The sequence below is a fragment of the Alligator mississippiensis genome, chromosome 12, assembly GCF_030867095.1.
Source record: "Alligator mississippiensis isolate rAllMis1 chromosome 12, rAllMis1, whole genome shotgun sequence".
NCBI classification, from domain to species: Eukaryota; Metazoa; Chordata; order Crocodylia; family Alligatoridae; genus Alligator; species Alligator mississippiensis.
Window position 1 is genome coordinate 18928626 of NC_081835.1, and position 120354 is coordinate 19048979.

A 120354-nucleotide genomic window follows, 5' to 3' on the forward strand; every position below is an offset into this window, starting at 1 on the left:
TAACAGAGGCAAGGACCACTGGGCTTATCTGGGGCAGGGGAGTAGTTTATATCCCCTCCCCTCCTCCTCATAGGACAAGGGACACCAAGGGCTCAGCAAACACATGGAAGTGTAGATGTCACCCTCCAGGTATCCTATGCTTCCTGCCTCAGTCTTCCTAATCCTCACCCTCTTCCATGTTCTGACCCCCCACTGTTCTTCTGTCCTACTCATCCCCATTTATTCCCCACCCCAAAACTGTCCTTGCTGCAGCCCCAAGCCCCTCTCCCTATATCCCCCTCCCCTTCCTGAAATCCTGTGCTTGTAGGAGATACGGTTGGAAATCCTGTGAGCGCCTGTTGAATTTTCTGCTGCAGATGGATTGCATTTCCCTACTGAAAAATACCTCAAGTCCCTTTGAAAGAGGCTCTTGTCAAGTTTTCTCTTGCTGGTCAGATCCAAACTGGTATTCAGAAGGTCCCCTGGAGACATCCAACCTCTTTGAAACCTCTCTAGATGGCCCAAAACCTTCGAATGCTCTTGTTAACGATGCTTCTGCAACAGGGAAGAGGGTTCCAGCCACCAGCTGGGAGAGACATCAAGCAATGGGGCATGAGCAGAGCTATGGCTTGATGTCCCACTTCTGTGTAAGATGTTAGCACCTCTTACCCTTGAGACAGGCTCGTGTTGGGGCTGTGACTGAGTGGGAATTTCTTACTGAAATGCCTCCCTATCTGAAACTCTAACCCTGCCCTGCACTCTCACAAAACACCAAAGATCAGGACAAGCCTAATTATGTGGGTTTGGGGAACTTAGGAAAATTGACCTTCGAACAGGAAGGTGTCTACACCATCACCATAGCAGGACTGGTGTCTCACTAAGATGGCAAGATCTCCAGGTTGTTCCCTCCCTGCCACTGCACTCAAGGCAGTGCAGTTCTGCACTGGCTGGGATTTGTTGTATTTTCCCCCTAAGGTAGTGTATTAGCTTCTCTCTTTTCTATTCTTTCTGTACAGTCTGATGACATTGGCAAATGATGCTCCCAAACACACCAAATTCATAAAACATAACTTTATTATTAGTTGCAGTATACATTGTGTTCCTTGCAGAATGTTAAGCTTGAACACATTATTTCCACTGAAAATATGTGTATGTATGTATTTGTGTATATATATGTGTGTATATATATATATATTTTTGAACTGGAGTACAGTCAAACAAGAGACAGGCTCAGAAATTACTTGGAAAAATAAGTGTGATCTCAACAAATTTATGCTGGCAGAGTGGCCAATATAAAAAGAGCAGGCTAAATAGAAAACCAGGTGGATAATACATTGAGGATATGGTTGTTTGGTGCTATGCGCAGTATGGGTGGTGGTATCTACAATAGTTACAGACTACTATTGCTGTCATAAATGCACCCTATTCTCAAAGGCAGACTTGTCCCTGTTTGTTTCAGCACAGCAATCTGGAAGTTCGTAAGGCCAGCAGTGCTCCTCAGAAACGGTGCACGCTATTTGAAAATAAAGTATTATATTCCCATAAGTGGCAGTGCTGCCTGCTGCCAGCCAAGTCCCCTGTGAAGGGATTTCCTGTATGATGTGTCAGTGTAAACCAGTTTGGATATGTGACAATGGCTCATCTAAAGAGCACAAATTGAAAGGATGAGGCTCAGATCCCCAGCTGATGTAGCGAAGATCACTGCAGCTCGAGAGGGATCTTGGAGGACCTATGATGATTTACACCCAGCTGTCTGATTCTGTTTTAAACCCTGATTTGCACCACCTGAGGGTTTGGCCCTTTGCCACTGGATTTAAGGGTGAGCTGTGAGAGAGATGTTAATCTAAGTCTGTTAGAAACTAGCCTTCGTGCTTCCGCTGGGTCTCCCAGATGCAGTTTCCTAAAAGACCATTCTTCAGCAAAGTGGCTGAAAGCCCTAGCAACCTCCATTTAATTTGGGGTTTGTTTAATGTCCAGCGCAGCATCTTTAGCCCATAGGACATTGCTGAGTTTAGCTGGACAGATTATTTTAAATCTCTTGATCATCATCTTTTCTTCTTCTCTAGTGCTTCAGAGCTCAGGAGGACCAGCCTGAAGAACACTTTTTTAAAGACACTAACCACAGACCTTCCTTTGGCTACATCCAGGGTCTTGGGAGCAGCAGGACTCCAACTTTGATGCTATAGAGTTAGTTCCCTTCTTTTAAGTGCTTATCTCTTTAGGGAGAGACTTCAAAGTGCTCAGCACTGCTCCTGCTGAAGTCAACAGTAAAACTCCTTTGTACTTCCATGGGAGTGGATCTGTGCTAATACCAAGTGCTTTGGCAAACTTCCTCCCCTCTTAAATATCTTCTTTTTATTTATAAATGACTTCTGCTACTCCCCATCTTGCCCGAACATCTGTTACCCTTGGCTCACACCAAAGGTCCCTACAAGCCTAAGAGGTAGGCAGAGTTTCCCACCTCTCCGTTTTCACTTGTTCTCCCCAGCTCATGGCAACTGTCAGGGGAACCTACTCTTAGCGGAAAGATGTCCTAACAAATCAATACAATGGGGCAGGTGGGGCTGTAGAAGAGCTGGGGGTAGCAGTTGATTGTAAGAGCTGGGCAAGGATTTGAATTCAAATGCAGCTGAGCTGGTGAGAACTACAACCATCTCTTCTTTGGCAGGCAGGAAGCCACAAGCCTACAAATGCCAGAGCTGGTCTGTCAAAATCCAAATATCTGACTGGATCTACTAAACAGCTACATGGACAAGGCTGTGGGTCCACTGCCTTCTCACATTCACATACTCACTAGAGGACAGATCAGAACTAATTCGAGTTAGTCTGATTGTTATTGCACAAGGTTTCCTTTCCTGATTCCTGCCACGAGCTGGCTCCAAAAGGTGAAACTGAAGCAGTATGGGTGTGATGCCTATAAGCCAATGATCCTATTGTGAAGATGTTGAGGTGAAAAATGCCCCCATCTTTCCTCCAGGCAAGAGGCAGATGGTAGGCAGCAAGGGAAACTGGTGACTCCAGCTTTTGTGAAATGCCCATTTCAGGAGGTGGTTTCCCTACTATCTTGGAAGCTATTGTTTTTCTCTGGGTTTAAATCCTTTCCCCTCTCCTTCCAGGATGCCTGTTGCAACGCACAAGGTGTGAGAGGGGTAAGTTGAATTCCTTCCTTTTGGAGCTCTAGCTATTGCACTTGGGCAGAGGTCTATTAGTAATTAGGGCTTTGCTCCAAGGGGAAGCACTCCAGCAGCACACCACTGGTATAATTATATTATACTGGTATAATGCCTGAGGTGGACATGCCCTGTAACCTTATCTCCAAATGAGTGAGTCTTCACAAAGAAAGTTTTCCTAGGATCTATCTATCATCCTGCTGGTATCAAAGACCCAGTTGCTCTGGCATTTAAATTGGTAGCTTCTAGCCAATATGAGAATCTGATGGATCTGGAAGCTTTCCTGTGAATGGCTGTCCCCTGTGACGGGTTCAGCAGTGCCGATCTGGCCTGGGCATGGCGGTATGGGTAGTCCTAGTATTGCAACACACATGTCTGACTATCCAGCGGTGGACTGAGAGGATGCATGCTGCTCATTCCGCTCCTACCAGATGCTTTGAGCTTGAGTCTGTAGCATTTTTCAAGCCATTCTCCAACTGATGAGGGAAGAGACCAGATCCTTCCTGTAAAACCATGGTGAGAGGAGTGGACCTTGGTGGGTCAACACTCCTCTGGCCATGGTGGAAACAGAACAGGATGGGAACAGATCCTCCCTCCTTCTTTAACCTCTGCTCCTTTCCTTCTCCGCAGCCCCAAGCTGCCTATACACACAGAATATATATTATATCAATAGTTTCTCTTCAATAAATCTTTAACTTTACCTCTTAAGTATCAGTAGCACAAGTAATTAATTAAAAAAGTAACCCCTAAGACTATTTACAGAGAAGTTCATCTTGCAGAGGGGAGAAGTAGTTGGAAGTAGTCTGATTTTGAATGTGCTTTGTAGTTTTTTAAGCATCTTATCTGGCATTAGTACTCTCCCTCCTACAGTGCTGCCACCCTGCTGGGAATTAAAGACCTATTAAACATGCTTTTACAAAGTGCAAACTTGAAGGGTGGGGGGTCACTATGTACTCCCTATTATGTGTGAATACAGGCAATGTTTAAATCAGTCAGACCTTGAAAGAAGCCTTTCACCTTCAAGGGCCGAAGGATTCCACTCGGCCTCAGCACCTGCCACCTCCCATATGCTCCTTGCTAACTCACAAGTCTTCGCCTCTCAAGGACAAGGACTTTTTATACAGCATATGCTAGGACTGAGGGGACAGGGAAGCAACTGTCCATGGCTGGCATAGAAACTGTACGAAATGGAAGATGCTGAACTGGTGACGTCCCAAAGATTATTGCAGTATAAATACACCCTTGGTACATCAGGGATCCCAGGGTGAACGAAGAAGAGGGGCAATAGATTGATTGTAAGGGAAGGGAATGGGGGAAGGCTTCTTTAGTGTAATGCCCAGCCTGGAAAGTTTATAATGGGGGCTCCCACTGCTACAGCCTCCCTTGCTCTTTTAGGGCAGTCGCCTCTCTAAATGACGGAAGTGTCCCTCCTGCACTGTTCAGAGAAAAACATTCCAGGAGTCCCTCCGATCTACATCTTCTCCAAAAGAGACTTTTTTTTTTAAAGAAAAGCTTCCATCCCCAGAAGATCCCCGTGACCACTTAGCAGGTATCAAGATGGTTACTCTTAAGTGTGGCTGGATTCTTCGGCAGCTGCGACCTTCTGACCGATCCACGTCAGTATTTCTTTAAAGACAGCAGTGCTGACCTCGGGCAGCTCTTTGTGGAGAGCATGATAGGCCTCATCATACACCTGTAGTCGGGGAAAGAACAGATATTAAAACCATACACATCCAGAATAACACAGCCCTGAGGCCTCATTGGCCAGCACCCACAGTCCCATGTGCCCTTGTCACAAGTTGTCTTTATCTCTGTGTTTCTTAAATACAGCAAGGGATGGCCTCAGGTTGAACTGCACTGAGTGTTGTAAAGTGCCTCCTAATCTCCATTCATGTGTGCGGTGTTCTAATTCCTTATGTTTCTTTAATACTTTTCCCTGCTGCAGCGTGAAAAATTCACGCGAGCTGCAGAAAGGCTGAGAAGGGCATCTGAGTGTGGGTTTCCGATCTGAGAGGTCTTCAGAGATGCTGAGCCCGTGGAGCCCTCACTGACAGCAACAGCAGTTGGGAGGGCTCAGCACCTTTGAAAGAAACCGGATTCTAGGTGTCCCCAGGCAGGCCTTCAAAGTTAGGGGCTGCTCAGGAGAACTGGGGCCAATGTGGGAGAAAGAGTGAAATGAAAACAGGGTTGTGTCAGGATGTAGAAAAAATAAATACAGGTTAAAAATAGAGTGAAATCTTTTTCAACCTTTCAGTTCTACTAATTTTAGCAGTGGGGAACCTATTCAGAGTGAAGCACGCTGGTGATGCTGCTGCTGTGCCTTTAAGTCAAGTGCTCTGTCATGGAAAGGCTCCCTTGGAAGGCTGCTTTTGTGCATTATTTATAGGTGAGCTAGTATCTAACTGCTTGGCAATATCTGGCCAAATGCATTCAAACTCTCATTCTGGCATTAAGTCAGTTGAATTCTATGCATGGGATAAAAGGAACTGGACTTCTTTTGGTCTGACTTCCTATCCTGCTTTCCATGCTCAGAGCACAAAGACCTGCCTCCCATCTCCGCTACTCTTACTACTGCCTGTTCCTCCATCCCACAGTGCCCATTCCTTCACCCTCAGCACATCCAATGTTTGTGTCTCCCTCCATCCTGGCTCCCATGTGCTCCCCACCTCACTGTCTTTTCCCATGTTCCTCTATACTCTTTTCTGCCCATCTGTTGCTACACCTGGCCCCGGCTTACCTACTCATCGTTGGTTGCTCCCTCTTTCCTCCATGTCCCTCATTTATTCCCACACTCTCCCTCAGGCTGCTATCTGCCTATTCTGTGCACTTTTTATTTCTTCCTCCCCTCCCCTCAATCCCCAATGGCAATCAACAGTCTCCCACCGTTTAATCCCTCCTTATTCCCACCCCTGACATCTGCTCTTCCAGCTGCCTGCCCCCACCACTTCCATCTCTGCCCTTTGCTGCTCCATTCCTTTTGCTGCAAATGGAGTGGTGTTAATGCCACTGAATCATCATCATCACAGTGACCAAGTCCCCAGCACCTCATCCTAACCACGCAGAACATCCTGTTGCCTCCTGTCCTTTAGCCAGGGAACTGCAACTGTCTAGATCCTTCCCCCGTAGTGAGCCCTGCATTCTCCTTCTTTTCATTCCCATGCAGTGTATCTCCAACATGTGAAGAAGCTCATGCTTCTTTTCCGAGGGCTGCTTTCATCATTTGAGCAGTGGCTGCAAATGTTTGCACAGCTCCATCACTGCTTTGCCATCCCAAGCAGCCAAAATCTAGTGAGGCAACCCAAGCAGAGGCAAGAAGTATTAATCATGCCCGTGGAGCTTTGCCACAATGGGGGATGTTCCCACCATCCCAGGTGTGATTTTACTCCTTTTATGCCCAGTGTAGCCAGTTATTTTTCTGAGGACAAAAGATTTTTGCTTGGTCTCCCCATCTCCTTTTCAGGCTCATTCATGTGCTAACAATTGCTTAATCAGCTGTGTGCTCTCGCCAAATGAGCAGATGTGAAATGGCTTTTGTTCTGTTGTGCTCTGGAAAGGCCTCTTTGTACCTTTATGCAATGGGGCGTGAGGTGGGGTTGGCACTAAAGCAGCCTGCATTGTTTACACATTTTCAGGGTCACTGGTTACCTGGATAAGAGTCCATCCTAGAATATGCCAAGTACCAGAGGAGTTGAGAGTACCCAGCACATCCCAGGTTGAGGAACAGGTGACTTCCATGCTCCCTCTCTCAGTGCTAACTTCTGGGCTGAATGGAGCTCCATCAAAGCCCTAGACCAGGAGTAGGCAACCTTTTTTGGCCAGAGTGCAAAAAACCCACAATGTCTACCCTGGAAGGTGCTGGTGTGCCGATGTGCTGGAGCCGGGAGCAGCTGTTTGCAGCCTCCCGGCTGCAGCCGGCCCGTGGAGCCCGGTCTGCTTGCAGCAGGGCTTGCAGCCTCCCAGCCGCCTGCTGGGAGCAGCCTGGGCTCCATGGCTGGCAGCATCTACTTAGAGCCTGAGCTCGCAATGGTGTGCCAAGCAAAATGGCCTTGCGTGCCATGCTTGGCACGCATACCAGGGGTTACTGACCCCTGCCTTAGACCATAGTGACTAAAGCAGAGGCCAACACTAGCAATACAACTCCCTTCCCAGAGAAAAACGCAAGCTGACCTTGAGTGTTTTGTCCTGGCTCAGTACTGTGTCCATCAGCAGATAGGATCCTTTGATGTCACAGAGCTTGTCGGGTGAGCCATGCAGCACCAAGATTGGCAGGGTCAATTTGGGGAGGGCCCGTTCTATTCTGGCAATGGCATTCATCAGCTGGATGACAAAGGAGACTTTCATTCCTCCATGGTGGACCAGGGGATCGGATGTGTAAGATTCAACCTGTTGGGAAGAAATCATTTAAGATCAACAATGCTCCACTTGGAAAAACTGAGGCAGGTTGTGTGTGTTGAATCTCTTCCCTTCTTTGAGCATTTTAGCGGTTTTCCATTCTCTGAGGGCCAATTGTGCTATTTCCCCTGAGGTTAAGGCCTCTGCTGGAACAGCCATTGCCCCCAGGATTTTATGCAACTGCAGACTTTAGATTCATTCCTTGTGCCAGTGGAAATGTTCAGAAACCAAATATACTTCTGCAAGCAAGTGACCAGTATCAGCTATTGACTATTCTCATGGCAGCTTCCTTCTGCATTCATTTGCGCTGCCCTTCCTGCAGACAGTCCATCCCATCTGCGCTAATGCAGAGATATTATACCTCTACGATACCACCAAGCCCTAGGTCCCCATTCTGCTCTGGTGCGCAGTCTTTGAGAGGCTTTGCATAAGTGACTACACTTCTCTGTGCCTCAATTTCCATGTTTGCAAGGTGGAGGTAAACATACTTCCCCATCCTGCAGGAGGGCTAAGTAACTTCTGTTTATAAAGTATTACGAAGATTAGAAGCTCTATACTGGTGCTAAACATGCACACATGGAGACAGTGCCTGCAAAGACAACAGCTCCTAGCTGACCTTGCTCTCCTTAGTCCCGTGGAAGCCATCCTGCTCAAGATGGAGTGCTGCATGATGGGTTCTGAAGTCTCCAATGGCAACCCCTCTGTATGAAGGTGGCTTCAATCTCCATACTTTATGCAAGCTAGTAGAGGTGCACCAATACACTAGTCCATATTGTATTGGCACCGATAAAAGGAAAATTGACATTATCGGCAGTTGGCTTTTTTTGGCTGATGTGGCCGACAATGTCACTGATAAATGCTGTGTGCATGTCCACAGCTGCAGCATGCATGCAGCCAGGAATGCAGTCCAGCAGCTTGGAGATCAGCATCTGCCAGTAACTCTGTGTGGGGGAAGCAGTGTGTGTGTGGGGTGGGTGCAGACTGAGGCCCCCATGACGAGCGAGGGAGCAGGGCTGGGGCAGGCATTGCTCAGTAGGAGTGAGGCAGGGTGCAGGATGGAGCCGTGGGTGGCTCATCCGGGGCAGCTCCCACTGCTGTGCGCACCCCGAAGGGACACAGGGGGCATGTGCCCCCCAGATTTGTGCATAGGGTGAGGGCAGGCTGCCTGCTGCATGCTTGGGGCTGGGGCTGTGCCAGCCTCTTCCTGGTGGGCGGGGACGGGGTGAGCAGTGGGATGGGGCTACAGGGTGGCTACAGTGAAGTTTGGGGTGGCTGTAGCCCACCCCGTAGCCCCTGCTCCCAGTGCCACTGGTGCCTGCCCCAAGCACAGCCCTGGCCCAGCCCCCCCACCAAGAAATAGTCAGCACAGCCCCTAGCCCCAAATGCACAGCCTGCCCTTGCCCCACACACAGATCCAGGGGGCACATGCCCCCCACCCCTTCCCTGGGGTGCGCACAGTGATGGAAGCTGCCCCCCTGAGACACCTGCAGCTCTGTCCCACACCCTGCCCTGGCTGGGCAGTGCCTGCCCCTGCTCCAGCCCCACTCTGTCCCTTACCATGGAGGCCTGGATCTGCCCATCCCGCCCCCCCAGACTTAATGGCTGGATACCGCTCTCCAAGCTGCCGGGCTGCCTATCAATCAGTGGATCAGCATCAGCTGATATGGCTGGTTAATAATTGGCCGTCGGTATCAGCCAAAAAAATTTTTATTGGTGCACCCCTACCAGCTAGGTGTGGTCTTGGCGTCTTGGCCAGTTAGTATGGAGACCCCAGTGTTGGGCAATATTTATATGAATTTAAACAATGGCATAAGGTGTTGAGAGGCAAAAATGTATATCAATATTTCACTTGAAATTCATATCCTTGTCTTGCAGGCTGGCTAAGAGTGGAGAGCCAGCAATCCTAGGTTGCTAGGAATGGCTAGTTACCGCATCATGCAAAGCTACAGTAAATATTTGTACACTGTATACGGAGAAACGAGCTTCTGCGGCCTACGCACGCGTTACCATCTCAATATTTGCCAGTTAGCTCTGATTACAGGTTGGTCCCTGGCACAGCAGCTGATTCCTCTAAATTCTCATCGGGCTTTCAGATAACAAAATTATTTTTAGGTTAGCAGAATGAAGCCTCGGCTTTACCCTCACAGGCAACAGAGACTCTTCAAAAATGAGTCCCCCTGGCAGGATGCTGGAGCCCCTACTTTGTGTGGGAATGAGGGATTGTGAGACTGCCTGCGAGGCAGTCCCCCATTAGCTCTCACTTAGCTGGGAGCTTTGGAACAGACTCGCTCATTAAAGTTGACAAGCATTAGACCGTGAAGCAAACTGCATTGACTGGGGGCTGATGTATCCTTCTCAAAATCTACAGGTAACAAAGACGGTGGTGCTACTGGATGAGTGCTTTTAAACTCTACCCATTTCCTCTCAGGCTAGTTCAGACAAGACCACTGTTAGATCTCAAAGCCCTTGTGATTGCATCTGTCACAGGAACTGAATCCAAGGATTAGAACTGGCACATGATGGATTCTCTGCTTCCACCTGCAAGTCCCCTGCTGTGGATTCCCTTCCCACAGGGGAAGTTTCCTATGGACATAGCCCCAAGCCCAGTGTATGCGCTGGGGGAAAGAGATGGGCAGGATAGAAGTCACTATAGCAGACCCTGCTGGTGGTGGATGATGGTCAAAGATCGCTACCAGCTGATGGAGGTCAGTGAGGGCCCCTAAGGTGCTCTAGTTTTTTCCAGGGCATATACAGAGAAACAGGAAGCTCGAACTGGCTGGTTGCCTCCTGGTCCCATGCTCTGTTTTCCCCAGGGCAGAAAAGAATTTGCCATCAGGAGTCAATAACCCACTATGTATGTATTCCCTGACTAAGCTCAGACCCATAGGCTAACATCCATCTACCAAGGAGATGTGAGAGGGAGGAACAGGAAACAAAAATTGTCTCCAAATGAAGAACCTTCTGCCACTGCAGTTCCAACGGCTCAGACAGCAACCAGAGACTTAGTCGGAGAGAGAACTGGTACACTGACAGTCTAATACATTCTCATCCCAATAGGTCAAGCATGGGAAGCCCCAGCACATCTGTGCCAACTCGCATGAGCTCACGTGTCTGTACAGACACAGGGGTCTGGAACATGTCTATAAGAATCCATTGGTGGTGAAATCCTGGTTGAGACTATACAATCACAGCCCAATCCTGGGATGCGCTGAGCATCCTTGACTCCTGGAAGCAACAGATGACACTTCTGAGCACTCTGCTCCCTCATGTAATACTCTGCTAGTGTGACTATTCAGCACCTAAACCCACTCTCCCAGACAGCCCCGAGGGGTGCAGCATCACTGCTGCAAGCACCTCAGGTCTCACCTGCACCTCCCACCAGGCAGAGAGCCATGTCAGTGGACCATGAATCTTGCACAGCCCCATCCCACTTGTTTGAAAACTTTTCCCTTTTCTGAAAGCTGTCTGTAACCCATGAAGCTGCCTGAATTTAGAAAGAGCTGTCTTGGGATTGTGCTCCTGGAAAAGGTACACTTTGACTTCTGGAACACCAAGCACATCTCATTTTGTCGCCCCTCTCTCTACCAGATCGCCCAATATATTTTTACCCAAACAGTTGAACTTTTTGTTTGCAATTTAAACAAAAGGCATAGGGTTCCTTCGGCTACTTAGCAACTGGCTTCAGCCTAATCTGTGTTATTTCTTTGGAGCTGTGTTGCAGTGCTGCACTAAGGCAACACAGTTTGAGGTGGTTTTCTTTTTTTTTTTTTCTTCATTTCACTGAAGGCAACAGAAGAAGGACTCTGGAGCTGGGGGTGGGGAATCAAGCAGGTCGGGAGGCGAGATTGACAGATGCTCCCTACCCATGGAATAAAATAATATAGAGAAATTTATATGAGGTGGCCCCTTTCCATCCCCATATAATGCCATAAATGCCAAGAGATGGCCTAATGGGCTTCTTTCTTTTTTTATTTATTTTTTAAACAACAGGGAATTTTTAGCTAATAAGCAGCAGACCAATCTTTTGTGTGGATGGAAAAAAATAATACCCCAAGAATGATTAACATGGTGAGAGGGATAAAAACAACTAATGGATGACAATCATTATCCCAGTCGTTAATGGTCTGTACATGGAGTGAGTGTACAGCTCAGGTTTCTCCTAGTGAAAGGAGGATAAAGAGATGAGGAAGAAGGATGGGGATTTATCTCCAGTCTTCAAAAGAAGCAGCACCCCCACTTTGCAGCAAGGCAGGTTGTGATGGCACAGGAGAAGGTAGCTCCAAGACCTGCTATCTGTAACATCTGGTGGGCTGAGGGTTAGCTGTAGGGAGGGTGAAGAGAAGTTCAGCTGACTTTTAAGGTTCTCCATCACCGGTGATGTGGGTGGGACCTGGCAGAGACGAAGCAAAAGCTTGCAGCAACTCCTGTACATGAGGCCCCCTGTGACTGGGGGATGCCTTATGGAGCGGGGCTTGTTGTGTGGGGAGGCACTTTTTGAGGTGCTGGGTTGCTGTGCCATTCAAGTTGTGCCCATGGGAGGTCGTGCCTTGTGCGGTGGGCTGCCTTCCCACGGAAAATGTCCCCAGTGAGGGGAGCCACCCTGCCATGAAGGGCATGCTGCGTATGTGGGGTGCCCTATGGGGGAATGCCCTGCCCTGTGAGTTGAACCCTAGGGAGAGTCCTGTGACTAATAATAAGGGCTATAAAGCCTCCAGCCATTCAGCAGCCCTCAGGTGAATGGCAGTCTGGGGCAATCACCCTCCTACATTGGTGCTCCCATCCATCTTTCCATTGCCCTGTATCCGGGCTCGTTTCTTACTGCAGCCCTCTTACCTACCTTTGCTCTACTAGTAAATCTGACTCGTTGTTCCCTTTGTGCCTTTTCCCACTTCTTGCTTGTCCTCTGCCCTCTACAAAATCCTGGTTCTCTCCGCCTCCTTTCCTTGTTGTTCCCTTATGCTTGGGTACTGCTGGAGGCAGCTCTCTTGCCAACATGGAGATCGTGGGCAGCAACTGAAGACTAGGTCTGGTCAAAATCTTTATATTGGAGACAGTTCAGTGATCTTTTCTTGCCCGGGCCTAGTGTGGGAACTGTAGAACCCACCTCAACAGCCAATGAAGGGGTTTTTAAATTTTCCTTAAGATAAGGGTTATCCACCATGTCTCCTGGTATCACCCATAAGCTGTTCTAAGCCAGGGTTGCATTTTCCCTATGTGTCTTCCACAGCATGAAACATACTACTGAGCACTTACAGCCTGATCCAGTGCTCACTGAAACAGCCAGAATATTTACAATCTCAATGACAGATGTAGCAAGACTTGAATAAAAATTAATGAGATCCAGTAGCCTTGCTTTTCCCAGAAATGGGACTGCCTTTCATCAGCACCCCATATTACTTTCCATCCATGTTTGTAACAGAAAATCATCTCCAGTCTACCCTGTACCTCTCAGTACCTACATCTTGAGGGCAGCCTGGCATGAACACAAAGATAACAGGAAATTTGGGAGGATATCCCTTGTATCCTTCAGTTGTTATAACACTGCTCAGCATCACCCTTGCCAATTAAATGACTGGATAAAATTGTGCTCCAAATTAGGGAAGACGGTAGGCATCTGTTTGAACTCACCATAACGGGGATGTCCTGAGGTCAGAGCTCAACCCCAATGACAGTACTTAGCATGTCACTAGCACTTTCTATTTGAGGAGTGACCCCTGATGTCACTCCTCCTCAAAACCCCAGGAACACAGATCTTTTTTCACAGGATTTTATCAACTCTTCTCTAAGCTGTTGCTCAAATAATAGTTGGTAACACCTTTTCCATGATGAAACACCACAGAGCAGATAGATGCAGCTAAGCATTGTTCCTATAACTTAGATGGAGCCAACCTTATTTGTATGCATATGTTTTGTGGGTCTTTGTTATTCCAAAGCTCACTAATACGCTTGAGGAGATACAGGTTACAAAGTGGGCGTTTAACTAGTGCTGTCTGGGTTGGTTCATAGACTCTGTCCAGAGCCATAGTATTCAAGCAACTGCTCTACCTACTTTTCTCATTTCCAGCTGAAGAATTCAAAGATTTTTTTTTAAACAGTTAGGTTTTAAACCCAGTATATTATTATTCCTGTTTTCAGACAAGGAAACTGAGGCACAGAGAGAGTACGTGACTTGAGCAGAGGGTCTCTGTCATAGCCAGGACTAGAACCCAGGAATTCTTGTGGTTATTCTTCATGACCATCTTTCCTAATTTCTAGAGCTGTGTGAAATTACGCCGGCTGTTTCGTTCCAATTTCGAGGTCGAAACAGCAAAATCAGAACAAAACAAAGGCAGTCGAAATAGCCTCGAAACAAAATGAGGCTGGTCGAAATGTTTCGACCATAGGATGGGGATGGGAAGTCAGTCCAGCTGGGCTGGCTTCCCATCCCCAGCACAAGGTCTGGCAGGAGGAAGGAGGCAGCTCAGCTGGGATGCTTCCCAGGGCCTTGTGCTACATCGTGGCAGGGCGGGAGGCAGCCCAGTGATATAGCACAGGGCCCTAGGAAGCAGCCCAGCTGGGCTGCCTCCCACCCCTGGACCGATCTAGTGGGGAACGGGGAAAGCAGCCCAGCTGGGCTGCCTTCCACCCCCGCGCGATGTAGTCAGACTTCCCATCCCCAGCAAAATTCAAAACACAGTGTCAAAACAGCCTTTCTGTTTCGACAGAACGGAATGGAACAGCTGTTTCAACTCGAAATGAAATTCGAGATGAAACAGTGTTGCCTCGAACCATTGAAACTCAAGGCAAAATGGAACAGTGCCATTTCGCACAGCCCCCCTTTCAAAGCAAACCAAACCTGCAAACAAAGCCCACCTGTACCAGGCTTATATTTCGACTGACCTGTCTGCTCCCTCTCTATTCAGTCGAACGTGTATGGCAAGTGGCAAATGCACAGTCTGATGGTGCACAGACACTTCCATAGATGGGGAATGGACTCATATCTATTTAAAGACAAATCCAACTTATCCTGCCAGTCAGAAGCTTGAAAAATGACAACATGCCTCAGTGGCACACAGGTGGGCAGGGAGTAAGTGTCTGCTTTGCCTGCCAAACACTCCTGCTTCTGAGAAGCCCTCAGGCACCATTTTCTGTCATTTCTGTTGATCTTAGAAACCAACTCAGATCCCAGCTCACAAAACCTTTCCACACTGAGCTGTTTCATTCATTGAGGTTTCTCTTTTCTTTCCCCCTCAGCACTGAAATACAAACCCAAGCCTACACGTGGCTGTTTCTCCTGAAAGGTGTGGGAGCGTTTTTACTCATTATTTTGTGCAGTTGCTAAGACATCTGGTTTTACCAATGACTACAACAGCTACTACTGGGAGTGTTTGTAAGGAAGAGGGAGGAAAGAAGCTGCCTCTCCACGTAGCAGCTCAGTCCCACGAGACACATTTATCCTGACAAAATATTTTCCCCCAGTGCTGCTCTGCTCTGGGTAGCTATCATGGAGGCTGTAATGGGTGACAGTGGCTACTCTGGCTATAACGTCTTTGGGGCAGAAGCCACTTGTTTTTCTCTGTGTTGATGGGACTCGTCTTTCTGTTGCCATAACGGTACAATAAGCAGAGCTGAACAACACAGCCTGAAGTATCTGAGCCATCTCTAAACCACAGCTTCCTCCAGGGCTGCTGCCATTGGAGCTACATGCCAGTGGTGAAGGATGGTTCCCATACTTGCTGCACTGAGCACTCCACAGCCAACTGCTCCCTCTCCGGCCTAAAGCACACCCTGGGTGCCAACTGCACTGAATTGGTGACTGAACAGTTCCTGACTTTGGGCTAAAATTGCTTGTTGGTGTAAGGACTTAAAGCTCCCAAGGCTGCAATGATATGTCATATACCTACATCAGCCCCTAGTACTGCCATTTCTTTGCTATCTACCAAGACTCCAATGATTGAAAATGGTATGCACCTTTACAGACTAACTTAACTAAGATACATATATATGGAGCACAGGCTTTTGTGAACCCCAAGTTCACTTCATTAGATGAAAATGGTATTAACAGTCTTACCTCCTTCTTATTCCGGGAAACCACATTTGGATCTATGGATCCCAGGGACAGGTTTGGTAGGACAAAGTTGAGCACTTTCGCTGCAAAAACCTATGAGAGAGGAATGCAGTTGGTTCAGTAAGTAGAAAAGAGGTCCATGGATCTGATCCTCATCTGGTGTAAATCATTACTGAATTAAAGTCAACGCTGCCATGCTGAGCTACACCAACAAAGAACTTGACCCCGTATTTAAAAAACTGAAGGGAAAGGAGTTGGATGCCAGCCAAGATCAGTTACAGGAATGGGTGCAATGACATGAAATGCACTTGGCTGTCATCTCCTCGCAACATCAGGCCCCCTTCTCTGCGCCGCATTTCTTCCCATTGCAAATGGGATCAAGTTAAATTAAGAAGGGCCTCACTTAAGAACCCTGTTAAGGGAAAGCAGCTTTCACTCCTCCGTGGAGCTGATTGTGTTGTTGTTGCTGCCCTTTCCTGCCGTCACTCAGCTCTGATTTCAGGCTGCAGCACACAAGTGATATTCTGGGCAATTTACAGTAGTTGCCTAGGCTGCACTCTTTTTGATAAGCACATTCTCCTGGGAGCCTGAAAATAAACAACAGCAAAATGTGCATGCATTGACTAAGGAAATCTATTGCTCGCTTGTCTCCTGGGAATTAAACACAAAAGCATTCAGCAGCTTGAGCTCAAAAACGCTGGCAGAAAAAAAAAAGAGTAACTTCTCTTCTTTCAATAGCATTTTACAATCCCCCCAGTGCTGGGGTTCTTCTCTGATCTTTGATACCCTGTCTTCTAATTAAGTGGTCACCACTTAGGAAAGAAGATAATATGTAATTGGCTTTTGCAGTCTCTTTTATTGCTCTATTTGTTTCCACCTTGCCCTTCAAGGTGAATTGTACCTAATACACCCTGCCTGTGTTTGTATGCACAGACTGTAAACACTTAGTAAGTGTTCTCTGATATTTCTGTATCGCAGATGCTGTATGAAGGGAAATTATACTGCATTAAGGGATCGATACTAGGTTGAAATTAGAAACGTGGTCAATGATAGCTCATGGCAAATATCAAGGCATCCCCATACATGGGGAACATATTATTGGCAAATCATAAACTCTTTGCACTGATTACCCCACTGGCACTCACATTTCATGAGACAAATTCTATTCCACTGAGATCCCCAGAGTTATATCATGGATCTCCATGGCTGCACACATAAGCTTATATCTTCAAATAGGGTTACTAAACAGAGAGGGAGTTTTCTTTAGCCTTTGTTAATTTTAAGATTACAATGATTTGGGGCATCTGTCTTGAGACATTTTATGAGTGCTGATTAACATTACCGAATTTCTCAGTTGTGGAATTCCAGTGAATGTGAAATGGACCATCTGCTCTCAAGGCTCTGGCACATCCCCCAAAACAGGTACAACAGTGAGCTGTCAGACCTCAGTGATTGCTTATTCAGGTGGAAACACCTTGGGACAACAGCCTAGCTAAAATCAGAAGTACTTTTTTCCCCCAGGTTCTCAGGGGAAGAAGGCAGGGGGCTAGGGTCTAACGCATGTAAAACCCTCAGATGAAGAACAAAAAAACCAAGGTGTTAGATGCTGGTCTTTAAAAACCAGAGATGCACACAGAAAGCTTTACTGCAGGAGACAGGAAGACACAGCCATGCTTCTGGGGGACAGAGGGCACTGCTTAATTGTGGAATCAGCTGTGGAAGAAGGACGTTAGGTGACACTGGGAGACTTTGGAAAGAGGCTGCGTATTGGAGAGGGGGAATCTAAACCTACCAGAAGACTTTCTGCTTGAAGAGCAGGGAAATGTGTACAGATGTGTCAATTATTTTTGTCTGTGTGTGCGCTTTTTTTGTGCCACAAAAGAGTAATTTGTTTTAGAATCCTGTGCAAAATCAACGGGAGTTATATTGCCAGCGTGTGTTCTCGGACTCTGAAGACCTGAACCATACTTACACAGCACACCCACAAGCGTGGAGCTCAGGGGAAGGTTGTGTTTATTTTCAAGGAGTTAGTGCTGGTCCTAATGCACCCAAAGCAGTTGGGCCAAAGAGGCCCATTTCAGTCAGACAGCCTGTCCCCAGAAAGTCCAAGGGAAAAAACCAGGCTGCAGCCCATTTAGATCAAGGGCAGCTCAAGAGTTAGGGGCATGGCAGAGGACCTCTACCAAGACTAAGACAAACACACATCCTTATCAGTCCTGTTTTTTATTTTGAACCTATGAATATTTATACCCCCAAAGATCTCTATATAAATAATGTGAGAGTAAATCTAAGGTTTCCCTCACGTGAGCAGACACACACTTCTTGTTCGTTAGGTTCTCCAACACCATGATGACCTAAACTCTTAGCATGAGCTTTGAAGATGTTCTCAAAGCTTCCTCATGTTTCTGGAGTTCTCTCCAGCTTTAGCCACCCATTTTACACCAGTGTAACTTCGCTGACTTCAATGGAATTATTCCTGATTTTTCAACAGTGAGGGAAAAGAATCAGGCCCTATATATGGTGTTTAGATACGCACACAGAGGCATCATGCATGTGTGTGTGTACATACCCACAAATATTGCTGAAGCATAGATGTAACTCATTGTACAGTCACACGAACCTGGCACTAGCTTCGTAAAGACTGTCAGCTCTGTATGAAAAGCCACATTACCCTTCCTGTAGGCTGCATCAGTCAATACAGCTTATAGCTCAATCATTCTAAGATCCAATGTCATTGCCATCGGAAAATATAACCTTTCATGTTACAAACCCATACTAAGAGGGTCAAAAGGTTTTAGTGTGGCTTCATTGATTTTGTGAGCACTATGGTGACAGTCTGTGACACACTGGACTTTTAATTAAAGGTTGTGTTGTTAATGCCCTGGATATATCTGATAGCTGAGGAGTTTATCTCCTGACTGGTTTAAAACAGCAGCTGATGTAATGCAGATTCGCCAGGAATAGTTGTCAGGCCAGTTACATGCAGATGGAGAAGATGCAATTGGACAGCCTGGGGATGAGATAAAAGAGAAGCAGTTGCTGCACCCATGCTCATCCTGGTGTGGGAACACTTTCAAATTCAATCCTTTTCCATGCCAAGGTCCAAAAGGGAGATCCCAGACTAGGATGGGAAGATACGTTTTCCCTTCAAGGGCTTGTCTACCCAGAAATCTGTGCGGTTTTTAGCTAAAAGTGAGATTCAACATTACTTTAGTTAATCTGATACAAAAGGCTACGTGGATGCTGTTATGCCGATAAAAAGCTGGGTTCTCTGAATCTACTGAAAAGCGATTACAAACATGTTTAAGCTAATGGGAGAAAGGCCGCTCTTATACCAGAATAGGAATGTTTATGAAAAGTTTTGTCCCAGTTTAATTGATTTGGTGTCCTTCACTCCTTGGGGAGCTAGCAATAAACAGCTGGGTGATTTCACTCTCTCAATGCCAGGGACTTGCCAGGCACAGGATTAAGATAATGTGCATTCTTATGAGGAGTGCAGGGGTGGCCTGAACTCCCCCTGTCCCGGTTCTGCCTGACTGTCCTCTGCAGCCAGAAGGCTTCCAGACACTACCACTGCTGCAGTGCTCTTCTTCTAGCATGGTCAGTGAATGGATAAGCCATGAATTACTAATTAGCCTGCCAGCTAAGTAGTTTCTGTAACTTAAATGGCCACATGTCCATTGATAGCTAGAGTTACAGTGGTTAGCTTTTGGCACAAGTCTGGAGAGAGGTTCTCAAACTAGGTGTCTCTGAAGCCAGAGCAAAATAGTGTAACTGGTTGGCCCCCGTGCCCTTTCTCTCTCTCTCTGTATGTGGGAGACATTTCTAAGACAGCAGCAAGTGCAAGATCTGATCATCACAGGATGTTACTCACTATTATCATGTTCCTGTTAGTCAACATTAGCTATGCCAAGTTAAACTCTTGTTTGGCTAGAAACCTCTGCTCCAAGAGGATGAATTGGAAGGTCCCTGCTCTGTCATCAAGGGGCTGACTCAGGAACTACAAGGCATAACAGCTCAAATGGGTAAAAGAGAGAATATTCCCTGCTTGGGGAGAAGCATCAATGTATTTGGTGCAGACTCTCAGCCCTCCCCGAGCAGAATACATCTCTATATTACACCTAGAGTTTAGAGCCTGACCATACACAGTAACACAGTCCTGAGGGGAGCCAAATGCCCTCCTTGCTCTCTAAATACACTGGAAGTTAAAAACACCTAGCATTGCTCAGGTCTCTTATTTTCCTTTGCATCTCTTCTGATCACGTATGCACTTTCCCTTTCACTTGCTAATGAGTCCTTTAAGAGTCATCCAGCTCTGCATTTCTGATGGGGCTGCTATTCCCCCAGATGATCCTGATCTGCTGGTGATTACATGGCTTGGATCAGTTATCTGATTCAGCTGCAAAGGAAACAGGTGATTGCCCTTTGCCCTCATGGACTAGAAAAGCTCAGTAGTGAGCAAACAAAGCCTAGCAGTAAGATTACTTCTGGTGACTCTTCGGAAAGGGAGAGGAGCAAATCTTGAATAGATAGCCTGGAAGTTAGCTGGGAATAAGGATCTAGACTGGGGAAATGACTCCAGGAAAAAAAATTAGTGGGCTAGTGCCCTGTGGGAAGGGGGCTCAGGAAAGGTGATAAACCCTTTATTTGATGTTTCTTTTGGGACCGTTGCTTAAATTTGCTGCCTGCACCTTGCCTGGGGGTGCCAGGTGAGGTGCTGGAGCCTTCTTGATGGAAGACAGGCTGGATAGAGTGCTATAGAATAGTAACTTGGAAAAAAATAAGTCTGAGTGAAAAGTCTGTGCCTAATCCAGGACTGATAATCCTCTGTGGAGACTAGCCCTGTCCAGGCTCCCTAACTCCTTAACTAAAACTGCTGTGGTCAGGTGCTTTCAGATGCACAGCTGGGGATGTGGTTAGGAGCCCTACCACAGAGATGGCTAAAGATCCCTTTGAGAAGTGCAAGGAGCAGTGAGTTTTGACTTCATTGTGTCCTGTCTAAAACCCGGATGCCCCAGAAAATCGCACAGAGAGAGTGAAGTCACCAGAGCACAGGGCCCCAGTGGAAGTGTGGCCCTCAACTAAGGAAGGAACCATCATAAGATGGTTGGTGATGTAGAAACCAGGCCCGTCCTGCTTCCATTCTTCTCTCCAGCACTAATTTTGAACTAAGGGGATAAAAGCTCTCCTTGGAAGGGACAAAATTAATTTCCTTTTTTGGATTAAAAGTATTTGTTTGGCAAAGGGGGTGGCTAGTGGAGGAAGGAGATAATGGCTGGTGCCCTGTGACAGAGAAGAGGGATCTCTGTAGGATGCCTGCAGTAACATCGATTTGTTGTCATGTTTAGTTAAAATGTCTAGATCAACAGTAGAACAGTCTTTCTTTTTTCTTCCATTACCTTGATGGGTGTTGCTGCCTCAGGGCTTGCTACAACCAAAGGAGAAATTAAAACCATGCCCGAAAAGTCATTTGGTCTCTCACTTGCGGTTAGAATAGAGATGGCTCCACCCTGCAATAAAAAAAAAAGCAAGAAGCATTGAGAGAGAGCATGATTCTTCTTTGTTTGTACAACGTTGATGGCCTACCAGGCACCCTAAAAATAGTTGGTGTGAGGTTGGGGGGAAGAAGCCCCCTGTTCCAAGGAGCTTATAATGTGGCTGGAGAACTATGCTAACAAAGGAACATGAGCTGGAGTAACTGAAACCCAAAAACAGATTGGGGTTAAGTTTCTTGTGTGTGGTAGGGCCATACTTTCAGTAATGGAAGATACTATCTTATATACTGTTATGCACTACTAAACTTCAGGCATAAAAGCAATTTTGTGGAACACCACCGAATTTATTCACATGCGTTGGCAGGATCACGGTTCCAATGCATCCCTATGGTGAGGACTGAAAAATAAAGGTCTTCTGGCCACTTTGGGTGAGATTTGAGGGTTGAAATGAGGACTGGTTGGAGGTCCAGCCCACTGAAGGGGTGGCAATGACTGGGAGAGGATAACCCAGTGAGCAGAGAGGCTGGAGCTTTGCCTCTAGTCTCTCTGCATGATATTGGTGTCTCAAGGGTTATGCAGTGGTGTTGCTTCAGAAAGAAAGATGTGAAATATTGGTTAATTATAGGCCTGAATTACTGTTGCACAAATGTTTGTGAGGTTTCCTCTCTCCCAGCTTTGCACTCAGTTGTTCATATGCTTCAGGTCCTACAGCAACATATTCACATGTGGCTTCAAGTGCATTGTTGACAAGACGCAGACTGGCCCCTTCCCGTGTGAAAAGCGTAGTCATTCTGATGGGGAGGCAGCAGTGCTTGGCTCACTTGCTCAGTGAAGTTCACAGAGGATTAGTTGCCAAGGAAAATGCTTGGTGAAGGTCCATGCTACCGAAGAACCATTGGCTTGTTCCAAATGGAGCAGCGGCAAGAAGAATCTCAATGACCTTCTTGGGAACTGGCTGCTTGTTCACTTTGCTCTGAGCCAATGTAACTTTTAAGCTGTGTGATATTTTATATCAGGACTCTTGTTTATCTGAATGTGGGGCTGAATACCAGAATGCCTTTTTAAATCTTCAGGGAAAAGATCTGTAAACTCAATGGGATCATTTCCTGGCTGAGTAAGCTGGATTTGCCCTATACTTTCAACATAAAATTGGCTCGCAAAAGAAACCACCCTTTTGTTTTCTGTCCCTTATCCTTAGTGCATTTTCCTGTAGTTGTTCTTCACAATGGAGCTACAGTGCATGGCTATGTTTCATACATAATCCTCTCACAAGGTCATGGAGTGCTTTACCTCCTGCTTACTGGTTCAAATGTAACCCCAGTTCTTGAATGTAAGATGCTACTTGCTGGCAGCTGCTCAGGACTGGGAGAAATGAGTGAGTAGGACTCAGTCCAGTTCCCAGTAGGAAACTGGTGTCCGTACGGCAGCACTCTTCAACCGCTTGTGTCTCAAAGCACCCCTTGATAGATTCAAGATACCCCTTGGAAAATGTCAGGTCTTAGTTTTTCACTTTATTACTTTTGTGTAGTCAAAAAAAAAAAAAAAAAAGTCTATCTGCTCTCTTGCAAAGAATGCTTTTAACACTATAGATTCCTATACTTGAAATCTCTGGGTTTATCTTTTTATGTTTGCACACCTAATAATTGGGGCTGTGCGAGGCTTCGGGAGCCGATTCAATTTGGAGGAGATTCGGCCCAATTTGGGGACTGAATCTCTGAATCCAAATTGAATCAGGAGAGCAATTAAAAGCTCCAAATATATTTGAAGCATCTGAATTGATTTGGTGATTTGGCCACAGACTAAACAGGCAGCTGACAAGTCTGGGGCATGGGGGAGGGACAGACTGGGGCTGGGACAAGTTGCCCAGCTGGGGTGGGGGTGGTGGCATGGGACTTGGGGGAGGGGTGCAGATGCAGCAGTGTGGTAGTGCTTGGAGCAGGGGCTATGCACTGCTGCCATTTGCCAGCTGGTGTGGTGGGATGTGGGCACGGCAGCGCTGGGAGTAGGGGCTATGCCCTCCTGCCGCTTGCTCCCTTCTGCCTGGAGTGAGCTGCACCTCCATATCCCCCACCCCCAGACCGGCTGAGCAAGTGGCAGTAGTGGACAGCCCTTGCTCCAAGCGCTGCCGCCGCACATTGTGCACCCCTCCACCCCCCTCCCAAGTCCCCTGCCCCAGCTGGGCAGCTTGTCCCAGCCCCAATCTGTCCCTTCCCTTCTCCCTCCCCCAACCCCAACAGACTTACCAGCTGGAGGCAGCTGTGTCAGCTGCCTCTTTAGTCTATGACCAAATTTCTGAAGCGGCACCAAATCTTTCATATCTGATTAGGCTGAATTGAATTGGGACAGTGATTTGAATCTCCAAATCTAAACTGCTGTCCTCCAAATCGGCCAAATCCGAAGTGAATACTTGCCACTTTGCACAGGCCTACTAACAATGCTATTATTGTATAGCACTTATGAGATCCTTTCACAGGTGCCATGGCACCCTGGTTGGGAAATGCTGCCATTAAGCAAACAAAACCACTCTTGCAAATGGCAGTAATTGCATTCTGATTCCAGGGGCAAGGACTGAGTGGTCCTATACACTGAAGCCCTCCAGGGTGGAAGAGCAGTGGCAAAAGAGGGAAGTAACTTGTTGCTTTGCTTTTTTTTTTTTTTTGCATGGTAGCTTGGGTGACTCCTAACTCTGTGAATGAGCTGTAGCAAATTGTCCTGACCATCGTTAAGAAGGGTACACTTACCATGGAATGCCCCAGAATGAAAATGGGCAGATCAGGGTGTTCCTTCTTCATGAGTTCAATGTGCTGCAAGCTGTCTCTGATGAAAATGTGGAAATCGGACACAACCATACGCTCCCCTTCGCTCTGCCCATGGCCAACTGCACAGGAAAAAAAAAGACACCATGGTTACATCGCAGTGAAGTAATAGAAACGTACCTGAGTGTCAGGTCGACGACGGGTGCCTCAGCAAGTTGCAGGGACAGAATCATTGACCAAGTGCTCTTGTGCTGATGCATACATGCATTATAAGTGTGGTTTACATTGCATAATCTTGGGATCTCAGAATTTCCCTTCCCAATTTCTGGTAATAGGGTGAGGGAATAAGTAGGAGTGTGCTATAGAAATAATAAGCACAACAAACTAGACAAGAAAAGAAGCTCATAAGTGACTCAGTCCTTGCCTAAGAAGCCTTTGTCTGTCATTTCCCCCCCCCCCAACATGCTTCCCAAAATGAGATGAGCCCCAAGCAAAGTTCAGATCTAGTCTCTTGCTCTTCCAAAGTTCAGTGAGTGAAAGGATCTGGTGGGTGTTTAGCCTCAGTATCTGGAGTGTGAGGCCTTGGATTCCCACAGTGAGGGGTGTAGCATAAAAACTTAGAGAAATAGAGGATTCTGGATACTGAATGAGATGGCTAGAATAGCCATAAACAGATGTTCTGTAAAGCTTAGACCTAGGGTGCCATGACTCTGCTCTTCCTTCTTGCTCACATCTCTGTCATATAGTGTATGTTATCTCGGGATTCTTGATTTGCTGCTGCTGTGGGGAGGTGGGTTGGGGCAGTTGCCTTCAGTAATGGACAAAACTCAAATCTGTGACTGTAGGGTCACAAGTGAAACTAGCAGTCACAATGTTCACAAGTATGGGAGTTCCACCTAAAACAAGTGGTAACTTGCAGCATACAGCATCCTATTTTGACACTATTTAGCCACGTACTGGATTTGCCTTGATTTGGATCAGTTTTTAGTTTCCTCCTGCTTTTTCCTGCCCCCCCCCCCCAAAGAAGTAAACAAGTTACTATGGGAACAATGGTATCATTGGTAAGGGTGGAGTTAGTGACATCCACCAGCACAGCAGAAAGTCAATTTATAGCATGTAAAGTCTTGAAATGATTTATATGATTAGCATGACAACATACGTGGGGAGCACTATATAAATAGCATATCTTTCTTTCAAAAAAGAGCCACACTGTTCTTGCTCAGTGTGATTTGTCATTAAAGGAGACTTGGAAGAAGTGTGGGGGAAAATAGCTCCATGTAACAGGCTGGTCATGTTCACCTGAACCTCCTCCAGCTCCGTGAATGGGTGATCCTGCTGGGAAATGCGAAGTGGAGCCTGCTGATGAAGAGGTGGAGGAGACCAAGAGAAACCCTGAGACATGCCAAGCTTGGAAAGAAGGTGTGATCAGAACTTACTTAATGTCTGTGCTTAAAATGAAAAGCCAGGCAGAGGGTGAGTTGATTTTGCATAGCTGTTGGAATGTGTGTGTAGGGCAGATTGTTCCATGTTCTTTTTCCAGACAAATGCATCTATAGCTCTACATATGGCTTCGCTTCCACAAACGACTGATGATGGCTGTTGCTTCTTGTCAATGACACATGGAAGATCCTTTCTAGCTTTGGGATGGAAATAAGCTAAAAGCTCTGTCATCTACAAATGGGTCGATTAGCAAACACACTGCTGAATCCAGCATTCTCTGCCCTGTCCCCTGATATGGAAAAGCGTGTGTGTATTTAAATCCCATAGACAAAGCTGAAGGGTAAGCACTTGACTGGGTTAGATCCTGGCCCCTTGGTGTTAGCCTCAGAAGCAAAAATGGTCCATCTTCTCTGTGTGAGTAATGCCAAAAAAAAGTGTCCTCTAATGGTATATACATCATATAAAATAGGAATGTAATTTAAATGGTACTTCTAATCCAAACAAGCAGAAGTAGTTCACAATCACTAATGAATTCTGTCTCCTACGCCTGGGTGGGGTAAAGCAAGATTACTGTGCCCATGCTATGGATAGGGTGAAAATCTGTGCATCTCCCCAGGTTGTGTGGTACAGTGACTTCATAGAGGGCCCCTGACACCTTGTACCTTTATGCCCATGGGGCTAGTATGCCCCTCTTACGCTGCCTAAAATGACCTCTCGGGGGATTTTCCATTGTCATTGCACCTTACAAAGTTCTTGGTCTTTTAATTTGATTTTACTTGAGCAGTCAGACTGCTATTATCTCTTATCTTCTTCTCCACAAAATCAAACTGTGTTCCATATGTAATGAGTCCACTAGAAGTAGATTCACCCAACTGAAACCTGCCTGGAGCGAGGAGCCTTTTGTGGTGCATGAAAGGAACTGCGCAATCAAACATCAGTACATAGGAGATGACTGAACTTTTTTCTTCAAACTTTAGTCCTTAAAAGAGTTTGTAAGAGTGAAAAGGCCAAATCCAGCCTTGCATACAACTGGGATGGATCTGGCTTTGTGGTTCTGCAATGCTAGTTGAATGAAAGTTGGTGCAGAAATTGAGGTAAAGGTGCAAGTGATGGAACCAAACAAGTGATAACAGAGCAAAATAACATGCTGTATCTCCTTGCATACCATCCCCCCACACCCCAAGAAATGTTCCTTCTTTTTTGGAAGGCAAAATATAGGAAAAAATCTTTTCCCAGTCGCAGCTGAGAGCTGGCTGACTGCAGCAGCCTGCTCTCCGTCACTCAGCTCACTGGCTGCTATATACAAAAGCTACAGTGTCAACTGCTCTGCCAAAAGCAACTGCAAACTTGGTAGTGGCTGTGAAAGGGTTAAAAATGGCCTCTGCCCCTGCTGCTTGCTGGCCTGGAGAGAAGCAGCAGCCACTACAGCACAGCATCTCTGCTTCTATTCCAGTGAAGAAAATAGACCTCCTGCTTAAGACATGCACCCTGGTTTTGGAAGACTGATTGTTTTGTTTTGTTTTTGTTGTTGTTTCTTTTTAGGGGGGGAGAAAGGGGTGTATGATATGTGAGTATCTATGATAAAAGCTAGTCAGGGAAAGGGTTCTCTGATGCAAGAAATGCCATTTTAGACTTAACGTAAGCTTAGAGCTGGTCAGCTAGATAAGACTTTCAAGATGCTCAGTGGAAGGTGCCTGCAAAGGGCCGACACTAATGCTTGTAGACCTTCTCTTTCATGTTTTATCTGTTCACTACTGCTATTGCACATAAACTAATTTGTTCACATCAACAAATGGACAGCTAGATGCATATGCAGTGTAGTATACAGCTGGAATATACATTCACATATGCATTTTTGGGCATGTATACTTTTTTTTTAAACAGGACAAACATTGGAAAGAAAGAATAGGTGCTGGAGAACCACAGGGTCTAATCTTTCCTTCCTTAGCCCAGCCAAAGCATTGTTGCAAAATACCGTGTGTTTTACCTTAGAAGGGACTGACTAAAGATTGCAGGGTTTAAGACTGTGAAATTAGTCATTGTCTGCCACTTTTAATCTTAGTGTGTATATGTTCATTCCCATTGTCAGCACAGGACTGTTTCTTACTCAGCCCAAACCATAATTATCTTTTTAGCAACCAGAACAGTAATAGGAACTGATCACAAACTCAACCAAGTGTGAAGGAATGGCTTAGGTACGTGACTCTTGGCCAAGTGGATGGCCCCTACATAGTCACGCAAGCATCCGGAGAGGGGAAGCCCTGTCTGCCCATGCTGGAAGGCAGGCTGGGCAGGGGAGAAGGATAAGGAGAGTGTGCTACCCCTTTGGAGCAAGCATTTAAAAGCTCACCTGCCTCATGACTGATACTAGAACAGCTCTACATGCTCGAAGTACCTTTCCCCAGCTTCAACACCTTTCAGCATCATGGGACCTTGTCCTCAAACCAGGTTTCAAAGCCAACCCAGCCAAGTCCCTTCCAGTTGTCTTCACACTCATTAGAGGATTTTACACATCAGCAGGATTGCAGATGTGCCTGGCAAAAAGAGAGAGGTGAAATTCCACACCTCTAACAAAAGTGGCCTGGGTTGTGCAGCCGTATGCGGACGTGAGAGCCCAGGGAACCCCTCCAGCCCTGCACTGGAACCGCTGAGCAGACTCGCTGCCTGCAACAACAGCCGTGCTATGTGGGTCACTTGCTGCGGCCAGCCAAGTGCTGATTATTAATATACTGTACAGTGCCGTGCCTTCTTGCTGCAGCCGTGGGCACTCGGCACAGCTGAACACCAGCCCTTAAATACAGTAAACTAGATCAGCAGAGTACTGGCAGCTGAGGGGATCTTGGCAACCATGTCTGCTCTCCACCAGTTTGGGGCCGTTGCTGCACACAGCTGGGAGAGACTGAAGGGTTGGAGGAGCACTTCTGCAGTGTTTGTCTAAGAGACTGTTCTGTCCCTCTCCAGGGTAAAGTAGGGGAAAGGCTGCCAGAGAGAGATGCCTTTTCAAGGGGCTTTCTGAAAGGCCACACATCTCAATCCACAAGTGGAACAGGCACAAAGTTGGGACTGTTTATAGCTTGGGCTATGGCTACAACTTCTGGTGGCAAAGAAAAGCCACCACTGCCTTGCTTCTGCCAGCTCCACAGGGCTCTGCTCCACAGCTGTGTCACCAGGGTGTGAAGCACGTCCTGGGAAGGCAGCAGCAGCCACAAGATGAAAGCACAGAAGCATCTAATATATGTCTTCTGCCGGATGGCTGCAGAGGCCTTTCTTCCCCTGACAGGCGTGATGTGATGTAGCTCTGCTGGCAGACTGAGGGGTTCTGCTGACACGCAGGCTTTGAGTGAGGCATAGCTACATAATGATCTCAATTGTGCTAGTGTCAATCCACTGACTTCAGTGGAGCCGCTCCGGACCTCACGACACTGGCCATCTGAAGCTCTGGCCTATACTGTGCTATTTATGCCTCCGCCACCAACTTTACCACTAAAAACCCATGAAAGGGAGAAGCAGGATGTGAAAAAAAATTTCGTCTGGAGAGCATCCGAGATGCTGTACTTGAATTTAGATCCAAGCTTCCCCAAAATGTAGATATACTGATCTGGGAGTTTGGATCCAGCACAACCAAAGGCTGATTAATGACTAGAGCAAAGGATATTACCTCGGGCCCCTCCGAGCTCTGGAATTCTGCTTCCAGTACCATTGGCAGTAAAAACCAGTGAAAAGGCACAAGGGTGTTTTGGGTTTTAGGATACCGTTTACTGCTGGACTTCAATTCCACTTCAGGTACCCAGTTTTTATGACACAAAGTAGAGGGCATAAATGAGGAAGGGGCAGGAAGAAAGCGGATATTCTACCATTCCAGACAACACTTTTCCCTTCACTTGGACCTAAACATCTGGAAATAAAGAAATATTAAACGGAAACAGCACTTAGTTTTGGATCCAGGACTTTTTAAGGTAGTTAAAAGTGAGAACTCTGTCACTGCTGCAAAGTCAATTAACCTACCTACCCACAGAGCTTCACCTATACAGCAGAATCCATACATAAGGGATGCTTATTAATTATGTCACAGGAGGTTTTAGCAAGGCAGACATTTGACTCAATGCAGCAGCAGCTAATTTAATAAGCTGGAGCATGGATGGGAACCTCTTTCAATTCCCACCAGAGCCTTTTGGAGGCTAGAAAAGGAGTTTTTACTGCCTCAGCAGTAGCTGTGCCAGTGCAGCAGCAGGTAGCAGTACATTAGAGGCGCTGCCATGGCCCTGAGCAGCAGTGAAAAGGGGGGAGTTTCATTACAGCTCAAACAAAGCTCTACTCCTGCTGCTCTGTTACCTCCCTGCCCCTCTGATCAGCAAGCTCATAGGAATGGCAGAGGACAGAATTGTCTTATGAAGTAACTTTTTAAAAATAAATATTCCTAAAAGCCTTTGGGGACATAATTGAACTTTTTAGCTACTCTCAGAGAGGTGCTTTATCTCTCCAGATGTTGCCCACAATCTTCCACCTCGTCTGCAGCCTTCAACTACTTGAAGGGGGGTTGGAAAGAGGATGGAGCTAAACTGTTCTCAGCAGTGACAGATGGCAGAACAAGGAGCAACAGTCTCAAGTTGCAGCAAGGGAAGTTGAGGTTTGATATTAGGAAGTATTTTCTCACCAGAAGAGTAGTAAAACACTGGAGCAGGTTACCCAGAGAGGTTGTTGAATCTCCATCCTTGGAGGTTTTTTAAGACCTGGCTAGACAAAGTTTTGGTTGGGATGATCTAGTTGGGGACAGTCCTGTTTTGAGCAGGGAGTTGGACTAGATGTGACCTCCTGAGATCCCTTCCAACCCTCATTTTCTATGAGTCTGTGATCTGGAAGCAGGTAGTGGGTCTCTACTCACTGCGGCAATAGATCATTGCTGTCGATATTTACATCTCCCTGTCAGCTTCTCAGCTGATTACTGGCCCCCCTTGCCCCTGCGCAAACACCAGCACCATCATTTGACACAAGTTCAAGGAAACCACATCCTATGCTGCAATTGCAGGGTTCAGTGGGGGCTGTGCTAAGCGCAGAGACAGTTTCCCACTGTCTGTGGCTCAGGCTGTCCAGAAGCACTGGGTGTCAAACTAATGAGAGGAGAGAGGATTGCACTTGTGAGAAGTTTGGATGTCTCTTTTCTGAGTGCTAGGTCCACACAGGTGGACCTGATTTCCCTGTCTCTCTCTCAAGTACAAATGACGTGCAAAAGTCTCTATCAGCTGAGACCACCCACTGTGTTAGGTGCTGTACTCATGTGATAGCCTCTGCCCCAAAGAGATTGCAATCCGGCTGCTACTGAAGTGACTTAGTTTATTGACACTGGTTCACAATCATGTGGCTCAACAGCCAAACTCAATGGGCAGGGACCGTATTGGCCTTATGTCCCAGAGCATTAACATTTACATTCAAGATTCTTTCAGTGCTGCAGCACCAGCACAGCTGTAGAGAAGCCATAAAATCTCTAGTATTGTCCTCAGTTAACCCAGACCCCCTACAACCAAGCTCATCTCTTCTCTGCATCTTGCCGTCATCCACCACTCACTAATTGCATGCTTTCTCTCCTCATCCTCCGTGCAAAACACGAAACCTTCAGCCCCTACCACGTGGTGCACTTAAAACTGGCAGCTCTCCAACTGCTCAGAGCACTGCATTTGTGTCAGTGTGCACAGCGCATCTTTTTAACTAATGGTTATGTTTTAACCGTGTAGCATTGGATCATCGTTAATGGAAGTGGAAATAGCTTGTGATTAGTGGGTTTTGTATTGGAAGTCGCCGGTGTAGTGTTAATTAGATGGCATAATGTGGAACTATGATGATGTGGGATTTTTTTCCCAATTATTGATTTCTATATTTAAGACTTAGAGGGCAAACTCCTTAGGCCGTGCACTGCCTTAGTACAGCCTTTAGGCTAGGAAGGAGGGCTCCATGTACCACAGCAATAGGGATAATGATTATAATCTGTGATCAGCATTAAGACTGTGCATTCTGTGCAGAGGAGGAGAAAGGAGGAAGTGTGTAGATGGAGGACGTGGGCGAGATTATATAGGGAAGACAATGGTGTCTGTAAGTTGCAAGGGTTGCATGAGGACTTGGTAACTTTCAGCCTTTTCTTTAAGGTTTAATGGAAAAAAACAAGTGAACTAGTAAACGCTTGCAATTATGCCAGAACAATTCACTACTCAACAGAATACGCTTGTTCTACCGTGAATCGAGTACGTATTTCTTTATGAAGTGAGCAAAGCTCATTAATTAAACATACTGGATTTCAAAGATCCTGATGTTGCTGAATTGTTTGTTTAACAAGCAGCTCTCATCTAAACCGCTATTCAGACACAAACCACTGAAGCAGCAGGAAGGAACATCAAAGCAGGACAACCAACATCTGGAAAAGTCAAGAGGCTGCTCCTTATCCTTCACAACATACACAGCAAATATTCCGCTCGCAGAACAAACACGCACAGGAAGCACCGCAGACTTCGTCAGAAAGCAGCGTGCTCCCAAAATAAACTTCCGCACGCTGGGAACACTCTTTAGCAACATTCAAAAGAGCAACCTGTTCTCCATCCACCTTCCCTCAGCCTCTCAAATGGATCCCTTACATGACATCCATCGGAGCCTGAGCAAGACACCACCATTACAACAGCACCTGAGCACTTCACCCTTTTTCATAGTCCTCGCAGGATCCCCACTGTACGTGCAGATGAGAAACCGAGACACAGCAGGATCAAGAATGGGATTTTTAGAAAGAACCTAAATGATTCAGGCACTAATCTTACTGAAGGTCAAATGGACTTGGGGACCTACTGCTGTTAGGCACTTGTCTGACCTTTGGCAAGCTGCTGAGGATGATATTTGCTCAAGGGAAGCAAATGTCCAGCTAGCACCCTAACCATTGGAACATACTTCCTTATTTTTTCAGTGCCCTAGACAATCTAGTTCTGAAATGTCTCCACACACTTGAAGTGTACTATATCCTCTTGCATCTGCATGGAAAGTACTGGGTACAGACTGCCTGTCAGAAATGCAACAAGCATATTGTGTTCTTGTATAGTAAGAAGATGGGCATGTTATAAGACCATAAATATGGTATCCATCTCCTCTTCTGTTGTGGTACGCACAGGATATCCTGCCAGCAGAGAGCACCAGACAGATCCCTTCCAGCCCTTACGATCCAGGTGTGTCTTATTCCAAACATGAGTGCTGTGTACAAGGGCTGGGTTTTTTGCTACTGGTGTTTTTGCCCCTCACCCCACCAATTAGGCAGTTCTATTTTCTTTCAGTATTCACAGGATATTTTTTCTTTGCCTGCCCCCCTCTCTCTCTCTCTCACACGCAGCGTACTGAGCGCCTTCTCCTCCCACATCAGACTCCGATTTGCAGCGCCAGAGTATTTTTAGAACAGCACACACACAATGTTGTTTGTTGTCTTGGTGAAGAAGAAGAAAAAACGGGAAACAGGCAATTTTCTAGACTAAAATTATTTGTCTAATTGCTGGGGATTAGAAAACTGCTCCTCTTGCGAAGCCATTTACAGTCTTTCCTGTGCTCTAAGATGACAGACAAAATGAGCTTTCACCTATTTAGAACTGTCCATAAATCAATCCAGCAAGGTAAACTGTAGGTCCCTGTTCTTGGCAATGTTAAAGACCACTTCTACTCTAACATGAGTAGGCTCTACTTGATTTCCTCCTTCCTAGATCTGGTTTTGAAAGGTCTTAAAAGATCTTTGTGGGGGAGGGAGGATTGGATGATATTGATACTTCAAAGTGAGCATGTTGCAAAGGAACTGTGCAGCAAACCAGTTAACTCGCAAGCAATCTACTTGCAGTCAGCTGGAAATAAAAATGAAACAAACTTCCACAGTGCATTATAACGCAGCAATATAAAGAACACCAACTACTTTTAGCAAGGCCATGCCCATGTAAGTCCTCATTTTGGTCCTGCTTTGTTAGCCTTTCACTACAAAATCTGTGCACTGATGCTGAATGGCTTGTGAGAAATAAGATTGTGTGTGAAAGATGGGAGGATGGAGTGGATTTTTTTTTTTTTGCAGAGGACAGCAAACAATGACTGCTGTCTGATGTCCCAGCTCTTTTCTCAGCTCCTCTGCAATACAATCCCTCTCGGGCTAGGACATGACCCCCATTCCCTTCAATAATATTATGGCAGAAGGCTAACTGGAATGGACTGCCCTTGTCAGGTAACGGAGCAGCAGTCCTAAGGTGATATCAGAAGTAAACAGTTGTCATGTTCCACCCCAGAACATCTGCATTTCTTTGGTGGGTGAAGAGTTTGCTCTCCATCTCTTGTGCGTCAGGGTGAGAATCGCTATATAACCATTATGCTGTTAACAATGCAAGCCGCTTGACATCTCTAAGGGCTATATATTCAAGTAGCAAGTTGTTCTGCCAAAATCCCAGCAAGAGCCTTATCCTTCAATGCACCCCTGCAAACTGGAGAGCGTATCTTCTTTGCCTGCACCAGAGAAGAGGTGACATTGAGCTTGTCTCCAAAGTTTTGTGAACACTAGGATGAGACAGGACTGAGATCCACTCTTAGTGATACACATGCAAATCCAGAGAAACTCCCTTGACTGCTCTCAGTTTCACATTGGCACAACCAATGTGTCCTTTAGGCTGCAGATCTTTTTTAACCGGCGTGGGGCCTCTTTAATCTGCTCCCCAAATGCATAAACTAAGAGTCCATTAATGGCTGCAACTGTTTCACAGTCACTGGGAGAGGAGATGACATATCTGTGGCAGCCAACAAAACCTTCCCTGCTATTTTTAATTTAGAAAGTTTGACAGAAAACTACCTGGGGAGTGAAGGTTGTAAGGTGGGGGAACATGCACAATGGCTGGGGTTTTTTTGTTGCTTTAAAAAAAAAGAATGGAGGAAAAACAAGCCCACCTGCATTAACTTGTTGGTCAAGCTCCAAGTTAACATGGTTTAAAAATGGTTGAGATACTTAAGCAAAATGCCAGGATTTCCTGAGAAAAGCCAGAGCTGTAGTGAAGCTGTGCACGCTCCTTCATGTTCACCGCCCATTTATTTCTCAGGCATTGTTGGCGTGTGGATCTGCTTTCCAACACGCACATGCTATTAAGTCCTAAATGACAGCTTGTTTAACTAGAAAACATTTCCATTTTTCCTCAACAAAAGCCATTCATTTCTTGCTCTTCTGTTTGCTTAACAACTGTTCCATTCACCCTGTCGGAGGGTTTGGTACAACCCATTTGATTGTTCTTCTTCGAATAAAGCTGCAAGTTAATGATCCACCTTTTGATCTTCAAGAGGGGAAACTAGCACGGCATGCTGTATAGCCCTCTACATCTGAGTTATATGGCAAAACCTTGTATGATTATTTATCCTGATAAAACAATTTGTTGCGTAGGGACTGGGGGAGACAGCATTGATTCGTCTCTGTGCAAGCTTTGAACAGGCATCATGAGGAGATAGAAGGCAGGACAAAGTCACGTTTAATGACTTATTCCATGTGGTCTTCTATGTTTGGTACTCCCTCCCCGTGTCCATGTGTCAGGGGTCTCCTTTCAAGCTGTCTTCAAAACGTTCTCCTTCCCTGAAGACCACCCAACACGAATCCCTAGTAATTCAAATAAAGCTGTCGCTCACCCACACAGTTTATTTTTGAAAAGCCAATACGCTCTCCTACAGGATGAGGGCTCCCAGTATATTCTGTTTAGCCTGCAAGTCTCTTGGGGCCGGAACATGTCTTTTTGTACAAAGTGCCCTTGGTTCCTGTCTAAATAAATAATCATGCCGTTTTAACCAGAAACATGCTTCAGGGCCTTGCAATGCATATGATAAATTCACCTGCCAAAAGGTCACTGGTCAAGCAACATTTTCAAACTTCTGCCTGACTGTCCACTATGCTGCAGCTTGTGTTCTCAGTCGTGGGTATGGGAAGTGGGTACAGACTAGGACAAGGGGGAATATTGCCATTTTGAAAACAGAAGCGTGTTATAACTGCTTTGCGTGAGTTTGTTGAAAACATAGGTGAAAGGAAGCTGTACTATTTAGAGCAACAGCTGGAAACATCCTGCTCTCATCACATGCCTGCTTAAGAGAACCTCATGACAGAAAACAGCTCAACTCAACATGGTTAAACTGTCTTCCAGGGTGATTTGATGCTACTGTTTCATGTACTGTCTAGCTCAGTGATTTTTAACTAGGGTGCAGCACAGTATTAGCACTTTTAAATGTGCAAACCTATACACGCTTTACAAGATACACCCAGCAATTTCAAATAGGAATCCTTAGCATCAAAAATATTTCTTCCCTGTTGTGGTTCTTTGTAACAGAAGAATTTCTGTATAATTGTTCCATAGTCAAAAAAGTGAGTGCAGGCGAAGACCTGGCATTTTCTGAGGGGTGCCTTGAGGTTAAGAATAGCTTTTGCTAATTCTTTTTCACTTGAGCCTTCTTTCCTGTAATTCCTCATTTACCTTGATTACTAACTGTTGGGCTTAAACAGCCAGATTATTGACTCTCTGTACCATATCCCTTGTTTAAAACCACAGTTAGGTGGTATATGTATGTAAGCAGTGAATAGTAACACCTGACAAAACCCCACTGCTTCTAGTGTACCATAAAACCCCTCATCTACGGCTACCAAGATGTAGTACAACTGTGTATTGTTTCTCAGCACCCCAGAGCTGGACAGCAAGATAGTGAACCAGTCACCTGCACCCTCCAAAGCAGCGTAGAAATGCGGCCCTGGTGTGCTTTATTCCACCCTTGGCAAAGCCACAGCAATCCCAATAATGTGAATGCTTCAGTCAGTGCAACTTAAAAAGCCTTCACTTAGAGCTGCCTTCCTCCCCTCCCCCTCTCAGCTGTACTGAACATAAACTTGGCACAGTTGAGGATCAAACCCTCTGTTCCTTAGTATTATACAAGCTGCCAGGCCTTTCCAGCACTGCCCTTTTATTCAGTTCCAGCTAGACGTGCAGTTTGAAGACTGTCAGTTTTAAGGGATCTGGGCTCATACCATTAGTCTTTGTATCCTTTACAATTCAGCAATTTTTTTTTCCCCAGGCTGAACAAGGATTTTCAAATTGCAGACTGCTGCCAAACGCTGAATAAATCATAGTGTTGGGGATGCTGTTGGCATAACAGCTTATTCCTATGAATTGAATCCGCAGATAGTATCTTTCGAGAAATTAACACCTTGGTGTCCTGCCTGACATGCTGAAAAAACGCTGATCTCTTTGTCACTAGCCTGACATGCTGAAAAAACTCACCCTCTGTGGCCCATTGGTTGATATTTGCCATGGGTAAAAAAATAAGGCAGGGAAAGGTTGAAGCAAACAAGCAGCCCCCAAGCCCTCAGTCCCCCAAGCATAGACTTAAACCAAACTTGAGTAACTAGTACTTGGTTTGCAAACAAGCCGTGTTTGCAAAATCAACAGAGTGCACAAGCTGGGTGGGCACGCATGCAAATCATCAACTGCACATCTAACTAATCCTTTGTATATGCAATGACTCAATTCAGGCACATAATCCTGCCAACTACATGCAGACAAAAGCCATGTCCGGATATGCAGGCACGTGCAGTTTGTGGCACCGCAAATCTTTTTGCAATGCCACAAGCTGCACACCCAGAATGTTAAAACGTGCCCCACACTGCAGATTTGCAGTGCAGGGGCAAAATTTGCTACCATGATTTCCCAGTAGCAAAAAAAAAAGTGGCGTGGCAAATGTTATAATAATGTGCGCTGGAACAAATGGAGGCTCAGATCTCCAGGAAGACACTCTGGCTGCTGGCCAGAGCATCTCTACTATTTCATTTGAGCTGGGAGAAGCAGGGAAAGGGCAGTTTGGCCACAGCTAGATAATCTACCCTTCACCAAAGTGCATGTGCAGGGGCATGCACTGCAGCACAAAGTAGTGGCACAAATTTGCACCGCTACTATTTGTGCCATTGCAAGTATATGCCCTTGCACATCCAGATGTGGCCAAAGTGTGCAGTTGCTTACGCATTTTCACAGGCCCTTGGATTCTTCTGAACTCAGACGCTGAGAATTTCAGCGGAGTTCACCTCAGAACATAAGGAAAGCTCTAACTTTTTACTGTGATTCTTGGCTCCCCCTCTAGGAGTTTGAGTCCCATTGATCCTAGGCTGTAAACTGTTCTTGGCAGAGACTGTATCTTCTTCCAAGATTTTGTAAAAAGTCCATCACCTCAACAGTTTTATGTGCTTAGCACTAAAAGCTTTTCATCTGCATGTCTCAGAGTGCTTACGAAGGTGGGATCACTCTCACTTCCTCATTTTACAGCTGGAGGAACCAAGAGGCAGCAAGAAGCAGCATTTTTGCCCAAAGTTATAAAGTTAATCTATGACACAGCTGAGCAAGGAATACACATTCCCCAAACCACTAGCAGTGTGCTCGGTCTCTCCTATGACATAACGGTAACCACTCAGTCTGAGCCATATGATTTGACTGCCGGTCTTGCAACCAGCCCATATGGCCCTGATAGCACTAGCCTGCTCACATGCAAGGAACTCAACACCAAGGGCCCGATCCAAAGCCCAGGGAAGTCAAAGGGAGTTTTTCCACTGACTATAGTGCACTTTAGACAAGGGTCCAGTTGTACAACCAGAAGGTTTGGAGGACTGGTGCCAAGACGAGGGGTTTGAGCTCTGGGTCATTTGACTGACTCTGGCTCAGCCCTGCACTAATCAAATAACGTTGCCATGTGATGGCTGCTGTGAAATGACTTGTAGATGCCACATCTCACATCTTGGCAAACAGGTTTCTATATCCAGAAAAAACAGCACCCTCCAAGCCAAATGGACTGGGAGGTTTCATTATGGGAACAGTGTAATTCTTCAGAGGCATGTCTCATGTCTGGCCATTGGGTGAATGAATCACAGACTCACAGAGAAGCAGTGCTAGAAGGGACATCCAGAGCTCATCCAAAACCAACACTCTGCCTGAGGCAGGATCAAACATAACTACTTTCGCCATCCCACTTTGTTTCATAACAGTGGGATGTACGTAAGGCTGGTGAGAGCGTTGCTGGGAGCTGGTATGTTGCTCGACAGCGTGCCAGATGCTAACCAGATGCTTCACGCAACTCCACTAATGGACTCCGATGAAGCTGTTCATCTTGCCAAAGGCTCTAAATTACCATGATTGGATTAAAAAATATTCTGAAATTGCTCCCTGAAATTGCCAAAGGGACTTTGTAAACAAGCCTAACCTGGTTTCTCAAAGCTGCCTGTCTCTCTGCAGCTGGGATAAAGGAGTTTTTCTGCTCTTTACAAATACAAAAAGTCTTTATAATAAAAAAACTAGGCTTTACAAAACCCCTGGGTGAAATCTGGGTCCCACTGAAATCACCCTCAGTGGGTCAGGATATTACCTGGTATGTATAAACAGAGAGCAGTATTCATACATACAAATAAAATTCAACAGCAATTAAACTTGAATACAGATCCTGCAGCTTCCCGTGGTGACCTTTGGCAGTTTTAAGGGGCTACATGCGTTTGTTCTATTTTCTGGTTTCACTAGTGGCCAGGGTTTCCCAGCAGGACTCTGAAGCTGTCGCTATCGGCAGTCCCTCAATTGGAAGATAATCTCTACCACAGCACATTGATGGGTCTTGAGGTGATTTAACAGTCCAATCCTTAAACTAAGGATTCATCTGCAGAAGTTGCAGATCTTTTCACAGGGGAGAGTAGGTTGTAGGCTGGGACATATGACTTATGAGGCTGGGGCACATGACTTACGAGGATAGTCTGAGGGAACTGGCTTATTTTGTCTGCAGAAAAGAAGACGACGGGGGGGATGTGATAGCAATCTTTAAGTACCTGAAGGGTGGCTACAAAGAGGATGGAGCTGGACTGTTTTCAGTGGTGACAGATGACAAAACGAGGAGCAATGGTCTCAAGCGGCAGCAAAGGAGGTTTAGGTTGGATATTAGTAAAAACGTTTTCACTAGGAGGGGGGTGAAGCACTGGAACGGGTTACCTAGAGGTGGTGCAATCTCCATCCTTGGAGGTTTTTAAGGCCCAGCTCAACAAAGCCCTGGCTGGGATGATCTAGTTGGGGACAGTCCTGCTCTGAGCAGGGGTTGGACTAAATGTGACCTCCTGAGGTCCCTTTCAACCCTCCTTTTCTGTGATCCTATGACTCCTCTCCTTTTATTTTCTCCACTCCCTTCTCTGCTTCAAGGCAAGATGCCTTACCTTGAAACAAGCTGCCACCTGGTTTAGGTTGCAGCACCATTGGAGTTGGTTAGCACCCTCCCAGCTCTTGATGTCAGCATCCATTTTCTTGAGGTATGCCTTTAGTATGTCCTTGTAGTGTTTTCTCTGGTTGCTGCAAGATCTCATTCCCAAGCAGCAATCTCATGACTAACACAGAGCACCTTCTGCAACCCCTACTAGGGCTGAGCAGTCCTGTACAGTACAGGCAGTGCTCTTCCCTATGAAAGGCGCTTGGGGTGCAGAGTATTACTTGGTGGGTGTAAGCGGAGGCAGATACAGACTCTTGGGGCCCTGATCAGGTTCCTGCCAAGCTCCTTAAGCAGTGCAGCTACTGCAGAACCCTGCTCACAAGAACTGTAATATTACAACCCAGCCCACTGTAGCAGAGCAAGGCCTAGAGATGACTGCAAGGATATGCTACCTTTTAATTTCAAGAGCATATGGGGTCATCATGTAGGTTTATTCTGGTTCGGGCTATTAGTCAAGTATATCCAGCTTCCTGCAATATCCAGAGACCTGGAGGAAAGTAAGACGTTTTCTCTCATGCCCCCACTGAATGTGCTTTCTCTTTTCTACATTTATAGCCCACTAACTATATTGAGAGTCACCCCTGGCCCCTTGTTTCATGCTTTAGGACAAGGGTGGCCCATGTGTGGAACACATGGCACAGGTAGCCTCAATATATGGCATGCAGCAAATCAGGGAGGGAACAAGCTGTACAGTCATGGGTATGGCAGGAACAAACAGCAGAGCAGGGGACTGGGCAAAGGAATGGGATCAGAGTGGCACTCAGGGAGGGTGTGAAGCTAATTTGTGGCATGCCTGCTGCTTTAGGACTGGTAAGATGGAGAGAGAGGATAAAGAAGAATGGCCCATCTCCAATGTACAAGTGAAATGGCTGCAGAGTAAGATGGATGGGCTAATCTGTTCTTTCTTTGGTTTGCATAAGAAAAGAGTAACTCTGGTTCTCAGATACTAGGACTTTATTGTTCTAGCAATGAGAACAACTTTTGTCTCAAGCCACTTAGGACAGTGGCTGTATACAGCTCTGTATTTATTCTGGAGTGGACACCTGAAGCTGCAGAGGGAGAAGGCAGGACTCTAGGGCAGCTGCCTGGGACTCTGAGACCCTGTTCATGCCACTTCTCTGGCACAGACTTTCTGTGCGACTTCGGGCAAGCCAGTCAGTCTAAGCAATCATAACATACTTACGAAAGCCAGTAGATATTGGGGCCACTTCATGTAACGGTGATGAAGAGTCTCACTGAGGAACCAGAGCATAGGGCAGGGCACAGGCTCCTTTTGCACAGCAAGCAGCTCAGAGGGCTGCTCTGGATAAGGGTGTTTGTACCTCTGGGTTACTCAAGGTCATGTCTATGACATATGCCCTCACCTTTCATCACAGCAATGAAAACCAGAAGCAGACACTCAAGTTCATCCAAGGGGTAATCAAACATGTTGGGGTACAAGGAAAATAGGAGAAAATGGCCTATGGGTTTACCAGAGGTGAAGCATGCTGAAGTAACCCGGTATCTTCCTTTGGCAAGAAAACTGATCTCTAGATAAGATCTGTGGTCTTTCCTTTATCTCTCAGTAAAGAATGTGACATTGAGTCATATGGAAAGTCATAAATTAAGCTTGAGAAGATGGGGACTGGTATAGGAAGGGAGATGAGAAACTGAGGGCTAGAGGTTGGGGGACACCAGGCAGTGTTGAAAGGGGAAGTCTGGGCTGGAGATGTTACTAGCAGAGTTCAAGGTCAGTATTCAGTATTTTCATTCATTACCTTGGGACAAAAAGGGAGAACGGAGTAATGAAATCTGCTGAAAGCATAATGTTAGAAAGCAGTGTCAATGCAGAGGAGGGCTGGAATATCAGATAAGAAGGACATGAATGATCTTCAAGGCTAGAAACCTAATAGAAAAGGGATGACATTTAGTAGCCCACAGTCATGCAGTTATTAGTGACTAACAACAAGGATTTTTGCTGTATTTTTGGGGGGGAGCTTTCTCAGTTTGAATGCAAGGAAGAGAGAGTGTTGATCATGGAATGATTAAGAGCCACCAGTGTGATTAGCTTGTTTAAGGGGTAAATGCAAACCTCAGCAGGTGAGGTATTTCTTGTAGGGGTAGGGAAGTATTAATGTTATTGAACAAGGCATTGAGAGAGCCTCAATTGGGTTAGTGTGCATGGTTCTGGTCACCTGTGCTCAGGAAACATGAATCCAAATAGCACAGGTAGAGAGGAGGAGTGCCAGGATAAACTGGGAGAAGCAATCTCACGTAAAGACTCTGAAGGAGGTTGACTTGTTTACTGGAGCAGGACAAAACTGAAAGGAGATATGATTGCTCTGCATCAAATGCATCAGGAAGGTAAATACTCAAGCTCAAGGAGAGTGTTGGCACAGGAACAAACAGGCATAAACTGTCCATGAATAAATGTAGCTTTGAAATTAAAAGGAGGCGTCTGGTTACCAGATCTGTGAGGTTCTGGAGCTGCCTTCCACGAGGTGTTGTGGTCACAGAAAACTGAAGATAGAGCTGGATCAGTTTATGAAAGAATGGCATCACATGGCATGGCCGTTTGAAAGCAAGACACTGGACTCAATGGACCCAGGATCCCATTCTATCCTATATTCCTGGGTCGTTATATTGAGTATAAAAAAAAATAAATGCCATTTCTATTTGACTTTCAGTAGTAAACAAGCAAGAGGAAACATGCTACCAGTCGAAGTCAGATACTATAACATGTACTTTGCTACCCTTGCCACTAACACCACTCTAAATTAGTAAGGATGGAGGCATTTACGTGTAGTTATGGAAGAGAAAAACTTCACTTTGGTTCACTGGCTCTTTCCCTTTTGGGAGCTCAGTAATGAAGTGCCTGGGCTGCAGATCCTGCTTGAGAATATTTTTAATGGTCTGTTTGCTCAATTTGTCCATTTAAAAAAAATGAAACCATTGCTATTGATTTTTATGATTTGTAAAAGTTTGCTTTTAAATTAAAATCTGACCCGTTTTTTTATAGCAAACTTTACAAAGGCATCACAACTATCTAACAAATATTGCTCTTGCCAGAAAATCAAGATGGTTCTTTAGAGGCCACTCACACGGTGGATTTGAAAATGGAAGAGCAATGCACTAAACAGTAGTGAATGAGGGAGCAAAGCAAAAGGAAAAATGAAAAATTACAAGTAAAATCGTGCAGCCCAAAGGGTGCTTCCCCCTTCGTCCTTTTCCCTGGACAATCATAGATCACACCCCAAACCTGTCCTCTGACCTGTATAGGAGCATTACCGCTGAACAAGGACCTGCTATGAGTTTTATAAGGGCATTCAAGACTCTGTGTGCATGGATCCAACTGCAGGATCATTTTCATCAGCTGCTCACACTTCAGCACGCTCTAGTAAATGGAATGCATCTTGCTCCGGGAAAGAAGGGAGCTACATACACCCCATTCGGCTGTGTGATCACCTTGTTGAGAAGTAAAGTGAGGCTGCTACCCAAATGCATATAGCTTAGGCAGATGGCACAGCACTGTGACTCCTTATAGACAAACTCATCTGTGTTTGCTGTGAATTAAGATACTGGTTCTTGTTTTATTTTCTGAGAATCAAGATCAATTGCTTTTTTTTTTTTTTTTGCAATCCAAGAACTTAAAAACTAAGCTTCCTTCCTGCTCCATGTCAGCAGATTCTGTCCCTGAATTCCTTTCTCTAATTCTGCCGGCAATTTGTTTCAGCTACAAGAAACCTTATGGCTTGATCTGTTAGGCTTCCAGCCTAAGTAGCATAGAAGGAGCATTAAAAATTGAGATGAAACAGCAAAACTGGCTCAGATAATTAAGGGGGATGTATTTGGCTTTACTTCACAAAGCAGCTCTTCCCTGTATGCTTGTTTGCGCACAATAATAAAGATGCACATGGGACTTACTAAAAATTGTGTTCCTCAGTTTGCTGTGTGGTTGGGGTCTAATTCAGGAAAACCAGCCTTCTTTCAACTCCCATTTCCCTCACAAGGATTTGAGGGGGGCAGGGGCTGCAATGTTGCTTTTAAAGCAACACATGTAATACCCACAGCAATTCAACCACTGAATTGCACTTAAATTTGGTCTTAACAGCCTTGTAGGAGCTGGGCACCCCATACCAAAAAGATGGAGCTGGGGCAGCCAGTATGATCCTGCTAAAATGATAAACTTAACATCTGTGCAATGAAGTATTTCCACAGGAAGAATCATCTGCAATTGCCTTATATATATAAAAAGTCCCCAAACCTTCCAAATTAGACATATCTGACAAGTAAACAATAGGAAAAATAGTCAGTTGATCATGTTAATGAAATGCTGTTGCTATGGAAATGATTGTCTTTGTAAAAGTGAAAAAACACATGCACACTTTTCTTTCTGTCATCGTCCAAGGACATCAGGAAACAGTTCCCTGAAAGCACAGCTTCCATGATCATGGATACAGCCCAGGGTTTTTTTTAAGGGGTTCATTTCCTCAGCCACACTAAAAACTTCTGATGTGATTTGCAAGGGAATTGCCTCTATAGCCAGCAGCTGGGATGTAGCACATCCACCTATTCTTATGACATGTAGCACAGGCCACCTTTACTTATCTTGCTCTTCCTTTTCAGTCTGAGGCTATCAGCCCCCCAAATAAACTCTTTAAGCCCAGTTCTGTCTAACTGATGTAGGTTCTGCAGTCAGTGTAAGTCCTCTGGTCCAAACCAGCTGCAGATCTGACTAGTGGAATAATATTTCTGGCAAACTTGGCATCTACCCACTAACTTAAAAAAAGCAGACGTTATAGCAATCCTATATTCCCTTCCCTTCAGCTGTAGCCCCCACAAGAGCACATCTGGCTCTTGTTCTTCCATCCTCAACAGTCTAACAGTCAGAAAAACATTCACAGTGAACAGTATGGTTTTATTCATGGTTGGGAAGGAGCTGTTGAAAATGTAATGAAAGAGGGCTGTCAACTGCACTTCATTATGGTAAACTACTGAACGACTGAAATAATGGGCCCAAAATCTACTTTATGAGATGTCTCAGTGGAATTATTCCAGAGTTATGTTCGCACATACAACTGCACAGTTTGGCCCTTGCTATGGAAATTCATTTACATCAAAGGGTGTAACAGTGGAAAAGGCAGTAAGCATTAGTGAGCAAACAACTCCTGAACAAACTACTTATAAAAAGAAATGGGCCTGAGCCTCTGCTAACTTACATCAGTTGTGCACTGCTGTATTTGCAACGCCTTCATGTGAAGCAATCCTGATTTACACTATTGGGCATTGGAGAAGAGACAGACGGTGGGATTCTGACAACTGGATTCAGAATCTGATGCCAAGTCAGTAACAGCAAAAAGATTTATTACACAAACAAGAAAAACCATGAAAATCAGGGACTGTATAGTGAAAGAGAGAGAGAAATATGAAAAATAAATCAAATAAATTATTGCAGTAAATAGACCTCTGGTTCATTTTTCAATCCTTTTGCTATTTCTTATACCTTACTGATTGTCTGTGGCAAGTGTGATTTGACTGTACAAGCTAGTCAGTCCTACAGGGAGGGTGTGGATGAGATGGATGGAGGTGAGGTGCCCTGGACCAAGGAGATGACCCTTTGGCACATCTTAGCTTGTTCCCAGGGGTCAAGCGGCAGAGAGCGGAGAGAGGATTGGGGCATCAGCCCCTGAAGTGTGAGTGCACGCCATAGAGTGACTCCGAGATCAGAATCCAGATCTTGCTTTCTGTTGTGAAAGTACGCTTAGAAGTTGCAGGTGAAGAAAGGTGGAAGATGGCTGCATTATAGCAATCCTCTTTTTAAACCTATTGAATCAACCAACAAAGAAAATCAGGATTTGCTGCTGTGAAGTGTTCTTTTCCATCAGCTGCAGCTCTCTACTTCATGCTCAGGAACACAACAAGTGGTGTTCAGGCAGGTGATTTTTGGACCTTTACGTCTAAGTATCTGGGAATCCCAGGTCGCATGTTTAGGTATACAAGCAGGGGCAAAAACTTCTGTCCTATCTCAGGCTTTTCCCTTTAATCCAGACTGGCCTGGACAAAACCTCCAGACTGCAATGGAATTTCCTCTGTGCCAAGACAGGTGGGGACGGAGATCACTCCTTTAGAAGGAACCGAGTGGGGAGTTTGCCTCACCCAGGAGAAGCCTGCAAGAAAAAAGACCTGTTCCTGGACTCCATAGGAACAGCACATAAATAAGAAGGAAGAGTTCCTCCTCCTGTGCCAAGGCAGGGCAAGCAGATGCCTATAAAATGCCTTAGCTGAATTTATTTATTTATTTATCTATTTATGTGATTTATAGGCTGCCCTTCTCCACAAAGGCTCAGGGCAACTTACAGAAAGAGAGCAGGCAACTAAAATATCCAAATAAAACAGGCAGCAGAAAAGCCACAGGAAAGCCTCTTGTGCCTGTGCTTCTTGCTAGAGAATTTAAGTTACCATCGCTCCCCCTTCGTGTTTGACTTTCGCAGGCCAAAGTGAGGCTGTGTCTGACTGGGGGAATCTCCTCTTTGAGCCTAACATGAGAAGCGCTTTGCTTCTGTCTCCCTAGACCAGAGGAGGCCAATCTTTTTGGCAGGCGAGCCACCAATTGGCCCTGCGCCCTTCCTGAGTGCCACTCGGATCCCTTTCCCCTCCCTGATCTGCTGCTCTGCTTTCTGCTCCCTGTCCTATCTGCCACTATGCCACCTGTCCCCTCCTTGATGTGCCGTATGCCACACAGAGGCTACCCCTGCCGCAGGTTGGCCACCCTCCTCTACATCACATCCCTCACATTAGCTCCCAAGTCACCTATGTTCCAGAAACCTGGTGTCCCCTTTACTCTTCTCATTGAAAGTGATTTGCGTCAGAGAGGGAAAATCATCAAGCTGAACACAAAGGGAGTTGTTTATAGGAAAACAAGGCGCTCCACTAAGTTTCCTACATGAATAATTTTGGCATCCCTCATTCTGGATCTCTGTCAGGCAGCAGGCCCCTCCTGGGGCACAGACAGGTTGAGAAACGTGGTCTGGAAGGAAACCAGCTTTGTCGAGTTGTTTGCTGAACTCTGTCCTTCTTACAGTCACCGCTTCATTTCTTCTGGTGGTGTTTCCCCTCTATTTATGTATTTTTGGTTAGCAACTGCTGCCAATGCCTTGGGCCCTCCTTGTGCAAAGGGCAACCACAAGGTGACTCTCGGTCCTAGGAATGCCTGTTGAGCAAGTGCATGCTCTCACAACAACCCCCGGACGTTTCCTCCCTCTGCTCAGAATGGGGACTTAAAGAATAGTGACACCACAGCAGACCCAACAGGTCTGAGGCAATGGCTTAGTTTTTTTGATAAAAAGGCCTCGGCCTGGTTGCTGCTTGTACCTCCCGCCAGGGATAACTGAGCAGTCCCTGATCTTGTGGACTCCTCACATAGCCAGCCTCCACATTGCGGGCATGTCAGAGTAGGGACAGCATTGTATCAGGAGTGGGCAGGGCAGGGTTGGACTTCCCAGCTGTACAGCCGGCAGCACAGCTATGACTGCACCATTTTGATTTTATTTTTTTTTATTTAATGTGTGAGTTGCATATTCAACTCCCTTGACTGCATGGGCATTAGTTGTACCAGCACATACAACACTGATGTGCAATTGTGCACCTTCCCAGACTGAAAATAACAGGCCTGATTCTCCTCATCAGTCCTTTCATAGCATCTGACGAAGGGAGCTTCAGCTCGTGCAAGCTTTTGCTATAGATACGTAGCTACTTTGATTAGTCTATAAGGTGCAAATCTACCCCGCCTTCTCATCAGTACAACTCTGGAACAACCCAGATGAAGGCAATTATATTAGCCCAGCAATAGTGAGAAGAGAATAAGCCCACCTATGCCTAATAGTTGGAGCAACGGATGGGGAGTTGAATCTTTTGCCTCGTGACTAAAAGAAGCAGGGGGATGGGGAGGGGGAAAAGGATATGTGCTGAGTAGATCCATGCCTACCCCAAGTCTGGCTGTTCCTAAGCTAGGCATCCACCACCACTAACACTAGCACTGTTGGCTGCATCAGCTGTGAGCTGCCTCATCATCTCTTTATTTTTAGTTCACTGTGGTCCAACGGCTTCCTGGCTTGACAGTGTTGTTTCATTTTGCCTGATGCAAAAATAAAAGTCAGGCTTGCCTTTCTCAGGATTAGTCTGTGGTGTCTTGTACAGCAAGAGGTGTCTTGGATATTTGCTTCCATGACATGAGTATTGCTGCCTTACAGCTACCTTTTTCAAATGGCACAATTCCAAAATATATGGCATAGGATGGGCATGGAAATTGGGTGATACACAGCCTAGTAAGAAGTATATGTGGCTTGTAAATGGCTTGTGCTAAAGTATGAATTTGCTGTCAAGATTACTGTACTGCAGAAGTTGGCTATGGAGGTCTGCAATGTGGTCTGAGCTGACCCCGTCTAAGAAAAGTGAAGCACTCCTGAGTTTCTGCCATGTTCTCCCAGCATTGTTTTAGTATCTGTGCAGCTCCTCTGGCAGCAGCAACAGTGAAATGCTATTTTTGATCACCTGGGAGAAATTTGACTGCTGTCCCAGCCAGGCCTTCCTTCAGCAGGTCTCTAGACTGGACTGATTTCCAGAAGGCTTGCTTTCTGGTTATGACAACATTCAGGAGCCAAACTCGCTCTGACTTGAACAGAAACAAGTTAGGCCCCACAAGGAGCCCATCCATTTAAAGCACAGCCCTGACTTGCCAGTATTCAAGTAACATAGATGCTTTTTAATTCTGAGTTGTTGCTTTTTAAAAGCTCAGCAAGCCAGAGGATTGGGGACTTATATTTGTTTAGTTCAACAGGACTGCAGTGATTCCTGGTTTAGAAGAGCCAGCTAATATAGCTGGATAACAATAATTTGCACTAATAAAGTGCACAGTAAGTAATTTTACAATTGTTGCTTGAAACCACACAACACTTCTGCATGGTAAAATTGTCTTCAGAGGTTGCATGTGTGTGCACGCCTGCATGTGTAATTAAATTCTGCCTGTTGTAAGATGTGTATGGGGACCTGCTTTGTCTAGCAGTGTGGTGCAACTGTCTCGGGAGCAAAACATGGCAACTACTAGAGCCACAGTACCAATGAGTAAATTGAGAGGAACTGAGAAAACATATGGTCTCCAACAGAGTACCTGCTTATGGGAAAAGACTTGTCAGGCTTCTGGTAAATTTAGCATCATCTAGCAGGATATGATTTGTGAGGGAGTTCAAGCTGAAGGAAACTTCTTACCTATCAAGCCACCCCTTCTGCTCAGAGACCCACCACAAGAGGACCAGCCCACAGCTTCCACAGCTCCTCGAGCTGAGACGTGACCAGTTTTGCTCTGACTGGAGCTCCTCAGCTGTAGGCAACTGGTCTCCCAAACCATCCTTGGTGTATGTTCAAGTTCTGCTCTCACTTTTGTTAGCTGCCATGTCTGTGCCCCAAGTAAAGGACATTCTTGCACCTTCCGCACATTCAGTTTCCTGCTTTGAAAGTTGGATGTCTCTGGATAAATTTGGATATTTTATTTTTAACTGCTTAGAGCAAGTTTTCCCCCTCCCCTGGCCTTGATTGCTCAGCAAGGCCGAGGGATGTCGTAGAGGCAGCAGAGGAGAAAATCCAGCAGTCTGAGTCACACAGCTCTCTTGGGGCTGCCTTTGCCCCCACTCTCAGATCTATACTTTCTGCTGGACCCAAAGGTTGACTGGGTGTGTTGGAGAATGGGCTACATTTGCAACCTTTGGTTTTGCTGTAGGCTGGGCACATTTGTTCCTGGAGGTTTGCAGCCAAGTTCTTGAGGGCTTCAGAGCTTTGCTGAGTGTTCCCAGCTTCAGTCCCCATAAAGGAGAGAGGCACCAGAAGTTGGATCTGCTCATGAGCAATGTACTTTACTAAGGGATCTTACTCTATGCTGTTGCAAACAGTCCTCTGTCTCTAGCTCTTCAGAACAAGAGTCACACCATGTCCTGTAATATCTCATCTAGGGACATGTAGTAGCAATGCAAGGCTCCTCAGGCTGCTGAGGTGTTTTACATGTGTCAAATACCCCTCACTACTGTCCCCAGGTGAGTACTGCCCTGCCATTACCTTTGTCTTACATACGGAGAAACTAAGGTATAAGGCAATTAGCTGTGCTCAGAGCTGCCCTGTGAATCCGTGATGGGACTGGAATGAAACAGGACATGCTCTCCGCAGTCCAGAGCACCTCCCTGCCTCATGTGTAGCAGTTTTTAGGACCGCTTTCCTTTTTTAACCAAGACAGTAATGAATTCCAGGGAGAGCTCTGTGGCTCCACAGCTCCTATTTAATAATTAACATGGCTAGAAATTCAAAGTGTTATCCATCCAAGAGAGGTCTTCTCTGAGAGAAACTTCCCATTACTACCGCTGCTGTGGTTACAAGCTCTCTGTTCTGCAGTTCTTACACCTTGCTTTGTTAACCCACCCTGCTGTGAAGCTGGGGTATGGACTGATCACCCGTCAACAGCTGCCTTCAACCCACATAATCCAGGGATCGTATAAGATTTACAGATGGGTCAACTGAGATGAGTTGAAAAATAATATCTCCCAGCAGGGTTTGTGTCGGCAAAGTCTAATCTGAAGCACTGAAGAATCTTTTCTTACTAGGTGATGCAGGCAGTCATTCAGACCAACGGGCACAGCAGAAAATGACCCAGTAGCAGATCTTGCCTGACAATGGAGAGTGAATCACATGACCTTTGGGAGAGGGAGCCCATCTAGATTGTCATCACTAATCAAGTTTCTCAATGAAAGAGGCAAGAGGGTGAACTTCATTTCACCTGCATAAAACCAGTCAAGGGGGGCTTTGTGCAGATGAAATGCCTTGGAACAAAGGGAAACCCAACCTGCGCCCAGGACACAGGTCCTTATTAGGATGGTTTGGATAGGAATGACCTCTGGAGGTGCCTTCTAGCCCTACTTTTCTGTGATTCTATGATTACCGCCCTTGTAGCCATTTCTGCAGCCTATGGACTTGTAACATCATCTCCACCTCTTAGCACCATTTTGACAGTGTTAAAGCCACTAGATCTGCCTCACTGAACATCTCCTGCCTGTCTCGATTCACTTCCAAGGGTGCCCTTTAGGTTAACCTTTTTTGAAGACTCTCCACAGGGTACAGCAGTAGTAGAGGCCCTTTTTGCCCGACCTGGGACTGGTCTTCACATACACTTCTGATACAATGGCTTCAGTTGAGGGTGTACATTTTTTTCCTCACTAGTTATACTACTAAAAGCCCTAATGTGGACATGTCTCTTACTCACAGAAAGGTGACTCATTGGAAGGAAAATACCTAGCCTAGCATGAGTAGCTATGCCAGATGTCCCAGTATAGCTGTAGCCGCACTAGGGAGTGGTACAGCAGTACAGTATGACTTTCCAGTGCAGATGAGACCTCGTTCTATGCAGTTCCACTGCAGGGATGATCTGTTGCAAAGGTCTTTCAGTGCAGAGGTCCTTCCTGCCCAGAGGGGAAGAAACGGGACTAGAAACAGTTCCTGCACTTAAACTGGTGAGAATAAAACCCTTGATCCTGATGTCTGTAGGCACGTCTGATCTCTAGCAGGGGTTGCAAAGGCATTCCCCTCCCAGTGGTGCACTGGTAACACCATACACCCCACAGGCACTGAGTGACAGGCTCGGATGAACTTCCAGTGTTTGGAGGCGGGAGGCGCTTGGCCCTGACTCCGCACTTGGCCTCTCAAACCTCTGTTGGGGCTTCCACCTTCCTGGATTCAGACTCTTTCCTTTGGCTGGCTCCTCCTGCCCAGGTCTACTGTCCTGGACCTTAGCTTCTGGGTCCCAGCCCTGTTTCACCCTCAGGCTCTGGGCCCCTGGCTCGGTCTTGTGTGGCAGCCCTTAGGGTCCCTGACCCTGGGTAGGCAGCATGCTGCTCCACCCCTGGGGACCCTGACCCTGGCTAGGCAGTTAGTGTGCTGCTCCATCCCCAGGGACCCTGACCCTAGCTAGGCAGTTAGCGTGCTGCTCCACCTCCGGGGTCCCTGACCCTGGCGAGGCAGTTAGCGTGCTGCTCCACCTCCGGGGTCCCTGACCCTGGCGAGGCAGTTAGCGTGCTGCTCCACCTCTGGGGTCCCTGACCCTGGCGAGGCAGTTAGCGTGCTGCTCCACCTCTGGGGTCCCTGACCCTGGCGAGGCAGTTAGCGTGCTGCTCCACCTCCGGGGTCCCTGACCCTGGCGAGGCAGTTAGCGTGCTGCTCCACCTCCGGGGTCCCTGACCTTGGCTAGGCAGCTTGTGTGCTGCTCTCCCCCGGGGTCCCTGACCCTGGCTAGGCAGCTTGCATCCTGCTCTGCCCCCGGGGTCCCTGACCCTGGCTAGGCAGCTCTACACTGGATGCCCCTCATGGACTTCTGTGGCCTCCAAACTATCCCCTATAGTCACAACCCAGTCCTCTGGTCTTAAACTTAAGCATAACAGAAATATAAGCAAACTGCTTGCACAAAAGTTTTCCTCCACTCTGGGTCAATACCCCACCACAAACTATACTTCCCCTTTAGTTGTCTTGGTCTACCTCTTGTGGGTAGCTTAGGTATCCATGGGCCTGTTTACTGCAACCACCTTCCCTGGGAGTTCCTCTCCCTGCAGCATGCAAAGCCCGACTGCTTCTTCTGGCACAGGCCCTGGGCTTATATGTCTCAGAGCCTCACCCCTTCCTGTCATGTTGCTCCCCAGCCACACACAAGAGCTTCCCATTTACTTGAGGACCGGCCTGTGCTCTTCTACTGCCAGCTTAGCCAGCTGCACTCTCTTGAAGTTACATTTCTCTAAGACATCTTGTGTTCAAGACTGTCAGGCAAAGTGGGCTGTTTGCGGCTCCGACAGAGCACATTGTAAGCCACAGCAGCAAAGCAGCTTATGCCTTTTCTGTCCAACTAAGCGGGGTCTCCAAACTGAATAATCATTGGGTTTAACCTGCATCCGGGCATGCTAAGGCACAGCTAGGAAGCATCCTGCTGAGGGTTGCCAACTCTGAATCACTCCTGCCTTGACTTCCAGGATGAAGGCTTTTCTGGAGTTTGACTGATCCTTTTATTAGGGAATGTGGCTATCCAGAAAGGTTTTCCTTTGCTCCTTTCTCTTGTGTGAGCTTGTTCTTTCTCACTTGTAGAACCACCCAAATCTAATTCATGCTCTTGTTAGTGCTGACATTCATCTTAGTCATGTTTTGCCCGGCTTGTACAAGTTTAGTCCTTTTTAACCTTTCTGTGTAGATCAAGCCTTCCCAAAGCTATGAATAAATAAAAGCCTTCTGTTCACGCCAACAATGGTCTTTTAACAGTTGCAACAACAAAAGTGACCATACTGAAAAATTCCAAATATTTGAATTTTTCCATCTCCAGCTGTTTTCTTCCCCTTTTAAAGTAATGACTTCATTATATTGGGAATCTAGAGAGAGAATTAACCGGGAACACCAGCTGTGTTGGGTGCTTCGGGGGGGGCGCGGGCAGACAACATGCCAACCCACCACAGCAGACACCACACAAACACACACATGCATACAGCAGCAGTAGGGCTGGGGGAATCTAAAGCATCTGATTGAATTGTAATAGCAATACATTTCTTTTCACTTTAATCCGAGGTTACAAGTACTTTTAGACCCTAAAATTTGCTTGCTGGATCCTTAAGTTTCCAAGGTGGGTAGCAGACTAGGGGGATTCTGTGCTCCCTGTGCACTAGGAAGGGTTTTTAGGAAGCTACCTGGACACAGAGGAGGCATGTGGGGGCTTGGACACTGGCATAATGCTTAAACAAATGGAGGGTTACAAGCTGCCATGTAGCTGGAGCACAGATTTCATCTTCCCAACAAACTCCCACGTAAGAAAGCCACCTGCACGACCTATAAAGAGCACCAGCAAGCCCACATAAAAGGGAACACAAAATGCTGCCCCTCATACTGCCAAAGGATGAGAAAGAAGTAAATATAAAACGTCATTGCTAGCTACAAAAAGATAAACACTTCAGCAACCGCTATTACACGATACAAAGGTGAACTATCAGCCCTTCTGGGCTCTGGCCATGTAATGCAATCAAAGTAAATAAAAAGCCTTGCACAACAAACATGATGGGACAGGGATTGGGATGAAGATGGATGGGACACTGCAATTTAATAATTGAAAGTATTTTGCAGGAGAAAATGCAGCCCAGGTTCCTGTCCTTCCCTCTTATTTTCTTTTAGTTTCATGGATCCCTAAGGATCTTGCATCCTAGAGGCAGCTAGAGACAGCCATCTCCCATGGTTATAGAAAACATGAAACACCAGAACTTGTCTGGATATCCTCTACAAATTCCTTCTGAAGGTGGACGGTGGAAAGTCTTGCCAATAAATCCAAGACCCCTTGGGGTAACCAGTATAAAGATATTCTCTCTCTCTCATAGTTGTCACAATTGCACAAAAAACAATGGGTTTCCACTTTCGAAATGATACTGAAGATCACATTGTCCCAGACTTGGGCAAAAGTCTTGTCTCCTTCATAAACGGGGAAAGCAGCTTGAGAGCACAAATCAACAGTGTAAGACTAAGAACCTTGTAAGAATGTTGCAGTGATCAAAATGATATGTACATCAAGTCGAGCAATTCAGAGTCAAGGTTAAACTTCAAAGAAATGTCAACATATGGAAATGTGTAGCAAGGTTATCCAAACAACCTTAACTCTGCCCCATGTAGTGAAGCTCTGGATAAACCTGAAACAGTAGGATAATGTTACCAGCCATAACAAACAAGTTGACTGTATAAAAATAGTCACAAAAAGTAGAGGTTGGGACCATGAGAAGAGAGACATTTTTTATATTATAAAGGAAAGATGCAGAGTTCCTTCATCAGTCCCCTTGTAGTTTATCAGGGGCTCAGTGGATACCAAAACAGTGTTACACTGCTGTTTTTTGGCAGACATAATTTAGAAAAAAGAGTTCTCATGGCATGAGCTTTTCACTAGTTCATGGAAATATTTCTAATACAGGCAAATTTTTACCAGGTAAAACAGTCTCATGATACACTAAGAATATCCCCAAGAGTACATTCACAAAAGAGCTGATTATTGTTACCATTTGCAAACACAATAACAATGCTCTAATTTGGAGGCTGTTACCTGAGGCAGAAATAAAAGGAAATTCATAGTTCTCTGTGTCTAACTGAGATACAAAGCAGCACAGAGCAAAAGCACATCTCTTTATGCAGCACAATAATCCTGACACACGCCTTCAATTCAAAAGCTCATTTTTGTCTACAGATATGGCATTCTTTCCCAATCAAATTTACACTATAAAGTGCTGCCTCATTGCTGTTTCCCTGTCTGTTCCTTTTAAATATTATTTTAAAAAATATGATATTTAAAACTTGTTAAAAGTTTTCATTTAAGGAGGGTAAAGACCTAAGGTAGAAATGATGGCAGGTACAGAAAAGCAACAACAGCCCCACTAAATCCCAGAGCTTCTAGCTTTTTGGGAGCTTTTGTGTTCAAACACGTCACTTAGGTTTGCTAGGATGTACTAATAACCTGCAACGCTCTTCTGGAGAATAACAACAGCGAGCTGAGGTTGCTACTGAGACAGCCTGGCATTAAGTAGCTGGTCTTATGCTGTACTGTATGACCTTTCTCATGAACTTTATGCCTCACAAGAACACAGAAATGAATGGAAACACCTCCCATTGAGGCCACTGTATACATGAAGACTGATCAGTCTATCAGTTACCCAGGTATAAATTTGAAGGAAGACAGCTGAAATGAATGGAGTTACACTGATCTAAAATAAGTGAGAAGTCCTGGACTATCAGCAAAGGTACTGCTGTCCTGGCCACCTGCCTGCTTAATCTTTGTTAAAGCCAAGCCTGTACGTAGTGTCTTAGAAACTCTTCAGATAACTGCAGCTTTTTTAAAACAAGGCATTTGAGCCAAGTAACAGACTCCCTCTCAAGAGAAACCAAAGATGTGAATCTCTGCCCTTAGAAACCAGTGTGCAAGCCAACCAGAGTCACAATCACACTTCTCATGAGGGAGAACTGGCTGTCTTGTCTCTGAGTTTTGCTTTTTTTTCTTGAAAGCCAAATAGATCTGGGCTGCTTCTTAAATTTCCTAAATTTCAGAGTGTTCAGATGGGAAAGCTGAATCCGGGGGTTGCTGCGCATCATGGTATAGTTTACATATCAATGAATATGGGGACCGGGGTGGGGGGCAAGGTTCAGATTTTGTTCTTGATTTTGGCCAAGTAAGCCCAAGGTAACAACCCTGCTTTTGTTCCACTGGGAGTACAGGCGTCCCAATGGAGTTTGCTTCGGGATTACACCAGTGTCAGTGAGAACAGGAACTGGCAGACATCTTTCCCTTTTATACTGACAGATAATGAACATATTGATTTGTCTTGACCGCTGAACAGTGCTAACCACGTTCATCTTACTCGGGCCCCACTTTGCCACAAGTCACATGCTGTCGCTTTGATGATACTCACCATGGTCATGTGCAAATACAAACAAGTTAAGTCCTGTCAGCATCTGGGCCAAGTCATCATAGCGGCCGCAGTGTTCCCCAGCGCCATGAGCGATAAACACGAGGGCCCTAAACAGAGCATCAAGGTATACATTATTAAATTGGAAACCAGCCTACAAAGGCTCCCAAGCTGTGGGGAAAAACAGCATAATCATTTAATCAACAACCATCTTGGAGATCAAATGCAAGTCAAGTAACCACGGGGTATGGATGTAGCTTAGAAGATGGTAGCATGGTGAAGAAGGGAGCAGATCATTTGGTAGCAGCTTGTAGCATCTAAGGAGGAAAACAGCATCAGTTTGATCCTTGCCAGATAGACTGGTGGTGACCGGGCACTGACTAGATGGACTATGCACTAGATGGACACAACTGGTTCCAGTGGGCATCCACAGGTTGAAATGTAGACAGGTCGCTAACAATCTTTTAGCTGCGTAATTACACTGTGGTTTGGATTCTGCTTTGCTGGAAGTCAGCTTTACCACTTGGCTTCATGGGATCAGGGTTAGGATTTCTCTAAGTAGTTTCAAACAGATATATTATGATTCATTTTTAGAATTCGATTGCTGCCTAATGTTACTGCACACAAATGGCTACTAGATTTTAAGCTAAAGAGGCCCCCAGGACATGAGGTGAAGTTTGGAAACCTCGGGAGCTTGATCCTAGTTCCAGTATCGTTATCCATTTCCAGTTTCAACCAAAGAATAGTTTGCTTGAATAGTGAAGTGAATATTTAACAGTTACAGCAGAATTAGTTTTCATAGAATTGGGGGGGAAAAACCCAATAGGATCCTATGTGTAATGCACTATACAAGTGCCTATCCTTAAAGACTTACATTTAGAATTTTCCTTGCATTTTCTGTGGAATATAATGAAATAAAGATGGCTTGTGTTGAATGACATTTCCCTATAATCTTTATTGAACTGCATTTGTAAGGACAGCTGATTTTTTTGTAGAAATAACTTGTGGCCAACAGAGAATCTAGAAGCATTTCTCAGTCTAACATTTTTCTCTCTCAAACTGTAGTATTTCAATCTGACTTGTTCATTTAAAGATATAATCTGTCAGCAGAACATCAGGCTGGAGGCTGCTACTTAGATGTTTTCAGTACATTAAAAAACTCTAAATTAAATAATAATTTAGTGAAATCCTCATCCCTACTTTGACTAGGGCTTTTAATACATCTTGAAAAGATGTAATCACTTGGAGATCAAATCACACCACTTTGATCTCAGTAGGATCTAAACCCCAAAAGAACCTGTGGTAACTACCGCTCCATCTCTTTGATTAGTGCCAACTGCACAATAATCAGTAATGCTAGGCACTGTGAAGAACCACCTCTCCAAACAAGATGGACTTCACTGTAGCAAACAGGAGATTTGGTAACACAGGCCTAAGATTATTCTGACAGTTGGGTAACACTAATCAAGAAAGACAAGAGCAGGTTTACACTCTCCTGCCCACAGTGCTAGAAACCATTTGATAGGCCTTGTTTAGTGGTTCAAAAATGACTTATGAAGTTGTACTAATGCCTAAAGTTGATATTTCCCTAGGGTTGGGTATTTGACTGGTCAAATAAAGTTCAGTCAATTGACCAGTCAAATATCAGTCAAAAATTGCCAATAGATCCAAATAATGCACAGAAAAAGAACATATTTTCCATTAAGAAATGTGTCAAAAACCAGTAAACATCATATTTCTGTCAAGAAAACTACAAAAAAAAAAGAGGTTTGTTTTTTTTTTTGAAAAATTGCTGTAATCTTGGACCAGTCAAAAAATATGAAGTCAATTGACAGGCTTGCCAACACTATATTTCTCTGAGAAAAGGCTAAACGTACCAAGCAGTCAGAACAACGGATATGAAGTTGGGGAGGGTACCAACGCTAATTTGACAGTACTAAAATGCATGTTTCAGATCCTGCCATAGTTTTTCTTGCCTGGCCATCAGATACAGAACAGAGGGAAGAAAACTGAGGGGAGAAAATCCTGCCTTTTATGCATTTACAAGGTGCTCATCACAATAGTGCATTTTCTTTTCAGTCAAAACACTATTTAAAATGCTACTAATGTACTGAGTAGAGTGCAGAGCATGAAAACCTAGCTGCAAGTTGATAGAGAACAAGTTTTATAGGGAGACATTAGCTGATACTTTCTTGTAAACCGTCTCATAATTCCACTCTTATTCAGTCTCACTGCTTTGAAACCAGGTCCTAGAGTGGTTAGTGCACCCTCACCTTCTACTAAAATCAGTAAGAAATGAGGAAGCTGAGCCCCCACAAATTAAAGCTCCAGGGCCTGAATCTGCCACCTTTTCCACTAGTAATTCTTATTCTCTCCTACAGCCCCAAATAACTACAACTGAACTGCCTACCTAGGTAATGCAGAATCAGACCCTAGGACACAGACTGTCTTTCTTTGGCCTGCAAAACATCATGGGTCAAGTTCTCAAAAATGCTTAAGTGACTTAAAAGCCCAAGTTCCAATGATTTTTAATGAGATGTAAATATGTAAGTGTACACACACACACGACTTAAATATATAACAGGTGAATATAGTGCTGTATAAAAATGGGGCACACTACTCAAAACTCAAAGCACTGCTTCTTGTTCCTCGATTCAGGAAGGTCCTTAAGCTTGTATCCAACTGCGGTAGTACCACTGGAGTCAATGAGTGTCCACACAGCAAAAGAAAGGTTCAGTTCCAGCGAGGGCAAGCAGACCTGGCCTTGGTATAATCTAGTTAGCTCAGGTGACAACAGTGAAAATGTGACAATATGGGTTAGCATGCAGAGAAGGTTGCTAGGGCTCCTAGAGGAGGGATCCCATGCTTAAGCCCTCTGCTGCCCTGTCTTCACTGCTGTTATCTGAAGCTCAAATTCAGCTAGCAGCAGCCCACCTCCATGTGCTACGATCACACCTTCACTCTGCTGGGTAGGCACATTAAGGGAGACCACATGGATGCTTAGGTTAGTCATATGCTTTACCTTCAGGCATGGGAGTTACTAGATAGCAGTGGCAAGATGTTGCTGTTGCTGAGTGCCCATGTGGCAGAGTGAAGAATTAAATATGCATATACATTAATTATTTATTGCTATATTAATTATGCATATGTTTGTTTAGCATATTTCTTGTAGCTGATGCGGTAGTGTCTTTGCCCTCAGTACTTTGAATATTCCTGTACCTAGCATTATCACTGCCTATCTTATTTACATTCTTACTTTCTTACAGCCAAGGACTTGAATTACACGGGTCCTTAAGTCTGGACACTCTAAGGCTTGGGGTTAGTACTGAAAATATATTGAGGAATGTATTGAGTTTTTGATTAATGCCAAGGAAAATATATTGAGGAATGTATTGAGTTTTTCATTAATGCTACTGGAGCTGATGTCCTGTGGCAGCCCACAGCTTCTAGAAATACATGTTTTATGCTATTATTATAATCAGGATTCAAATGCTGGCTGGTTGGGCCATGAAATAGGCTTTCTGACTTTTTTTCATTTGTCATGATGGGGCTACTAAAATCAAGATACCATTGAACTAGATTGGGGGGGGGAGAGGGGGGAAGCAAGAGTGCAAGTGGGGATGATGTGATATTAAGGCCTATTATCTACTGAACAGCAAGGGCTTCAGGCACTTTGATGGGAACTGTACATGTTCCTTTAGGACCTGGAAAAAGGTCTCCAAGCACTAAGACTGGACCATAAACCAATACATTCTATCTCTATATATACTAAAACCTTAAGTACAAATGTAACTGTTGTCCCGAATAAGGAGGGAATATATATATAATTACTTTCCTGAATCAACTTAAGTTTATGGAATGTTATTCCATGCTAGACGCATCTTTTTTTTTCATGTTAGATATGTTGCTACTAGCACCAGCATGGCTTTTAAAACAGAAGAGCTGATTATCTGCAATTTGAACAAGAAATTAACCCCCCTACCAAAATGAAAAAAATCAACAGAAAGCTGCGAATTATCTAGCGTGCCAGAAAATTACTGAAATGCAGTATTAGATTTCATTTTCCTGCTTTAGCTCATTTATTAACTGCCTTGTACTTGGCATCAGCCTGCCACTTAGATGTAAAACAGTTAGAGCTCATTCATATTAAATCTCTTGCTGACAGCACTTTCTAGACTATCAAACAAGTAGATAGTCAGACAGGCATAGGGGTGTCTGCCGTCTGCAAACGGTTCGTCTATTTAGTCAAAGCCTCTTGGATTTTGCTATAGTGCTCCAGGATTATAGTATCAAAAATCAATCACAGCACTATAAATGTACACGTTAGCTCGCAGACACATAGAAGGCACATTCCAGGTCCTGTAACAGGCTGGGCTGATAGCAAAGCCCATTGTAATGCTAGCAGACACTTCCCATTATAAACCAATGTTTCCAGTTGCTTGCAACTTTGCCAGCCTTTAATATTTTGGACTTAAATTTTCCATTCGGCTTAAAAACAAACATTGTGGGGGGGAAAGGGAGGGTGGAATTTCAGACAAAACAATCTGGCTGATGCCTAGAACTGCATGAATGGAAAATACACGAGAAACTCAATGGTGTACATCATCTAGTGACTTATTTGAAAAGTTCCAGCACTCTCTGCCATGAGTGAGCGCTGGACAAAGGGGACTTGAAATTCAGCACAGACATGTCTTTTGCCATCCCTATGAAAATCTGCATGAATCTGGCCAAATGATATGCCTCTGAAAAATCACAGCTTGCTAGAGATTTCATAGGTTTTAGCAGTTTTCTCGGGTTTCAGCAGCAATATCCCCTGAAGAGCCTCTCCATGGTGAGCTGAACATGCTGGGACTGAGCAGGACTTCCCTGCAAACTGTAGCTCTAGGTTGCTCATTGCTGCGCTGGGATTCAGATACAGGCACCCAAACTGAGAGCAGGGAAATAAGCTTTTCTCTGACCTCAGTGACCATCTGGTGAGCCCAGGCAGCCTGGAGGGGAAAGCTGCTTGATTTACATGGAGAGGAAAAGAGAGGCAGACCTGCATATGGGACTGGGGGAAGCTGGGAGGCAAGTTGACCGGGGTAGAAGGGAGATTGGGTGTGGATTGATGAAGACACTTGGACAGAGAGCCAGGGAGGGAAAAGGAGGCTTGGAAAGTGTAAGGGGCAAGAAATACTATGACTGGAAGAGGAAGCTGTTGGGGAGATTGGGGCAGGATAAACAAGAAGACTGAGATGGAGAAAAATGGTGAAAAGGGGGAGGGGACATGTCTAATGAGGATCCAGGAGAGACCAGAAGGAGAGTTAACTCTGGAAGTGGAAGCTGTGGGAGAGGATTAGGAACTAGTCAGGAAAAGAAACATGGGCAAGGTAGCAGGGTACTGAAAGGCAGCCTGGGGAAGAGAGAGAGAGAGAGCGAGCAGCTGAAGAGTCAGCATGGTGGAGGAGGGAATGGGACGGGTTGTGTAAGGATGTTAGGAATGGGCAGAGAGTGTGAATTCAGACAGTTGAAACTATGCCTTACTGGAGAAGTCTGAAGAGTGAAGACTAGGACTTGCTATGAGAGCAGAAAGGGAGTAGGACCAAGGGCCACTGAACAGACCACTGACTAGGTCAAGGACAGGATGGAGAAGAGGGGTGGGGGCAAAGCGGTCTTGCTTGAGACAACTGACTGGAGAGTCCGTGCCCGCTAGCAGGCGATCCCTCCAGAGCTGTGAACAGAAAACAAGCTTCTTGGGTCTCCTCATCTCTCCACTACCAGCAGGTCTCTGAGGGCATGTGTAGTCGAAATGAGGGGCATGTGTGCGTAACACTTTCAAGTGGGTTAAAAGTTTTTGCACTGCTTTAATGGTGTTGGTGTTTGCATGCGTCGATGGCGTATTGCACGTTAATTCCAGCTGCTGTAGCACATTAAGCAACATAATGCACTTTAAATGACTTTAGGGTGCAGCAAACTAAAACATCAAGGAATTTTAGTTTGCTGCCCTACAGCCACAGAGCGAAGCACCGGGCTCTGTGCAGCTCAGGCACTATGGAGGCAGCCCGTGCAGGCAGCCTGGCAGCAGCCCATGAACGCAGGCTCCACCGAAGGGAAAAAAAAAAAAGCGGCGAGCCTGATCTTTTTTCTTTCCACCCCCCCGCATCTCCCCCCCGGAGCCAGCCTGCCTGTCTGCATAAGCTGTGTGGGGAACTGGTCCTTCCCTCCGCAGCTGCAGTGCCCCCTGGGACCACCTGAGATGGGTGCCTGCAGGTGGGTGCCACGGGGGAGGAGGGACGGGGAGGGGGAGGGCACTGCTGCAGTGGAGGGAAGCACCAGCCCCCCCCACAGCCCAGGGACCGCTCTGCCAGCTGGCAGCTCACCCTCCCCTCTCCGCCCCTGGAGAGGCAGGTGTACACAACACGGGGGCTTACTTCTCCCTAAATTGAAGCTGTGTTTTTAAAAATCCATTGCTTCAATTTAGGGCCCCCATTTTGTCTACACACGCCCAGGGTCTCCCTGACAAAACTCTCTCACTTCCCAATTACCGTTGCTCTAAGAGAGCAACAGAAACCCTAGGATTAAGAAAAGGGAAAATAAATGTTCTGTTTCTTCTGACATATTAGTCTGACCTCTGCATTGTGCAAAGCTCTAGAACAAATTTTGAAGAAAAGAGAAACTAAAGACCATGGCAGTAAATTTAAAATTAAATGAAGTGTATTGCATGGGTTTAGCAAGGTAGATAGACTGTGCTAGACTATCTCAGTATCTTTCTTTCTTTGACAAAGAAAATGTGATAGTCCTACCTATCTGGACTTCAAGTAAAATGTCTGTGATGGTGCCATGTGGGAAAACATTAGTTAAAGTAAAGAATTAATACTAAAACTGTAAAGCACGTAAAAGCTAGTTAAAGGGGAAAAGACTATGGGGTTGTGTGGAAAGGTGAACTGTCAGGCTGGGACGGATGACAGTCATGGAGTTTCAAACAGGGCTAGTCTTGCAGGTGATCTTAATTAATAGTTTCATTAATACTCCTGGCATGAAAAGCTGGAATGTGCTAATGAAATTTGGAGTGTGCACAAAATGGAGAGGCATTGCTGATACAAAGGAAAATCAGAGCATCACAGGTGAGGTGGGGGATGGCTGGGAGGACTGGAGTCATAACAGTAAAAAGTGCCAGGTCATACCCTTGAGGACTAATAGCAAAAACTTCTGGGAACTCATCAGTTGGAAATGACAGAAGAGAAGGACATGGATACATTAGTCAAGTACAGGATCAGGATGACCCACCAGTATAGCGCAGCTGTGAAAAAGGCAGATCCTAGAATATGTCAGGCGAGATATTTCCAGCAGAGAGAGAGAGAAGTATTAATGTCATTGTACAAGGCATTGGTAAGACCTCATCTGGATGACTGAGTACTAGACAGATGAATTCAAAGTGGAACAGGTGCACAGAAAGCTGCTGGGATGAGCAAGGGAATGAAGAAGACACTAAAAGAGCTTGGCTTGTTTAGCCTACAAAATGAAAGCTGAGAGGGGACGTGATTGCTCTTTATAAATGTATCGGGGTAAACACCAGGCAGGGAGAAGAGCTATTTAAGCTAAAAGACAATGTTGACACAAGAACAAATGGGTATAAATGAGCCATGAATACATATAGGCTGGAAATTACAAGAGGATGTCGAATGGTTGGAGGAGAGAAGTTCTAGAGCAGCCATCCAATAGGCAGATCTTCTTTAGCTCAAATCGGGCACCCAAAGTAATGGACACTTTTGATCTTCATCTCCGTATGTGCCTGGAAAGACTGAGTCATAAATCCACCCCCTTGTGAGCAAGCCTTAACACGCACTTAACCCTGGCATTCCCCAACTTTTAAAGAGTTTAACTTTGCATGTTCTCTTAACGCTGTTTCTTGGGTGTAGTACAGTTCTGACATATGGTGTGGTGTCTGAATGCCTGCCTGCAGCTGCAGACAGCACAGAAATCAGCCTGGCACCGATGTAGTGTCATAGCGTCATCTTGACGTTTATAACCCCGAGGTACTAAAAACAAGACATCACTGGAATACAGAAGGAAACAAATACAGTAGAAAAGCAACAATGTTATCCCTTCAGATCTTCTGTTTACTCTGTGCGCCAAACTGTGCTTTATAATTGTTTAGTTATGGAGTAATTCCAGCCCGTGGAATTAAACCAGACTCACATCAGAGTAAGAAAGAGCAGAATTTGACTGTATTTAAGTGGCAACATCTTATTTATACGTACACATTTCTTTCGCCAACCACAGTTTTGAGTATCCACGCTTAATATTCTATATACCATTTTGGCTACTATGGTATATATGGTATACAGTTTTGAGTAACCACGGTTTTCTGTGGCCACGCATCAGCCCGCCACCTGCCATTTTCCCCATAAGCCTTTTGTCTTGCCAACCACGGTTTTGCCAACCACGGGAACTTCCAGGAACCTAACCCCAGTGCTTGGCAAGGGAAACCTGTATTGTTGTATAACATCCTGCATAAACCCGGGCCAGGCAGATGTAGTTCAAGTCTCTTTTCCCTCTCTGTGAAATGCAACACAGAACACATAAGCAGGAAAGAAGAGAGCACAAAGTAGCTCCTCTGGGGACAGAAATGGCCTTTGGAGTAACTTCTCAGCTATTATTTATGACCAGGGATCCTGGTTTTCTGTTTAAAAATTGCAAATTCTCTGATTAAAATGACACACACAAGTTCTCTGATTAACAAACCCAAAATCAGTGTTTTTCCACAATTAAAAAGAAATGCCACTCTATATAAATGTATCAGTTGAACACAATGTTTTAGTGATATATTTACAATTTTAAAGCAATTTGGAAGCTTACTAGTACCTCAATCACTATAATAAAATAAACTAAATTTTAAATACAGGCATATCGCATCACACGCGCATTTAACTTGTGTGAATTCAACTATAGGCAGGTGGGGCGGGGGGCAGGGCTTGAGTCTGCACGCAGCGCTGCCGCTTACCTGGATGCCCAGCCACCACCACGCTGCCAGCGGTGACTGCCTCTGCCTCCAAAACCTCCCACCGCCGCCATGGAGACGTGTCCGGAGCTGGGTGGATGGCCACCAGGTGTGGTGGTGGCCGGGCGGCACGCAGCCATCCCCACCACCACCCCGTGCTGCGCTGCTGCCGCCGGCTGCACAGCTCTAAGCACGGCTCTGCGGCGGCGGCGGGAGGTTTTGGAGGCAGAGGCAGTCACCGCTGGCACAGTAATATGCGATTTCACTATACGCGATTTTCGCCTTTACGCGCTGCCTTTAGAACGTAACCCCTGTGTAAGATGCGACATGCCTGTACCTTTAACTTTTGGCATTTGATTCTGGGGTTTTTATAATGGAAAATCAGTGCTCCCCCTGCCCCCTTTGTTCACCAGGACGCGGGTCTAGTTGCAGTTGTCCCCCTACCACTGCTTTGTGGCACTAAGCAGCCCTGAAATACCAGCGTCCTGCCCATACCATTGCCCCTCACTCCCAAGCCACAGTTCCACAGCCCCACCAGTGCCCCTCACTCTCCACCCACAGCCTCCCAGCCCTACTGATGCCCCTCTCCCCACCCAAAGCATGGGCAGGGAGCCCCAAATCCACAGGAGCCAGCGTGTACCTGTGCACAAATCTGGGGGGCATTGCCCCCATGCCCCCCTGTGAATGCATGCAGTGGCAGGGAGCTAGCCCCTGCACCACCCTCTGGACAAGCTGCCCATGACTCTGCCCCACTTCCCACCTGGGCCCTGCACATTCCCACCCTGGCCCCTGACTCCAAACTCCAGGTCCCATGCACCATCCCAGCTGGGCAGAGCCTGCAGCCCTGCCCAACTCCTTCTCTCCCTCACTATGGGGGCCTCAATACCCCCCCTACCCGCCAGACTTACCTGCAGGGAGCTGCTCTCATGCTGCCTGGCTGCCACATGGATGCGTGCGTGCACACATCTACGTGGCACCCCCTGCCTGATCGCCCTCCTTCCACTCCACCCAATCCCTTGCAGGCTTAACTATGCCAGCCTGCAAGGGGAAACCTGCCATTTCCCATATTTTTCTCCTTAAAATGAGAAAATCCGTGTTTTTCTGTGGCAAATGGAGAACCCGAATCCCTGGTTAGGACAGCCTTTTTTGTGCTGTCCATGACTCTGATCTGAGTGATTAGCCAAAATTCAGGGTCTTACGGATGTACTAGCTTAGAAGGATGGAGTCAGGTGTTTCCTTGAATGCAGTCTTGCTTACTTAGAAAGAATGTAATAAATCTGTTTTCCCTGGACACAGCAGGAATCAACAAGAGTCAGTGCCTTTATTTCTACTCCCAAACCCCTTTTCTAGTCAACCATAAGCCGAAAAGCATTCTCTCTCTCTTTTCTACACATTGTTTCCCTGCCTTGCCTTGTGGGTCTGTTCTGTTCATCTGTGTAGTGGTTTTGCTCTTTCTACTGCTACTAAATAAAGAGACACTTTACTCCTCCCTCATTTAGCCTGTATCGGCCCCTTATCCTTCTGCACCACCACAGGGCTAACTATTGGAGTCCAGCATATTTCCCAGTCTTGGAGAATCCCGCTCTGTCAGGGAGAGAGACTCTCTTACATGGGAAAAGAATCCTTCCATGGCGACTAAAAAATTATCTGGGGACAGGAGAAAGTGTTAACTACCCCCACCAGAGGACTGCACTGTCTACACTCTCCTAGCACAGGTCTTCCTTTGATTTCATGGGACCTGAGGGAACTTGTAAGTCTGCTGAAGATCAAACCCACAATGTGATGGTAATGCCAAAGCCCAGTCCTATAACTGCTGCATCTTACTTATCTGAATAGCTTCACTGACTTCAATAAAACTACTTGCCTGAGTAAGAATGGATAGGCCTGTTCGCTCGCTGAATTCCAAAACTGCAGCAGTCCATTTACGTAGCATTGGGATGAGACTGGAGAGCAGACATAACCACTGGATTAGAACAACCCAAGGAGGATATGCAACAATACTAGAAAGCACAGGCATTACGAATCAGTAGAGCAGAGCCAAAATGGCCCAGCACAGATAGCTATCCATACAAAAAGCACCGCCAGACTCCAGCTAGAGCACATGTGAACAGTGTGGAGAGCAACTCAGAATGATTGAACAGGCCTTTGAAAATGTAAAATGCCCATGTGCCTTGCTCACCAGTGGTCTGCTAATGGGCAAAGAGATGAAGCAAATGTCAGGCTGGAGGAAGGACTCTGTGGACCTTGCAACTGCCTGAGTCCAAGCAAATGCCCCAAAGAAGTGGGGTGTTATGTTCTGGGAAGCACCAAGCCAAAATCAGAGGCCAAATAAATGGTGGTATGAATTAAAATTCCTGAGCTTTTTGTACTCTTCCCTTTGCCAAACCCTATCCTGGGATAGGGTTTCTGGGATTTCCTCAGGAATCCAACAAACTGATGGGATTTGCCCTAGCAAAGCTGACAGGCCTACCACCCCATGCTGAGAGATCGATGGGCAATTGGTAAATGCAGACAGAATTCCCAAGGCTTTGTCCCTGACTCTCTGCTTGCACCGATTTTGTGCTGCTGGGATTTCTGAAAGGCAGAATCAGGTTCCCTATTTCTCAGTATACACATTTTAGACTCAACTCTCACATAACTGAGAAGTGGAGTAATGTGATACAAGCACCATTAAATGATGCCTCTTTGTCAAGAACAGGTCAAGTGCAGGGAAGGAATCTACTCTTCACTCTGCTACAGACTTGCTGTGGGGCCAGGGCAGAAGACTTCACCCCACATCCTCATACCTTAGTCTCTCTCCATGTGTGAAACAGGGACCAAAAAGATACAACACAGTGGCAGATCCCCTTGAGAAAATATAACCCACCCACTTTGTTCCTGGCAACCCCAGAAATGCAACTGTGAGGATGTCCCTGAGTATCCTGAAAACCCAGGTCCTGAGCACCATGCCAGGGGCACTCTTTAGGGTGTCCTCACTACCTCATTTCTAGGGCTGACACATATGGAGTGGTAGCAGATGGGTAAGTCTTAGTTCCTGGGCAGCATGGCAGGCCACTTTTCTGTCCTGAAGTAAATATACCCAACTTTACCTATCTCCAAGGGAGCCTGTAAGGGTTAAGGTATCAGTAGGCATAAAGCATTTGAGGCCTTTACCCAGAAGATGCTATAGATGTGTATAATTGAAAAATGGGCCAAGTAGCAAAATTTGTATCTAGATGTGAACACCATTTAAAACCACTTTGCTAATTATTAAGAGGCAGGAGAGAGAGTTATAAAAGTGCTTAAGGGATTTAGGAGGGGGAGAGCCCATGAAGGTCAATGTGAGAGGCAACTTCCATTACTCCATTAATTTCCACTTAAAAGCAAAGCTCTGTGGGTGGAAGGTGGCTTCCTGCCTACAGTGTCATGGAAAAGGACTATTGTTAGAACAGGCTAATAAAGCAATAGTAAAGGACTAGAACTCCTGGAAGTTTGCTGACCCAGCCCCTCTTTCCTCTTCGGAGAGACCAGGGACTCATACTTGAAGGGTTTCTGAAAGGAGAGAGCTTGCAGCTTGGAAGATCAACTCTGCAGGCAGCTCATTCTTGAAATCACAGTGCAACGATGAGCAGATGTCTGGGAATATGTGAGGCTAATGTAATTAAAGGGGCTATGCTTTAAGGTCAAGAGAAAGCTTACAGTGAAAGGGTGAGAGGCCTTATTCTAAGAACTAACTTACTTTACCTTTGTGTATTACTGATAAATTCGTACTAAACCCTTTTGACTGAACAACCCGGTTGTTTAAAAGTGTGGTTCTATTATGAAAAGTGACTGTTAAAAATGGCCCCTTCTTACTCAGCTCCTCTGCTCTCAGATATATTCAGAGCCATTTCTACTGACTAGTGCAGTGAGTCTCAACTAGGGTGCTATGGTACCTGGGGTTCCTTGAGATCCTTTCAAGGGTACCATGGGTTGCCACACAATGTTAATATTTAGGTTTACAAAGATAAACCCAGAGACTGCTAACAGAAATCCACAGCTGTGGTCTTTTTGAGTTCTTTGCAACAGAAAAAACTGCACTATTATTAGTCTGTAGGCAAAACAAGAGTGAATACGCCTTGGCTTGTTCCAAGGGGTGCCTCAAATCTAAAAAGGTTGAGAACTACTGCTCTGACCAGTTTTCACTGGTTTTTCCTCTTGTTGACCTATAGCCCTGCAAAGTTATCATAGCTATGAGAGAGCGAGCTCTGCTATACCTTCTGGGGAGGAATCAAATGGGATTAATTAACAGACGGCCTCATCTTGTCCACCCTCAGATCCAGCCAAGAGGTTGTTCCCTATGGTACATTCAAACCCAGAAAGGGCCCTTTTGATCATTCAGTCTGACCTCTTACAAAGCACAGGTCATAGAATTACATCAAGTAATTCTCATGTCAAGCCCACGATTTCTGGTTGCTCTAGAGCAGATCCTGTAGGAAGACATACAGTCTTGCTTTAAAAGTTTCAAATAATAAAGAACTCACCATATTCCCCAGTTATCCATTCCACGAGTAAATTACTCTTAAAGACCTGGTAATTTCTACATGCTTGGTAGTGTCCCTGGTTAGCAATTCTTAAGTAATTGGTAAAGGGTGCTTTTAGTTTGAGCCAGATCCAGAAACACTGTAGGAAACACCAAGTCCACTACAGGTAAGGTTAAGCAGTATTTTCTGTTTAAAGCTTGACTTTTCTAAGCACTCTAAAAATATGCATGATGATTAAGATTGTCTTGACATTTTTCACACCTTATGAGGGTTCTGAGTCCCATTCATGGGCAAAATTTGGGGTTATTTGAGCAAGGGGTTCCTTTACATACAGATCCCCTGCCCTCCCCAAAAATCAGCAATTCACAAAATCAACAGATTCTTATAAAGCAGGAGGTTTTGTGCGCACAGGGCTCAATCCAATTTTCCAACTGTCCCTCACATGGCCTCAGTCACTTCCGCTTTGGGGAAACAACATTGAAGCGGTTATGAAAGGACACTACGTGGCAGCCATTCAGGCATCCAAAGAGACTGTGGTGCATGTATGCAACGAGACTAGGCATGAAGGCCGCCAGGTCTGCTGGGGGCTCGGGGCAATGTGCTGGGGTCATTTGTTCGCTTCTTACTCAAAGTTCCCCTTGATTTCTAGGAGAGATTGGAAAGGAATATGGCACAAGTAAGAACTTCAGGTTTTTGCCACCTGTGAATTTCCAAATAGTATCTGTGACTATTTTCTGCACGAAGCAGTGACTGTAAAATTGCCACCCAACGGAAGCTGTCTGAAGCAGAACATATAACTGCAAATCGCCATTAAACTTAGACCTAATAGAACAGTTTGTAACTAGGCAACTTCTATCATGTTCAGCTCTTGATTATTTCCTGCATGGGCTCAATTATCCATCCACATTTTTATCCTCTCAATCCAACTTTGCAATCCTCTCTGGCTACCAAAGTCTTCATCAGTTATCTATGAGCAAGGTGGATAATTTATTCTTTAAAAAGTAGAGAAGTCTGAGGTTATACGAATCTCCAAGTATCCAGTCTTTCACAGAGCAATTTCCAAGAGGCAGAGGGGAATTATTTTGGAATCCCGTATGCTTTGGAGTGCAAACCTCGAGGCTTGATTTATTTCTTAATCATAAGGCGGTTATGTATTTTTAAAATGCCTAGAGATTAAGTACATTAATTTCAAATGAGTAATCCTCTCTCAGCATATTCCAGAGCTGCATTTCGGCACTGGCCAGCTGTGAAAAGAATCTTTGCAGTAGAAAGGGTTCTTTGCAGGCTGTGTCAAAATCAATATTAGGAATTACTCTGTTGGGAAATTAGTACTATCACAGACCAGGCATGTGCCAAGGGTCTGGACATGTTCCAATTAATGTAGCATTTGCCACAAACCTGAGGTAGGAAGAAAGTGTTGAATGTAAACAGTTAAACATGATATACAATAATCCTGTAAAGTCAATGACTGCTAAAACATGTACTTGAAGGGCTGAGTCATGTTTCTGTGGTTTGGATATTCATAAGGGTGGCACGAGATGTTACGGTAATCTACCTACAAATGAGTTACAGTTAACATATGAATGCATACTTCAGTCTACTGCTACCTAAGTCATGCTCTACATTGTTGGTCAGCTCTATATAATCTCTGCCTAAAGACCTTGACTACACATGGCTCATTTTCCTACCATAAGTAACACCACATCAGCTCTACCTGTCGTAGAAAAAGTGACACCACTGATGTAGAAAAGGAACAAGTTACTGCTGGTGTTATAAGCACTGCATCTGGTCATTTTGTTCTCATAGGAGTCAAAGATAAGGTAGGGTTTAGAACGGGGTGAGCAATTATTTGAGCTAGAGGGCCACTTAAGAGTTTTGGAAAGCTGTTGCAGGCTGGGTCAGCACCCCCACCCTCCACCCACAACAGTTCACCAAAACTTCTTAGGTGGCTCTGCCCCAGGGCCTGGCCCAGCAGTCACTGCCCAGTGATCCTGGGGTCTCCATGGGAATTGGCCCAGGACCTGTGTGGTCAGGGCAGATGGGATGGGGCAAGCGGGCAGGGAGCAGCATCTGGGAGTGGGACAGGCAGGCAGAGGTGGAGCTGGGGCCAGGAGCACAAGGCAGTGACAGCGCAGGGCCAGGGCCTGGGGCAGAGGTGAGATCCACTCCTAGCATGCCTCTGTCCATGGAATCAGTTGCTCAACACATCAGGCAGGTGGGCCAGGAGCCTCCTGGCTGTGGTTTTCTCCTTCACCTGGCTGGGTGTGTGGTGCCCAGCATGCAACCCCACAGCTATCACCACTTCTGCATGCTACCTGCTGCCTGGAGCGGTGCAGCAGGTGCAGCTGATGGAGCTGTGGGGAGCTGAGCAGTACCCAGTGGGAAGCTGTGTGTGCTGACCGGGGCTGGGGCGTCGGTGGGCACAGGTGGTAGCGCAGCGCAGGCTGCCCCAGGCAGGAGCGGGCAGGGCTCAACCCCATGATAAGCACCATGGATACAGCCATGGCCTGGATACAATCAATTGGTAGGCACCTACCTGCAGGCCAGATCTGGCCCGCAGGCCATATTTTGCCCACCCCTGGTTTCAAATGCCTGCAAGTGAATGGGACTGTTCACCCTCGAGTGCTACTGGTAGAACTAAAGCTAGTGATGGCAAGAAAGGGACAAATACAGATCCCCACTTGGTGCAGTGGGTTAGGGTACGTGCAAATAAAGCAAAAGGCATGTGGGATGCATTTACTGCAGCAAGGCTTTAAATAGAAAGGGAAATCAATACTCATTTACAGTATCTGGCAATCACTGAACCAAAACATACATGCACACCTACAGCAGAGCAGAAATAACACCACTTATTTAAACCACAAGCTGTTATTCTGCTGAGGGAACACTGGATTTTATGTGCATTCCTTCATTAGAAACTGAGAAATACCACACATTTTTGTGCACTTTAAAAAAACTGCAATAATGTCAAAAGCAAAGAGACGAAGTAGTACAATTATTAACCCCCTCGCTACTGAACTCCGCTCTAGTGTTGTGCAGGAGTGAAAGCTGCATACTTAATAACTGCCAGTGTACCAAGATAATCTCATTCAGCCCAGGGGACAGTACCGGGGGGGCTTGCCTTTTATATCAGCTATGTGGGAGAGATTTTATGACTGCCGCAGAAGTTCTGGAGTTGTCCAATCCATGTCCAAAAAGAAGGATGGATTTTCTCCCCCCGAAAAAATTATTCAGGCTGGCAAAACATTAGCAGGTCTTGACCTTATGTTATAACATGATGCCGTTTTTTACATGACTTTGCCAAAGAGAGTGACATGACTCTCCTTCCTGAGGTTACAGAAAAGTTGTGTCACAATATGGGGACATGAACTGCTGAAGACTGGAACGCAAAGTAAAGCAGTACAAGGGAAATGCCACCTAAAGGCTTGTATTAAATACAAATGTGGCAGAAAGAAGAAGTTTTAAACAAATAGATATTTCCCAAAAACTGCAGCAAGAACCCAAAAGTAAAAATGGATACAAACAAAAGCAAAACTATATTTTGAGTTTCAGTTCCCTACCTTCAAACAAGGCAGCTAGTAAGCAAATAGCACAAATACCAACGGCAACATTTGTGTAAGCCAGTGGCAGAACTAGTAAGAGAACAAGAATAAGGGGGACATCCTAAAATCACATGGGAGTTTTGCTAACAGCTTCAACGGGACCAGGATTTTACCTTGGGTCTTATGAGTTTCAGTTCCCTGGGGTCTGAATTCCAGCCCAGGCCATAGGGCCACAGCAGCCACAGAAAGGAGAAGTGCATTTTTACAATTCTTTCTGCTTTAATAATCTAAGGGAATGTAGGTAAGAAAATGTGCCTGTTCACAATGCAAATGCATTTTGTATCTTTAATATTGTGCAGTCCTTCACTTCAGCCATCTACAGTTGCCCACAAAAATGGTTGAATGCTGACCTCTTGAATATCCATTCAATGAAATGAGATTATAAATGATCCTCCTAATTCAGTGTTTTAATATTCCCAATATCATAAAAGAGCTTTCACATCACGTTATACATCTATATGGATGTATGTGTGCATATACACAGAGTCTTTACCAAGTCAGCTAGATGCTACCTCTGCAGCAGTTTAATTACTTATTGCTCCCTCATCATTCCTCACTCCATCAGCCTCACAAATCAAGCTACCACAGATCTGTGGAGTCTGACAGATAAGTTTGAAACTTCTCTGAAGAGGCACCGAATAATAAAGGCAAAATATACTCTTCTTTTTTTTTAATAAGCCCACCTCAAGATCTGAAGTGCTGGCTAAACTGCTGACAGATTCAGCAAATAAACTCTTCTTTCTGTTCTCCAATAGAAGATTTTTCCCATCCCACCCATTTAGTTGCAAACCTGATCAGGAAAAAGATATAATGTGCAATAGCGTCTTGCTTAGCTCAGGTCAGGCAGTCTCCTAAAGAGAGACTGCGGATCTTTCTTCCCTATCAACTGCATAGTAGTTTCTGCATCTTCTCCACCGTATCTGGACACAATAATAAAGCATATAGTTACTATATGGATTTATTAATTCTGTTTGCTTGAAGTCCCCAGCCAAGCACAGGTCCTTGCCCATGTCATCATTCCTAAAACATTTCTCACATTCTTGTTCTCTTTTGAACTCGCTGGTGCTGGGAAAACTGACTTTGGGCTGAAACGCGGAGAACAAAGACTGAATCACTTGGTGGATTTTATCTTCTCATATTATGACCCTTCTGAGGGTCTCTCCATCATTGCTGTTCTAATAATAGGACCTAGAGGCCCCAGCCTTTATGGCTGGTGATGTACAAATGCAGTCCCTGCTTGAAGAACTAGTGACCTGGTGCTACCACATTAAGTCAGGGGTTTATTTGGGTGGGTCTATGCTATGAAAGAAATGAGCCCAGCTCATCTACTCCCACCCTGCATATGTCCTCCCCAGAAATTTGGTAGCAAGGCCACTACGAAGGGTACCCCTTAAGGCATAATCAAGACCTAGGTTTCTGGCATGTCCTCACCACCTCACTTCAGGAGCTGTGTCCACAGTAAAAATAAGGCAAGGAGGGAAGGATTTATTTCCCCAGTGTTATGACTAACGTCTCTGCCATCATGGCCCTGACATACCCTTTGGTTGCAATAGGAGTAGTTATGAGATATGGAAAAAAGGGATGTTAAATCTGTCATCGCTACCAGAAACAAATAGTGGAGGTCCCACTAAGCTCATTGAGACTTCCTCTGTCAGTAAGAGTGGGTAGGATCAGACTCACCTACAGTGGTGATGCAGGGAAGTCACACTACACTGTTCTCCTGCAGGTAACACTCAGGTGGGAGAGGTGGGTGTGACTGAACGTAGTTATGAACAGTATAGAAGTACCTTATGTTAGTTTAGCTTATTCCCTTTCTATAGGAGAACAGGCCATCCTGGTGTGTGTATATGTATACCAATATAACAGTGATTATCTTGGGTAACATTTGGGGGAGAGGGGGTTGTACTGATTTGGCTTTACAAGAATAGTTGTAGCGGTATACATCTGGAACATAGATGAGATGTGACAAGTTGAAGAATCAGTGTACATACAAATTATGGATTCTGGCTGCTCTTAGGGAACTGCTTTATCACTAACAACTCAGTGTATACAGAACTGGCCATCTGCTTTCAGGGTCCTGTAATGAATTTCCTAGACCAGGAACTACAAAGAGCCATTAATGGCTCCTATTCAAGTGGACAAACTGGAGGACAATGAGATGGCTGAAGCCTAAGGAAGTCACTATCTGCAGGACAGGGTTTGAAATACTGGAACTTCCCTAGGAGAACAAAGAGATGAGGTAGGTGTTAACACTGGGTCTTAAGAAACCCAGAGCCTGAGATCTGAGGCTAACTCAGAAGGAATCACAGGCTAGATCCTATGCGACTAAGTTTTGCTGCCATTGTTAAATCAGCTAGGAGCAAGAAATAAATTCAATCCCCTCCACACCTGACATGACTTTGCCAGTGAAGATGCAGCTCTACTGACAGGAGAAAACTGCTGTGAGTGTAGTGTGTTGTTCAGCAAGTGGTGTAGCTTTACCAGCAGAAAAACTCCTTTTAGCAATAAAAGGTGCCCCTTCCACTTGGGAGCACTGCCCACAGGGCACAGGATCTTCTAGTGCACAGCTGTGTCCATAGGAAGCTGCCTCAACAGCACCTGCCAACGTGCACGTACACCCGTGCACTTCTGGTGGCTCTCCTACAGCAGCTGTGCTGCACAAAGTGCAGTCTGGGACAGCACTGGCTGCTGAATGGACTGCAGCAGCTGGCTGAAGGAGTGGGGCATCCACACATGCCTTTAGCCCACTGCCAGGCAGTGGCAAAGGTGGTGTTACTCAGTAGGCAGAAAGGATAGTTCTGCTGTTGCTGAAGGGCTCTGAATGCAGATGCACTCATAGGGCACGTCCAGATGAGTGTAGACATTTGGTTCCCTGGGGACAAGTAGCCTTGCCTTCGGGGAATGCTTTGGCGTGCGGCAAGTCTCCTTGGGTGGGTAGGGTAGGCTGGGGCCAGCACTGGGCTGGCCCCAGCAGCCTTATCTGGGGTCCTGGGGGCTTCCTGGGACTGCAGCAGTGGTGATTTTGCTGCATGGAGCCTGGCCAGCAGTCGCAGCATGGCTCTTGGTGGCCCGGCTCCACTTTTGAGTGGCACATGTTGCCTGTGCATGCACTGTTCCTCATTTTTTTTCCACAGGCTTTTTTTTTGAATCCCTGGATTTTTTGGTCTTTTTGATATCCAGGGTCAAAAAAAACCCAAGGAAAAAAAAGCACAGCAGTGTACGCATGGGCAGCACTCCCTTGCAGTAGGGAGAACATCTAAATGTGCGGTATGTGGCACCGCAGATGTGTTTGTAGAGCCACATACCACGTGGCCACACTTGTCTGGATACAGCCATAGAGTTCTGCCAGCAAAACCCTGCAGTGTGGACTAAGCCTAAATAAGCCTGCAGACATGGGAAGCTTTGGTGGGAGAGGGGAAGCTGAGGTAGGCTTTCAGAGCAATGGGGCTAGCAGGGACAGCTGAGGGAGAAAGAAATTGGCTGCACAGGAAAGAAAGACTCCATGACTTGGAGGAGGAGCCAGGTGCAAGGGGAAGGATCCCACCGACTTCACAGGGTCCTGACTGAGCCCAAAGGATGCTCAGGAATGGAGAGGAAAGGCAGGCAGGGAAATATGCAGAGGTGCATCTGCTGTGCTGTCTCCACATCCATATTTCTTGTGCTAGAGAAAGTAAAGAGCAGTGGTTATTTGGAACCTTTACAAAATCTGTATGCCTGGCCGCTTCATCTACTGTGCATCCCTAAGGAGGTAAACAGCAGACACAGACTGCCTGCTGGGTGGGACTCTGCTTAAGCTCCAAGGGAATCTGGAGGCTTAATACAGCTGGGTCATTGGGTCTCCTTTCTCAGCAGGCAGCCTGAGCCTATGTAGTATGGTCTGAGCATACCTGAGCTGGGCTGAGAGTGTGGTTGGAGGCTGACGACATGACCATAGATGGTACAGTTGTTGCTGGAGTATGCAAGTCTGTTGCTGGACCATGCAGCATGCCTAAGAGGCCAAGGAAAGAGCTAAGGGAAGCTTAAGAGCAAACACAGTCTACTTTGGTGGGACCCAAATATAGCAGGGTGGTGACTGGCTCACTGAGGGAGTTGTCAGGACTGCATGACCCAAGGTCTGAGACAAACAATACTCCCAGCATTTGTAATCCTTTTTAAAGTGGACTGAAATATTCACACGAGGGTGGCGAGAAGCATTTAGACAAGTCTGTGGCAGAACCAGGAACAGAAATCAAGTCCCCTGACCATGTTTTGCAACAGTCACAAGGACCTTCTCTTCCCCTACCGATTCTCACAAGTCTGGGTAGCAGGAGACCCAAGAATCAGGCAAATCAGAAGCTACAAAAAAATACAGCTTTTCTTTTTCATTCCCAAAGGGCTAGCTTGGAAAACCCCACCTATGGGCAGCACCACAGGGAGCTCCTAAAGCCAGCTCCGGCCCTTACACGCACACATCCACAATGCCGCATTGTTTTGGCTTCCCATCCGTGCACATTGTACACCTGTGGCTAGAAATGTACTGTACGGCGCAGGTAGCTGAAAGACAAAGGCAGGATAATAATAGCGGCTATTCATGAAGCAGCTTGCTTGCTTTTTTTCTTGGGCCCCATTGCAAAACAAAGCCAGATTTGTTTCTGTGGAACATTCTTATGGTAACGGGGGAAAAAATAAAAACAGCCTACTAATGAGAGCTGTTAGAAACATCTACTGCAAGAATAGAAGCATCCCTTCTGTCTATCAAGTGGGCCCTCTTATTTGAAGCTGATTTATATTTTTTCCCTTGGAAATGGTTTGGGGGAAAACAGAATCATAAAAGGATGCCCCACTTACAATTAATAAGGCAGTCACCATGGTGCAGAGAAAGCATTAGCATTAGGGAAACACATAAATGGTTGACATATAGGAGAAGGGAAGGTTTTAGAAACACAGGTATCACAGCCATACAGCACATAAAGCCCGGAGTGCTGATTTGATAGTGTTAATCTTTAAGCAAAATGTGTTATTTCCCCTGTGCACTGCATAATGCTATGATCTGATATTCAAAGCGAGCTGAGCTCATCTCGGGCGTAATGGCACAGATGTCAGTGAGCTTACACCCAGGAGGATTTTGGTCCTGGCTTATGTTCACTTGGTGATAAGTTTCTGTTCTCAGGGTTTGCAGAAAAGAGACACTTCCTCAAAGTGACAAAACCAGTCATGAGGGATTTTTTTTTTAGGGGAGGTGACCTATTTGGACATCTTTAACGGTTAGGTCACTATTTCTTTAAGAAGCAAAGGACAAAACAGGGGTGTTTAATCCTCTAACCTAGCTAGGTGTGAGCTTCACAGTATAATTACTTATTCACTGGCACAGTACATAGGAGCTTGTTCGATTTGGTTTATTTATCTGTTTATTTATTGTGTAAATGTCTGAAAGTTCAAATGAACTATGTTCCTTGGCTGTGCTGCACATTACAGTTTCTTGGGAAATGCTGGTGGTGACGTGCTAGCATCAATAAGCAATATTTAACGATCTGGGGCCCTACTCAAAATAAAACCAGCTTGTATTTCTGCACCATGGGAGCTTCTGTAAAGCCTGAGGGGAAGAGGGATGTGTATTTTTTATTACCAGATTGATTCTTGTATGCTGTTGAGCTGGAATGAATTAAAGGGAGTTTACCGAGGATATGAGCCATATAAGCATGAAATGGGAAAGAGTTTTGTGAGTTTTCTAGAAAGGTTTCTGGATTTTCCATAACAAAGTCTTTTTTCCAGCTGCTGATTTTAAAAGCACCTGTTCAAAATATGTTGAGGGCCTCATAAGTCCTTATGCAACTAGGCAGATGACATTTGACTCATGGTAAAATGAAGCACAAGTAAGACGTAGCATCCTTATAATGTTGGGTGTCCACATGGACAATTCCCGGGGTTGATAAGCTTTTTTTAGGGGAACCGACCACCCAAATTTCTACCTGCAATCAGTGAGAGCTGCAAGTACTTAGCGTTTGTGAAGAAAAAAACTGTCTCAAGTTCTGTACCCCCAAAAAGATGGCATGCAAAACCAACAATCGGGGCTCTAGAAAGTGTCATCTTAAGAGATTTGCCTGAGGTCACATAGCTGGGATCACTGAGAAAGACACAGGACTCGTAACACATCTTGCATTAGTCTACATTGCCTTCATTTTGACTCCCATTTTCTGGGGTGGGGTGTTATAATGCTGATGTTTCTTCACTTTATGGACTGCTTTTTAATCAAGGAACAGGTATATGATGTGCCATATGTAGGCAGTTGTGACCCTGTTTCCAATGTTAATGATTAGCTGGTATGCACTCCAGACAGTACTGAACTGTCCTGCACTTGCTCTCCCCATCTCAGTCATAGTTTTAAATGCACTGGTTATGGTTAGTCCCCAGTGCCACAATATTAACCACTGCTATGCAAAACACATGTTATCTCACTATGGTAGTCTGTCATTCCTGTTTAATAATCCTGGCATGTATGTGCCTACTCGTTTTCTCACGTGTTCAGATACATCAGCTCAGGCACGTAAACAGGTTCTGCAAGCTGAACAATTTGCAGGTGTTACAGGAAGGCACCTGTACTGCTCTGCACAGTTCCCACACAAAAGGAATGATCAGGAATTCCTGCCCCCTTCCCCTCTCCTCCCGTTAGGTGCATTAATATCTAATCTGTCTCTGCCATATCATCTCTGTGACACCTGAGTGCCTTAGTGCCTCAGCATCATTCGAGATAGTCTCTTAATTGCCACTTCAGAACAAGATGACAGACCCTTGATCTCCCAAAAGCAGGTTTCACTCTGACTGTAACTTTGGCCTCTGTGGCATAAGGAACAAAACTTCCCACATGCTCCCATATGGGCCAACTCCTAAGCACCAGCTTGGGCCAATGGAAGGTGAGAGTACACAGAGGGCACGTCTACACGTGCACAGTTACTGCTCAGTAACTATGGTGATTTACACCGAGTTGGCCATAAATTTGCTATCTGCATGATGCAAATTTACACTCACTTAGTTACCGTGCAGTAAAGCATGTGTAGATGCCTTACTGCGCAGTAACACTCTGTATGTGCTCCGACTTGGGAGTAACTTTACTCCCAAGTCGGAGTACACACAGCACCACTGCGCTGTAATGCCTACACGTGTAGACACCGGTCTAAAAACTGCTTACTGAGCAGGAACTTACGGCAGTAAGACACTGTGCAGTAAATGCATGTGTAGACACACCCAGAGCCATGCAGCATTGGGTCCTGTATCTGTGCAGATGCTAACCAGAAGGTCCTTAACTTCCCATCCTCCGAACTAATCACTTAACAAAATGCTGCTGCTTATTAGTCCACCACACCATAACATGCCTGATCCTAGGACTGAAACACAGGCACTTCAGAAGGGCGCAGTAGCTATCAGCTGGCCCTGTTCTCAGAGGGCATCTAACCATCAGCCCCCAGGCTAAGACTTCCTGTTTTATTTTTTCCTTTGAAAAATTTCCTCTCTTTTTCCCCTGGGAGGGGGTCAAGAATGATACATCCTATTCCACTGGGAATCAAGTCGATGATAATCTCTGGACATCTGCAACAGAAAGGCATTTCGAAAGCCCTTTGCTGGGACTGAGGGGCAGAACGCAGCCATGAGAAACTCCGCTGTTTGACCACAACAGCACCACACGTTCCCCAAACAAGGCAACCAATGAATTTCCACAACATTCATCTCCCCCCCAACCTCCAAATTGAAATATTTACCCCTCATCAGGATTTCAAACTGAATAAATTGATAACAGGCCCCTACAACTTCCCCTATCATTTTTGCTGAACATTTAAAATCAGATGGAAAACGCTGAGTTTCCATACACAAAACAGGAAATTTGGGATGGTTTTGGAGAGCAAGAAATGTATTTTGGGGGCTTGTTTTCCCATCAGAGCATTTTGAGAGCATTCATACCAGTAGGAACAAGATACAGAATCGTTATGCAGTGACTTACAATCTCTCGCCATCAAAAGTACAAGAAAAACTAAAAATAAGTGGCCCCTCCCCCCACACTTATAACCACTTGTAAATGAGCAGCACTGATCCTGTTTACTTTGTTGTCACAAAACTAGGCCAGCCTGGCTCTCTGTTAACTGCTTGGTGTGCAGAGCCCTGAAAAGACTAGTTAGTGGAAAGAGCTGAACACCAAGTTTTAACTTTCCCTTCTCCATCATTCCTTTCATTCCTTGATCAAAGCCTCATCTGCTCATCACCAATTTGCTAAGAAATTAAACATGAAAAGAATGTGATTCCACAACTCAGTAAAGAGCATTGTGGGCAGTTAATGATTAATTAGCATTATAATACATGACAGGCTGGCTTCACAGAAGAAGCTTGTTTTGATACTGAATTTGTTCTGTAGAGAAAATCTCCAGGCGGATGCCAGTGCTATGTGCAAAGCGGTGCCAAAAAGTTCCCTCCTGCTTTTTTAGGATGACAAAGCAGGGGTTAGAAAGAACTGTCTAAGCTGCTCCCTGGATGAGGGGATTTTAAGTCAAGACAACTGTTTTAGAGCCTGATCAAGGGGATTGACTTTGGTGGGCTTTGGAACAGGCCCGACAGTTCATCTGCCAGGGGATGGGTTGCTAGTAGATGTTGTCAAAAAGGGTCTTTCACTCACTTTTGCGTCAGGAGTGCATGTCATTCACTGAGCTCCGGCAGCTTGGCAGCAGGTGTGGGACCTGAAGTATGATGCTAGGTAACTTCAGCATTATACCCATCCGCTACGCTGCTGAGCACTCCTGGCCAATTGTGAACCGTGATAAAGGCACTGGAGGGCCAGGGGAGAAACATTTAAACTTCCCCTTGTTCCTTGAGCTGCAATTTCCCACAAATGAGTTCTATCCCTGTACTGCAAAGATAAACAGAGCTTATCCTGTTTGCCAGCAGAAAAGCAAACAATGGAACAATAGCTGCATTTTCATATGTAACTGTCTATATGGCAAGTGCTAGTATCAGTCCACGTCAAGCCAGCATCTTATAACGGGGACTGAAAGGAAGAGAAGAGATCTTAAATACCAAGGGAAATGCAGAGGCAATTTCCCACCGGAAGACCATATTCATGTTTTGGGAAGCACAGAACCAAAGTCAGAAGCCGTTGCAGCACGGGATTATTTTGAAAAAAAAAAAGTCATTTACATTTCTTTCCTATAGATTTATTTATTCATGCTTCATCACTGAGTTTGGTTGTGAAATCACAGCCAGTTTCAAGTGGAAGACCCATCTAAGTCACTTGCCAACTATATATTTAGTAAGGACATACCGCATGTCAACATACATCTAGCCACTGCTCCCAGATTTATAGCACCTCCACAAACGCTGAATCAGAACTCTGAAGTCTGACACGCGAACACTAAAAATAATGGAAGAGGCGAGGTGATGTAAACCCGTGCATTTCACGCATCTTGGAAAGTTGGCGGCGTTTGTTTTAAAATATTTGTTTGATGCCAAAATGCATCACCCGTGTGATACTTCTTTTAGCACACTGCAATCTCGCCCTCTTCAACAGAGCCCCAAGAGAAAGCAAATCCAGACTGTGCAGAAACATCACTCACATAAGTAGCCCTCGTTCCTATGAGGTCTACTCAGGTGAGCTCGGAGGACTACCTCCTTGCTAGGAGCTCCCTGTGGAGAGGGTCGGTCTTTTGACTTATGAAGCACCCCAGGCACCTCTGATGCAGTATACGCCATACCTCACCATTCAACCAACCCAGTTATTTATTGACACCCCCCACCATAAAAAAGTGCCAGGCTTGCAATGACTCACCTTGGGGTTGCTGCCGGTTTCCAGTATCTGCAGAAGAGGTACTGCCCGTCTGCATTGACCATGTGGGGCAGGTCCTGATAAGGGACATGCTGAGGACTCCTTCTGGGGGAACTTTCCTCTGGCATTCTGGAAGGACGACCTGCAAGGTGTTGGAAGAAACAGGACATACTTTACCGGGGGGCAAGCAAGACACTGTCCCAGGGCTTTCTTGGGTGCAGACATTCAGGAAGGCAACTTGCCACAGCTGGAAATCCCCCTCCCCTCCCCTCCCACCCTCCCAACGTCTTGTCCTTGCTCCCAGCCGGCAGTAGCAAGCCCTCTTCAGCTTCTCGCCAGTGCGCTCAAGCTACTGGAGAAGGGAGAAAGAACCAGCCTGCTCCATTTCAGCTGCTCGCCCCCTCCCCTCCTTCCCTCCTCCTACCCATCTGGGTTTCTTTGATACATCAATTTGGGAAGCGGATCTTCCCGGGGAGATTTTGGAGCCGCAAGCAAGGGGGTCCGAGGCAGCGGGGGCAGAGGCTGGCTCGCTCCTCACACGTCGCCAGCCGCAGCAGCGATGCCCGGGGCTCCGGCGAGCGGCGGGAGGACGAACCTGCTCTCATCCTGAGCGCGGCTGTGCATGCTCGGGGGGAGGCAGCTCCTCGCCCGGCGCCGCCGACACACGCGGGCGCCCCGGCGGGCGGGCAGGAGCGCCGGGCTGCGCCAGGCAATGCAATGCAATGCAAAAAAAAAGGGGGAGGTCGGGCTTTTTTTGCAAGCAGATACACCCCCCCCCCCTCCCCACGATCGCTCTTGGGGGACGGCGAGCACCACGTGGAGTGCACAGCGTGGCTTGCCCCGAAGCAAATCGCCTGTGCTGCTGGTGGCGGTGGGAGGGGAAAGGGGGGAGGGGGGGCACTTTTGCAGGCAGCATCCGAGGCTCCTGGAGCACCGCCGCTGCAGGTCGCTTGCAACTTTCCTGGCACGCGCCGTGCCCAGCCGGGGGTCGCTGCTGGGCGGCTCCGTGCCAGGGGCGGAGAGCGCATCCGCGGGCGGCGGCGGAGCCCGAAGGAGGGACCCCTATCCCCATCCCCGGGTGGGATCCCTGCTTCTGCACCCGCCCCGCGGAGCTGGCCCCCAGCAGGCTGTTGCAGCTCCTGGGGCGGGGTGCTTGTGCAGCCCCGTCCCGGCTGGGGCAGGGACCTGAGCTCTGCGCAGCGAAGCCTGGAGGAACCGGGAGCAAATCCCTCCCTCCAAACACCGGGACAGTGGCAGCTCCCAGGTACAAGCCTCCAATTCTCCCCTCCTTGCTCTGGGGAGGGAGAGCTTAGTGCCACTTCCTTCACTTGGGATAAGGCCATGCACGGAGAGGGGCCCGGGGCTCATGCAAGGTGACCCACGTCCGGCCGCAGCTCGGAGCCAGGGCTCGGCCCCTGGAAGTGGTTCTAGCCCCCCTGCCTGAGCTGGCAGGTTGGCTCAGCCAGTGGAGCAGGGCGCCCTGCTCGCAGCGCCGTGGGTTTGGCATCAGGACTGGAACAGGAAAACTGTCTGAGGTCCTAGACTAGGAATCCAAGCCCCTGCTTCATGCCCCCAGTTTTGAACCCACCTCAGTGGTTTTGGCTCTGGTTAGATCCCAAATCCCACAGAGGCCTAGGCTGCGGGTCCAGTTCAGTGCTGCTGCTCTCCTGACTTTCAGAGCTACTGAATCCCAACCCAGAAGCACCAGTCCTCTTGAAGTTAGTCCAGATCAGCATCCGAACGCCACGTCACTGGCTCATCTCTAATTACACCCTGCTCTACAGTATATAACAAACACTTATGAGAGCTGTCAAAGCCCAATTCTCTTGAGGGAGAATAGCAGCCCAGGTCTAACAGATCCAAACACTGAACTGAAGAACTTGATCCTCTGGTTCTAATGCTGACAAAACTCCCTACTTAGCATTAATCGAGCACTTTACATGCTGCCTGCATCAAGAGTGCCAATTCAGGCCTTTTATGTTTCAGCATAGTGATAGCCTTTAATTTCGATATGTCTACGTGTACCCAGGGGCCTCTGAGTATCTTTAAAAAAGCCCTCTGTAAACAATATTTATTTAAGCAAAGCAACATGCTCTTGAAAAAACCTAATCTAGGAACAAAGGCAGAATAAAGGAAGGGGAAATATAATTAATATCTGCAACAACTAATTCATTTTTGGGGTTGTTTTTTTTAAGGAAATCAAAGGCAGATTGTTTCTCTCATTGGCATTTCTATTTTTCTCTAATTGGTATTTCTATTAAAAACTTTAAAGGGGTTTATAGTTCCTAACTGCAAAAGCACAGTCACCTATTTCCGGTAACGTTTGAAAATCCAGCTCTGGCTGTTTCTAATGAGTTCAGGACTGAGGATTCCAGTTCAGGAGGGACCTGAACGGGCCCGGAGAACAGGACTTTCAAAGAAGCACGTGATAGACTGCATCAGCCTGCTGGGCCCTTGTGGCTGTGTGTTGCTAAACAGATATTGCATTCCACTTCAGAGGGGGTGAGGTAACACCTTGAATACATAAAGCATGCAGAGATCCTATGGGGCATTAAATATAAATTATTACTGTATGTATGGCTACCACCTGAACAATTAACCTTTAATCCACCAGCCCAGCCTGATGGGTCCAGCTTCTACATTCCCAGCGTGGTCTGAATTCTTACCATTTCAATGGAAGCTGTGGGTGTACCAAGAACGCAGGGGTCTACCCCAAAGCGGGGATGGATATTTGGGGTAAATCCCTTTATGGACACACTCGTTTTTCTTGTGATATACATTTAAAAGCCAATGAGAAGCTGTTGCTTGGCACTCTGGTATTCCTTGTGGGTTTTTGGGGAGTCTTGAATGAAAAGCCACCTGAGGACATTGCCTGGGTTGGGATGGAGAAGTCTACCTGTTTTTGAGATCAAAACAACATGTAAGGATGCAGCACAGCCAATATGGCAACTAAGGGAGTTCTGAGTATGAAGTGTTTATGAGACTATGAGCTTTTCTCTGTGGAATGACGCATATGTTGAAAAGACATATTAAACTAAATCCAACTTCTTAACAGAAATGGATCTTTACACTAACTTGTGGCGACACAGCTCACGCTCGTGAGATACATCCAAGGAAAGAGGGTGTGTGTGTGAAGGGCCAAACCCTGCTTTCTTTATTGGACTCCTGTGGTGCATGCATGAACAGAGGAGGCAATGGCCCTAGAATACGACAAATGCCAAAAACAGAATGTGACACCTGAAAGAAAGAAATAGGTGAGGATTGTATGACCACAGGGCAAAGAGATGAGGATGAAATAGAGAGAAGGAGGGTGGAGAAAAAGAAGGATGGAAAAGAGCATAGAGGAAGCTGGCAGTGAAAGAAATGGAGCAGGGTGTTCCTGAGTTTGTAATGGCTTATTTCCTGTTGGCATGCTGACATAAATCGACCCCATAAGATCCTTCTGCTCCAGCTGACAGTGGCACCCAGTGAAACTGCAGCAGTATATTTGGATTTGAAAAGGGGTTTAGAATTCAGCTGGCTGTACGGGCAACACTATTCGGGTTTCTGCCCAATAGGATAATGAAACAGTCCACTTTGCTGATGCTGCGGAACAAAGAGGACCTCAGGAAGCAATATTCAAATGTACCTAAAACTATTTAGATAAGAAAATCTGCTAGAAAGGTGACCTAGGTCTTAAGCTACAGGATACAGTGAGCAGCTGGGAAGAACTGCAGCCAGTGTAGGTTAGGAGTGCATACTGGGAACAAGAAGAGATGAAGGGTAGGGAAGAGGCATTAAAATGCAAGAGAAAAGTAAAGGCAGCCAAAGTCACAACTGCAATCAATTTACAGTGATTATTTGTATTTTGCTACTCAGATTGGCTAATTCTTTTCTTGCCTCTAGGTTGAGTTCAGTCTCTGTGCTTGAGCTTTTGTGTCCTTTCTACTTTTTAGCCTTCCGCTTGGTCTTACTAAACAAGGGCACCCAGTGAGGAGTGGGATAGGGTGAACAGCTCTTCTTTGATCTTAAGATATTCAGTTTAATTCCTTGCAACAGTCATTTAAAAATGAGTCACGAGTTGTGGAAGAATATTATGAATTATAATATTCTTGTTAATCACATTGGTTGCTCCAAGACAGTAACAGGGATGCTGCCTAGCATACCATGGCCTGTTGCCTTTTGGTCCCATTCACTAGTTCACAAAATTGGCTTAGCACAGCAGATCTCAAATATTGGGGGGGTTGTGTGTCCGTATGGTTCTATGTTTCCCTTCTGCTTTCCCGCGCCTGCCCCTCACATACACTGCAGAAGTTTCTGTAAACCACCAAGAGTACCTGATCTCAGTTTGAGAACCACTGCTTTAATAATGGGCAGAGCAGGGGGCTGGGAGGATGGACAGATGGACATGTAAAGCACTTCAAATTACACTTTGGTTGAAGTGCTTTTGAGTTGTGGTATGTCTGTAGCATTTGGATATACAGGCCCTCCCAGCTATGCTCTCTCAGATCCTACCGGAGCTGCTGCTGCTGCTCCACAGTTAGGGGGCTGGCAAGCAAGGATACCAAAATCCCTTATCGTCCCAGTTCCCCAGAGGTTTCCAAAGGCAGTGCAGCATCTGTGGATATTTGACCCCTCCTGTTGGTGCTTCTTGCTAGGCAGTTACTCATCCATTGCCTTTGCATGCCTCCGAATGTTGGAAAACCTAAGGCTCTTTCATTCCTTGTCCGAGTTTAGGGAAGTCACGTTAGCTGTGCTTTTCCCTCTGTATCACAATGGGCATAATAATAATTAATCTTTCAGGTGCTCTAAGGGCTTGGAATGCAAAGTGCAGGCAGAGTGCAGTGTATGCTCCTTGTGGGAAATATAAATGAGAAATCTGATTTATTTTGCTGGAGTTAAAAGACTTTGCAGTGCTTGCTCTCATTGAAACCACTGACAAAACTCTGACTTCAAACAGTAGCACTTGGATGAATAAAATGAGCCAGGTCTGCCCTTAGCTCTCGGTGTTTAACATGATCATAAATACACACTGGGAAAAAAACAACCCCTTGCAATTAAGAATACATTGTATGCATACAACTTTTCATCCTTTTCATGAATATGTAAAAGCTGACCCTTCCTACATATTTTTCAAAACTGGCTGATTTAATTAAAGAAGAAAGATCTGGGTTTAAAAAAAAAAATCCAGGATATTTGTGCTGAGATTCTTGCACATCTTTCACGTAGAAAAGATGAAACACAGCCGTCAAAGTAGAAAGTTCAAACCTAAAGACTGAAACTGCATCTTAAGACCTTCTGTACATGAAGGAATTGACCAGCATAGCTATTTGGAAAAAAAAATCTTCTGTGTGCATACTCTATTCTGAATTAAAAGTGAATTTTAAGAAGAAGTATTCTGAAATAAACCACTTATTCTGTCCATAGTGTCCACAAAAAAACTATGGTGGAATAACTTGTTCTGCAGTAGCAGTGCTGGCCAACACCCCCGAGTAGACGGTTCCTAGGAGGTGAGCTTTGGGAGCTGGAGTACTAGCTGACCTTCTGAAGTCCCTTCCAGCCCTGCTATGATTCTGTGATGCTGAAAGGTAAGAGGAGGTAAGTACTGCAATTCCTGAGCACCAGAGGGCACACTAACAGCTTCTCTAGACAGGATACATAGGGAGGCAGACACTGATGAAGGCTTGGAAGAATATATTTGAACAGGCTTTCCTTGTGGTTTACTTTTTCTCTTTTTTTCTTCCCTTTTTTATCATTGCCACTGATATATATTTCTAAACAGAAGCTTCCTGTGTTAAATCATTAGCCTGCTTTTCCTGCCTGATTTGCTTACGTTGTGCATGTGCATGGCCTGGTTACATATGTTGGATGTGGGCATAATTGGAGGGAAATCCTGTCTGTATCATTGTGAGGAAAGGCAGATTCATGAGTCTGTTCCGGGACAGCATTTCCTAAGTTACTGTGATGTAACTTCACATAGCCACATTATTATAATTACTATTATTGCTAGGATGCCAGTCACATCAGGAGAAAAGGGAGTTTTTCCCCATAGAAAATGGCATTAAAAGTTGTCTTAAAAGGAAAAGGTCCTAAACTTTGAATTTAAAAATGTATTTTAAAAAAGCAATGCGATAACATAATTTCTTTCCTAGTGGAATCACAGCCTTGTATTTCAGAATGGCCTATCTGTTCCTCCTCTCATTTTTATTGCTGAGGATCACTACACAATTCACTTTACAAATCCAGCCTAATTGTGTCAGGACTAAATAATACAACAAGAAGATACGGTGGTTCTGGGAAGGGCAGAGTGGTGCTTTATTTTGGAACTGGAAGCATTGACTGAAGAAGAGTTATTATTGTGCAGCCTGGTTTTCTTGCTGCTTTGCCAATTGACAAAGCATCATCCATCACGCTTTGCATTCCAATTTTTCTTTGCATGTTTTCCAGCTCATCATAACATAATTATGTTTCTGTTTCTTCCAGCCAGGGGCCGATACTTTCTTTTACTAAGACAACAGCTGCACAGCACAACCTTGATGAATCCCCATAAGGATAAAATGTGTCTGTGGCGCTTGTTTCTGCCTTGGCAACCCAAATGTTCAAGCTCTCTTTTTTTTTTCCTTCTTTTGACAAATGCTGTTCTAAAATGCACCCAACCCTGGTGCTTTCTTAACATTTCTCGAGCTGCTGTTTTAGGTTCCAGTTTAGCCTCGAAATGTTAATGCGGTTTGTGATTTTGCAGGCTGATTCTGTGGTACTGCCTTTTATAGGCCTGTAAACATGGAGATCAAATGATACAGAACCATAATAAGGGATTTATTTTATGGACAGAACACCATTATGAGTGAAAATCACCAGTGCACAGAAGTCTGCGGTCCCCTGCCACTTATAAACTGCTGCTTTAGGGAGCTTTAATGTTGTGGCAAATGACTTCCTTGCTCTGTGCCTCAGTTTCCTTGCCCCCCACGGCAAAGTGGGGATACTGCTGTCGACCCTCTTTGCATACAGTGCCCTGATGAAAAGTGCTCCACAGGAGCCTGGCTAATATCATTTGATTAAAATGTTTAGCTGTTATTAGCACTTTTTAATCCATTCATTTCAAAGCGTTTTAGAAATGAAGCCAAGTGTTATCATCCCTCACTTCTGAGGGAGAAACTAGGCCACAGAGAAATAAAATGACTTGCTCAGTGTCAGAAGCAAGGCGGGAACAAAAGTCAAGCTTTGTGTCTCCCAGGCTATCGTCTGGTCACCGTAGCAAATGCTCCCTTCACGAGGGCAAATGTCACTCATATAGTAGCATGTGCTCATCTCATTATGTTCTGCATCAGGCTCATCAGAAGGAGCGTCTGTCCATTGGAACATAGATATGATTAATATTGTGACCTCTGGTGATCATTACAGAATCTATCATATACTTTGAAAGAGTTGAGGAGCCAGTTCTAGTATCTTGGCCAATTTACATTTGCTTTGTTTATCTGTTGGGTGTTTTTTGCCATAGCTGCCAGCTACCCACCCGACATGGCTGCATTTTAGTAGTAATAATTCTAATAGGATTATCTAGATTTTGCTTTGGAATAGCAGATGCAACTTCCCTTAGCTGCAAAGGCTATTTCATTCAGTTGCACCAAAAACCAGGGTGGTGGTTAGGTTTTTTTAGACTTCTGCATCATCCCATGTTCAAAGTGGAATCATGCAGTTCTGCCAGAGTTCATTCCTAGTAGTTCCATGTAAGCATGAGCATGTGCATGATTCAATTCAGTAGTTTTCCAGCTTATTTGGGCTTTACTTGAAAAATATTGCTGCTTATACCCTTATACCCAATATTTCTGCTGTCATTGACATCAGTGTGTGGCAATGCCTTTAATCACTGCATGCTGACCAATCAGAAGCTGCTCTGCCATTATTAAAATTTAGGTACATACCCTGTGGCAAAGCACCACATACCCTGGTGATACATGTACCCCCAATTTAAAAATCTTGTTCGTTTAGCTTTGACCATGCTTTGGAAACCTTTGCAAAATGCACATGTAATAATTTATTACTATCTACCGTGCTGGTTTGTGGTTTGACTGGATGTCATGCCCTTTGATGGTGAGGGTGGGTGCACTTTTTTATAACAGCCTATTTCTAGCCCAAGAAGTGTGAATACAATTTACCAGCAATTTGTGGGTGGCTGAAAAACACCACCGGCTTGTTGCCTTGACCCTTGCCATATACCTGTGGATCACTGGTATGTAGCAGAGCTGCATGTCTTGCCATGTCATGTGGTAAATTCCAGCAGCAGCAGTTATGATGAGATCTTTTTTTTAGGTTTTCTTGAATTCACATTTGGTGTCTTTGCTTAATGCACTCACATCTGCCAACGTCTGACTGTGCAAAACTTGCATTCTCTTTCTGATTCATGTAAAGTAATTGCTTCCTAACATCTGCATAGCAGATTTTGTAGGAAAAGTAAGTCGGCAAATATTTAAAAAATAAATGTATGAAATCTTTAACATCTCTATTGCTGGGATTTTGTTATCCACAGCTGACTGGATACATTCCCAGCCAGGAAGCTGTTTCAGCAAAACAGTTGCATTAGTGATTAAACCAAGGGCTTGATCCCACCCTCATTTACACCCGTGTAAATCAGGAGAGACTGTATTGACAGTAAAGGAGTTATGCCAATGGAAAACTGGGGTGAGAGGGAAAATAGGCATCATAGATATCTCAGAGTGACTGAGAAAATTTACTCTCTATACTTTGGTGGCGCACATTAATTTGTGGGCATTCGAACAGTGAGCATTGCTTTTGACTATCACTATTTTTAATATGGTATCTTTTTTAACATGGTATCATGGCACTACCTAGGAGCCAGAATCAGAATCAGGTCCCCTAGTGCTAAGCATTCAACCCTAGCCTCATGATTTTAAATGGAGCTGCTTTTAGTAGTAAGTACTATACACTGCTCTGAGGGTTTGCAGTACTGGTCCATCATTATTCATTCTTATTTACATTGTGCCAAAAATGTGCAGGTTCATTACAGTCGACTGTATAGTTAGTAGGGCTGGAAAATGAATTCATTGATATTCTTTCTCCACTGTATTAACACAAGTTATAATTAATCTGGAGATATCATGTGAGAAAGACAATGCTAAGCAACAAATGTTCAAATCTCATGGAGGGCAGGGCACTTCTCAACTGCCTTCCAACTACTGGACTGACAGGGCTGAGGTGTAAGACAGCCTACAGTGGTGATACCACAAACCCCATCATTATGTCTTGGAGATGGGCTCTCAACTGAAATAGATGAATGTTAAACCTCTCAGGGCCCTTAATGTCTCCCTTAATGAGTTGATTTGTTAATTGGCAGTGATAACAACATCTACTGTTATGGTATCTGTCTGCTGAGAGGAAATCAGAAATGTGTCACAGTAACAACTATTAGGAAGAGCATCCGTTTGAAATGGTAATCTGGTAGAGATGGTTTTGACTTGGGCACACGTCTGTGTAGATTCCTACTGGAGTCCAGCAAACGGGGGCACATTGGACTTAGGGGCTGTGTCCAGACGAGCACAGCCATGCTGTATGTGCCACACACCACACACTTAGGTATTCTGCATGCTGCAAGGTAGCGGCACAGGGAGGTTTTTTGATCCTGAGGTCAAAAAATCTGCGTGGAAAAAAAAAGTGGGGTGGCAGGTATCAAATTTATGCCCAATTAGCTACTGCACAGTAATGCATGTATAGACGCCTTACTGCGCAGTAACATTGTGTGTGTGGACTGACGTGGGATTAACTTTAGCCCCAAGTCAGTCCACTCACAGCGTTACTGTGTTTTAACACCTGCAAGTATAGATGCTGGCCTAAACCTGCTTACTGCACAGTAAATTTAATGTGCAGTAAATGCATGTGTAGACATACCCTGTATCTCATAAATGTTAAGCCAGTCTCATGATTTTTGAATATGGCCATAGCTGAGAATATACAGTTTAAGCAATGCACTTCCATATGCAAGCAGCTCAGAAGGAGAAAGATACAGCCAGGTCCTGGAAGGGCACAGGGAGAAAGCAAAATGTTGGGCACTGAGCTGCAGCAAAATGGCCAAAACAGGGAATCCCACAGCAATTTGGTTTTCTGTAGACAGCTTCATACTTTTTGTTTCTGAACTTGATCCTGCAAACACTACCAAGCCAAGTGCTACTGTGAGCTGTCTCACTGAATCCCTGGTAGTAAACATGATGCTCAATAGCATGTGTGCGCTGGTTTTAACACCTCTGGAAACACTTTGAAGATGCCCAGCATTATGCTACACTTGCTCAGGTAGTAGTGGTGAATCTTGGAGCTATTTTTCCCATTTAATTTTGTTTGAACATGTTTTTCTCTCCAGGAGTTCGAATTCAACTCTCAGGGCATGTTTATAGGCACAAGGTGGTGCCAGGCTGAAATGTGCCACTCAACATGTGTGCAAGCTCCCAAACCAGACGCATTGCAGCTGTGTTAGAGGGAGGGTGGTCACTGGGCTTTGTCCCTCAGTTGGACCTACTGCACGCACAGTGCTACACTGAAGTGTGCGCATACCAGTTCAGGAGCATGTGACAGTGCAGTCCTAGCATAGCTCAGTACAGTGCCACATGGCTCCATGGGAACACTGAGGACCACTGTCTATTCATCAGTTGGCTTTCTAGGTGGACTTGGGCAGGGAGCTCCCTTAGGTACCTATGTCCTGAAAAACTTTTACTACAGAAGATGGGTTAGTCCATTCCTTCTCCCTGCTTCTTTTGTTTTATGACTCAGTTTTAAGGGGTCAGGTGTTGGTGTGTTACAGAAATAGATAAATCAAGGATTCTTCAGGGACTTGAAGAGTTGAAAAGAATTGCAGATAGGTGCCAAAGTCTACTTAGATGCCCAATAAGTGGAAGAGAATCTGGCCCTTGGGGATCATATGACCCACCTCAACATACATTTTGGGCTATTTTTTTTCTTTTAAAAAGGATGTTTTAAAGTAACTTATACAGAAAAGCAAAAATGCTAGTAGTGGAGTTTATGTTCTACAAGGCCCATCTTTTTTCAACCTTAAAGGCTATAGCAATGCATCTGGATAAAGTGTTAGCTGCCATTTTGTCCCCATTCAATGTATTTTGAAAGGTCTTCCTTTAGAAACCCTTCAGTGCCTCATGCAATTTCTGAGGGACTTTTCTTGCTGGCTTGCTTTCTTATGAGTAAGAGCCATGCATATAAATATAGGATCTTTGTGGTTTTGGAATCAGTAATTCATCTATTTCACCTGGTTATTGCTTACTTGATAATGAATATTGTAATAATGCAAATTTTTACAGGGGCCTATGGACTCTGTAGCAAGGTCTCCTGATTGCTAAGGTTCCCCTGTCCTAAATTCTGCATCCTGGGGCAACTTCAGTCAATTCAAAACTGTGAGTTTTAATGGATTTAAATAGAACGATGAATAATTAAGTCAGCACAGTATGCCTTATGCTGTTCCTTTGGATATGGTAACCACATGTTTTTTTTGGTTTCCAGGCTGCTCTACAGTGTTTGTCTAGACAATGTATACAAGTGGTACAGACACTTTTGGCACAAAGCCAGATATTTTAGCACGATATCAGACACTTTGGGCACCTGAGAACACATGGAAAAAGGTTTAGATTCCTGACACCGAGGACTGAGGTGGGAAGGTCTCAGTGGGGAGTGGCCACAATTGTCTTTGAGGTGAGCAGGAAGGGAAGACGCTTGAAATTCCAGGATTGGGGTATGGCTTTTTAATTGTTCCCCACAGCAACTCTTGCTAGCAAGCAGTTGCTTCATCTGGTAACACTGGTTAAGCAAAATTAGCAGGAAGCTGCTGCCAAAGTGATCAGCCATTCATTATCACCATTTAATTTGTTCCCATTAGATTTCTAGGGTAACTCCTTGTCTCTGCAATGAAGGCAGCTCATGCCTCTCAGAGCTATTGTGTCAGGCTACCTGCAGGCTCAGAAAGATGTTATGTGGGTTCAATTTGGTGTAGTAATTTGCCTTTACAATGTAGCTGCCACAGAGTTGCAGAATACAGGGGACCTTTTCATAAGCAGCACTTCCTGTGTAAGGATCTCACAAGACTTTGAGTGCACTTCAGTCCCTGGGGGGTAGGAAAGTACTGTTAGCCCATTTTACAGATGAGAAATTGAGGCCATGTCAGGGGACCATACGTGCCCAGCATCACAGATAGAGCAATGGAAGATCCCAGATGAGAACCCAAGGGCCACCTTCTTCCCTGATGCAACTCTACTGAGTTACATGCAAGACAAACTGGCCCTAGATTGTACAATTGCATCTTACGCCACAAAACCACTTTTTGTTCCCTCGTCACCTGAGCTAACAACCTTACACTCATTTCAACACAACCATTGCCAGAACCATCAAGCAAAGGCTGATTTTGGGGAAGCTTCTGTGTGCTCTCTCCCATAGTGTAACAGGGCTCCTTGGTCCATACTATCGATGTGCTACACCCAGGACCACCATCAGGAAGTACACCCCAGTCACTTGCTCCCACTCAGAAATGAGGCAGGGTTGTCAGCTTCCATCAGCCCTGAGTGCACACCCCAGCACTGCTTCTGGGCTATCTTGGACATGCTTCTTGGCACATATTCAAGGCCTCTCTAAGCTGCCTCAGTGAGTGAGTGGGGTGGGTTTCTCAGTGGTGTTTCCTGGAGCAGCTGAGGAGCAGTGTAGACAAACCCAGCTCCTAATGAGATGCAATGCCCTCCTGGATGCATTGTGGCTATTTCTCACCTGTGTGGGAGCAATATTTTCAGCTACTGCTGTTCAGTCTCTGCCCCTCCTCTCTCTATTTTCTGTGTCGGGCTCCTGCTGGGGTTCCTAATTTTGACAAAAATATCTAATGCATTGGCACTATTCCTACCTATTCTGAGAGCCCTAAAAATAATATTGAGCAGTGAATTTCTGTAAAATCCATTCACTTGCCTTGCCAGCTCCTTCATGTATCCTTTCCCAGCTCTGCAGAACCAAAAAGCGGTGCCCTCAGCCTATGCCTGCTGTCTGATTAACTTGCTGATATCCCAGTTTTTCCTTTGCGCTATTACAGTTTCATTTCCAAAGAAAGAAGCTTGATGTTTAGCTGCTGGATTTTGTCATTACTGCATGAATCAGGCTGAGAAAGCAAGAGGAGGAGGAGGAAGACTTCTATTTACACACAAAAGGTCTGATTCTGCTCTGTTCACTCAGATGCTACACCCACAGAAATCAGTGGATGCTTTGTGTGCACAAGCACCAGACAGAACATATAACTTCATAAAAATCACTTATCAGAGAGGATCAGAAAGGAAAGCAGGCGGTTATCGAGCTTATTTTTTCTTCCACAAATTTGCCTGCATGTGACAGAAGCTCTTACATATAGAACACAGCAAAGCACCTACAAATGAAGCAACCTCTAGTTCCTAATGTGTGAAACTGCAATTTGCATACATCATAGCAGCTGCTGAGTCTGCCCTTATTACCACCACTGGGGTGTTAATTTAGCCACAACTTTCTCATTTATTTAAATGAAAAAGCAGCGGGTGGCTGGCATGCTGCATTATCTGCACGGCAACCCGGGAATCAAGTTGACAGAACCAGAAAGAGATTTCAATTGAGAGGGACTTCAGGGAGCTTGCTCCCTGGATCAGTGGACACTGGCAGGTTCAGAATTGCCCTTGGTTTTCAGTAAGGTCAATCCTTATTTCAGAAAAAAATAATCAGTGTCATATTTTGACAGAATTCAGGAGAAGAGATAACAAGATTAAACCAGATTCTCTCTTTAAGTAAACTCACTCTACTTCAACAAATTTGTGCTCTTGTCTGTAGGGTGCTACTTGATAGTTGATAATAATTTGTACAGTGCCTAATGCAATAGAGTTCTGGTCCATAAGCTGGGTTCCCATGGTCTACAGTAATATAAATAATCCATCATAATTATCATTTATACTGTCTCAGACTTTTCTACTCTCTTGTATGTTCAAATATAGAAGACATTTATATGTTCCTTTTCTGTTCACAGGGCATTAGGTACAATCATAAAATGCTCTCCTTGAGCACCCATGTCACAGTTCAACAAGGTGCTTAAATACTTGGCTAACTTTAAGTCTATCGTCAGCCCTTTCATGCCAGTGGAATTGCTCGCTTGCTTAAAGTTAGAGAAATGTGAGGCATATTGCCCAGCCTTCAGCACCTGGCTGACTGGGGTCATAGTGTAGTGGATGAGACAAACAGTATTTCCCAAGGACAGGATTGTGCTCTAGCTACTAAGTCACTCTGAGCCAAATTTCAAGGTGAGTATGAAGATAATACAATCTTCCAGCGCCTCCAATGGGCGTATAGTTCTAGTTTAGACACCCTCTCCCATGGACTTTTGAGTTTCTATCATTGACATGTAGTCCAGCCCACCTCCCTTCAAGTACCATGTCATTCCCCTAGAGGGTCTTCTGAGGGACCTACAGGGAGGAGTTGGCACATTAGGAAGCTAAAGCGTAGAGGGAAGCAGAGAACCATATAATTTAAAGCCAAAACTTTGTGCCACTGTCTAATAAAACATCTGTGTGAAATTATGTATTTGTCAGCACAGCATGAGCCAGAACAAAACCACAGAGGAATGACAAGCTTGGTAATGAATGAAGACAAGGTTAATCTAGCATGTAGGTCTGCACATTTGAATGGTGGCAGTAGATGATGGAGACCAGACAGTCTTTACATTTTATTCAATGGAAAGAGTATTACACTCTACTGTACTTTATCAAGCCAAGTGCAACTCCCCATTCCCCATTTGTTATTGTGTCAACTTATTGCTAATGATGACTTAAAGAAAAGCTACACAGAAGACTTGACTATAATGGTATATAAGTTATACTCAAAACAGACTTTTGTTTTTAGATGAACTGTAACTATCTTGCATATGTTCTTGCATGCTTACTCTTGGAAGTTATCCTGTGATTAGGTTTAAACAAAGAAAGCAGGCTTCTACTTCTTGGTTTTTACTTATCAGTGGACACATCTACACATGCATTAATGCGCTTTTCCTAATGTGCATTAAATTTAGTATCTTCAATATAAAGTAATAAATAAGTGTGCATAAGGCTGTGCTAATGCACAGTAGCACAGGCACATGCTTTTTAGGTGACAATTCACAGTGGCCTATTCTACTGCACATTAGCATATTATCAAGTTTTACATCCTACTTTAATGTACAGTAGAATAAGCAACTGCGCATTAAAGCGCCCACGTAGATGCACCCAGTGAGGATCAGAAACAAAATCTGTTCCTGGCAATTACAGGTAAGTTAGTATTTACTGCTTGAGCAACACAAGGTGAAAAAATTATCAAAACCCCATACTCAACCTGCGTGTCCATTCTTTATAGTATTTATCTGCACATTTCCTTCTGCATGTATACATTGGACTGTCCCATTTATTTTCAGCCCCTATTGTAAACAGCTTTTCTCTTATAAAATCTTAAAAGAACCACTTACTTGTCCTATTATCATAAGAATTTTTTCTTTGCTGTTAAAAGTAATTTACTGAAGTTTGACAAAACTTTAATCTTTGCTCACTCTTCAGCCATTCATTGTCTCCTTGCAATCACCATGACAACAGATAATGATATCAGAAAGGAAGTATTATAACTTAATTGCATAACGAAGGGGAAGACAGGGCTGGTTTATATTGTGAGGGGGTTTATTTTAGCAAAAAAATGCTGGGCTTAATTTACCACTGTGTTACTCCAGTTTTACCCTGATAACGTAGCATGGACTTAATTGTGGTTATACTAGTGTAATGCTGGAGCATTGCAATGGTAGGTCAGGTCTCTTGATAAATGTCAATTAATTGCTGCAGAAATAGTCAGGATTGAATGAATGATAGAAAGGAATTTGTTTTAAAAGTGTTGGCTGATGTTTTTGTGAAACAGGCTCATTATACAAATTCTCTCAAGAAATGTTCCCATAAATGAAACATGATTATTATTATAGCAGCGATGTGGCTTAAAATAAATGAAATTTATTATGTAAACCATCCATGATAGCCACCACGATACTATAAATTGTTCCACTTAATAGAAGAACAAGGCAGTTTGGGGGATATGTTTCCTTTTTATCACAGCTGTGGCATTTTATCAGTCTAACATTCCTTCTTAGTCTCTACAAAAAATATGGTGTCAGATTTGATGCTTTGTTTTTAAAGAAGTACTGAAGTTTGACATAGTTTTACAGCTCTGTGTGTGTGTGTGTGTGTGTGTGTGTGTGTGTACAATAGTTTGCATGGATCAACTCCTTTGCCTCCTTCATTTTTTCTTAATTTAATTTGCAAATTCTATAATACATGTGTAGCAGGCTTACCTTTCAGAGCTTGGGTTGAGTCCCAGGCTTGAGATCCTGCTGTTTTGATTGGTGGAGCCCATCCACCAATCAGGAGGCAGCAAGAGAAATAACATCACGCCCCTTTTCTGAGGGGAGGGGGAGAAGAGCTCTCCCGGACCTGATTGAAGACTGCAAACTGTGAGGTCTGGAAGATTTCAGGGGCGGAGCCCTGGAGCGTATAAGAGGAGCTGTGCGCCCAGCACGAGGGGCAGATGCGTTGGGGACAGAGAAGAGAGAAGAGTGGGGCTTAGAAGAGCTGCTCAGCAGGGCGAAGCTGTAGCCCTGAAATGCCCCTGAAGATTTCCATCAGCGGGGAAGGGCAGACGAATCCAGCGGCTAGGCTCTTGGTGTGCAGCACAGCGCATAGCATCCGGGCCCTGGGAGCTGCATGAGGCAGCTCAGGTCTGCAACCTCTGGTGTGTGGCCAGAGACACGGTGCACAGGCCAGTGCATGGAGCAGGATCTTTGGACCCCCTGGGGTGGCTCAGGTCCTCAACCCCCAGAACGAAGCTGGGAGCTTAGTGCAGGAGGCGCTGCATGGGGGATGAGAGACCCTGGGAGCTGCTTGAGGTGGCTTGGGTCTACAGCTGCTGACATGGAGCAGCAGCTCAGTGCAGATGACGCTGCCCAGAGGGTCTGAGAACAGACTGAGCCCCAGCGCCACACAAGGCTGTCCAGACCTCTAACCCCTAGCACAAGGCAAAGCGCCCATTACACACAGTGGTGCATGTGGCCCTAAGCCAGGACGGCGGCAGCAGAGTCAGGCGGCAGGGAACAGAGCTTGATCTGGAGAACAAGAGGCAACCCTCCAGGACTGCAGAGTATTAAATTACCCTGGAGGGAGGGTCCCCACAGGGGAGGGACCCCCCAAGGGTTGCGAAGGGGCACTGCGTGGGCTGCTCCTGGGTGATAGTGGGGGAGCTTAAGAGTCTTTGGGGTTTTCCTCTCCTTTTTCTTTCCCCCCAACCTCCTTTCCTATAGTGGTACCTTGGGAGTGAGGCCCCTGCCCTGGAGGGCACCCAGGTAATCTAAGGACTGCTGATTATATTTGTGGACTGTGCCTTACAGTTTACGTGAATAATTTGAAGTAATAGTTTGTATATGAATAGAGTTATAAGGTTGCCCAATCAATATCCTTTGGTCTGGTTTGTTCTATTGTTCATCTGTATTTTAAATGATAACTCTGTGTGTGTGTGTGTGTGTGTGTGTATGTATATATATGTATATATATATATATATATGTCCTTACCCTTTAATGGTTTTCTTGTAATAATAAATCTGTATATAGTTAAGTCATTGATTGACGGGACCTGACTCTATAGGGGACAGAGGCGGCCGCTGGGCTGTAATGTCCCTCTACAGCACACTGCCCTGCCAATAATTCTCTCAATTGGAGAGGGAAGTACAAACCCATGTATACCTGGGCTACATTTGTTTATGGCTTTTTAAAGGAATGATAAAATTGTAGAGTTGGAAAGAACTGGAAGGGCCATCTAGTCCACCCCCTGCACAGATACAGGACTCCCTGTTCCGAAACTACCCAGAGAGATGACAATCCAGCCACTTCTTACACATATCTTTTATTTTTTAAATTAAAACAGCAAATCCACATGAGCACTTGAGCCCTCCTGAACATTTCTTCCAGCATTTTTAAAACCCCTACTATAAAGGCAGCAGGATAAAAAAATCTTGATAAGGAAATACATTTCATTTCCATTTTCCCAGACGCTATTATGATCAATCAACCAATCAACAGTGCATTAAGAAGGGAGAGGGAGGAAAGAGATTTTCAACCTTATGAGAACAGCCCTAATTTAATTTTAAAGAAAAACTGCAGGTTCAATTTTAGCAAATGTTGTGGCCCTAATTTTAGCTTCTTTTTTTCTGCCATGGTTTCAAATGTATTAAGATTTAAATAATGATTGAGGACCTCCTGCTCTTCTCTAATATATCTAATTTTACACTGATGTAACTCTACTGCATCAAATCCTTTGCTGGTGGAAATCAGTGTGGCTCCCTTGACCTGATCCCTTGACTTCAGTGGATTTATTCCTGGTTGACATGAGTGAGAATGAGAAAAGAATCAGACCCAGCATCTGCACATATATAACCATAAGCACCTTTCTTTTCTTTTTCTTTTCAGGGCTGAGTTAAAAAAATCTTCCTCTTATACTTGGTAAGGGAGCCATAGTTTAATAATTTCCTTCCAGGAAGGGAGAAGGAAGGGAGAGAAATTGGTTCGAAACAAAGACCCTAGGAAAAGTGGGATGTGAAGGCGGAGGGATGCCTGCTAGAAGCTGAGGCCTTGGTGAGCCAAGGTTTTGTTGAAGCCTGAGTAAGACAAATGTCAGGGCTACAAGGCCTGTAGCCCAGCCAGCAAAGGGCATTGACTGACAGTGTCCAGCCACTGCAATGATAGTTGTGAATATGTGTTTAAAACTTGCTCGAGAGGTGACTGTGCCCAATGCTACAGAGGAAGGCAAAAGCCTCACAGTCCACACCAGTCTTACAAATCAGCTGACACCAAAAACACTGTGTGGACCAATTGGGGACCTGAACCTCTTCACCCTCCGCAAGAGGAGGCTGAGAGGTGATCTTGTGGCTGCCTACAAACTCATCAGGGGAGGGGGGAGGGGTAGCAAGAAATAGGGGATACAGCATTTACCAGGGTGCCTATCAGGGTATCTAGGAATAATGGCCACAAACTGGAAGAGGGCAAATTCAGGTTGGATATCAGGAAAAAATTCTTTATGGTGAGGGTTGCCAAAATATGGAATAAACTTCCAAGGGAGGTGGTGCTGTCCCCTTCCTTGGAGGTGTTTAAAAGGAGACTGGACAGACACCTGGCTGGAGTCATCTAACCCAGCACTCATTTCTGCCCAGGCAGGGGGTCGGACTTGATGATCTAATAGGTCCCTTCCGACCCTAACATCTATGAAACTATGAAAGTTGGCAGCGTGTATGACCCTGAACAGAAGAGGAAGACCATCTAGCCAGGATATCTGTATATATAAGTATATATATATATATATATATATATATATATCTGTATATATAAGTATCTGTAGCTAGAGGCAGGAGCTAGAGGCGCATCCTAGTCAAAACTCCCTAGCTTTAGCCATAGCCGATGTCCAATGCTTCAGAGGGCCCTGCTCCCTCATCACCTCACTACTTAGTTAATTTGTCCACACCTGTGTGTATAGGAACTGCAAACAGCATTGTAGGAAGAAAGGCTGTTCTGTTGTCCTGCCCTGACTCCACATTGAAGGCCAGATCCTGCTATCCATATCCTTTTAGAAGGAATAATATACCTGCACATCTGAGGAGAAAAAATTGGCTCTTCTCAGAGTGACAGAAGAAACACCACCTTCATTAAATCCCAGTGCTAATGCAATATGGTTGGCCACGGGATCTCCTGTAAAGCTTGTTTGGGACCCAAGTCTAAGTAGAATAAAAGCACAGCAATGTGTGACATGTATTCAAGTACCAGCCCATGTATTTCCTTCCCTCTTGTGGGCGTAGAGAAAGGTTGGTAATGTATATCTCTGCAGGGAGGCCTCCATTCTCCCTGCCTGCTGCATCGGCTTCTGCTCGTGATGAGGTGAAGGGGCCGGGTGTCATTCTGGAGGGATCCCAATGGGCTTTTTCATGATTAAACAAGGCTGGTGACTGATTGAGGGAGGGAAGGGGAGAGAAATCGGTGCCAGTCCCAGGGCTAGAGTCCTAATGTGCCCCAGTATGTGACATTAAAAGAGCTCTGTCACAGCCAGGAACCCCGCCAGGTCTATTTATAGCTCCTGGCTCCTCGGTCCACGTGAAGCTCTCGGATAAGCAGCAGCCATATGAGGTATCTTTCCCATCCTCCCACCCGTCTCTCACATAGTCTCACAAGCATAAGCAGAGCCAGGGGCATCTCAAGGAATGGAGAAGGAGAGGATTCACTGCTGAGGCACAAGGCAGTAGGCAAGTGTTTGGGGGGAACGATGTGGGGGTGCTCTGAGCAGGCGCGGGGCTCCTGAAGGTCTCAGGGTTGTTAAAACAGGGCTTTTTGCAGCTGTGTGTAGTGGACTGCAACCCTCCCACCCCGAATTAGGACTCCATACCAATGTGGAGCAGCAACTGCCAGTGCTGAAGCAGAAGCATGCTTGCTTCCCTATAGGACCCGTCCCTGATTTCAAAGAGGGGGTATATGGGGCTTATTCCCATGGCTGTCAAAATGAGAAGCCCTGAGAATATTAAACTCAGTGTCTGTTTGTACTACAGTCTCCCCAAAACTGAAAAGACACCCACCTCTCACCTTGCTTTCTTCCAGGGTTCCTGAGACCCAGTGTCTTTGCTGCCACCAGGTCTTAATGCTGCTGGTGCTGGTACTAACTGGAGAGCTCTTACAATTTTTTAGTGTAAGGGCATCATTGTGGATTGGCTGTTACGAATTTAACATCGATCTTTTTATGAGATCGCCCTGGATTTTGCCAGGGGTTGTTGAGTTTTTCCTGGTTTTGTGGGGAAGTATAAACAACCCTGATACTTGTTGGCTACTGACTGAAACTGAAGTTAGGGAAAGTTATAGGTACAGTTTCAAATAAATTCCAGAGTAACGAGCGAATTGCTAATGTCAAGGGATCAATGTTCTACAACCAGCAAGTTATTTTAATCTCATGGTTGAGTGACAAGGGATTTTAACTCTTCCTCCACTAGTATTTGCTAATTAAATGAATGCTCTGGGTAACATACATGCAGGAAAATTTGAGGTCATTACTGGTAATGATATTTCACTGGTTTTATTGATTTAACAAAATGAATGAAAATTAGATTATAACAGTTATTAATTTACATGTATGTTTAATTGCAGAAAAGTCTGAGCAATTTATGAAAGCCCAAAAACAGATTGATAACTTTCCTGTATTTTCCTGTATCTCAGACCCTGGGGGCAGGGGAGCTTGGGTGGGAAGGGCGAGCCCCCCTGTAAGCTTTGAACATGATAACCTGACAGGACGGGTCTCTGATCAGATTGCTCCTTCACTTAGGTGGGCTTGTTAATCAAGGAACTGGTTTAATTTTTTTTGCAGACCTCCCCCCGCAAGAGTCACAGTGTAATTTGAACCCTGTCAGACACAGACATACTAACAGAGAAACTGAAAGTTGTATGGAAGATGTATTTGATTGCTAAAAGGAAGGAATTATGGCCTAGTGATACAGGTGCTTAGCCTACTCTGTCACGGACATTTTGTGCAACTTTGATCTTAGTCTCCCTTTTGGGACCCCTGGAGAAACCATCTTCCTCCTGAGGCTCCATCAGAGTCCTGGTAATTTGCAAGTCCTTTAACATCACTGACATTGACATTATGTTGGTACAATGCACGTGAATGAATGAATACTTAAGGGGACAAGCATCAGAAATATGGCCTTTTCTTGTATGTAGTCAATACTGGATATGTAAAAGACTTGTATATGCAGTTGTAGAGTCTTATCACTTGTATGGACAAGCAACACTACTTATATGTGCAAATTCCATCTGCACTAGCAAGCCAAAGAAATGGTCTTTTGTGTGTGTGACTTCTGTCCTTTTTGTGCACAAGCAATTAGCACGCTTTGAGTGCTCAAATAATAACTTGTCTGTTCTAATTTGTATGTACACAAAGGACCTGATGCAGGACCTGCTGAAGTCAACAGGAGTCTTTTCATTGACTTTGCTGGCTTTGAGTCAGGCTCAAATTAAAGTCAGGTTAAGGTATCTTTGAAAAGGTTGCACACTGAGTCTTTTCATTTCTGGCCTCTTTGATTTCTATGAATCTATAACAATTTAAAGAAGAAAAACATTCCTGGAATTTGCTGAAATAGGATCAATATTAATCTAACTCTGCTTCTAGGCTCTGTTGTGGCAATAAACGTGGCTCAAACTGTCACATCTTTTCAAAATCACGTAGCAGGCAAATGCTTTGAAAAGTGATCAAAGCGTCTTCAAGTCTCCAGTGGTCCAAAATGTTACCAACAGTAGCATTTCAAGTTGCTTTAAAAGATATTGTTAGATGTTATATTTGCCCCACAAAAGGTGTAAGATGCCTCAAGTGTGAATTATTTTTATTTTCAATTGAGAGCAACAAAACGGGAAAGTCAAAAAATATGTGTCCAGGAAAGAATGTAGCATATCCTCTGCAACAATCTGACCTCAGCCAAAAATCACAATGGCTCACAGCAGAAAAGTTTAGGCAATTAAAGGAGCAATGGACACAAATAGGTTCATAATAGTTGCAAAGCCACACACAACAGGGACCACGGGGTCATGCAGGCTACATGATAACAAAACAGTCTGTTCTTCTAAACTGAGGTCTCTTGCACATTGCTCGCTCTTTGTGAGGTGCTGGGGAGCCTCCACAGATCTGGCCTAGCAACAAGATTTCCTGCAAAAGCCAGACCATGTGTGGGGTGCATAAGGCCTAACATTGCCTAAGCTCAAACACCTCAGATCGGATAGTTTGTAATTAAGCATGCATCAGGGGGTTTCAAAATGGAAAAGACAGTAAGTTCATTGAGACATTTTCAAACTAATTTATGTGGGCCAAGTTCACCATAAGGGCAGAATTAGACTTAGAGGGTACGTCCAGATGAGTGTGCACATGTGGTTTGCAGCACCAGCCTGCAGTGCCGCAAACTGCATGCACTGCACGTGCAACATTCGTTGTGCTGCTAACTTGTAGCGCAATGGGTTTTTTTGACACCAGGAGATCCTGGTGTCAAAAAAAATGACACCAGAAAAAAGTAGGGCAGCGCACATGGCAGCAGCATGCACTGCTCAAAACCAGAGATTGTCCGGCCAGAGACATGCTCTGGCTGCCAGTCAGGCTCCCTGCACTCAGACCACTATTGCTGGAGCCCTGGGAAGCCTTCAGGACCCCAAGTAATGCTGATAGGGCCAGCCCAAGTGCTTTCCCAAGCCTGTTCTGCCCCACCTGGGGCAGCTTGCCTCATTCCAGAATGCATATGCAGGGACGTTACCCAGGGACAACCAACAGCAGCATGTGGCACTGCTATTTGTCCCTGGATATGCATGTTCCCGCTAGCCTGGATGCACCCAGGTGTCTATATGTCAAAAGCATTGTATGGCACATCATCCCCAGTCCCTTCTAGACCCCAAGCAAGTCAGCCCAGGTCACTGAGAACAGCACATTATTTTACTTACATATTTTAGGGCTGATTTTGCTCCCACTGAAGTCGGTGGAAATCCTGCTTCTGACTGGAGGCCCTAGGGGTAACATTTTAAAAACACCACAGCAACGTAGAAGTTTAAGTTCCATTTTCAAAAGTTACTTCTAAGTTATTTAGAAAGCCTGTGTTGTTTTTGAAAATGGGACATGATCTCTTAAGTCAGTTAGGTGCCTTTAAAAAAATGTTTAGGTACTTAACTCAGTGGAAGTTAGGCACTTAAGTACCTTTGAGTGTTTTTACGTGTGCTCCAGGGGGCCAGGGGGAGCACTTTAATTAGAGTGGCTCCAAGAGTAGGGTTGCCAACTCTATTTGCATCTATTCCAAAAGGTTTTATCACATGACGTAATGACTAGTCTACTGTAATGAGTAGTAGACTTTATGTCAGGAAGGCAAATGCACATTACTACTACATTTTAAAAAACCACTGGACTACTGTATAAATTGGATTTAACATTTAATATTTTTTTTAATGAACGCCCTATCATTTTTCTCCTGGGTGACTCTCAGCAGTCTTCTGGGCTACTGACAAACATCCAAAAGCCTGAGCCTGAATTGATTCAATCTTTGCAGGTTAATCTAACCTGCAAAGCGTACACTGATCTGGAGGTGGCTAGACATTCCCTTTTCATTCCAGAAACGCAGGCACATGCCTGCAGTGGCTCAGGCTAGAAGCCAGGGCATGCTAAAGCAGCCTTCCCTTCCCTTGCACAGAGCTGAGCTGAGGTGGGGGGGGGGGTGTGTGACCGGGCTGACAGGATGCTATGCTTAAAGAGGGTTCCCCCTCTCCTGACCAGCCCAGCAGGGAATGTTTATCACCCCTAACTCCTTGTTTATCACTCCCATTAAGAAAACAACAGAGGGACATTACCAGCTATCTGTTGATTCTACTTTTGTCCCGTGTGCCACAGCTTGGAGATAGCCAATATGTCGTCTGCTAGCTAATGCTGAGAGGTGTCTGCTTAGCAGAGAGTGGGAAGAGTGGGGGGCAGAAGCCAGGCAGATGCCTGCAGAGACTGTGGGAGCTGCAACCAGGGAGCAAAGGGGAGGGATGCTGGGGGACTCTGGTTTAAGTTAAACCAGGAAGGGGTCTGGGACAGACATTGCATAAACTGGTTTGAGCCAAATCAGTTAAATCTGATACTACATTCAACCAGGTTTATCTAAAACCGGTTTCAGTCATTTTCAAAGTGATTTATGTGCCCTGAACATCTGTTCTGTTACAGGTGTAAGCCAGTTTCTGATCACTTAAACCAGTTTATGTGTAATGTCTGTCCCTAGCTCTGGAGATTTATACCTAATTCCTGGAGACTCCAGGAGGGTTGGCAGCCCTAGCCCAGAGCATCTCTTGTATCAGAGTACCCAAGCTTCAAAATGGTGGCGGGGGCACTTTATCTAAAGCCCATCAAATGAACTTTAATTAAAGCGCCCCTGCCGCCATTTTGAAGCATGGGGACACACTGATACACAAGATGCAAAGGCTGGCTGGATTGTGCTAATTAGCATGCTCCAGCAGACCTGATTCATTGAATTTGCTCCAACACGCTGTAATTACAGTGTGTCAGAGCAGCCTCCCAGCTTGTGTACAGGCAGCCTTTGAGGCTCTGGACCTATCTGATTATCATTTGGTATAATATCCTAATGAGTCAAAAATGGTTTTCCTAGCTGGCCGTAGTCATGGGAGCCATCTTTTTTTGCCATAAATGGGAAACACACAGAGACACATGGAAGTGTATTCAGAGATATAACATTGTGACTGGAAACACTCTAGAGTGCCAGAAGCACAGTAACTAGCTTTCATTAGGACAAAACTTTGCTTGAACATTTAAAAAGTCACTAAGTAGCTCATAACTAAGAAATACATTTTAGACTTAAAAGTCTTAGGAAAACAGCTGTTCTTCCAATTAAATGCTAAGTCCTACGTTCAAGGTCCTATGAATTTTTGGCAAGAGAGGAGGACTGCTCTAATGCTTAAGGCAGAGCAGGAAAGGAGGTCCTCTGTCAAGGTGTGAGTGAGCTTTACAAGTGCTACAGCAGAAACACGGAATCATGAATTCAGCAGTTGGCAGGAAAATGAAGGGAGAACTGATTTTTTCAAATGTGGCCTTTAAAAATGTCAACTTATCACTGCTTTTTGAGTGCCACTCTCCCTTCCCTCCCTGCCCCCATTGTATCATGTAGCTAGTATGAGATTTAAACTCATCATTTCTATTTTTAAGAAAATGTGTCAATTGGAGATGAACCCAGGCTTTATTTTTTAATTTAATTTTATTCCCATAAATCTTAGAATCATAAAATGTAGGTCTGGAAGGGATTTCTGGAGGCCATCTAATCTAAGCCCTTGCTCAAGGCAGGATCTTCCCTGTCTAAATCATTCCACGCAAATATTTGTCTGACCTGTTCTTAAAAGCTTCCAAGGATGGAGATCCCACAGCCTCTCTCTGTAATCTGTTTCAGTACTTAACCAGCCTCCTAATTATAATGAGTTCTTCCTAATATCCAGCCTGAATCTCCTATTTGAGACTGTTACTTCTTGTTCTGTCCCTTTCATTTTACTCCAGTCTTAATTTCATTTTTATCATTTCAAAGCCTTATCTAGACAGTTTTGTTTCCATTGTGGATATGCTGTCCTGTGGAAGAGGCCAGCTCTGATGTCCTAACACTGGTTTTCAACTTGTGATCTGTGGACCCATGGGGGTCTATAGACTATGTCTAAGAGGTCTTCAAAAGATGACTGTGATCAATCAAAAGTATGTGACTATGCACACTTATGATTCAGCGGGGTCTGCACCCCCATTTGATATTTTTTAGGGGTGCACAAATGAAAAAAAGGTAGAAACCACTGTCCTAACAACTATACACTCAGGTGAAAAATCCCAGTATTTTCTTGTTGGAGTGTTTGCATTTTTACGCCCAAAAGTCACTTGACCAAAGAGGATTTAGGCATAGAAAATCCTTTCTGCTTTGCAGAGTTGAGCAGTTTCACCTGCCCACACCAGCACCAAAACCTAACATGGGTGTGAGTGGATGCTGAGTTGAGGGGTTACGAAGACAAGCCCATTAATACCAGTAATAGAAATGTAGGCTCAGAGGGACCCTCCACCATAGCTGGTCCATGTGCTCACAGTGAGGGAGAGTAAGGACACCTGTTCAATCCCTGACAGATGTTTACCTAAACTATCCCTACAGACCTCCAAGGAAAGATATTTCACAGCTTCCCTAGACCATTTGTTCCAATGCTTTCCTATTCTTACAGTTAGAAAGTAAATAATTTAAACTTTGTGGCTACTTGAGGTTATTGCTCCTTGTCCCCCCCTCATAAATATGGAGAGCAGTCATCAAATAACGTTGTACATATTGGAAGACTGTTATCACACCTTTATTTTAAATTAAATACAGTGAGTTTCTTCAACCATTATAGGTCACATTTTCTAACCCACTTTCCATTCTTGTCACTTCCTCTAGGCTCTTGATAATCTATTCACATCTTTCTTAAAGTATGGTACTCACATCTGGATATAGCACTCCCACTGAGACATCATAAGAACCAAGTAGAGTGAAATAATTATCCTGTATGTCTTACATACAACACTCCCATTTACATTTCAGAATGAGGTTTGCTTTTATGCCCTGAATATTGACACACTACAATTCCCAGATCCTTTGCTGCATATACCTGCCTTTCTACTTGTTTCCCATTTTGGATTTGCACATCTGATTTCTACCTTCTGAATAGTATTTTGTGTTTGTATTAATTTAAGTTAATCTTTTTGTAGCCAGTTTATCAAGATGGTATTGAATTCTGACCCTGTCATCCCAAGTGCCTTCAGCAGATGCCAAGCACAAATTTTATTCTTCATTCCATCATTCTAGCCATTAATGAAAATACTGACTAGAATCAGGCACTGAACAGACCTAATGGGACCCCACTTGAAATGCTTTCCTGGTGCTATACTCTGAGTGTGGTTTTTCACCTGGTTGTGCACCCATCTTTGAGCGATTTAATTCAGACTGTATTTTCTTAGTTTGCTCATGAGAATGGCATGTGAGACAGTGTCAAAAAGCCTTGCTGAAATGAAGCTATATTACATATTCTGCTTCCCCTTATCCACTGAGCCATCTATCCTGTTAAATAAAGGAATTAGCTTGGCTTGTTACAATTTGTTCTTGATAAATGTTTATTGGTGGTTTTTTTTATCATTTTAGCATCCTCTAAATATTTATAAATTGATTGTTTAAAAATTTATTCTTGTAGTTCTGTTTGTATCAAAGTTAGACTGACTCTGTATAATTCTTTGGGTCCTCCTTTTCCATGTCTCGAAATGTAGATATAGCATTTTCTTTCTCCAGCCTTCTGGGACTTCATACATAGTATACTTAATATCAGTATTGCTGACTTCCTGCCTCTTGGGCAGGGCACTGAACCTGATGATCTCACAAGGTCCCTTCCAGTCCTAGTGTCTATGAAATACCATTTATAACATTATTAGTGCCCTGATGTTGATATATGTTCCCAGCCAACATGTAAGTGTATATATAATTAATAGGTCTGGTTGGTAGCTCACTGCTAACACAAGCAGAGCAAATAATTTGTAGGCAGAGTTTTCTGGTTCTTTGGGTTGAACTGTGCTTGGTATGGGACTCAACTGTGCTTGGTGGGCCAAAGATGGCTTTATACCCCATTAGTATCCTTCAGATTCAAGGGCCAGCTTGAAGGTTGTTCTAATCTACATCTGCCATGCATAAGAGGTGGGCCTGGGGGCTGTAAACTGATAAGGTGATCCAGTAACCCTCCTTCCTGTACTGCTTGTGTAGTAGCCAAGAAGGCATGGCATAGTGTTCTTACAATGATACCAGCCACCTAGTAGGACCCTTTTGGTTGTCAGGGGAAATTTTGTGGGGGATAACTCCAGCCAATTTACAATCCAGCAGTGCAGAGGGGCTGGAGTTAGAAAACATTTCCAAAGCTGTCATTTAAGGTTCCATGATCACAACAGCACATTTATGTACATTTGAAACAGTTCCTGCAGCTTTGTGTACATAAGCTTTAATTTCCACATAATATTATGCATTATTATTTATAAAGTGCACTACACAAAGACAGATAAATATATGCAAGAAGACTAACAAAACAGATAAAAATAAAGGTAGCAGGCCAGAACTGGAGGTAAATCAACTGCATTACCATAAATAAAGTAGGTTTTGCAACTAGATTCATTTTGCAGCATCAAAAAAACCCCCCAAAAACCCCCCAAAACCAAAAAACAACAAAACTGTGAGCAAAGCTATAACTACATTTTGGGCTTCTGGTAACATTACAAAGCACTCAAGCATTGTACAGTAGGTTTTATAATGATGTTCAAGCCCCTTGCTCAATGTAGTTCTTCACAGCAATTTACATTTGTATTCCATTTTCCTTTCCTTTAATATATATGTACAATCTTTTTCCTCTACAATCCAAAGCAGAAAGCAGGGAAGCATCATGGTATCATTATCCTTTAATAGTCTGTCTAGTAGTGTGAGTATTCATAGCTGTAAAGGCCTCATTTAACTGAAAAAATACACTAAATTCCAGGAAGAGAATGATAGTGAAGTTCTGGCCTCACTGACACTAATGGAAATATTTCACCCCGGGTTTTATTCCTGGCTTTTCTGCAGCATTTCTCAGAAATATGGGAGCTCTTGGTGATACAGCTTCCTCATCTACAGGGGTGAAAGCAGCCCTGCTTCCCCAAACAGGCTTCGCTGTTTTATTCAGTGAGGGTGGTAAAGTGCTTTGAGATCTTGCACTGCAGGAGGCTGGAGAAATGCACAGTTCTTGTGAGGAAAGGTGTGTTTTGCAGCTTCAAACATTAAAGGCATTAGCTTTGCCACTGAGGCTTCACTCGTTCTTTAGTTCTCTCTCAAGTCCTTTTCCAAGTACATTGGGAGCAAGAAGAGGGCACCAGGCAATGTAGGGCCCCTGCAAGACACAAACGGTAATCTTGTGGCTACGCCAGACAAGAAAGCTGATATTTTTAACAGTTTCTTTGCCTCTGTTTTCTTGAACAGGGAGCGGGATATCCTGCCTACTAGAGGTAGAGACAATCTTGGGGATAGCTCTATCAGGCCTTCAGTCAGCACAGATGTAGTTAGGGATCTTCTGGAAGGGCTGGACATTTTTAAATCTGCAGGTCCAGATGCCCTCCACCCAAGGGTGTTGAGGGAGCTGGCAGGGATCATCGCGGAACCCTTGGCCCGGCTGTATGAGCATTCGTGGTCATCTGGCCAGGTGCCGGGGGATTGGAAACTGGCTAATGTGGTCCCAATTTTCAAGAAAGGGAGGAAGGAGGACCCAAGTAACTATAGGCCTGTAAGCCTCACCTCGGTGCTCGGGAAGATCTTGGAGAGGATCATCAAGAAGCATATCTGTGGGGGGCCTGCAGGGGAGATCATGCTCAGGGGCAATCAGCATGGGTTCATCAAAGGCAGGTCCTGCCTGACCAACCTGATTGCCTTTTATGACCAAGTAACTAAATCCTTGGATGACGGTGTCGCCATAGATGTAGTCTTTCTAAACTTTAAGAAGGCCTTTGACACTGTCTCTCACCCCATCCTCATCTATAAATTAAGTGACTGTGGCACTGATGCCTGCACAGTTGGATGGGTAAAAAATTGGCTGATGGGGCGCACCCAGAGAGAAGTGGTGGATGGGTTGTACTCAAACTGGCAAGATGTGAGCAGTGGGGTACCCCAGGGCACAGTCCTCAGGCCTGCACTGTTTAACATCTTCATCAGCGACTTGGATGACGGGGTGGAAAGCATGTTGTCCAGGTTTACTGATGACACTAAGATGTGGGGTGAGGTGGACACACTTGAAGGGAGAGAGAGGCTGCAATTAGATTTAGACAGACTACAAAAGTGGGCAGATGAGAATAGGATGGGGTTCAATGTAGATAAATGCAAGGTGCTGCACGTTGGGAGAGGGAATCCACAGTATACATACAGGCTGGGGAGTTCCCTTCTTGAAAGCACAGAGGCAGAAAGGGATCTTGGAGTCATTACTGACTCCAAGATGAACATGAGCCGCCAATGCCAGACCGCAGCCAGCAAGGCCAGCCATACCTTGTCATGCATCCAAAGGTGCATCTCAAGCCGGTCCAGAGAGGTGATACTCCCCCTCTATGCAGCTTTGGTCAGGCTGCAGTTGGAGTACTGCGTCCAGTACTGAGCACCGCACTTCAAAAGGGATGTGGCCAGCGTGGAGAGGGTTCAGAGAAGGGCCACCCGCTTGGTGAGAGGGCAGCAGGACAGGCCCTACGAGGGGAGACTGAGGGATCTGAACCTGTTCAGCCTCAGCAAGAGGAGGCTGAGGGGGGACCTGGTGGCTGCCTACAAACTCATCAGGGGAGATCAACAGCAAATAGGCAGAGCCCTTTTCTCCTCAGCACCCTCTGGGGTGACAAGGAACAATGGTAATAAACTGATGGAGAATAGGTTTAGATTAGAGATCAGAAGGCAATATTTTACAGTTAGGGTAGCCAAAATCTGGAACCAACTTCCCAGGGAAGTGGTCCTCACCCCTACCTTGGGCAAATTCAAGAGGAGGTTGGGCGAACACCTGTCTGGGGTCTTGTGAACCCAGCATTCATTCCTGCCTGTGGCAGGGGGTCAGGCTAGAAGATCTGGTCAGGTCCCTCCTGACCCTAGCTACTATGAAACTACTATAAGTGAGACGTGAGAGTGAACTACTATGCTGCATTCCTGGCATTTTCATTCAGCTTCCTGAATGTGTTAGATATGAGCAGGGGTGTTGGTAATAGCCATGTTGGTCTAAGCATATAGTCAGACAAGGTTCTTTGGGCAAATGTGGTGTCTTTTTCTAGACCAACTAAATAGTTGAAAAATTGTTCTTTGTGAGTTTTCGGGCACAAACACCCTTCTTCGGGCATAGGGAGAGTTTGCTGGTGTTTGTCTGCTCTCCCAGGTGGATTAGAAGCTTAAACCAAAATGCAAAATGCAGGTCTGTGAAAATGCAAATGCATGGCAGGGGACAGCAGAGGGAATGGGAGTTAATAGGTGTGAGACAGGTAGGTGGCAGGGGAGGGGAGAATGTTGACCTGTTGATAGACTGTAGCTGGTAAAATGAAGACAGGTTACCTGGGGTTATCGGATGCAGGCAGGTTATAATGTGCCATAAATCCAATGTCTATATTTAGTACATAACTTTTTGTATCTAATAGATTTATAAAATGAAGTTCATGGGCTTGTCTACAAAAGGTGTTTTGTAAATTCCCTTTGAGGATCAGGACTGAGAGATTGGAGAGAGAGTGGTCGTCTTGTGAGAAATGTGCACCCACAGGTAATTGGGTATTTTTGTCTTTGACAGATTTTCAGTGTATGCTCATTCTAATGTGCAGTTGTTGTTTGGTTTCTCCTGTGTATTTTCCATCAGGACATTCAGTGCACTGGATGAGATATGTTAAATGTCTGGAGGTATAAGATCAAGGAATGGTGATGGTTCTGTTGTGGGGTGTAGTTATTGTGAGAGTGGTGGAGATGTGGCAGCAAGTTTTACATTTCTTGTCCTGGCATGGTCTGGATCCATTAGATATGAAGAGTCAGGATAACATTTGATTACTGCTATATGCTAGTATTCTCTGGTAGTGTATTCAGTGCAGCTTCACATCACAGGGGAAAATATGGGAAGGATTTAAGGAGATACATTAGACCCTGTGTCGGAACTCTCTTCATGGCAGTACACAGGGATGGGAATGAAAAAGCAGAGGCAGAAATGAGACCAGAGCATCTGGCCTCATCTGTAGGTCTGCTACATGGTCTAGATGCTGGGTTCAGGGTTTGCCCTTAGGTTTTGATTATTTTTCATTAGAATGGGAAGATAGAAAGAGAGACTGCAGGGTGATTTTAGCATGCTTATTATTAGTGTTTTATTAAAGAAGCTGAGGAGAGATTGGTGGTGAGCAGGCTGTGCTAGCCATCCTAATTATTTTTAAATGATCATATGAAATCTCCATTTCCACCAAATGAAGTAATCAAAGACAAAGAGCTGCTATCAGGAAGACTAAATTAATAATGATGGGACACTAAAGGTGACCAGCAAAGGAAATGAAAATTGGAACTGTTTCCTTCTATCTTCTTTCTACTGTGTTGCAGATATGTAATATAAAAATAATGCATTATTATTCTGCTTGTATTTTGCATTAGATATTCTGATTTTTTTTCTCCCTTGGAAGATATGCTGATTGGAAGACTAGTGAAAAGATGACATCACAACAAGGGAGAGAGAGTGGAAGTGAGTAATTAAGAGGAAGAATATTTTTAGTCATCATGCTTAAAAGCTTTTCTGTTGCTGTTTGTTTTTGTTAACACTTTCAGTGACCAATTAGCACTTTGGAGGATGAGTAGCCTTGTTAAAGAGGCCACACCTCCTTTGTTAGGGTGTGAAAGCTCCCAGTATGAATTCTTTGAGATAGGCTCCATGAAAACCAGGGAAAATCAGATACAATGTCCCTGATATTTGTAAGGTAGAAAACAAACAGCATGGGAGGGGAACTTTTGGGGGGCCTTCTTAAATCATGTCAAAGAAGTAAAAAAAGATGACAGTTAAAATCCTTCGAAGTGCAACTTTAGGCTGACTCTACAAACTTTCTCCATATATACAACTCCCAATAAATCAGTTACTGGATCAGGAGCGTAACGTGTTCCTAGAAATTTCATTTTTAAGTAGATAGCAAAATATTCCTCTTCTATCTTGAGGCTTTTATTCATTTCGTACTAAACTTTTTTCATTGCCTTTAACTCAGTGTAAATTGAGTTAGAAATGTAGGATTTGGCTCACATGAAGACTACATGGTTACATTTTTGTTTTTTAAATACATTTTGAATGTGAGGTAATAATCCAGATTCACTGCTTAAATTTGCTATACTGAGTTTATGATTTGGAAAAATGGGGAGGAAAAATGACAAAAGTCAGGGAAATATTCCACTTAAAATGTGCCTGAATTTGACTGTAAGTTTCAGTACAAGGAAGCCACCCATCTTTCTAAGCAGCATGATGACTAGTTATGCAAACATCTTAACAGCTGCAAGCACAGTCCTAAGGCTGGTTCTGTAGCTGCAATATCATTCCACACATGGGAGATAATTATTAATCTTTCTAAACATCCAAATTGTTTAAGCCTTTCGAGAGAACTAAACTCTTCTGGGAGGATCCCCTTATAGGCTTTGTTGTTTTTGTTTTTGTTTTAAATCTTCAATTGCTTTTTTTTCCCATGTCTGTGTATATTTTGTTAATGAAAATGAGCCAAAAGCCCTGCTTATAGATTCATAGATTGTAGATTCGTAGATTGTAAGGGGCAGGAAGGGACCTCGCAAGATTATTGGGTCCAGATCCCTGCACCAAGTAGGAAAGACAACTGGGGTTGTCTGGGATCTCCAGGGTAGGTGATTGCACCACCTCTGGAGGGAGTTTGTTCCACAATCTGGACACCCTGACTGTGAAGAAGTTTTTCCTAGTGTTAAGCCTGAAATGATCATCCAGGAGTTTGTGACCATTTCTGCTGGTTTTCCCCAAGGGTGCCCTGGTGAACAGTTGTTCACTGAGCCCTTGATGCATTCCCCTGATGTGGCGGTAAGCTGCTACCAAGTCCCGTCTCAGCCTTCTCTTTTTTAGGCTGAAGAGACCCAGGTCCCTCAGCCTTTCCTTGTATGGCTTGCCTTGCAAGTCTTTCATCATACGGGTGGTTCTTCTCTGGACTCTCTCAAGCTTTTCCACATCCTTGTTGAAGTGCAGCGCCCAGAAATGGACACACTACTCCAGCTGTGGTCTCACCAATTGCTGAGTAAAGTGGAAGAATCACTTCTGTGGTTTTGCATGAGATGCATCGGTTGATGCATGCCAGAGTATTGTTTGCCCTGCTGGCTACATCATCGCACTGACGGCTCACGTTCATACTGTGGTCTATTATTACCCCTAGGTCCCTTTGAGTCATGGCACTAGTCAGTTTGGCACCACCGAGACTGTAAGTATGTTGGGGATTGTTCAACCCCAGATGGAGCACATTACACTTTTCAATGTTGAACTTCATCTGGTTCTGATCCGCCCAACTTTCCAGCCTGTCTAGGTCCACCTGTATCTGCCATCTATTTTCAAATGTGACCACACTCCTACATAACTTGCTGTCATCCGCAAACTTGGCCAGTGAGCTCTTCACCCCCACGTCCAAATCATTGATAAAGATGTTGAAATGCATTGGATCAAGCATGGACCCCTGAGGGACACCACTGCCACTTCTCGCCAAGACGACACAGATCCGTTCATTAAAAGTCTCTGGGTCCTACCCGACAACCAGCTTCCTACCCACCTGACTGTTGAGCAGTTAAGCCTGCAATCCTCCAATTTTCCCATGAGAACATCATGGGATACCAGATCAAAGGCCTTTTGGAAGTCTAGGTATATAATGTCAACTTCCTCTCTCTTATCCAGGTGGCGATTTATCTGGTTGTAGAAGATGAGGTTTGAAAGGCAAGACCTGCCTGTGACAAAGCCATGCTGGTAGAATCCTACCTTATGCAAGCATAGCACACACAGACTCCTTGATGAATTATACCAGGATTTTCCCTGGGATAGAAGTTAGGCTAATTGGGCTATAGTTGGCCAGGTCCTCTCTCCTCCCCTTCTTGAAGATGGGCATCTCATTGGCCCTTGTCCAGTCTTCAGGGACCTCCCCCAAGTGCCACAAGTTCATAGATTTCATAGACATTTGGGCTGGAAGGGACCCTGGAGGATCACTGAGTCCAGCCCCCTGCCCCAGGGGCAGGAAGTCAGCAGGGATCATAGGATCCCAGCAAGATAAGCATCCAAATGTTTCTTGAAGGTGTTCAAAGTGGGTGCTTGAACCGCCTCCAGCAGCAGTCTATTTCAGACCTTGGGGGCTCAGACAGTGAAGAAGTTCTTTCTTATGTCCAGCCTGAATCGGTCGCGGCGGAGTTTGTGACCATTTGATCTTGTCATCCCTTGGGGTGCTCTTGTGAACAGACATTCCCCCAGATCCTGATGAGCACCCCTGATAAACTTATAGGTGGCCACCAGTTTTGGAAGAGTTTCACCAGAGGTCCCGCAATGACTTTGGCTAGCTTCTTCAGCACTCTCAGATGAAGTTCATCTGGTCCTGCTGACTTATAAACGTCTAACTTTTCTAACTGATCGTGCACCAGCTCAGCGTCAACAGTAGGAAGGTGGTCATTCCCACCATGCCCATTCTGAACCTTATCTATTATGATTTTCCCCTTAGTCCAGTGAAATTTCCCCCTTAGTTCTGTTGTTAAGGCTTCAGAGAGTTGCTCACAACAACTTCTGAGCTTGAGAAAGACACCCTTTCACTCTGATAGTCGAAGGCCCTGATCCTACAAACACTTATAGAATCATAGAAAAATAGGTCTGGAAGGGACCTCAGGAGGTCACTTAATTCCACCCCTTGCTCAAGGCAGTATCATCCCTGTTTAAGCCACCTCAACAAGGTGTTGTCTAACCTCCTCTTAACTTCCCTGTGTAGTGATACTCATCTGAACAGTCACATTCTGTGCCTGCTGTGTTTACATCTAGCTTCCAGCCTGACATTAGGGCCTGTCTTCATATCACCTAGCCTGTAACATGATTCCCCCACTCCATGCTGTAACAGGACTGTTGCTCTGCAAGCAGGAGTTGTGTTAGAACACTGATAAGCCTAAAAGTGGCCAATAGGTGGGCATTGGCACAGGAGTACTTGTGAACCCCGTGCAGCTCAGACCCATTTTATACTTGGGTGACTTCAAAAACAAGGGTAGCTGAAATGAGGGAGCATTATGGGGAGGCTAAAAGCACATCACACAAAGATTCAGTAGGCTGCCCTAAACTTCTGTGAATCTCTGAATATTTAAACTGCAGTTAAACTACCACTTAGGGCTAACAGAGATGACTCCAAATTTTGTTAAACCATGTCACTGAACCCTGTCAGAGCCTCCTGAAAGGCTGTAGCACAGTTTGGAAGCCAGGCCTGGACTCACCATTCACTTACCCTGGTGCCAACTAGTAGTGACTCCACTGAAACTGATGGATGGCATTACGTGGCTTCACAAGAGTGGGGAGTCCAGCTTAGTGTTTAGATCCAGTTCTCTCCCTGCCAGACTACCAGAGCCTACTTGTTTGAACTAATAGTAATATGGGGGGTTAGGGTTAGGGAACCTCAAGTCCTGATCCTGGGCTGCATGTCTGGGATAGCATTTGTCCCAGATTTGCAGCATCATGTAGGGGTCCGCAGGAAACGGTGGATTTCTCCTTGCAATCTGGCAGCATTCCAGCTTGCAAGAGGCTGCTTGGGGCTCCAGGGAAGCAGGATGCAGGGTGCACCACGGGCATGTGCACACCCAAGCACATGTACATGGCTGGGAAAGAGCCAGGCAGTGTGCAGAGCAGCTCCCTTCAAGTAAGTTTATAGGGGGGAGAGAGTATGGGGGACTGGGGGGGCAGATTGAGGCCCCCACGGTGTGGGAGAGAATGCAGCTGGGGCTGGGGGTGGTGCCCACCCAGGGAGGTGCATGGGGCTGGGACATGGAGTGAGATGGAGCCATGGGCAGCTTATCCAGGGGGAGCAGCAGCAGGGATGGTGGCAGTATGGAGTTGTACCCTCAGCTGCTGCTGGGTGGGCAGAGGGTGCATGTCCAGTGCAAGACTCCCAGGGGAAAAGCATCAGGGGAGGGAGCCCCAAGCCTGCAGCGGGCAGCCCCACCTCGCCCCACTTGGCTCTGCTCTGGCCATGGCAGATGCACAGGGGTGGGGGAAGGCAGGCATATGTCCCACCTTTCTCTTTTGAAACGGTGGTCACTCTACTCGCGGCAGTATTTCTCTGTTT

General features: G+C 45.2%; 1 protein-coding gene across 5 annotated transcripts; it reads right to left on the reverse strand.

Annotated features, from left to right (window-relative positions):
* Positions 1–1035: 1035 nt before the first annotated feature.
* MGLL (monoglyceride lipase) lies at positions 1036–84586 on the reverse strand. 5 transcript variants are annotated; one of them, XM_019499708.2, is made up of 8 exons: positions 84491–84586; positions 82906–83044; positions 56041–56147; positions 23825–23961; positions 20988–21098; positions 15592–15681; positions 7317–7532; positions 1036–4842 (listed from the first exon to the last, which is right to left on the reverse strand). In XM_019499708.2, the coding sequence occupies exons 2-8, from the start codon at positions 83028–83030 to the stop codon at positions 4717–4719; spliced, it is 912 nt and encodes a 303-aa protein (XP_019355253.1). In that variant the 5' UTR covers positions 83031–83044; positions 84491–84586; the 3' UTR covers positions 1036–4716. The 5 variants fall into 5 exon arrangements, with proteins under 5 accessions (XP_019355253.1, XP_014461272.1, XP_006264480.1 ...); XM_014605786.3 differs by lacking the exon at positions 84491–84586 and adding an exon at positions 83498–83699; XM_006264418.4 differs by lacking the exon at positions 84491–84586 and adding an exon at positions 83327–83488.
* Between the last annotated feature and the right edge of the window lie 35768 nt (positions 84587–120354).

Excerpts from the sequence above, each read along its gene's own strand:
- MGLL (XM_014605783.3), bottom strand. The coding sequence starts at position 83,072 with ATGTCCTGTTTCTTCCAACACCTTGCAGGTCGTCCTTCCAGAATGCCA. Across the intron at positions 21,099-23,824 it reads TCATTCTGGGGCATTCCATG|GGTGGAGCCATCTCTATTCT; the intron begins GTAAGTGTACCC and ends TTTTTATTGCAG. Across the intron at positions 4,843-7,316 it reads GCCAGGACAAAACACTCAAG|GTGTATGATGAGGCCTATCA; the intron begins GTCAGCTTGCGT and ends CCCCGACTACAG.